Raw genomic sequence first — 144,179 nt, forward strand, 5'->3', positions numbered from 1 at the left:
AAATGCTTTGTATATTTAATTTTAGGGCTTAAATTCTACATATGTTAACTCAAAAAATTTATAAACCTACCCACTGGCATTTAGGTTTGGAAAATTGATTGTTGAGAATCTCAAGATCACAAGAAACAAGGGAAGCTTTACTGTCAAAAAATACAGAGCGGAGTGAACTTCCAGAAAATATTTCTCATCCTCTCATTGTGCCCAACAGAATGTGTCTCAGAAGAATGAAGAGACAATTTTGTTTTGGTGAAGCATGTGGACCACATTGCACAGGAAGGTTTTATAAGAGTTCATGACATACATGGGTATAACTTGTTTTCTTACTCTAGGTTTGAAGCTCACTTGAGAACTGCTAAAAATCCTGCCCTGGTCCTAGGTGAATGGACCTGACTGCCCAGTTATCTGGATGTCCAGACAGTTCTGTCACCTTGTGTTCTGCCCAAAAAGCACACAGTTTACGCACAGCATAATAGGGCAAAGACAGGTAACAAAAGTACACCCTGTGTGACTGTTTCCACTGCAATTACCACCCTTGCTCCTTGTGACAGCAGAGCTGGTAGTTCATTGCCCCAGTCCAGCCCCTCTCCTCTTAGAACATCCTTAGGTGCTGCACATCTGACCAGGTTAGCTAGGGGCCTCAGTGCATCCTTTGAAGCAGGGGCTTTTGCTTAATTGTATGCTTTACCAAAGCCAAATTACATTTAAGGTGATTCATATGACTCAGCAGCTCTCACCAGTCTTCTAAATCCCATAAGCAACAAGCAAGCAAACCATATTTCTGCCCCTAGAGGTACTGGAAAGCCCAAAAGGATGAGTAGCACCTTCTCCTCCACTCCAGGTTTCTGTCCCTGCTCTGCCAGTGTGTGCTCAGTGCAGGCCTCTGGGCTCTCAGGCACAGGGCAGAGCTGGGGGGAGGTCAGCAGAAGTGGGTTCTGATGCACTATGATGAAGCAAGCTGGTACCCCACTCCAGTTTTTATGATTCATATGCTGGAGCGCTGGAAGTATCTAATTCCTTCCCCCCCTTTTTTCCCAGATACTTTTGGGGCCACAGCAGTGATGATTGTCTTGTTATTTATTTATTTTTTTTCTCCAGAGTCAAACTCACAGATGAAAGTGGACAAGAGGCAAAAGGTAGTCAGCAAGAGAAACAGACTGGGGCTGTGTTTAGTGGGTGGAATCAGAAATATGCAGACTTAAGCCTATCAATATATTTTCAGAGACTTGTGTAATAATAGCAATTGAGAACTTTTATAGCTACACAAATCTGTCAAACAACCACTCAGTGATATTTCAGGAGGGGACTGGGCAAAAAGCTTCTTACAGAGATTTCAGGGCTTTCTGTCACACCTGATCTATTAGATGCTGCTTTCAAGTATTGCAATAGCACCTCTGTGCCCAAGGTAGAACAGGAAGGGCTATAAGGGAAACATAAGCTGAAATAGAAAAGACAACAACTCTTCTGAGGCAGCCAAAAGCTCCTCCCCAAAAGAACACTTTCAATGGTAGTGAAGGATGAGGAAACTAGACTTGGCACGAAACAGAGCTGGGTGATGTAAGAAGCTCAAATTATGAAAAAAGTATTATGTGAAATAGAAGAAAGTTCCTTTTTCAAAGTGACAAATTCATGTTTATATTGAAAAAAACCCCACAACCTTAAAAACAGAACCTAATTATTCTAGCCACCTGCATAGAGCTGAGGACTTAAGACCCTAAACAAAACATAGTAGCATGTTTTATTTATAAGAAAGCCATACTAAGATTGTTCATTAGCTTCAGTCCTGAATTGATATGAGAAAGTTCAGGTTTTATTCATACTGCATAAATTTGTAATACACACTGGAATTAAGAAATTCTACAAAAAACAGATTACAGTCTTTAAAGAATTGCTTTTACTTGGACACACCAAGGGTTTCAGCTAATTTGCATGCATATATAGGCAGATTTTATTTAAAATTTACATCTTTCTCTATTTGCCTTTCCTTTTTTTCTCTCGTTGCTATTGGAACAGAAATGTCTTGATTTCACTGATACTAAAGCCTCATATGGCAGGGAGGCTATTCTTTTTCTCATTCTTGTCGTCATCTTTCTCCTGTCTTCACTGAGGGCAAAAATGGGCTGCCCTTTAGGGTGACTCAGCTTCAGCATCACCTGGCAGCCAGCTGCCCATCTAGGTTTGTACTTGCTTATCCCAGTCTTTCTGCTTCTTAAATTAAACACTACTTAGGTCAAAAATAAACTGTCTGACCAGACAACGACCTTTGTTACATCCCAGTTTAGCTTTTGAATTGCTAATATCCTTTTACTCGAAATATGCCTCTTAAGAGGTGTCAGGGCATTTACTGGTCTTTGTTCCTACATATATTCCCTGACAAGGTGAAAGCTGCACAACAAATACATCCATTATCTGGTTACCATTTATGCTCAGCATGCAAAAATTATCCACAAATTGCCACGGGTACCACTTTTGACCTGTGCCCTCTTCCTGTGCTTCCTTCCTACCTTGCCAAGTATATTTAATAGATTAGCAATGATATCCAGAGAGAAAAAAACCAAACAATGTCAAAAACAAGAACATAAGGAACCCTGCTCATCTGGGCCAAGTCATGAGACTTGCTTGTGGCTGTGTTCTCCTGGTGTTTGACCTGATTACACAGTGAGAATGACACTGAGGGGCTTAATTCCCAGTAAAAGTCTCTTTATCATGAGCTTCTCACATTACATCCAAAGGCACACCCACCATAACCATTACAGGAACTCCAAACCTGAAGAAAGCCAGCTGGAAACCAAAGCACTTGGAGAAGTGAACAAGGCAAGAACATGAAAACATGTTGCAGATGAGAGAAAGGAAGAGCCTTTGGAGCCTGGGAGAGTAACAAAGACGCTACATCTGCTTTTATCTTACCCAGGCAAAAACCCCAACTTGAAATAGCATAAGCAGGTGTAAGAACTCTGTAGGCAGGATGACCTGGAAGAAAGCAAGAGCCAGTTGGTTCTTTTTTAGCTCTCCTACAATAGACTTTATCCTGACATAATTTTAGATATCCCAAATTTCAGACATTCCAAATGTTGGTAAATGCCTTGTCACCAACTAAAAATTGCTGTTTCCTGGGAAAGCACATGTAAGTTTTTAAGGAAGGTCTTATTATTAAAAAAAACCCAAATATAAACCTTGCTAAGACTGTGGGTTTTTTTGGGTTGTAATTTTTCATGCATTCTGATCACACAGATGTTGTTAAAATTTAAATATCCACCCTAAATTCTGTTTTCTACATTTATTCCAAATGTTTGATAGCACTTCTTTGACTTACATAATTTTCTAGATAGTGAAAAATGAATAGCCTATTACTTTTTAATTGTTTTTAAATACTTTACATATTTCCTTTTTAATTGCTATTGCCAAGCTGTGTTTGGAAAGAATTAATTCATTGATATTGAATGGCTGTCAATTTGAGAGAGAAAATAATAGCAAAATCAAGGAAAAAAATTAAAAATCTACCCTTTCTGATAGTAAGAAGAGGCAGGGGCGTCTGAATACTGGTAACTGATATAGAGAATATAAACCACTGAAAAATTGCAATCTTGATGAAAAATCAAAGCACTTGGTTGAAAGGAAAGATAAGCAGAGTTTTTAACAGATGACTGAGATAGCTTTAAATTTCAGTTGTTCTTCCACAGAGCACAAAGTCACAGCTCTGCTGAGGAGGAGATAAAAGGGCTCAGCATACCTACAGAATACTGGTGTCCTCATGTGGTTTTCCCAAGGATATCTGAGATCTATTCTGAAGATGATCTGGCCAAGGAAGACAATCCAGGCTCTCTATTTCCTTCACACTTTGCAAAAGAGTACACTAAATGGATAAAAATATTCCTAACATTAGAGATTATGAGCCAAGCTGTTTAAATAGAAAGCTGCAGAGAAGCAAGTGCAGCATGCACCCAGAAACCAGTACAGGAAAATACCAGCTGGAGTCTAACAGCAGGATATTCCTCTCAAACTCCCCAGCTTTACAGACTTCCAGCAGCCTTGCCTATTGCACACTTGCTGTCCTGAGTGGCTTAGCTGCACTTGGGGTCTCCAGAACTCCCTTTGACAGAGCTTTGATTTATTCTCCCAGGCACAGAGGAAAATTTTCACCCACATTTCTAACAAAGAGAACAAGCATTTTGGACATTGCTTTCCTTATGCATTACAATTATCCCAGAGCATTTTTTTCCCCAATCCCTTAGATGGAGGAACCAATCTTTTAATATTTTGCATCCTGTCTTTGTTTCTCTTCAAGCTCCTGACACATTCTTTCTGCTATTTCCTGTACAGATACTAGTACAGCTTGAGTAGGCTATTTTTTCGGGGGAAGAAAGAGGAAAATAAAATTAATTTTGCATCAAGTAAAACAGAACAAGTTACATCGTCCTGTAAAAGAGAAAATGATCTGGATCTCATGCTGCTTGCACAGCTACCCCTTATTCTGAAAGCTGACTTGGTGCTATTTCTTAATGTTTGTATACTGGAAACTGAATCAAAATAAGTTTAAAAGGTTGCCAAGCCTTTGTGCCTACCTTTCAGTAGAAGAGACAGAGCTGAAAGCAACAGCAGGATACATTGATGCTGGCCTCTTGAAGGAATTTTCTCTCCACAAAGAATAAAGAAAAAGCAAAAACAGTCCTGTGAAGATGAGAAAAGAATTGAAGAAATAAAGCCAGTGGCTTTGACAAGTAAATATAAAATAAAGTGTAAAACACAGGTAGAAATGGCAGACTCCTTCCAAATACTGAAAACTGTGACCACTGCCAAAAAATAATTTAGAAAGTAATTTAGCAATTGTTTACCTACCTGCATCTACTGCTGGTCCGCCTTTTCTGTGTTTCTATTAATTCAGCAAAGTTGTATATGTTTGCAGAGGAAAAAAGCCTTGCTGTTATCACCCCTAGAGAAACTGCAGAGAGAATTCTAATCTGTGTACATACCGAGACAGGAGACTGTGGAAAGAAGTAAATGGGAAAAAACATTTATTTGTTGTCTCCCACAATACAATTGATTTAAACATAAGGAAGTATAAAAAATTCAGTACATGTGAATTTAGGGGAGTATAATCAGCGCAATTGCTTTAGACCTTGTCTTGGAGGATTGACAGAATTTGATCCCAAAGCTACTAAATACTTCCAGCTTGGTAACAGTAAATGTGTAATTAACAGCAAACTGTTCTGTTGATCTTCTCTATCATTTAAGTCTACCAGAGGGATAATGTCAAGAAACGTTCCTTCAGTTTGTTCTTGATATGGTTTGGAACAATTAGATTAAAAATAAACAGAGTGTTTTTCCAAAACCACGCCATTGTTGATTTTCCACAGGAATGTCCTGGGTCCTATAAGCCAGGTGTTGCTGCAGCATATTAGGAATGAAAGGCAGCAATTCCAGATTGGTATAAATGATATTATGTATGCTCCAGTGCCTCGCTGGGTTCATGCAAAAGAGCTGCTTCCCAAAGCTTTAATTGGCCCTTAGCTTCTTTTACAGCTTATTCACCCAGACAGACTGCACCACTGTAGTCAGTTAAAGTGTAGCTGAGAGCATTATGAAGCACATCTTTACAGGAAATAGGAACATTCATTTGATAATTGGCATGAAAACTTGGCCATATTAGATTTAAAAGTCATTAGTTTCACATCTGTGAGATGCTGAGTGCTTTTTCACTTCCAGGCATGCACAGCAACCAGAAGCAATGGCTGAACTGCCTGGAGGCACCTGTTCCAATGTGAGCTGTCTGCTGAATGTGGCTACAGCCACTGCGGATGGCAGAGGGGCATTGCCACCCTCCCAGCCCCAGCCATTTGCTCCACCCCAACAAGAATGATGCAGAGGGTTCTGAGCAGTGTATTCTCCCACTCATGTTTCAAGATATCTCACAATAACTCCAGTTTGAGTGAGAAAGTGCAGTTCGGTTGCAGACCTAGAGATGCAGGAAGAGTAGCAAATAATTCAACCTGCAACAATCAGAAAACACTTGTTCAATAAACCCAAACTATTCCTCAGGAGCAAGCTGACTGCTGAATATTTTTGACAAAAGCAAGAGGGGACGTGCAGGGGAACGGGATGGCCAGTTTGGGTATGTACAGATGAAAAGATGGCTTCCTCCCAGAGACAGGGATTTCATGGCTTCCAGACGGTGGGGGATTAACTACAATGTGTTTTGATTCCTTGAGAATAATTGCTTTCCAATTCTTTCTTCTAAGAAACTTGGAATTCAGTTCTTTACTATAATTATGCAGCAATAACGTGTTTGTTATTTTTAATTCATACACAGGACCATATATATATAGCGAGAGAGAGAGAGATATACATATTTCAAAGAGAGGTACTTTTGGGTTTTATTATGGTTTTGGTTTGTTGGGGTTTTTTATTTGGTTTTTTTTTAAGGATGAGAAAATTGATGGGGAGAGCAGAAAATAAATGTGCTTCCACAGAAAAAGCAGTTGTTCACTGCTTCTATTAAAATTCAGGTCCATTGCCATGGAGAAATCAGTTGATCAAAGTGAAAAGTTTGCTTTTATTTTTTTAAGTGAAAAGACACAGAAGAACTCTATGCATTAACAAACTGATATATTTAGTAACTTTTCATTTTGCTGTTCAGGCTTTCCTCTGAATCACTTTCTCTTCCCTCCTCTTGCACTTACCAGTTCCAAGAGCAATCACTACAGTCCTGCTTGGTAAGAAAGATTCTTCTTTAAAATAAGGTATTCCTAAATAGTGATCCCTCATCACTATTGATGCTGTTTTTAAACAGTCTGAAAGTACAGAGAAGATCTATGAACAAAGTGTGAAGATTTGCAATGAAATGTTACTGAGTTTTACTGTCAATTAAGCTTAGCTTGCCTTTGTAAACCAGCAATATGAGAGTACACACGATGCAGCAAAACAGTGCCAGCAGGTTGATACTGCAAATCAGTCCGCAGCTATGTTTTTGCCTTTAAACCTCATTCACAGCAGCCTTTTTTACTGATGATTGAGGTGAAGGGATACATGCTATAAAGGTAGTACAGCAAAGCTTTATAACCTTTTCTTCCGAGGGTGGATTTTACAGACCCCTCAAGACAGTTACAAGCACATACAATGTTTCTCAATACATTCAGGCCTGTGTAATGGATTACTACAGTTTTGACTAATTTACCTTCTGACGAAGCAATAACACAAGGCTCTACAATGCACCGAACCTGCTGGCTACAGTATTAAACCAGTTCCTCAAAATATGGTCTGCCGCTCAACTCCAGTGTAGAATCCACAAGTTTCTTCTCATCTCTGCAGTACTATTTTCAAAAGGATTTTCAGAAGTATTTATGTATGATGAATTGCATCAACCTGTGGTAAAGGAATCGCAATGTCTGCATCCAGACTATCCAGCTCACGTACCTAATAAATATCATAAACAAATTCACCATGGCCGCAAGCTGCTCTGTGATTCATACAAATGGATTTTCTAACTCAACCTGACAACTCAGCTGATTAGACAAATAAAGTATCTTGGATGACACCAGTCTCGATAATTACATTTTCCAAATGGGACAGCTATATTTCAAGCTGAAAGTGAATGTACAATTGCTGTTAGAGATCATGAAAAACCTTGTACAAGAGCTAACAAGAAAAAGCAGGTATTTTATGAAAGACTAGCTCTTTTCTAGTCCTTGTTTATATTAGAGGTTTCTAGGGGATGAACACCTTAGTCAAGAGATGTGGGGGTGCGGCGGCCCGATGCTGCAGATCCCGAGTCCCCGAGGCCGACGGTCGGAGTAATCCACGAGTACGCCGCCGAGGATGCCATCGCCTGGGACTCGGAGGAGGCCGGGCCGTAAACCGCTCTCTCCCTCCCCTGGAAAGTTTATCCTAAGTTCATTGGGTTAAAGTTTTGCTTCCCCGCCCCTATCACCGCCCCTGCTGCTTGCCCTCACTAGAACGTTCTGTTGCCGGGCCTCCCCCATGAGTTCCACTCCCCAGTTGCTGGTTATTTGCTCCCCCGCTTGCCCATCATATTGTACCGGGGCCCCGTTGGCTCCGCCCCTGCCCTCCCGCCCCTGGAAACCCCGTTGTGCCCTGAAAACCTCTCGTCCCTTTGTTCTCGGGGAGCGTGGCCGCGTGGCGAGACCCGCAGTGCTCGGCACCCGGCATCTCGGCGGTCCGCCCCACCCGGGAGCATTCCAGTGCGCTTCCCCGCTGCTTCTCCTAAATAAACCGCGCCCTGGAACCTCTCACCGCTTGGACTCTTTTTATCTCGGGAGGGGTGACCCGCGACTCCACCGCATCCCTGCCCGGCGGGCGCCTGCCTCTGCCGCGGGGTTCCTGCCGCCCATCGGGCGACCCTGGGTCCCTGAAGCCGACTGCCGCCCCCGTCGTTGCAGAGAAGGATCGCGGGAAGGGCGGAGAGCCCGGGCCCCGGCCAGCCGAAGCCCAGCCAGCCCTTGCGGGGCAAGGCGCCCCGGACCCCCCGCGCGCCCCCATACCACAGCAGAGAGACATACGGCAAATTGCTGAGCAGGGCACAAGCTGCTGAGCTCTGCTGGTCATATGAACTCAGGCGGTGGCAACACAGGCTAGCCAAGAGAGGCACCAGATCTGCAAATGAATCCGCCTTTCTCCATCTCTCTGACCCATCCCCTTAAATATCTCCTGCCCCTGGGAAGCACAGTGTGCCCAGGAGACAGGACAAGGACAAAGGACAAAGGACCAAGGCTGGAGACAGTCACTGCAGCAACCTTGTCATGCATCGAGGGATGGGGGAGTGCAAGGGCAGGGCAGGGAAGCAGCAGGAAAAGAAAAAGTCATGGACCTTAGAGACTTCTAGAAAATAAAATGTACAGAAAAATGTAAGGAACTGCTGGGTTATATGGTGGACTGAGAAAACATGTGAACAGCCAGCCCCCATCAGAGAAACTCCTGCAACTCAAAGGAGAGAAGCCAAAATCTGTTAAGTTTCTGATGCCTGCTTGAAATATTGAGCTGCAACCAAAGAGAACTAGAAAGCACTCAAACTGCTCAAGGGAGAATACTAAGATGAAAGAAGATACCATTAAGATAATTTTCATACAGGAGATCAGTACAAGACAGCTCTTCCTCTAAAAGGAAATAGCAATTTTGTGATCTTTAAAATTAATTTGGATACTCTCATTGCTTTTGCAGAAAGCTTTCCCGAGAAAATTGAAATGGAAGAGAGTTTTTAGAATTAAGAATGATTTGAGATGATGTGACAATGTTCAAATGATGCTGTAACATTTGAAGAGTGAATTAGTCTCATTACCAGGCTCTTCTTTTTTCCCCTAGCACTGAATTTTTAAGAGCAATTTTGCAAAAATTATCAGAAATGTCCATTTATATAAGAGTCCTGTTATTTAAAAAGGTTTTATTGACAATATAAAGAGTAAACTACTTGAGAACATGAAAACTAACAATTGTCAGTGGATTTGATATGATTCTAAAATTGAAAAAAAAAATTAATGAGATGATTTAATGAATTCTCAATGGTTCCAAAGACTCTGTTTCAAACCAGCAACTAGCAAAATAAGCAAAATGTACTGTATTAGACATTATTTTTCCCCAAAGCCCAAAATATTAAAATTGAGCCTAGACATGTTTTATGTTCTTTTGGACAGTAGAAAACAGCCATCAAAGAGCTGATAACTGCGTATTAGAAAGAGAGACTGATTGCTTTTCCCAACTAGCAGAATGAGAACAGAACTTGGATTTCCTTTTTCTGTGCAATTTCAATATGATGCAAAATTTCAATTTGTATAAAAGGGATAAATATGTGCAGTTCTGGGAACCAAAAGCTGTGTTTGTCAGTGCACCAGCAATGGCACATCATGGCCAAGTGAAAATTCAAACGTTACAACTCCACCTACTGAAGCAAGACGAAATGATTGGAAGGGGTGTAATTAGTCAGTGTAATGAACTGGAGCAATCCAGGGTCCACCTAGACCCTGTAAAAGATTTGATCTGTCTGATCAGCACTTGAACTCCTGCTCAAGATCAGGTAGTATCAGTTACAGTAAGCAATACTAAAGTTGTGGAAGTCAATCACCTTGCCTGTTAGAAGCAGCAGCTTGTTTTTGAAACTCCCAGGAATTTAAAGAGTTCATTTCTGCCTTTTCTTATAGTGATTGATGAGCACAAAAGTCAAGGCTTTTCACTTCAGTAGGATGCTGATACTCTGGTGTTTTTGATGAAGCAACAGATACTCTGTTTATCCAAAGACCATGAAGTGAACAAGAATTTGCTCACCCTTTTGGCACACATTTTTGTGTATGACAAAAATGAAAGAAAAGATTGGCCAATGGGAAATTCACTTTGAACTGGAGGAATACCAGTGAGGATGAAAAAAAATAACTTCATATAGAAATATAATCATGTAGCTACACTTTTAGCAAAAGATTCATTGTTGTAACGTGTGTCCTTCCTGTCCCTGACCCCGCCCCCCTGACCCCTTATGACTGGATGTGAGTCAGGACCGCCCCCCATCCCTAGAGATAAAATCCCCAGCCAGAGCCAGAACGGGCCTCTTTGGTTCTGGACTCATATGGAACCTGCACCCTCCCTTGCCTTCCCTTCCCCCTCCCCAGTCTCCCCACTCCACCCCTATTTTCCTCAATAAAAACACCATGGAGACCAGGAACCAAACAGCTGCCTTTCTAAACCTGCAACGCTTCTACAAGAACCGTGTCTGACCAGCCCCACAGCTCGTGGCCATGGAATGACCATCCTGCGTGGTTTTGCACTGCTGCAATTCATCTCTTTAATCTAAAGGCAGTAAGCATGAATGAAATATGCTATTTCAATGAATAATGGTCTTTTATATATATATATATATATATATATATATATATATATATATATATATAAAAATATATATATAAATATATATATACACACACATATGCGCTTTGTGGGTTCATGGAGTGGCTCAGAGCCAGAAATTCTGTTTATTGCAGAAACCTTTAAGACAATAGGAGTTCAGACAAGTATTTCATACACCTTAGGACCATGTTGAGAGGGGAGAAATAAGTAAAAGGTGTTGAAGCAAAAGTTCTTAACCAATAACTAATGTTTAGCACTTACTAAGAAAAGCACAAAGGAATGTGGCAACACAGCAGAACAAGAGTATGAATAACATGAATGTTTCATGCTACCTGAAAGAATCTTACAATTAGTCAAAATTACTCCCTCTGAGTCTGAAAGCAGGCAGAGCTAAATATTGGACCTGAAGCAATGCAGTATTCAAGAACATGACAGATATAATAGGCGAATGATGAGGCATTTAGTCCAGAAGATTACCAGAGCCCAAACACCCACACAGCACTGGCAACAGCACAGCACAAAACATGCAAAACCTGGAATGTCAAAACAAAATCATACTTTTCACAAAAAAGAAGAACCTTTGTGGAACATAAACCAAACTAGAAATGACACTGATAATAACTGGAAATTGAACATATGCCTAATGTTTTTGTGCTGTAATTAAATAACCTAAGTGCTGGAGAGATGATAGCTAAAAAGAAAATATTTACATCAGTGGGTAGGGAATGTGGAGTCAGACTCCTTTAAAGGTAGATATGATTGTGAGCATCTTGGTCCTGCATATAGTGTGTTTTGCTTGCCACTTGTGTGTGAGAAGGAATTTTCCTAACAAACACTGCCTGAAGTGCAGACTTCGATCCCAAGCCAGCAGGAACGTCAGGCATGGGAGGAACGTAGCTCAAAGGAAGCCAGTCCTGAAATAGACAAGAATGGATGAAGATGGCAGTTTCTATGGACACAGAGAAACAGGACTTATAAATTGGATATTTATAGCATGAGCAACCCCTTTTTCATCTCTGATTCTCATGGACTCAGTGAATGAAGAAAAAGAGATATAAAAGCCAAGAACTCAAACCTCAGTATGAGGGTTGTTGAACAGCAGTCCCAGCATTCAGTACAGACTCTTCTGAATTGACATGTTTTGTGGAGGAGCTGAAGAACATGGAGACCAAACTGGTTTTAGCTCACAGGAACAACAAATATGACTCTTTGTGACGTTTCCACCACTGAGCAAGTTATGAAAAGAATTTATGAATTAAAGGCAATCAATAATCAGTTGGATTGGTCTTTTTTTTCATTACTTCTTCCTCTCCCCACTACATAAAAAGAATTTTAAATAGCACACATTGGTGGAGGAAAAAAAGTAGGAGTTAAAAACCAACTGAAAGCTCTGATCTCTTGGGTGAGAGAAGTAATATATGGAGTTGATAAGATCTAATTTCATTCTAATATCACTTTCTCAATTTGTAACAAATGTAAGAGTGTAGCAGCACATTATAAGATCTGGAGAGATTCTGATTTCGTAAGAAAAAAGGGGAAAATCAAATATGATACATTAAAAAAAAAGAACTGGCAATAAGTACTTAAAATAGAACAAATCACAGAAAAGTCCATTAAATATGACTGAGAACCAGGATAATGGGCTTAATATTTAAAAAGTGATTGAACAAAGAAGGAACATGCAATTGCAATGGATACAACCGTAGAAACTGATGAGACTCCAAAAATGATGGGAAAAGTGATTATTGTTACAATTGCACATATTTATAAATAATATATAATAAGAATAAAAGAATAGTCAGTTTATTTTCAGAAGGAATGATTTTTTTGGTCCCTCAAAAAGTATTTTAATATTTACCTAGCATCTGCAGTGAGGGTGGCTCAGGACAATTATCGTTCCAGGAGACTCTGATCACAACACGGCTCGAGCTGCGGTGCCATTGCAGCAGGGGCTCCAGTCTGCTGAAGAATTACAAGTGACTTTCAGAGGTCATCTAGAAGACACCAGTTAACTTGCTTTATGCTGAAGAAACTGAAAGGCTTTGGTCCCTGCAATCCTTTCTGATCCAGAGTGCTTTCGAATTCAAAGCAGGAAACCTGCAGCGACTCATTTTTTGACACTGCTTAACAGCCAGCCACCTTGAGACTTCAAGCAATGAAAAGCAACTCCTCAGGGCAGGAGCTAAAGATTTCGCTATGTTAATACCATAACTCTTAAACATTCACTTTCTTCAAGCCAGCAGTCTTTAATGTACCTCTTTATCCCTATAAATTTATGCTCAGCATTTTCCAAAACGTCACCCACACTTTGATTTCTCTCCCCCTACCAAGTGTACCTTTCAAGTTTTATGTATGCTGCTTTCTAGTGGGCTCAGCAGTTGACTTTAGATATCTTTTTTCAGCTCAAATGTTTACAAAATTCGCACAAATACTTGGATAAGTTGTGAATTTACCCAAAAAACAATAGCAACTGTACAAATTGTTTGCAACTCAGATTGGAAAACTTTGCCTAGCAGGAACAGTTACTTTATTATGCTTAAGCAGTTATTATAAATAAGCACTTATCACAATTAGAAAAAGAAGTAGGAGAAATGCCAACACTGCTAGACAAAAAATCATTATCATGAACCCAAATATTTAAATATACATATGTCAAGCAAGAGAATTCCTTAAAAGAGCCCTTAATCAAGCTCAGCAGGATAAAAAAAAAGGCACAAAGCAAGAATAACTTGTGAAAGTAAATCCACTGGGCAAACAGGAGACAAGAAAGAGGAAAACCATGAGTTTGTGATCCACTTTCAGAAGCTTGAGCTGAAAAAGCAGGTTTTGTGATTGAAATCTAGTTTTAAGGACAGGCAAGGTCATCATCCAAAAAAACCCAGCAGACTCTTGGTCTTTTCCGATTTATATTGTTGGACTCGTTGGCTTGCTGAGTTTATAAAACACCTACTACAAGGACTTTTATGAAAAGTGCACTTGTTTGAAAATAGGTGTGAATCATTTATGAAATCCAGCTGTGTATATGACAGGTACAATCCGCACCTCACCCTGCAGCAAACAGGCAGATTACAAGCAGCGTGCAAGGAAAGAGCGCTGGCCAAACACCATTAACTTGAAAGGACAGAAATAAGGTCAAGGTTAAACACTCTGAAAAATCTACTCCTGGACTCCACAGCTACAAAGGATGCCAGAAAATGTGCATCTAAACAGCAGTACACTTAATCCTGACAAAAATGAACAACCAGATAAAAATAAAAATCAAGTCTGTTCATATATCATACAGGGAACAGCATGCCAACACCTGTAATCTATCACAAACAAAGAGGATTGGAAGCAAGTCTTCCTATGGACTGACTCAAAGCTCTTACAGAAGCTGTGGCACCAACATCTATGTGTGTTAGACCTGAATCTATCTGACATAGGCTGAACACCCAGAAAACCCAGGACCACACTATGCTATTTGTCTGGGTTTTGAAATTCTAATACATTCCTTTGCATGAGCTGCATTTCACACACTGGGAGTATTATCAGAAGCTTTAGCAGACCTCATCTACAAGACTCAGCAACATTTTATATATTATTGCCCATGGTACAGAGTGATAGGGCCAATGATCAGTCTTTCCATTAGGGACTTGTGTTAACAACTTAGCTGCTAAATAATGGATTGCTTCAGCTTGTACACTTAGTCATTCTTTCTATGGATATCTGAGAGAGCTGGATCAGGTCCCAGCAGGAGTGGGAATCTGTCCACTAATTAGGCATAGAAAGATTTACTTCAGGAGCAATTCTGAGTAAATGACGTGTTAAAAGATTAAGGATCCCTTTTAAAAGATTTGCATAAGTGACCTATAATCTTGTGTGGCAACTTTTATACACTTTGGAGACAAGGGGAAAAAACGGGCCATCTAAAGGTGATATTTTGTACCATGTTTGCTGCTTTAGGTTGCAGTGACTGCCAAGCTTTTTTTTGTCACAGATGGTTACACTTAAACAGACTTGCCTGCCAATGTGATTTGAACTTTACTGAAATTATAAGTCACCCCACCATCTAAGTCAATTCCCACCATGACAAAAAAGGTTATTTAAGCTTTCAAGTGCATTGGTTTGAAAATTAAAATATCTAAGAGTGCAACAATAATGCAAATCTTCTCACCTGAGTCTAGAGAAAAAAAAAATGCAAGTGATTTGTCACTGCCTTCTCAGCTTGAAGAAATATTCTCATCTGTGGGTCAAAACACAATAATAGCTACCTAGTCTTCCACTGATTGTCATCCTGGAAAGCTGAAATATTTAACATGTAAATAAGTTTATTTGCAGATCACAAAGTGAAAACTCTATTACATAGAGATTATGAAGTGCATAATAAGCAAAGAAGATGCAATCATCATGGACTTACTAGACTGAAGTGTCCTAGATGACCTCTGCATGCTTTGCAGAAAATTATAGGATTTTGTAAATTTTCCTTGCAGTAAGTTTCTCAGATCCTTGCAAGGAAGCTTCAGCTGAGCATTTTCACTAGAGCTGAATCTAACAGAAATAAACACTCAGTATACTTGGCTAGAAGCAAGATTTATAGCAGAATACTGGGGCTATGCAGGATAAAAGTTTACCAGTTGGAGGTATTTAATGACAGATGGGCAGGTCCAAGGCATGGCTGTCCTGCAGAGTTACTAAATCATGGAGCAGGAGCTGCTCTCCTGTGTGAAAAGAGTCAAAGTGAAAAGCAAGTTGGAAACAAGCATGAGTCGCTGGGAAAGACAGAGGCAGACTTGCTCCTCTGCCCTGCTTGTGTTGTTTTGTTCGTCCTTGCCTGGTTGAAGTTCTTGGCCAGATGTTTTGGAAGACTCACCACAAAGGACAAGGTTGTGTTTCCTGCCCACTGAGTGTGGCTTCAGGGAGCTCTGCTCCCATTTTCAGGGAGCTCCACTCTGGGATCAAAGAAAGATTCAGCCTCCCTTTTCTCCCTGTCCTTGTGCTCCTTGGTGCTCTCTGTTGAAACCTGCACCAAAGCATGGGAGATAAGCATGGAGACTGTGCACAGGAAACACCAGCTGCTGCCACAGATTTGGCTTTAATAACCTCCATTCTTTTTGTTTTTTCACAGCTTCCCTTGGTCACCAGGTACAGCCATTCTGTTTAGGCTGTTTGGGTTTTCTATTTCTGCTCCCTATAAGCACAACATTTCTAAAAAATTTCTTCTAAGAATTCAGAATCAGGATTTATTGTCATATTTCACATGCTCTCTAAAGAAAAAAAATTCCAGCAATTTTGAACTTCTAAAAACATCACTGGATGATGGTACTCTACAAAAGCTATCTGGAACTACACTTCTAATGGGTCTGAAGGCACAAAAATACAACCAAAATAAATCCTTTTTAAGAGCTGAACTTGCCCTTTTTATCATCTAGGTAGTCCTTGTTAAAAATTTCTAGCTAACACAGGCAGTAGATTTATTTATTTATTAATTTTTTAAACATTTTCTCTAGTGTTCATCCAACCTCACTGAAAAATGACTGAGTATTCCCATAATGCTGTCCCATTTAATTTCCACAACAAAGCCTTGTTACTGCCTCCATACTTCATTTCATTTTCACAACCAAGTTTCCATATTCCTTTTTATTAAAAAAGTACCACCATTTCCATGCTATTTTTCACCTCCAGAGGTGTTATTAGGTTGCTGTAATAACAGACCATGCCCCTGCTGTGTCTGCTGAAGAAATGATCCCAGTAGCCCAATGAAGCCGTGTCACCTGCCCAGCAGCTCAGCATTCAAAGTGTTTCTGTATTATAGACAGGCTCTCCATTGCCCCAAAGTTTAAGCAATAACAGAAATTAAAATTCCTAGAGAAAAATATTCATTTTTCAAACACACGCAAAGAGAGCTATTATTTTCTAAGGTCTGCCTCAGTTCAGACAAAACTATGGAAGTGAAGCTCATAGCTTTAGGTCCCAGTCCTGCTAGGAAAGCCACCAGTGGTGTAAATACATGTTGACTACTGCAGAAGTACAGCTGGGGGAGAGGATGCACTCCAGTCTCTCTTTCCAAATCTTGCCTGTTTTAGATGCCTGGAACACCATGACTAGGAAAACACCCCATGCTGATTCAGGCCAAGGACACGAGAGGAGGAATTGAGAGAAATCATGGAGAACTTCAAAGTGTTTGTAAAATCAGAACTCTAAATGTGGGGCAAAAAAAGCCCAGTAGCATCTACATGAATTCTTCTCAAAATATGGTAGGTCTGGCTGACTTCTGTTGTAGTAGCCTGAGTCACTTAGCATGGCTTTTGTTGAAAGTATTTTAACAATGGTAAACCTGGTCAAAAAGAAAATTAAGGAACTGGACAGTATGAAAAGCAAAAACTACATGGCATCTCAAATGATACTTCATTGTTACTGCACATTAAAATGGCTGCATATAAATAATATTTTAAGACCAATATCAAGCTATCACCATTAAAATGGGAGCTTTGTGTACTTATTCTTTACTTCACAGAAGGTAATAAACCATAGCATCAATTCAGCCTCAGTATTTAAAAGATTATTTTAAAGTAAGTGGCACCTCCACAACATGAAGAAACATAATCTGTGATTGGTTCTTTGGCATTTGGTCACTCTAAAAGAATTAGGACAACTATCTAAAATAATTAAAAGTATACTCCATGCACTACTTATTCAAGAATAGGAAATGTTCCTGGTCTTGAACTTTTTGTTACTTCGAGAAATTGCAAATGAAATAATTATTCTCAAGATATTTAAACTCATAAAAGAAAGGATGAGAAGAGTGGCAATTATAAAATAATGAGTTTTTGTTTAGGAAAATAAAAACATAGAGAAGTCTGCTAACAATTTTCATTTTATTTTTAAGACATGGGGTTAATAGTTCTGAAATACATGTTGTCGACTACTCTTTCTTTGGAGACTTTTGTAAGGCCTACCCCTGAAAAAGGTAGCAAAATTGGCTAATCACCCAGACATCAACTTATGGAAATCAGCTGTAAACCTACAGTGCAGTTCCTGAACTACTGTGCTATTGTAACCTTGCAGCCTAAAAACTGGGTTCAGATCTATTCTGTGCCACACGTTCATTGAATGAGGGCCAATAAGAAATCAAGTGCATGACTAGAGACCAGCTGACAGCACTGTCCTTCTAACAGGGGTGCTGTCTTGGAATGTTCTAAATTTCTTGATGCACTGAAAGTGCTATTTGGTGTTCATTGCCAAATTCTCAAAATCTGTAAAACATTAACTTAGATAAGGAGATCTGGAATGCTTGAAGCAGCTGCACTACTTCATTACCTCAAAGAGAAATGACTAAACCAACAGCTGAGAAAGATAATTTACTGTTCCAAACAAAGAAACCTTTTTCTCTTACAAAAAATTGCTAAACCAAAACAACAACACCAACAAAACAATGAAGAAAACTACAGTATGCTTCCAGGAAAAGATCAACCACAAATGTAACTCATACAGCATTCCTTATCTTTGTTTAGCTCTCAGTGTCATCATGAACTGTTATTACAAACATTAATAAAACAAAATTTCATGGAACAACCCAGATCACACTTGTTGCTATCCACAGTCCTTTCTCATTAGAGTTTATCAACAACCTTGTTACTAAGTGATATATTTGGAGTGGGAAAGTTACCAAATGCAGCACAAAAGCATGTGAAAAGCGCATCTGAAATTTAAGTCCATGCTTCGGTGTCTTGCAATATGTGACATGAAACAGGGCAGAAAAAGAACATCTAAAAAGAAATTGTTCTTTTGCAGTCACAGTTTCCTACCCTTGGTAACCATTTAACGGAAGTGTGATGTTTATTTTGGGTTTTTGTCTTACCATTTTTTTCCCTATAACGCACCTGAAATGTTTTTGAAGTTTTTATTTTTTTTTACAACATTAAGATGTTTGCCCCTTTTTTTTTTTATTGTTGTGCTGGGATTACATCTCTGTTCAGCAGATGCAAAGCTGCATTTACAGATGGAGAGCACATGCTGAAAATTTCTTGGGTTTCTGACTTGAGGCCTTGACTGTATGAGAAAATATCCAACAGCCATTGTTGCTGGCCACTGCTTCTTCACAAGCATTAAAACACACCAGCATATGAACTGTGAGGATGCTGATTCTCATCTATGGAGAGGCTGAATTATTTGTCAGACTTCTGCACATCAGGAGTTTTCACAGGGACACAGACCTGCTCTGTCTTGTCTTTGCTAGAAACATAAAAAAATTCTTGTGAAAGTAGGAGACTTTATACTTCAGTAGCATAAATCTATCTTTCTCTCTTTTCTTGTGCACAAAGGTCAAGCACAGCCTGTTATATCCATTTGTTTTTCCATCCTCAAACAGCAGTCCACCAGCCTTTTAGCAAGAAGGGTTATTAGTGAGAGCATTATTCAAAACAGTATAAACTGCTGATTTAGAAATATCACTACTTAAATACCCATAAGTGTTAAGTTTGATCAGATTGAAGAGACACTTAACTGAAAGCTTTTCCCCAAACTGCTTATGTGGCAAATAAAGAAAATCAAACTGCTTTATTGATATCTCCTTTCTGAGAAGACATTTAAGGGTAGTGTTTATATCATTGCCTCTTCTTTTTAAGAGAATAATATTCACATGAAGTAAAATTAGGAAAGAGATGTTTACTCTCAAAAGTGTGTTATCAAGTTGTTACTCTATTTAAAAAAAGGTGGAAACACATCTGATGCTCTTACTCTAACATGTCTAGGTTAAATTTGCAGTATTAGTGCTGCTGTGTTTGTGATCACTCAAGGAAAACCAAAGTTTCTGGAGAAGGGAACAATTATTTTAATCCCAGGCTGCCCAGTGGAATTTGTGTGCCAAGGAAGTTGTCCATTTTTCCTACTTAGATCAGTTAGAAATTCCATCCATACAAAGCAAGAATATGAATAACAATTGACATCATAGTTCTGAACACCTGTGAGAAAATAAGGAAGCAGGATGATTAGAAAAAATACATTTCTGAAAGATTCCTTAGAGATAACCAGAATATAAGTATTCCAGAGCTTCATCTGCATTATTGGCAACAACTGTAATCTAAACACTGAGTTAGACAACTCATTATCTTTTCACCACTCATAGTCATATACTTCATTCTGCCTGATTTTTGGAATTTGTCACTAAATGAACAACTTCTTAAGATCAGAGATGATTGTAGCTGATAATCTTGGAGCCTCAAGCCCCTTGAGAAAGCTTTCCGGGATAAATTAAATAATTTGCGTCCTCTGAAACACAAACAGGCTTTTAATTTACTGACATTCATTTACAGGCATTCATCAGATAATACCTCAAACTGTGCAATAGAGTTTCAAAAATGTATAATTTCCTTAGTGCTATTGTCATTCACTATACTTCAAAACAGAGCAGTTATCAGAACTTAAATTCTGATATTATTATGTGCTCAGCTTGGTGGGAATCTAAGACATCTTCCTTCTGCTCAGCAAACTCAGCACAGCCAACACGTGCACCCTTCCACCTGTCCCAAGTCACCAACAGAAGGCAGAGATGAATTTCAGATACAAGAGGCCAAATTCTAATGGCTGGATCCACTCTCTACTCATATAAAACCATAAATATTAAGCTTTAACCACAAGTTAACCAATATTTGCATTATATTTGACACAAGGCTCTGGTCACTTCAGGAGCATGAGTATATTGATAGTATTCAGACCAGGTAAGGGCAGTGTTGTCATTTCTAACATAAGGAGAAACACTGCTAAAAGCAAGTGCCTACTTGAGATCAGAGAGCTGAGTGGCCACACAGAGGCCAGCCTGATTCACTGTCCCATGGCAAGGGGCACACAAACATGCAGATTCAGGAGCTCTGGTAGGCACTGATACCTGCTGAAGCTAACAAAGAGCTCGTTTCTCAGGAAAATCCATACACTCCATGTCTTTCAAAGGCTTAAATACAAGGAGCTGGCTTGCAAGAATACCTGGCAATACCATTTTAGCAACAGTTTATTTGCAGTCTGTGTCAAATTTAAAGATACCAGGAGAGAGATTTTGCATCATCTACTTGACGGTGGTACAAACTAACGGAGATATCAAACGGCAAAGACACTTTTTTGATTACAACACTACTTGGCTACTAGAAAAAGGCCAAATGTTGTCTTTAAAAGAGTTATATAAATAAAGGCACAGCAAGAGAAAGCCAGAAAGCATTTTTGAGACAATTAAGGACTCCCCACTACAACAGAGTGTAGCTTCTTCCCCTGAGAGGAGTGAGCTGTGCATGAGAGCCTTGTCATACCAGAACACTTTAATGATATCCACATGTGAGCCTGCACAACACAATGGCAAAATTATATACATTTTTACCACAGAGCCTCCAAACCAATGCAAGTTACCACCTTGACAGCCATTTGTAATAAAGAATTTTTAGGAAATTGTGTGGGACCATGTAGAGAATTTTAATATGTAGTGATGCAAGTTTATGATAACTCTCTTCTCACTGACAGATGGCATTGATGGGAGTTTTCCTTTAAAGTATTGGATTTGGATGATATATGGCTTTGTCCAGATCACTGACCTTCAGTGGTTACTTTACCTGGTTTAAGCACAATGCAAGGACTGGAACTCAGGTGCCAGCCACATCTCAGTAACAATTAAAGCACATTAATTTATGCTTAAATCATGTTCCAATAAAGTTCTACATATATTTCAGAAAGTAGATGAGAATCCCTTGCAACCTTCTGCCCTCATTAGCTTCAAAGCAAAAGGTCATATACATTCATTTATGCCACAATTATTTTTGATCCTCTAACTGCCCTCTGCAAGTCAGCTTTCCATGGCACTAACTGTACAGCATGAGAGAAATGGAGAATTCAGAGAAAAAGCACTCTGAAGTGCTCTTTTGATTTCTTACTGTGCCTACCTCTCTAAGAGAGCATGAGAGTCCCAGACCTAATTCCTACACATCTGGGGGTTTTGGCTAGATTTTCGCATTATCTCTTCTGCCAGAGAATCCCAACATGCACAGATAAATGTAAAGGACGACACAGCAAGGGCTGCAGTAAACAAGCAATGAAATATGGATTCTGGAGAGAGGGAATGCAGCACTCAGGGAAGACTCTGCCACGTTACACAATTTAGTCACAGTATAAGAAATTACTTAAAAATGAGCAAAGAACAAAGAGGAATTGTGGGAAGGATATTCAAATGGAAAATTCTTCTGACTTGCAAATAGGAAATAATATAATTTTTCTATAGAATTAACAGAAACTACTGAACATTTTTCTTATAGCGAGCTGTTTTGTTATGTTTTATTTCCTAGTCAGAGGGTTAGGAGTTAATATAGTATTTTGGACCTCTGGCTACTTCCTGACGTGTGGTGGTGCTACTGCTTAAAGCAAGTCAGAAAGGCTTCTCTAAAGATCAATCTGACATTTAATTCCTTTAAAAAAATGCCCAGTCATCTTAGAAACAATAAAAAGAACCCCCCCAAGCATCATATTAATTTTCTTCTTATAAAAATAATGTACAAGTGTTTATTGATCTAGACATATTTTTCCTTTTATAATAAATTACTCTATATGTATCGCATTCCATTAATTTAAAGAAATTTATGTCTCAGCAGCAGAAAGAAGTTTACTTATGCAGCTTAGCAACTATGTAACTATCTTACTTTTGGTCACACAATAGCTATTGCTTTTAGCTCACCTCTACCCACTGGAAAAATAATTTTAAAAAATCAGGAAATTAACAGTCTTTTTGTTAAAAGTTTCCCTTCATGCCCACAGAAGAGAGCTGATAAAATGTTCTGATGTGCTATTCAAGTTCCATTTTTTGCCATTTATTGCAGTTGTGTTTTACATATGGGCATATTTCATTTTGTTCCAAGCTGTGCAGAAAGGAAACTTGTCATGGCATCCCTTTCAAACCTGATGAGAGCTACGCAAATGCTGGCCTTCATTCAAGGCCACATCTGATGCTCCTGGCAGCATGAGAAGGAAATAACACACATGGTGGAAGAAGGGTGGAGCACAAGGGAAGGCTGGCTTCTGAGACATCACAGCGCTATAAAAAGAGTTGTTTTAGAAGCCTCTTGTGCAGTAGTAGTAATAATAATTAAAATAATAATAATAGCAATAATAAAAATAAATAAATAAATGAAAAGTTATTATTATTATTAATAATAATAGTAAGGTTGGACGTTTATTGTCAGAAACTGGTGCTGTTAGGGCAATTAGATCAGCTCAACTACAGTTTCTAGCAAGATTGACTGACAGAATATGTTTAAGAACACTGAGCTCTGTGGAGCCGACATTCCTTTCTACCAACGACAAAGAGGAGAAAGGTCAGTGGAAAACAGCTAATCTGGAAATCATACTTTCACATGCTTATTGGTGTCCATAATAACAAGAAATAGGCTTCACACACAAATGCAAAACATGCAGTTTTGCGTGCCTTGTATTTGAAGTGTAAAAACAGTTTAGAGGAAAAAAAGGAAAAAAAAAAGGCTCCTAAAAGGCAAGATCCATTTGACTGTGGGATAGTTTTCAAAGGGAAATGAAAATGTCATCACCTGACATTTCTGGAGCTGAGCTTTCAACTCCTGAGACAGAGTGCTGGCAGGAGTGTTAAATAGAAGAGCTGGTCACAGACCAGTACACTCTCCATATGTTTCCCTGGGGTAATTAGTGTCACTTCCCCTATGAAGGGGCTCACTGTGCTTACCAGTGAATATGTCAAGACTGGTCACTCTGAAAATAAACATTACAAAGTCACTGACAGGACCTTTAGGTTGAAAAATGAATCCTTCTATGTTCTCAAAAGAGAAAAAAGTTTAACTGAATAGTCATTTGAAAGTTAGTTCTCTGCAGACCCTTGTGACATCCTCAGAGAAGAGAACCAGAACATATTCAACCAAAAGCCTGCCTCAAGGCAGCTTTTGGGCTGTCTAATCTATCCCCTCCTTTACTGCTGCACGTCTGGATTCTTGACACAGGTGCAGAAGCTTTCCACTTCCTGCAAACACACAGGCACCATGCCATAGAGGCATATTCCCTGAGGAGTCTGAAAGCATCATCCCCACACTGCGATGCCAGGGATTGCCCCTACCTCACTGCAGCCCCCAGAGTGCCTGAAGACCACACCAGGCTGCTTGGGGGAGCTGTTAGCCAGTGCTGGTACATGGCTTCAAAGGTCTTAAAATTTTCAGCAATTCACAGAACTATTTAAAATTGTTTTTATTTAGAACTCTCTCTATGACTTATGAAAAACATCACCTCTGAGGAGTTGTGTAGATGTCAACACTAACAGAGTGTTAGCAAGGGGAACTGTAGCTGAGGGCCTCTCCCACACAGGAGTAATCAGAACAAACTCCTTCACTCCCTTTCACTGCCTCCTCCTGAGACGCAAACAGTGGGGGAGAGAGAGCTATTTCTTCCTTTAAAGCCCAATACTGATGGTTGGGTTTCTCCCCTTTGGGGAGGAGAAAAGCAGCAGAAAAGACAGGTTGGGCTTCCTTCCAAGTGCACCATCCCGGGCCTGTCCTCAGTAAATTGATGGCATCACTGATACGGCCAAGCTTCGTCCAGGCGCAATGGCAGGAGGGAGCAGCTGGGATGCACATGGATGTCTGGCACATCAAACCACCCTGCAGCATGGCACTGTCAGACCCTGGTGGTCACTGTACAAAGCCAGCAGTGCCAGAAAGCTCTGTGGCTGACTCTTCCAGGTGGGGAGGGATTCCTGAATAAAAGTCCTTGTTAAAAGAAGAAAGTGTAAAAAAGGGATAACAAAAAAGAAAAAAAGCTTTAGTGTTCACTATAGCAAGTCATCTGCAGGAGTGGAATAAAGCCACTCTAAGGAAGAAATGTAATTTGAATTTCATAGCCATTACTACACTTCTGTGGGAAGCTCAGGGATGCTGACCACTTCTAAGCAAGTGGGACTGACCAAGAGCTATGAGTACTGTGTGTCCTTCACGAGATTCGTAGAATTAAGTAGTCGTTCAGGCAGTAGTTTGCTAGATTTTTTTTTTTAAACTCTGAGTGGCAAGGTCTTAATGCAATATCTGTTTACTACAATTCTCCAAGAGGCAAGATGTTTCTTGGCTTTTGTCCAAACCATTTAGTTCACATATATATTAGAAAAAGCTGTCACATCAGCAGCTAAGGTTGATATCAAAAGAGGCAATGAGAGCATTAAGAGGTGGAAAGCTTTAGAAGGCAAGCTACCGAATATTTCACAAGAAATGAAGGAGAGAGTGCCACTGATGCAAGGGAAAGGTCAGAAAGCTTAAACATCTCAGGGACACTTAAAAACTAATAAGATAGCCATTAGGCCTTCCAGATGTTGCTATGCAGCTTTTATGGTCCTGATCTTTCAATCTGATTTTCATACCAAGGTGTGTGCTTCACTTGATGTGCATCAGTGACACACAGCACTTGCCAAGAGAGTTTGCAGGATGTGTCTAGAGCATCACAGGAATGATGAGGGTGCCTTTGAGGGCTGATACATTGTCATTTTATTGATCATTTTTATTAACACCTGAATGCTGCTGATGTGGATGGAGTTTCACATTGCCAGCTGTGAGCATCTGGTGAGATCCAAAATGGGAAGAGATTTCACAAAGGCTGACTCCTCACAGCTACCCTTTCCTATATCATCCTTTAATGACATATTTTAACAGATTTCTCCCTTATGTCTCACCACCATCAAGACCACGTAGTCTGGGGAGAAAAGTGGACAGTAAAAGAATTTTACAAGGCATTTGTAAGGAAAGGGACAAGGCAGAGGGAAGCCCAGGTGCTTTCTGTAGCCTTGTCAGTGACAAGAGGAAAGGCACAGCAGGAATCTCACTTCAGTTGCTCCTTTCTACACTATGATAGTCTCACTTATGATCTTCAAGACACAGCCTGACAATGAGCAACTCAAATAACATTAGCTTCTTGCAAAGCAGAGAGGTATTTAAGTATAGCATTACTTACACTGTCCTTTATTTCATGAGTACATTCAAATGAACCTTGTTTCTCTCCCCTAACTCCAGCCTACAAGGACAGCATTAAGAAGCTTGGACAATTTTTTCAATCTTGGAGCTCATGGAGCACACTGAAGAATTAACACCTTGTCAACATACTGTTTCTGTTTACCATGTTTTCATAGCACATTTTATTTAATGACTTTCTGGAAATACTCAGTTGTACGAAATTTGTCTCCCACCTCCTGTTTAACTACAGATACTCTACTGGGAAAGTTAAATAATGCTCGCTACTTTCTTTTATCTTGACATGATATTTCAGTCATGCGTCCAGGCACTTTGCACTTTCAAACTGCTTGAAATATAAAGAGTACATTTCTAGACCTTATAAGTCAAAAAATATTGTTATATTTCTTGAAAAAGATAACTTGTTTCTTGATGAAAAAGATAATAGGTATAACTAAATTGGGAACTATTTCTGTTGGTTTTAAACTTACATTAAAAATTATTTAAAATTACTATTTCACCTGTATGCTACCAAGCTATTGTGTTCTCAAGTTATGAAGTAACTACAGCTAGTAACTTGTCCACTGTGTAATTTCTCATTTGTTCTTGGAAATTATTTTAAAGAAATCATCTCACATAATAACAAAAAGAAAACAATAAATTGCCACACACAATAAAGGAGTTTTAGAGATGTATGCTTGTCGCTGTCCGGACCCCCGAGGTTATCTCCGTTGAGGACAACGGCCCTCAGGCGCTGCAGTGGTTCAGCTCCTCGAGGCAGGAGAAACCCGGCTAGCGGTTGGGTTTTCTCTCCCCAGGGTCGGCGACTTGACCCTCTCTGCGACCACCCGACGGTGGCTCACCCAATCCCAGGGTGCCCCAATTGGATTTGGAGGAACCCTTGGCAGGGTAAGGGCACAGTCCAGGCAGGCAGGAAGGGAAGGCGGCGATCCTCGCGAAACAAGACCAGTCTACGCGTTGAGGGTGAACAACAGTCCTTTATTCTGGGGCGCAAGCAGGGGAAGGAGCTGTTGTTGCCCTCGGGCAGAGGTCCGGCAGAGCCTCGGGTGCAAAGCACGGGCGAGTCAATGGTCCGGGGCCTCTGACCACGAGGGCAAGATGGCACCAAGGTTTTAAGGGGAGCCCCGGGGTTTCCCGGGGCGGGAATGCAGGGGCGGGGCCAATCAGGCCCGGGGAAGCATGACGGGCAGCAGGGGGAGCAAATGAGAAACAACAAGGGAGGGGATTACATGGAACCAATCAGGGGAGCCCGGCAACAGAACAGGCTAGAAGCAGGGTGGCAACAGGGGCGGAGAGAGGAGGGGTACAGCAAACTTTCAACCTATCAACTACTACAAAACTTTGTCGTGGGAGGAGGGAGGGCGGCTCATGGCTCAGCCTCGACAGAGCCCCAAGAGACTGCATCCTCGGCGACCCCGGCCTCCGCCACGTTGACCGCAGTCAATGGGATTTCGCATTGGGCAGCACCGGGCTGCCGCCCCTCCACATATGCTCATTTGGTCATTGGAGATAGGAAAGAACTGGTTCTTTGAGGAACTGTGCTAAAAAGGCAAGTTTAGACAACATTAACTAGAAATTAACATCTATGTCTGTTGTACATGAGTTGAAATGACTGGTGGCAACTTCTTAGTGAAACAATTTTAAGCGATTACGATAAACCGTAATTTCCTATACATACACAATAAACAGGAACACAGAAATCAAGATATGAGGCTCAGAGACTTCAATCTATGTCTCCACCATGCCAACATAGACTACACCATCCCAGATTTAGTGCTGATAATTACTGTAATTTCAACCAATCAGATAAATCATAATAACATTGCTGCAATTACTTTTCCAAGCTCTAAATTCCTACGAGATGCAGAGAATGTCTCCAGTATTTTCTTGAGATGGTGTAGCCACAGACACCAGTCATTCCTGAAATAGCAAAGGAAACACAATCATGGAGGTTATGACCCAATAAAATCCTCTTCCTCATTAGGAAACAATGAAAAAACAAACCCTAAACCTGAAACCCAAAACATTAGGATTACAGATCATTACTATCATTACTATCATTACTATCATTACTTCATTCAGATCATTACTATTTCCTGTACCACTTTTTTAAGGCATGTCTGATTTTGTCAAAGCTTTTACCAACCACCTGACAGTTAATATCTTCCTCACTGCCATGGTCACTGGAGATTCCACAAATATGAAAAATATATCATCCTTAAAAACATAATAATTGCTAGGCATTATTGAACATCTCTGCATTCACCAAGGTAGTAAGGAGTAGAGCTAAAAAAAAAATATTTTAATCTTTTTAAGAATTGGGAGTAATTAGCATTACTAAATAACTATGCTGTGTTAATGAATAGGAGCAGTATTGTTAGTTTTAGATATACCAAGTCAGGTAACAGCTGTGGTGATTTAAACACGTAATTGTGAAGGATTCTGTTAAGGATTTCTAAACAGCAAAATGCTGCCCAAGGCATCTAATCCCCTATTTCAAGCTTATGTTTTTAACTTTTTTTGTTATATTGCACTCTGTACATTCCTTTACACTGCTTTAAATGGTGCTGCAACTACCAGCTCTGCAGATTTGTGTTCTTTTAATTAAAGAGATCTAACCATGTTTCATACCTGTGTAGCTCCATTCCTAGGGCAGCTATCCCTGTTTTGCCAGTATAATGAGATTTAAACCCAGGTCTTATCTTCCAAGTGCACATAAGGATCAGTTCATCCCACATTCAGCAACAGTAGGTGACAGGAGGATCGAAGCCAGATTAACAGACGGACTTCACAGAACAAGGATTTAACTTGACTGTGTTAAATACACCTGTGGCATAAGTCACACCAAGAGCAGTTAATTCCCACTGCAGTGTGTGACAGTGCTAATATGTTCCTCGTATTGCTTTAGCTATAGAATTGTTCATATTTCTCATTGGGACACTAATTTTTCCAGTTGTATGATGGGACTATGAGAATGCAGGCTATGGTTTGATGCTCAGTCCTATACATCAAAGATAATTCTTCTGGCTGCATGTTATTTAGCTTTTAAGAAGAAGTGATAAAAATTGACTCTATGACAAGCTAAAACATTTGTTCATTTATAGTTAGAAATTGCTGCACTACGTAAGTAAAAAGGGAGTGACAGCACAAGACACTCCCAACAGCTTTATTGTTTTAGCTGAGAAATAGTATCCACATGCCTTGCCTCCAAGGGATCATGTTAGAGGGAGCAGATTCATCAGGTCCTGCCTTGCCTAGATCATCTTGACTTCATAAACACCATCCCAAATCTGTGCAGGAGAAGCAATATATATTAATTTCCAGAAGAGGGGGGCCTAAAGAACTCTGCTTTTAAATTGTTTCAAGTTGCAACTCCCATAGTTCCTACATCATTGTTGGCAGAAAGGCAAGAAAAACATACAGAAGATTCTGGATGTGGCTTTAAGCTACATCAAGAGGATCATGGTGTGTATGTTTTGTCATTGCAAGCCAGAGTTGCTCTATTGTGGATCAGGAGTGATGGATTAGAATGGCTCCAAGAGCTGTCAGCTAATATCTACACTGCAGCAAGTTCAGACAGCAGCAACCTCTCTGGAATGCTGTGACAATTTCTGGCTGCTGCCGTGAGAACTGCAGGTCATCCTACCATGAGAGGTTTTAAAGTGGAAACCAGAAGTTTAAATAAAAAAAAAAAAAAACCAAAAAAAAAAACCAAAAGCAAACAAACCAAAAAAACCACCCAGACTGCATAATCTTCTGCAGAATAAGAAGAAAGCATTCAGAAGATAAAGCACTGACAGTGTCTTGGAGATTTTGCACACTGCTCTATTTTTTGGGCACTCTGATGCCACTGTATTTTCTTGTTACATTGGAGCAGCTGCATTCAGGTGAACTGAGAACAAGGCCAGTGTCTCAGTTATCAGTGAGGGCGACTAAGCAGGTTACTCAGTGACACCTGGGGTACTTGAGTTCAATAGTTGAAAAAATCTAGGCAATCCACATGCTTGTTGCTCATCTAATTTCACTGTGCACTGAAGACACCCATTATCCCATTAAAATAAGGCACTCAATAGGTACCAAATCAGTCATATGGTAAAACATAATGAAGTTGCTGAAATTCTAGAGAAACGTTGTTTGTACCATAGGAAATGTTCTGCAAAGAATGTTAGAAGTTCTGTCATTACAATCTCAGCAACAAGAAATGTACTTCTTAGGCATTAAAATCAGGTATGAAAGTCATGACTTTGGGAATTTGATGACCATTTAAAGCAGTGATTACATATTTTTCTAGTCCACTTATCTGAATGTTGACATCCTTTTTTTAACTTTGCACTAGTAAAGAGGAAGGAAACCACAATCACTTGTTGTGCTGGTCACTTGACATATGTTAAAAAGAGGACTATGAGATTTGACCTTGAGGGTTATACTTGTTGGGAACTTGAAGTGCCTGTGGTCATGGAAGGAACAAAGCTGCAGACTATTATCTACACCCAGAAACCCAGAGGGAGTGCAGACCAGTGTGGGGACTCTGCCTGAGACATGGCCATGCTGCATAAATACCAGGGCACAACCTGCTCCTGGAACTGGCAAGTTCCAACTGAGGAGTAGATGCCATTAAAATGTAAGAGTTTTATGCAGTGTGGTTCTGGGAAGACAGGTCTAGGCAAAGCATTCATGCCTTCTGCCATCCTGAACAGTTACTTGTGCCCTCGAAAGTCATAAATGTGGAAGGAACAAACATGCTGAAGCACAAGAGCAGCAGGATGGGACTAGTGGTGCTGTTCAGCACAGGCACACTTGGGCTTATCAAGAGCTGTAGCTGGTTGGAATAAAAAGCTGAACTAAAGCACACCTCCAAGTCAGAAGGTGTAAAGTGCACAGTCCTGCTGTGCTAAATACCTCACCATATGCCAGCAGGCTTACTTCAGAACACGACAGGAATTTGAAGTAGTGGTCAATAAAAGATCTGTTAACTTGCTCACATTAGACCTCCCTGTAGGTCTTTAGCTCAATTCCACTGCACACAGATTTATACAAACTGCCTTTGCACCATCACCTCAGAAAAATAGGAGCTCATGAATTTCTGTAAGGGGGGAATATTTTCTAAAGGTAGGCTTGTCAGCAGTGATGACTCTGGAGAGGCATCCTCTCCTGCACTGCTCTCTCCCCAGCTCATATGTAGATACATGCCATGCCTTCAGTGCCACGCTGATGGCAGGTGTCTTTTGAGACTTGCATTGCTCAGAGGCAGTGGGATAGAATATAGAAAACATTAACTGGACTCAGTGACTGACCCAAAATGCTGAAAATCTCAGAATACGTTCTCAAAACTCCTGCCAAGGATCATCTTTTCTACTGAACTGCAGCAGCACCCATACTGCAAACAGGTAAAACTGTAGCCTTCCTTTCCACCAAGCAAGAAATATGATGCAGAATTACGTAGCCAGGCTCTTCCCATGAGACTAAAGTAACAGAAGAAATGTTTCCCAAATAATGATCGGGGCAGGGTGCAGCCGTGCACCTATGTCATCTATGGTTATTAAAATTGGTAACAAAACTAAGGTGTTGAGAATCAGTCAAGAAACACTAGACACTAAGTTACTGCCTCTGATTCCAAGTCCTTTGTTTTGAGAGAGGTTTTTATCTATGTTTTATGTTCCTTTAAATATTACCTAGCACTTGTCTCATCTTTACTCCAGGAGGATACGACAGGAACACAACAGGCATTTTCTGATACCCAAAACCTGAAGTTAAACACTGGTGTTGGCATATCCATTTAAATCAAAGGTGTCTTAGAGATGAAGAGAGAACTGGTAAATGTTAGACAAGCTGAAAGAAGTGAGGATTTTGATATTAAATACATCAGAATATTATATTTTTTCAGCAATTACGTAGTGGTTTACAAAATATTAGAGACTGGCATTATACTTAGATAGCAAAATTGAACCAAAAGAATTAAGTTTCCTAGGCAGATGAGAAGCTGGTTCCAAAGAACAAAAAGCGTATGGATTTTCCAGCTCAAGTTCTTAAGCTTTTTGTTCCCAACCCAACTAAAATTTCCTACCTGCTTTCTCCTTCCAAATAATTTTCTATGTTATCTGATTTTAATCAACTAGAAGCAACAAGTAATCTTAAGGATATTCAGCTCTCAAATATTTTACAACTACTGCACCAGCAAAAAATACATTAAAATAATTAAAGGAGATGGACACCTCATTGTGTAGCCAGTCACCATCATCTTCCTCATGATGTTTTAAAGATGAGTCCAACCTCCTTTTTTTCTTTTCTTGCTAAAACTGTTTCAGCTATAATCAGCTAAGGTTTGGGGTTTTACTCTTGTTCCTTAAAGAAAAATAATTGATACTACTAGGGGGAGGAACACAGATCTTTCCCCTGAAATGGTGATTTACTTTCTAATGTTGTGAAATGTAAAAGGAAAATGGTCTGATCTTTTCCTAACAGAGTTCTGCTGTTTGAAGTCTACCTTACACCTTGTTGATAAGCCAGGTAGCATTGTAGATTGCCTAAAATGTCCCTTCAGGTAATCCTACTTTCAGTCACCTATGATTTGTTTAAACTTTAATAATTTGGTCTGAGTTTTTAAATTTTTTTTTATTATGTCAGGTGTCTGCATCAAGCTGAAATTTTTGCAACCACTTTAGACAGTATCTCAATAATTTCTGAACATGAGATAAGGATGTGTGTGGGGAATTTTAATTTGCAGCAAATATTCTGATGACAACTCCTTTGACTAAGATTTCTGTGCTTTAAAGTAGGGAATAGAAGTCTGACAGGAGAGGGGGGGAATTGTATAAGAATGATACGATGATTCATTCCTCCATATGAAAATTTGAGCCATTGGGCCAAGTTACATATCTTCCCAAAAATTGTAGCCTGCATATCTGTTAGCGATTAACAGCTAAAATTTTATATTCGATGAATAAATTCATGCTTTTCATGGGTTTCTAGTGATATCCAGATTGCCTATATAATGCCCTCAAAGAACAGCTACAAACTCATCTGTCTTCTGAAATTTTTGAACGTGAGCCAGTAGGGCATATGCAAGCCCCAAACTACATATACATTACAGGGCTTTAGGAAAAACACTGGCTATTGTGAGCAGAAGTGAGACTTGGCGAGAGCAGGACTGGGGCAGGAGGTAGAGAGTGAACCTCAGAGCTATACAACCCTTGTGAATATGGGAAACAGGACACCAAAGAAAGGAGGAAAGGGAAATCACACTGGAAAGCCACTCTCCTCATAAGAGACCTATAAATTCTTCAGTCTAAAGATGTTGGGTTTTATGGGCATAACGTCATTTTATGTGAACCTGCTAAGCACGCAACAAGAGGGAAGATATGTCTCAGGGGAAGAATGCAGGGTTGGGTAGCCTACACAAGACAGCGTGTGGGCCAAGAGCTAGGCCTAAATCAGACAAGAAACAAACATGACAGGGTAGAGGATGAAACAAAAGAAAACCAGAGGAGTGTTCAGGTGTCACAGATCTATACATTCTAGGAACACACTGTCTGTAATTTAGCTGCTTCCCAGATCTTGTATCATAGCCTAATCTGGCTGACCACTGTGCCACTCTACAGCAGAGAAAGCCTTGCATTCTTCTGAACTCAGAGCCTAAGCCCAGGCATTGCAACATCCCCACCATATTTTGTGACCCTGCCAGAAGACATTCGCACCTCTCAGAGAAGACTTTTCCTATAACAGACTCAAGGCTCCATCAGTAAAGGATATAGACAAGTCATATTCTCCAGCCCGTGACAGGTTTTATTTGGAAATCGCAAGAGCAAGGCTGTTTTTAGGTTCCAGGAGCCTGGACTTTGGTTACTCAGGATCAGTTGGGATCTATGGCCTCTAACTGTTTTATCATTTTTTCAACTCCTGTTCCTGAAAAAACTTTTTCATCTCTTCCTCTTGCTTTCTAAGATGAATCAGGAGGAGTAGATGACTTAGGTCTTTCTTGCGAGTTCAACACACCTCCCTGTGATCTGCTTCCAGGTAGCAGTGAGGTCTTGCTGGCTGTTCTTGTCTCTCCACCTGTGCCATATCACTAGAAGTGGTCTCTATGAGTGAGCTGCACATTAAAAAAGACATAACTGCAATAAATATAAAATGACACACCAACATGTTCTTCCAGTCATTATATCAAGAACTGTGAGGAAAAACCTGTGGGAGGGAAGCTGCAATAGAACGGCAGGCCCATTTAAGAGAGAAATGTGAAAGAGGCTGGAGATGATGGCACACAAAGTTTGTGAGATGAAATGATAACTTGTATGCTTTGCTGGAACTTATTTCTGGGGGATGTACAGTTCTTGAGAGTGTGTCTGTTGCAGCCATCTGTACTACGTATCAGCAAATATCCCACTCATTACACCTTTTTTCTAGTGCACAAAAAATTTGACATTTAACATTTAATATAGTAGCTCAGAGGTACGGAATCTGATAAATTTGGATATTTGTTGTTAATATGGCACCAGAATGCAGAACACCTGCCTCAGTATTTAATTTGCTACCTGTGGATGGAATGTTTTTTTTTTTAAATAGAACAATGCTAAAATAATACTAAATTTGTGACATGACCTACAGCAAGGTTAAAGACTATACTGTTAAACCTGTTGTTCAACAGTCTCCTCTCCTGCCCACCCATGTATAATAACAAAAAACTAAAAGGCTTTGTAACTATGTAACTAAATGCTCTTTTGCTTCTAAACAAACCTATACTCTATGCACTCTCTAGACTGGATGGTTCTCACTGCGAATACAAGAATGAAGTATCACTGCCCATCAGCATGGAGTCTGGTCTCTGACCTGTAATGTCAGCAGCATCTGATTTCCTGACGCAAAGACCTTGGAGTACACACACGCCTGTGCTGATGAACCGCGGAACAACGCGCGCCAACGTGTGACAGAGCTCAGCTTTTCAGGGCTCTGTTATCATCAGTCCAGGTGACCTTATGAAGATAAACTGGTCTGCAGTACAATCACTGCTGCCAACAGGTGAGTTGTATAGAAAAAGGCAACATCTAAGTGGACAGGCGGGAAAGGTCAGGCAGCATGAACTCCTGGTGTCCCACATTAGAGTCCTAACACCAGCAGAAGGAAATGACACCCTGGGACCTCTGCCTGGCTCAGGTCAGATACCGAATTTCTTCCCTCTTTTCCTGGTTAGTGCTTTTCCACTCAATTTCATTATAGGCTTATTTCCTTAACCCAAGCAGTATGCAGCTGAAATATATGGCATGCTCTGGCACTGCTCTCAGAGCAGGTGGATTCAAACACCATTCATACACACACCAAACTATAAACTGCTTGTGCCTATCACCAGGATGAGGGGGAAATAATTCTGCAGAAGACTGATTGACTGAGGCTTGCCTGTTTAGTGCTCGTAGAACAAGCCCAATATGCTATTTTGCATCATAAAACTCATGGAGATGTAAATGCATCCACACAATAATGAGCCATTATGGCTCATTAGAGGCTCAGCTTGCAAAGTCCAAAGTGTACAAACAGAGGCATATAGGACAAATCTGAACTAAGCACTGTACCCTGCCCTCTGCCTGCACCAACCCTTTACACGTATCTGGTAAATGATTTATAAACCTAAAGATAACAAAGTATAAAACTGTATCACTGTCTTCACTTCACAAAGGAAACCCTTTCTGAATAATTTGCCATGTCTCTGAAAATGTTTCAAATTTTGGTGTCTGCTCTGCTTTTTACAGGTAAGTGCCTGGCATCCTATCTCATGTCATTCCCTTCAGGCTTGTTAAATAGTCAGCTGGCAAAAATCCCTGTGTTACCACCAGAACAGCACTGATGGAAGAGAATTAACTGGAAATCACTGCAGCAGGGACATGCAGGGGAGTGGGTGAGCACAAGATTGCATGGTAAATTCTGTGAAATACAGTTTGATTCTGCTCCTCATGACTACTTTTGACTCCTTTACTGCTCACGTATAAGGATGAAGGATGCATTTTTGACAGGAAGGCATTCTCACAGGATGGTTTCCTGAACTGTTAAAATCTTAAAAAGAGCTTGATGCTGTTTCTATGAAATCTTCCCTAAATATTATTCTAATCTCAACATTTTTTGGTAGGAAACAATTTCACATGCATTTATAAGAACCAAAAATAATCTATTTCACAAGTGATTTCTGAGATGCCTGACTTGAATTTCTTAAGGAGAGTGATTGTTTTAAAGCACTCAGGCTGTCTGAATGCTGATCCTTCACAGCACTGTGTAACCAGGGCACCTACAATCAAGATTCAACCTGTAAAACTCGGACCAGAGGGAAAATGGATGGGGCAGGGCTACCACATGTACTTCCCAAAGCAGCACACACTGATACAGTCAATGATCAGTGATGCACATGCTGCAAGATTAATTTGTTTCTCACAGAATGAACCAGGCAGGCAGTAAGTGACAGCTGACTTCCCAAATGATTGCCTGCATCTCGACAATTTGCTCCATCCACATGCATGCATTAAAAGCATTTCTTAGATCTGAGTGCTCCACATGCAGTAAATATATGATATGAATAGCTAAGGCAAAATGAGGCAGACATAATTAGCCAATGATTAATCATGGCTTAATGAAAAAGTTTTGCGAAGTGGGACCACAGTCAGGTATAATCTCTCGTACGTGTTGAATTCACTTCCATGTCATATGAGCCTGAGTTTTGGCTGCAGTGAGGCTCTGTTGGGAGATAAAGAAATGGAAAGGGACTTTGTCTCTTCTGCAAGTTAGAGCTCACCTATAAACCTATTCCCCTTATTTGTCCTTCCTGACCTGCTGTGCATCAGAACTGGGGCAATTCCTGGGTATTTGCCTATCTTCTTGAACTTCACCTCCTTTCCACTGAAAGCCTTATAACACAAACAGTATCAGCTAGCTGGGAGCACAGCAGCTGGCTGCCCCTCCTTTTGGAAGACTTTATTTTAATCTCCTTTATGCCTCTTGTTTTGTTTACCCTCTTTCCCAGGTTTCTATTTTTCAAAAGACATTAAGAACTACTTATTACTAATTTTTAATGAGCTCTTAAAAATGTCATTCATCACAATCAGTTCAGTTTTTCACTAACCGTGAATTCTTTCACCAACAATGAAGCGGGTGGTAAAGTAAAACAGAGGTTGTGAGACTCTAATGAGATTCTTCCTGATTCTTCCTCATGCCGTCAAGTCAGCTGCTATAAATCACTCCTCATAGTCAACCACAGTCACACCTCTGGGAATGGATTCTCTGGACTTTTTCCTTTAGCCTCTGGAGAGTGTGGCAGCAAGGGATGTGTGATGACTTGGCACTGGGAAAATTACTGAAGTCTCTCAGATATCTGATGGGGCTGTTTTGCCCATTTGCTCAAGGTTGAACTGGTAGCCACATATGGATGTAGAAAGAAAATTTCAACAGGACCCACTGAGTGGACCAAGGGACCAGTGCTTTTTATAAGACTTTGCTGTAGTGGAAGTAGTTCCTTCCCTAGGATTATCTAGGATTTTTGCCAAATTGCCTTGCTATTTACCCACACCTAACAACTGCCCTGACCCCTGGCATCATCACACGTATTGAATGTATTCAATAGCTAATTCTTCACTAAGTGTCTGTAACTTCTCTGCCTTTGCTGATGAGGGAATGAGGCTGATGTTGTAGCTCTAATGATTGATAATGACTCTCATCTCTTGAACCAGAGAGCTCTTGTGTCCAAGTGATGTAAAATTAAGAATTGACAAATACTTTACTTCAAGCTTTAAAAATAAACAGATGAGGCCAAAATTTCAAAGACTGGGTGATATGAACAGAGGTGAAGCACTTAACAATCAGCGACTTTAAATCTTGCTGCCAACAGGTATTAGAAAATCTGACTGATTTAATTCTATTCTAAGGCTTGTTACCATCCGAACATTTCAGGATACATAGCCAATGTCCATACACACATTTCTTCTTTATAATTTGGAAGAAGCAATGTGTGGGTGTCAGACTTTTATGTAGTTGCACTTTTCAACTGAAGTAAAGGTGATATCTAGGCCAGAGGTGGTTCTGCATCTGGGCTGCAGAATCCAAAAGTATATCTCTGCTGCAATCCAGCCACGTATGCAGCATAATAATAGATAACCACATCTTGATTTCTGTGGAAAGCCACATAATCTAGAGAAATATTTAAGTGAGGAGAGAAGCAGCTGCTGCTACATTTTTTTCAGCACTTGCACTATTGCACTGTGGTATTCTGAGTCCTCAGACCAAGTCCTGTGGTCTGACTTTATGAATTTAGATTTATTAGATAGCTGAACCGTGGTGGGGAGGTGGTCCATTCAGGCTCATTTCTAGCCTTAAGAAACATATCTGATTTGTAGCACTTGATTTATTTTTTCAAAGTTTCCAACACATCAGCACCTGCCACCTCAGCAAAGTTGAAGTTTAGCTCTGTCCAAGTTTAGCCTCTGTCCAAGCTCTGTCCTAAAGAGCTGATAAGATTGGCAGCATTACTTCCATGAGCTGACATTTTGACCAGAGAGTCACCAAAGTTGACAGTTAGAAGAGTTATCAGACTTAAAGGAAAACAGCCAGAGCAATTACCAACTTTTGACATTTAAATTCTGTTGATATTAACTTAAGTGATAGGTTTTCAGGTTGTCAGGAAATTGCAATAGTCTTCAGAAACTGGGGAGAAACAACGATGCATACGAAGTGATTGCAGTGCTGCTAAATAGTTGACAAACTTTTTGTAAATATCACAGCAAATCAGAGATAAACCACTTTTACCTGTGGTAGATGTACTCTACAGGTAAATTTTGGTCCTAAGCCTAGAGACTGCTCCTCACCACTTATAAAATACTGCTGATCTGGAAGAAAAGTGGCTTTGGGGTAGGGAGTGGAAGAAGGAGAAGCATATCCTATACTAAAGCAAGTTTGAAGATTTGTCTTCTGATCATTTAACTCCACCATTGGATGTGCAAATGGTGGCCTGCCTGCTCTCCCCAGACTACTAAGAACACAAAGGCTCATGCTGCTTAGCTTTAAAAAAAAAAAAGTACATCAATTAAATAGGTCCCTAAGAAGGCAAATGTGTAAAAACTTAATCCCATACTCACCTTTTTGATTGTGTGATTGTGGCAGGGCATCCTCCCCCTCCCCTCTCTCCTTCTGCTTCATGGAAAAACACGGATAACTCCGGTGGGGTCAGAAGCCCAGCAGGAGGTTATCTAGTGGTGCCTGAAAGTCTCAGATCTCTAACCTTGAATTCATAGAATTCATTGGGCTAAAAGCCCAAACAAATAGCAGAAACTCATAAGACTCCTGTCTCCAATGCATGACAGTGATGAAGTGGATCATTGCACATTCAGCCAAGAAAAAAAGATGTCTTCCTGGGAAGATTTTGTGGCTACATGCAGCAGTGCAGAACCTAAAGGCAGCTCTCCCCTGCTGCGGGGGGGAGGGCTGCCCCAGAACTGGAACACGCAGGATGGTTTCTCCTTGGCCACGAGCTGTGGGGCTGGTCAGACTGGGTCTTTGTGGAAGTGTCGCAGGTTTAGAAAGGCAGCTGTTCCATTCTAGGCTCCATGTGGTTTATTAGGTTAATAAGGGAGGGAACTGGGGAGTGGGGGAAGGGAGAGGAGAGCCGGGGGGGATTTTAGCTCCATAGGGCCTAGAATCCAAGAGGCCCACTTCCAGGTCCCTCTGGGCTTTTATTCGTGATGTTAGGAGGTGGTCCTGGCTCACATCAGCCAGTCCGGAAGGGTCAAGGGGGAGGGATCAGGGAAAGGACACGTGTTACAACAGCTACACCCAGCTGAATATCTTGCTTTCTAGAAATCTATCCTTGTGCAAGAGAGTTATGCTTCCATTTGAGTCTTGTATGAAGAGATTTTAAAATACAGTAATTTAAGATCTACCCAGGTTGATTAATTATTTTAAATGCAGTTTGCTTGCTATACTGTGATGCTTTTTTATTATTACTTTGGCATTTCAAGAGATGCCTTTTCATGATCAGATTTTTGGAGTTAGCTTGGGGTTTTTTATATACTCAATGCTGGATTAAATACACATTTGCTTATTTCCTTTTTTTTTTTGACAAAAATGACAAGGTTGTACCACCATTTCCCCTCAAGCTTAGTCTTAGATCATAATAATCCAAAATTAGATGCTCAAAAGGCATGATAGCAATAATGACTGCTGACAGTTTTCCCTCTGGACAATGTCTTTAGGTGCACAGGATAGACACAACTATCTGCTGAAGGCAATAATTACATGAGCTAAGCATCTGCTTGCTAAAACCAGCCAGTTCTTTTCTATAATTTGCTTTTCATGTGAGAACACCGAGTGAATCTTCAAGAGATAATGAAATGAAACACTAACCGGTAACAGCTGATACAACCTCAGCAACAGTTCACCCTTCACTCTCTTTCCTCCTATTTTCACAATGGGACATTTACACCAAAAAGTGCTTTTCAAATCACATGTTGACCTAAGAGAGGAAAACAGTATTGAATAAAAATATTAACACACAATATTTCTGCTTGCTCTTCATAGTGAGTTAACTGTTCCAGTACAACTTGAAATTCTTCATATTTTTGCAGTTCAACTTCATGAACTGTGAGCCATTTTATTACCATCACCCACCTGTTCCTAACTCCCTCTAGTCTCACATCAGATGCTCTGAAATTCCATTCTCCTGCTTTATATTCTAATCTGCTACAAGATGCACTCCTTCAGGAATAGTCTTTGTTTGTAAAGCAAATCTTTCCACAGTATTTTGCTAAGCTGTTCAAAACATGGGGAAAAATTACATCCAGTCTGAGAAACTTAAATTGAGGCAAGACATAATTCATTTGATGAAAACTGTACACTATATTCAGAGGGGCTACTCAGATGGAGACACCTGGTCTGATGACCCCAGGTCTACATTAGAGCTATGTGAAGACTGAAGCTATATGAGCTCTGCCAGAGAGCAAGCAAACATGCAACCCTGTTTGTCGTTGTAGCTCTTTGAAAGACCAGCAGGGCTAATCTGGTTTTGCTAGAAATGGTCTCACTAGAGTTTTTCCAGAGGTGAATGAAGTTTGCCCTGTTCAAAGACATATAATGACCTTTACAGCAAGACAAAGAATGAGCTAAGCCTGAAGGATTAGCTGATATATAAAGGCACTTACCTGATTTTCTTTTGGTACTCATGCACCTTTGGAGTGCCTCAGCAGCTGGGAAGAAGTCCTTTAGAGATGGCTCCCAGGAGATGAAATAGCAGCTAGAAAAGAATAAGAACTGGGTGTCAAGAGTGATGAGAATGGCCAAGAGCAGAGCTGGCATACCTGCCTCTCCTCAGATCAGCCAAGTGCACTTCAATCAAAGTGAATACTTAGCATAGTTAGAGGTGGCATTTCTCATTGGATCAGATGCAGCAAGAGCAGCCTGTATATTAAAAACTGGCACATAATACCCTGAAGATGCAGCTCTCTGCACCACAGTAGCCAAGATTATACCTCACTGTTCCATCAATGGAATGAGAAGCTCTTTTTTTGAAGATGCTGGCAAGCGAAAAAAACGATGCATACAAGAAGCAGAGCTGCTTTATGACCTTTTTTTTGTAGCTTACTCTAAGTTGGGAGGGCCAGAGCACATATTGGTGATAAAATGTAATGCTTAATGGCCCTTACTAACTATATATTTCAAGAAAAGTGAAGCCTGCTAATGGGTCAATTTCTGATCCCAGTTCAGTTGTCTCAGTGCAGAAATGTAACCATGAGTTTACAAAATATTTAATATTTAAAAAAAAATCGCTAAAACCACTAAAGAGAAATTAACACAGATCTTTCTACTGGAAAATAGTAAATTACAAGAGAAATACTGAAATTTGGCACAAGCTTAGTTTTCTCTTGTGCAGCTCTAGAATACAAGTATAGCAGCTTAATAGACATATGCATGAGATATATTTTCTTCTTTCCCAGGCCAAAATATTGTTTTCTGAAGTACAGAAATAGTGATTCCTCTGTTTCCTAAGTGAGAGAGCAGTTCACACATGAGCCTTCCCACCAAATGTCTGAACTCGCTTTTTTCCATGGAGTTGGTAACATTTTTGAAGATGGTATTCCTTGAAAACTCCCTACCCTAAAACTTCTGCCTCTAGTTTATGATTGTAGTAACTTGGAATATGAAGAAACTGAAGTAGGAAGAAACTACTGGGACTGTCATTGCTTGCTAAGTAACTTTTCTAAAGTACATTTTGACGTCTATATTAAGAGCAAAGATGACAACCAGCATCACTTTTTTTTTTTTTTACTGTATAACCAAGCTTTTTCTCATCTTCTTTTTAAGTGTTTTTGGCACTGAAAGAAAACAAAGTGAAAGGGAGCAACAAACACTGTAGCTCACATATCGTCTACCTATATGCATTCAGCAAACATTTTCTTCTGTTCAAAAAACTAAAGAGCAGTGACATTATGAATGATCGGGAAAGTCAACAATAATTATAAGTGGACTGGATTCAGCCGAATCTTGCATATGAAAGCAAACACTTGATACTCTCAGTTAGATTTTACATCTAGAAATTCAGGAATCAGGGAACTGGAGAGTGAGTGAGGCGGCAGCTTGCCCGGCTGAGCTCCTGCTCTAAGACATAATAGACAAAGGTTCAAGTTCTTGGCCTGTCTGATCCAAGTATGTGCAGGTCACCCTCAGGTGTTCATTTAAACCCACTTCACTAAATTGGAGTACAGCTGTTTACAGACACTGGCCTCAGCTTGGCTGATGTATTTGAGCTCCAACTTAATCAGTGGTTCATTAAAAATTGTGTGATTCAGTCTGACATGCTATTTTGGACTATTTTAGCCCCAAATTAATTTATGTCTCAAAATTAATTTATGTCTGAAACACTGGAGACTAAAAAGAAGAGATTTTTTTCTGTACTACAGCCTTTCATATGAAGCTAAAGAGGAATTCTGACCTTTTTCTTGTGAAGAATATTTATTTCAAAATCTGCAAGAACTACTTCTGCATCTGTGGTGACCCCAGAAGCGATCTGAATTTATGCAATAACAAGATTAGAAGTGCAATATCTTCTGTTCAGAAAGTAATTTCCAAGCATGCAATTTCCATGCTGATACAAATGAGAATAAATATCACATATAAGCCAGGAGGTTAAGACACCATAGTTAAATTCATAGGTAGGTTTTGGGTTCTTTTAAACTTCAGGCTCTCAGTGCACCTGAGACTAGTGCAATTACAGTCTAAGGGGATTTTTTTAACAAAATTTTGCATTAAAAATAAATTATTGCCTTAATTAGATGATAACTTTATTTACTTCAGATTCAACAGCAAAACAATGATTTAGAGCATTTGTTTTATTAACTTCAGGCCTAAAAAAAAAGCTTCCTTCTGAGAATCTAAGCTAGGACAGTCTTTGATTTCTATTAAATAAACTACAGATTCAAAACCATGTTCTGTGGATATAAGCATATTTTTGAAGTGCACATTTTGAAATATTTTTCTGATATTACAAATACTTCTCAGCTTCTGTTTCAAGTGTCCTTGGAGCACCCTTCCTGGCAGAAGAATCAGTAAATCAGTTCATACGACTCAAACGACATATACCATATTCTCCGAGCTACTGGGACTCAAGCAGCAGCCAGACGACGTGGGGATCCACTGTGGCTGAACAGGTATCTTCTTCCTTCACCTTGCAGCATCTGCTGAGAAAAAGAAAGCACATGTCTGGAATTAACATGTAACATAAATCCTTTGGGGCAAAGGAGGAAATTGTTTTGATTAATCAACATGGGCAAGGCTGCTCAGTAGTCACACTATATTTATTCAGTATCAAAGCTCAGAATATTCCTTTCTGTTTCGATCTACTTCAGATTAGTGAAACATGGGCATCTTTGAGAGAAACAGCACAGTACTACATGAACTTGGACCCTTTTGCCTTCGATCCCTCAATAGCCACGTACGATGGGGTTTCTCAACAGAGCATTTCATAGACTCGCAGCATGTGTGTACCTAAGTAAGTAAAACTGACCCATACAACACTAGTGACAATTAGTTTATAGTGTCATAACTTCACACAGTAAAAACCCCAATTATATATTGAAAAATAAAAGAAGATTTGATCTTACTGTCCAAATTTAATAGTTATTTAAATGCGCTAATTTTATTGTGGCAGATTCTTTTTTAAATATGTTTTGGAAAAGCTCATTAAGAGCTTAAAGAATTTATATCCTTTTAAAAGTCCACAGAAGCTAAACTACTTCCTATATAGTTGATTTAAAAAGCAGACAGGATGCAATTCCTGAGGAGAAAAACAAAGGACACAAAACTCCATCTATTTCAGTAACAAAACTGTATTCAGTACAGAATAAAACCTCAGCAGAACAAAACAGAGAATGAGACATAGCAGTTGGTAAAAGCAGTATTTATACATCAGCACAGGGGTACATGAAATGAAGTGTCACAAACTGTCTTAGAGAAATTGTTTAGGACTGTGCTAAAATTTGGCACATTTTTGGGATGAAATTTTGACATATTTAGGGAGCAATTGCTAAATGATTCTTTTGGACATGCACAAGGCAGAATACACACATTATTCCTGTGGAATACTTTTCCTATGAAGATACTGCAGTCCTTAAAAATGGACAGGAGTGGGTAGAACTAAACTCATACCGTTTCAGTGCTTAAAATGGTTGCTAAGACAGCAATCTGTCAGTCTGACTGAAACCACCAATAGGAAAACGAGTAAACTTCTCATAATATACCTTGAATTGAATATGCTTTGGATTTTATTGACTTAAAAGTACCTTTCCTTTTGAAAAAGAGTTTCATTTTTAAATGCAGCTTTTGAAAAGACATTTATTTTTTATAAGAATTTTACTTGGAGAGTCTCTCAGTGAGCTTTCTGTGACTGTTCCACCTGAAAGGTGACACCAGGTTCACTCACTCTGAGCAGAAGTAAAGAAGGAGGGAATAGCTAAAAGCCATAATTTATCTTCCCTCCTGCTGTGCCTTCAGCTGGTGCCCTTGGACAACTGGAAGGAAGAACCAGGTTATTCTCTCACAATTTCTAATACTGATACAGGTGGATAGCAGCAGTTCTTCTGCCTTATGAATAAATTTACCTGAAGACACTTTACTCTGTTTTCTGAAAAAAAATTCACTGTCTTTCCCATCAGAAAAATTCGTCAAAGAGAAAAGCCCTGACTGTGTCTAATTACTGGTTGTGCATCCATGTGCCTGATGGCTGTGAACACAGCAGCTGCCAGGCAGACTCCAGGATGAGTTATGCCTCCAGAAAGATAATCCTGATGATTGTCGTATGACAGGATTAAAACCACTTACATAAACACATTTACAGGCACACCCACTGAAGTATGTTTATGATTTCAAAGCAAGGCTAGTTAACTCCCAGACCAAAATAAACTTCCCAATGCTAATGTGACAGGAATTGACATCCAGAGTTTTTGTGAAGGCATATAGTAGCAAAGAAGCATCAAGCCAGAAGTTACAAAAACCATTATGGATAGAGTAGAACAATTCTGTTCAACCTTATTGTTCCTGATTAGTGATAATTCTGAAATGGCAAGCTTACACAAGCTATGCAGGAATCTGATTCAGGGGCTGTACTTTCAGAAGAAAACATTTGCAAAAGCTGGCAAATCTGAAGACTGCAGCTGTTGACAGGATATTTAAATTAATTTTGTGATTTTTTTTCCTAAAAGCAATTTATTCTGTCTTTTCTAGCAACAACATCAGATGTTACATGGAGCTGCTACAGCAGTCTGGGAATCACCTCCAGCAACAAGCTATTAAATCCTACACATCTCGTATCTGGCCATGTTAGGATATGGCATGTTATGTATTTGCCATTATGTATTTGATAAGATGACTTTATTTCATCCCACTTGGGTCTAAACACAAAATTAATACAATAATTCTCTGCATAAATACTGCATATTTTATAGTCATAAGTAGATCTGAGATATAGGTCATGGTAAATTGAATAAGAAGTTGAAGAAAAGACAACCATGAACTTTTAGCAGGTTGGGTTTAAAAATGCCTACTCTTTTCAGGTAAAACACTTCTTTGACTAAACAATTGTTTTAAGATGTACATTCCTGCTTCTGTGACTGAAAACCACATTTTTATTTCACAGTATTTTCCTTTAGCTACATTTTTGAGAGGCAAGTAAGAAATGAAAATTGGTCACTTTAGATGGGTGAGAGGTGTAGAGCACATTTGCTTCAGGTATACTTCTGTAGTTCAAGTGCATTTCCATGTTTTCAAGTACTAGTAGTGGGTGTTGTAGTACACATCCTTTCATGTCTATGCTTTTCTTTCCTCATTTAAGCTCCTGTACTTGGGCTTGAATGCCAAAAGCAACTGAACCCACAGATACTACTGTGAGTTATTGTTTCTTACTCCACAGACATAGGAAATGGTGGAAACATTCCTGATTCCTTTTCTTAAAAAAATTGTGATGACAAATGTTCTTTATGTCTTTATGCCAAGTTCTCGAGCTTGGAAGTTTTCTGATGCCTATTCATCAATGTACCTTTCTTCAGAACATCTTTGAAGAAAGGATTGGGCTCCCATGTTTGTCTGATGTATTATTAATAAAATGCTAACTATTAAAATATTTTTCAACCTTGGTCAAAATTTCTGTGTGAACAAAGATGACCTGTTGAAGAAAACAAAATGTATGATAACCTTAATGTCAGGGTAGCTGAAGGAAGGCAATTTTTGCTCACCTTGTATTCCCAAAAAGCAGATTTTACATGTTGTGCTTTCAGGATTCTTTGTGAATATGGAGTATACACTGACTGGAACAAATTTGAAGATAATGTTGGATCTTCTAGAAAGAAATCCATATTCTGGCTTTTTGGGAATCTCTACCATTCTCCTAGGTATGAAACTATCCTTAGGCCATTATTAATTTCCCTGTGTAGGACAATGGGCCTGAAATTGCCATTATTCATTAGCTGAAGCTGAAAATTCATTAAACACTTGAAAGAGATAAATGAGGTGCAAGTTCAGTATTTGCCATGTAGGATTTCACATCTTTAGTCACACTACTTAATTATGAACAGTTCCTTCAAAGATAAGGGGTGACAAGTGATGTATAGACTAAAGACCTCACTGGTGAAACACAGTCATGGCCTGTCCCTGCTGCCCCTCCTTCTCTGTGCATCTCAACCTTGGATAAGCTAGTGCTCCAGACCCTAAACATTGCACTATTTTCCTCAGTAAGAGCACAGGGATGACAGAGTTACTAAAACTCATCCATTTATAGCAAAATGCAGGACTGTAAGGATAAGCATTGCCTTTTATTTTAAATGGATACACAGTAAAACTCCAAGGATGCACCTCCTCCAGCTGAGCACCTTGCTGGTCTCAGAGCAGCTGCAGCTCTGCAGGCAGTGATGCCCACACCACTTGTGAACCTGTTCCTGAAACACTGCTCTTTTCTGCCCTACCTCTCTAATTGGTGCTGTTGCTGCCAAGGCAGGCGCTTGTGATCTGTCTGTGCATTAGGTGCAGTTTTCATGCCTTCATGGCAAGTTAAACCAAAATGGGGGTAGTTCAGGAGCTGGTTTGCAGATAGACAGCAGACATCCCAGGAGTGTGGATGACAAAGTTCATTTATGAGGTGAAAAGCAAAATGAAATGCTATCAGCAATCATCTGCTATCAGCTAGTGAGGTAACTGCCCAACCCTCATGAGCCATTGTAGTGTTGTCAGAGCCATAAAATTAAAATAACTACTGTCTGTTGCCACGAGGACAGTCTTGCACAAGGCTGGCTTTGCAACCAAAATGTCAGACAAACCAGGGGATGCAATTTGACAGATCTGTTGTGCTTAGACATGACTAATTCCTTTAAAGAAGTTGTTCTGAAAGCCAGAGACTCAATACTCAATCTCCAAATCCATAGCTTCAAGCTAATGTCACTAATTCAGATAATTAGTCTTGCTGAATTAAATGGGAAGAATTGTGCACGCATGAGTAGCAGTGGAGGATGAGGTGCTTATTTTTGCTATCAAATACATGCCACTCATGACAATGAGCAAATGGCTTTCACAGCATTTGAATATTAAACACCTTCATCTGCCTTTATTAAGAACTGGGAAAAATATTTACCCTGTAAATTTGTTCCCCCTATTTATCTTCACATACTGTTTCAGCACTTTAACACACGTAACTTTGGACCCTTCTTAACTGACTTTTCCAACACGTCTTTATTTTTTTTGTTGCCACCTACAAGTTTTAGCTCCTCGGGTTATTTTTACACAGCACAGATACACAGGCAGTACCTTAGCAACGACCAAAGCAAAGAATAGTGCTAAACTAAGGGGAACTTCAAGTACATCTGTGCTGGTCATGGGAGTGGAATTACAAGCCTCAGGACACTGGACCTTTGCTTCTAGTGCAATGGAAAGCAGTACCTATAACTAGTTTCTGAATACTGCAACTTTTCTGAGGAAAAAGCCCTAAGGCACACAAACACCAGAGCTCCCTGAGGCTAGAGACATCAGAGTTCCTGTGAGAGCATAGGAGCAGGCAGAGAGGAAGAGGAGTCACAGGAAGCTGGAGTCAGGTTTGTCTTGGTATAGATGCTAACTGCATGGATGCAGGACATCCGCCAGGCAGCCTGAGACTCCAGCTCTTTCCTGAGTCAACAGAACGACAGCAATCAGGATGTCCAAGTGTCTCATGGTTGGTATCTAGCTCCAGCAGCAGCTTTTGCCAGGCAAGGCCCTTACAGGGTGCTCCTCCCATGGCAGTGCCAAGTCAGATCTGAATCATGCTGCAAATCCTTCCTCAGAGCTCTTGCCTATTCCCCTGGCTTCTTGTTTCCCTAATTTTCACAGTCTTTGAAGAATCATACTACCTTTGCAATCTCTCCTACTCTGTCAGGTTGAATTGAAAACAGCCCACGAGTTACAAAATTACTGTGGCTAGACATAGGGATAAACATGTACCTACTGAGACAACACGGTTGTGGGAGCCTTGCTTTGCTAGGGGAAGAGAGGAGGGATTCACGGTAGTCAGACTTGACAGGAGAAGTAAAAACCATCTTTCCAATAATAATTGAAGAAAAAGATTAATACTCCGTGGCTTTCTTTTAATGAGAAAATCAAGTCATTCTGAACACAGCAAACAGGGAAAGCTGTAGAATCCAAGTAACCTGTATATTACCTACTTTACAAATGTTAAGTTTTGGACAAGTACTGAGATACAGTTGTCTATAAACTCAGCAGATGAGTATGTATGGGTAATGAGAATGAACCATTTATTTTATGATCTGAGATGGTTTCTTGAAACAGAACAGTGGCAACTGGTATTCAAGGAAAGTTCTACATACTTACTTCATTGCCGTTGTAAGGCATGTGATTGAACCTGGTCCCAAATGATTTTAATGCATAAACCTTTTGAGCTTGCAGCACACTGCTGTTCTTCCTTGCATTACATTTGATCTTCTGCTGTCTTAATTTAGACCAGAACAGCTGAGACAAAAAACCTCATCTAATCTATACCGTCTGCTGGCTGCCAGCAAGAGTGAGCTGTTGTTGGCTGATTAGGTACATAAACCACCCACCTGATGCAGGTGCGTTGCCATAACCACTTCATGTAGAGTGGAAAATAAATTATTAGTGTTTTGCATCATCCATAGGAAAAAATGAGTTCAGTAGTTAAAATGTAAACATAGAAAATTATCCAAAAAATAAAAAGATCAGCAAGGAAATAGGCAGTCTTTGTATGTGATTATTATGTTAAGTAAACAAACATCAATAATTACTGTTATGCCTCAAAGACTGTTGAAGAGATATGTATTTCAAACAATATTACATTAAACCTTCAGAGTCTACTTTCCACCAGCTGCACAAAAGAGGAACAATTCCTTCTATGAGAGACGAGTGGTTTCAAGCTGGATATCTGTAAAGGTGATCAACATAAGGCAACACAGCAAACACCTGTTCCCTTTGAGCCCAAGCCCAAGTTGCATCCCACCACAGCACTAGGCAGGCTGAGTGCTGCAGCTGACTACCTTAGAGATAGAACAAATACTCATAGAGACTTGTAATGTAAATGTAACCACCACCTCCCAAGGGGAGCGAGCTTTCCCTATGCCAAAGGCAGTCCAGACAGCAATAGGGGAAGAAGAAGGAACAGACTGATGAATTTCAGCCCTCTAGGGTCAACTCCTAAAAGCTTCTTTCTCTATGAGGCATTACAGGATAGTCTGCTTTGAGTGACACTTCCTATTCAGCTCCTTATTCCTGGTCATAGCAGCTACTGCTAAGGTGATTTCATGCCAGTCACTGCCTCCTTGGCAGAACTGAATAAGCATGTGAAATCCTATCTGAATAATTCAACTAGGTCCTGCTTGTGATTGAAAGCTGCTGTGCAGCAGGGAGCTCACTCAAGGAAAGCTTAAAAAACATCCTTACAACTGCTGTCAATATTATTATCATAAATCCAAGGCCTGACTGTGCAAGGTGCAATGAGAAAGCAGTTATTGTGACACCTTCAAAATGAAGGTAGAATTATCTAAGGGCAAGAAAACAACCACAGAAAGAAAGTCACTAAAAAGACAACCACGGATGTTGGTGGTGGCTGTTTAGCACGGGAAAAAAAAAAAAAAAACAAACCTGATTTGGTAGTTATTTAGAAGAATGACTTAAAAAGCATCTTGTTTGTAATTTCAAACTGGCTTTGGTTGAACACAACACTGAGAACTATAAAGTGCTGCTTCCTCTTGGTGTGTCTGTTGAAATATTTTTGGTGCTACCCTTGCTGTGGAGTTCAGGCAGGAGGCTCAGTGCTGAAAGATCCACCACAAGCTTCCTGATGGCCTGGGACCTGTACATCCCCACTTACACTGTGGGCAGGATGCAGTCTGATTTTTGCTATGGTACCTCATAAAGCAACTACATTGCAGCAAAGTTACATGTACTGTCTTTTGGTTTTTCATTTAGAAGAGCTTGCACTAATGAGGAAGAGCCTGTTTAAAACATTTACCATAGTGAACCTAAGAGGAACAAAAATTAAAAGAACTCCATGCTTTTACTCATAAATTATTTGGAAAAATTACCTCTTCTAAGTGTACAAAAATTCAATCAGATATATTATACTTTGTGGACTACAGAAATAATTTCTCTTCAAGTAAGAAAATAACCTCCCTTTTCGTTATTCAGGATTGCATGGTTCCCTACTCCTTTCTCATCCTCTGTGCCCCAGGCTAAGGTCTATTTTCATTCCCTTAATAATTTCCAAAGGATTAGATCTAGTCCAAATATAACTACAGGTACTGTTCATAGCAATCAAAGATTACTCTGTGCCTCACTAAAATGTTCAGGTTGCCTTGATCTATCAAGTCAACTGTATCAGGAACAGCATACGCAGCAGCAATTACAAAATAAGAGAATTACAAAAAAGTACCTTTTCTTGAAATGATAGATTTTGTAATTAAGGCATGCTAGTCTGTAACCAGAAATGGAAGTGGGAGGATTTTCAGAGAACTGCTTGTCAGACAGATCCCTCTTTCCCACAGTGAAAGCTTTGAAGTTATTAGTGGGAGCAGTGACAATGGAGGACAGGAACTTATTTGACAGAGTCTTCCTTTCCAGGTCTTAGCTAACATAAAAATTGTATGCTGGAAATGAAGGGGCAGTCACCAATGCTTGCTGAATATTTAGGCACAGCCACCTAAAATCAGATTCTGAATGAACAATTAATGACTAAGGAGAGACTAACACAGAAAAAACACTGCATCATCTACTCTGTAGCCAGTTGATTAGAAGAAATGAGTCTCAGGAGAACCCGGAACAGATAACTGTTTTTGTCTCAGAAGCCCACTAGACAGCCTGGGCAAGCCAAGTTTTCTCTGAATCTTTTTCAAATTGAACTAATCTGCCCTGAAATCTGCTCGCTTGAAACTGCTATTACTATTAGTCCAGAAAGGGAACTCTCAGAGAAGTGCTTTGAAATTGTCAGTTCTGGTTCTGAGCAAAGACTGAATGTAACTCATTTGCATCAATAAATTGGCTGGGAAAGACTGGGTCTGTCCTTTGCATTTGACTCTGGTACAAGTGGTACGTCTTCTTATCCAAGTCCTGCAGCATCAGGACTCAATCAAGTTAGAGTTGATCTTACCATCCCCTAAAATTGGACATCCTGAAACGCACATGTTTCAGGCTCACAGCAAATGGCTCACTGCACTGAAGAGGAAAGATGTGAATTCATTACCTTTCTAGTACAAGATCACACAATGTGCAACAGCACTACCAATCATTATGTGCAATGCAAATAATGGATTTTAAGTGTTTCTGTCTCATTATCTTGTGACAGGATTGTTATTAACTTGTGAATAAACAACAGTTTTATAGACAGCCTCCTCAAGGACAGGCTATATATATATATGCCTGATTAATTTTCTTCTTTTCCCTACTGCCTAGGTTGCATAGCAAGCAAGTGTCCTAGATGGAATGGACCAATAAATGATTGCTAAACTGTGGGCTTTGGAGTTCTCCAAGCTTGCATTAGCACAAGTAAATATACAACAGATTTTTTTAAAACCCAGAAATGTTTGCTGTTAAGATGCCATAACAGTTCGCAGTGAGAACATGGATTTCCAAAAAAGGTTGGAAAGTGTCATCAAATTACAAGGCGATAATGAGGTCTGAGGTTTTTCCAGCATGTATGGACGTCCTGCTAATTTGGTATGGCAGTGCCAGACTGTGCCTCCAGAAATAATTAACAATAGCAGTTGCACAGGTACTTCAGCAGAAACACTGGAGGGTGATGAATCCATGCAAAAATTGCACAGGTACAATAGAAGTATTGCTACAGTAGACAGATACATTAACAGGCTAGCAGTGTTTCCTTAGAGTGTGAAGCTCAGTTTTTCAGTTTCACCTCTTTCCTGAGCTCAATGTCACTGAAGGTTTGACTAATTTAAAGAAAATCAAAGTTATTAATTTTGTCAGTTGTTTTTATGTATTTATTTTAATTATACAGCTTCTATAATTTTTTAATATTATATTTTTTAGAAATTAGGGAATCATTTTTCATCTTGAATACCTAGCTGCAATCTTTACAGCAGATCCTGTTGCATTGTCTTTGCTTTGATGAGGAATGAGCACAGGTCCTACTGGACATTCACCTTATTGACCAGCAGAAAAACAATTAAAATTTTCAGCCCACAAATATCCATGTCACTTGAACTCCAGTTGAAAGTTGAATGAAGACAGGCCACTGGAATTTTAACTTACATATGCATAGATAATCACCTGAATTATCTGAATTCCCTCCCATGTTCTAGCAGAGATGATTTTTAGCAATAACACTCAACCTTGTGGCCACACATGGCACATTTACAGAGGAAATACTTTCTTTGAGCCCTTTCAAAGTAGATCAGGTCAGCCACAAGGATTTGAAATTAATTTTAATCTGCAAAATGGCTTATTGAAACTACAGCCACCACCAGTGATTCTCTAGGCTGTGATTTTTTTTTTCTGGACAGAGTTTCATTTTGTCCCATAAAGCTCCAGTTTGAACTAAATTCACTGACTTTTTCTTCCTCTGCATAGTACTATGATAACTGTGTGTGAGAGACATTCTTCCCAAAAGAGCCTCAAAGTTTTAAAACTATACAGGATGACCCAAGAATTTCTTCTTGCTAGATGATGTCAGTCCTGAAAGTCATTTAATAAAGCCCAAAACTCAACACCTTCTGTAAAGCCCAAAACACCTCTCAAGTCAGCAAATAATCAGCCTAAATCACTTAATTACCATCATGCCTAGTGACAACGGTTAGTAATGAACTGCATGTATTTTTCTTATTTAGCGGTTTGGACAAGTGTTTTACTCAACTTTTGAGCTGGTATCCACTAGAAACTTTGACAGATAAACACATTTCCCATTGAAAGGTTAATGTTGATATGTCTGGGAAAAGAACAGAGGAAAATGAAGGTGTAACTCCTTGGTAACTATAGAAATAGTTAAATAAGATAGTGAAACCCCAAATATGGGTCACAATTTGCTACAGAAATACTCCCTGAGCTTCTCCTCCAAAAAGGAGAGCAAGTCTTTATTTAGTGGAAACATATCTTCCTGAACACATCAGATGGAAATATGGCTTGGGAAAGTGAAAACTGAATCGAAAAATAAGCTTGCCTCCTTCCAGGAGAGCAGATCATCCATGGGACTGAGTGGGTTTGGCTGGGAAGAGCTCATGTCTGGCAGATGCAGCCTGGAGCTGGGGCACTTAAAAGCACAGAACAGATGAGGAGGGGAAGTGCCTGCATGAGGCAGCTGGAAATAGTAAAGCACAAGCACAGGGCGATCTGTTAGATTTAGTTTCAATAGAGCTGCAGCAATTTCCTTGCATTTCCTTGGTACTGACTTTTATGAATATTTGTGCCAATGTTTCCCCTTTTGGATGTTGCAGATGAACCCTTTCATTCAGTTGAACGTGCCTTGTGGGGAAAGTGATTGTGACAACAGCCAAGTGTCCAGACAGCTCATGCAAAAGGGCTCAGTGAGCACGAGGGCAGCAAGGAGAAAAGATGAAATGTGCCATGTGCAGGTGGAGGGGAATGGGGGTCACACCAAAGATTGTAATTCTGATCCTGTTTTCTGGGAATTGGAAACTCATGAGGCCTCAAGACACAGAAGTAATTAAATAGGAAAAATTAATGAACTAAAAGGACTGGAAAATATTTCTTGTTCAAAAAAACATGCCTGGATTTTTTGATTAGTGCCTTTTTCATCCCAATTGTTACATAAATATCAAACTTTCTTTCATTCAAACTCCTCTTCATTTATTCCTTTTCAAGACAATGAAAAAGCCCTAGCCTCTGGTTTTTAATTTCACATCAGCTTGAAGCGAGACTCCACGTTTTCTCTGAGTGATGCTGGACTGCAGCTTGCCACAGTCCACCAGCTCCTCAATGCCAGAACTGGGACTGTGCCCTTTAAAACCTTCACACTTTAAAGATTGTGCACACAGAGCATTCTTTTCCAGGAAAAGAAGTTTTGTATGCTATCCTTCTAAAAGCCTTCTTCTCTCCTCCCTTTAGAGACTTGCATTTAAAAATTTTTTTACTGTTTTTTTTGGCTTAAGGCTACCATGGGGAAGACAGATCAATTTAGCCATCCAACAGAGTGTTTACCAGCACACAAGCCATAATAACAGTGTGTCACTGTGCTGCTTCCTTCCTTACATAGGGTTAATTTAAGGAGGCACGCCGGCTGAAAAGAGACCACAGATGAGATTCCAGCTTTTATTCAAAAAGGGCTCAGGTCATGCTCTGGGATTACACACATGGCCATGGCTGTTACTGTAAATATCTGCCTGCCTGGCAGGAGGAAGCAAGAAGAAATCAGAATCACAGGATATCCTGAGTTGGAAGGGACTCACAAGGATCATCAAGTCCAACTTCTGGCCCTGCACAGGGTAACTCCAAAAATCACACCATGGAATGGGAAGTGGCATCACTCCATGCTAGAGCTGTACTTGATGGTGGAACTGCACGGCGTTAGACACACGATCTCCATGATGATATGGCAAAGACCCTTTATTGCAAAAATCTAGGGTTCTTAAACTGTTAGTTTGTTATGACTTTACATATGAGGCACAACAAATGTGCTTAACCAGCTACTATAAACTATGATAGGACCAGGCATCAGATGTAACCAACTGCGAGGCCCAAGGTGTGAGCATTTAATTGGTTTTAATAATTGTTTTACAATTATGTAACTTATTTTTCACCTCTAGTTTAGCTGAGTCATTCCCAGAATGCTTATCTAGTTAGCCAAAGTAACAGAAGTGAGCAAGGATTTTACAAGGACAACAAGACCCTCACTTTCCAAGGCCTTTCTGCTGCGTAACAAAACTGAGGCAGAGCTGTCGGGTTTCACTTATTTGCAGGCCTGGCATGGAGCAGAAACGGGAGTCCCACCAGCTTGGACAGAGGAGACTGGGGTGGGGTTGAATTGGGGGTTGTGTTTTCTAAACAAGGGCAGGGTGTCACCGCTGAGGAGGAGGGTGGAGCTGGACGGGCTCTGGAGCAGCAGTTGAGGCGCAGCTGGGAGGCCTCACGAGCTCAGGGGAAGTGGAGACCATCCACTCTTCATTTGAGCCTGCAGGATTTGTGCAGAGTCCAAAGAAACCTGTCTTATCAGGGCTTTTAGGTGTCATTGAGGAGGACACATTTCTCATGGGGGCATCATTCCTCCTTTCTGCTCCTTGTTTCCCTGCTGTCCCTCTCCGAAAGGGCTCAAAAGGCCCACGCACGAGTCAGGAAAGCCTCCCTGAAAGCATCTGAGGCACAGAACTTGGGTCCTAGGAGGCTGGAGCTGGGTGGAAGAGGGATCATACACAGCACAGAAGTCTGTTCACAGCAGGCTTTTGCTCTTGTAGTAAAAATTTTAAATAATTTTTTTTAAAGGCCATTTTATAACTCTTGCTATTCTCTCCTTTGGAAATCTTTGGTAACCCCCATTGCTTAGCTCTCAGAAAGCAGCTCCACCTCAAAAATCACCTCTTGAAAGAATGGTTGCAGCAAAGAGCGAACTCCCTATTTCTTACACCTCCCACACAGAGATGTCAGGAAGGTACTGCCAAAACATTTTCTACGATGACTGGCAACTTGCTTGCATGCCAAGAGAAAGGAACTTGTGAGAACATGTAAAAGTGTAATCTTGCAATTCCCTGCCTTGAAAGTTTTTAAAAAATGGTAATTACTTTTAATTGAGTGTGAAGATGAGAGCACTATCATTTTTACTTTCATCTAAAGCAACTCACCCATGTCTGAGTCTTCTAACTGAAATGGGAACAAGAGTCAGAAGATAGCATGAACAGGTAACATTTAATTAGCTAATCCCTGCTCATTATTCTGTTCTTCCATTTGTAATCCCCATGTCCTATTTAGGAAATTATTGAGTTTCTTCTGCAGTTCAAGAGTTATTATGTACAGTCCCATCATCATTGTGTCAAAAAAAACCTGTCAGAGGTGAAGAAAGAATCCTGCACACCACTAATTTTTCATTAATAGACTAGTCAGGCTTTCCAGCCTTTTAAAAAAGCACTTATAAAAGACACCATGGATCGGTATCACCATCCCACGAGAGCCATTTTAACTATTTTCTCCAACTGATAAGCATATTTCTCACAGACAAAAGAAAGACCAGCTGGAAATATGTTGCTGTTGAGCAGCTAGCAGAGTAATGAAGGCACTAGTTCTCAGTGGCAAGAAGGAATGACTTTTATTGTTTTGATTTCATCACATATATAGAGTTCTCAAAAGTCACCCAGATTGGTCGGTCAGAAGCCTTCCCCCAGGCCTGATTGGCCAGGCCTGCACTGTCCAAGTTCTGGGACACTGTTCCAACAACATCCAAACTTTATCTTTATTTATAAAACACAAGAAAATTTCTCATAAGAAAAACCTGTGCTAGCCACAGCAATATCCAAACCTTCAGATATATTTTTTTTAAAAATGCAAAATATTTTATACTTGAGACCACAACTGTATTTCCTTAAGTTATATGTAGAGGTAGGAAAGGTCAGTGCTTCACAAGTCAGTGGCAAAGTCAGTGAGTCTTATGTCAACATCTTTTGTCCAAATCTAATTTGATAGTGATGAAAAGGTGTCACTTAGTGATCTCTCTACTTGAAATGAATTTATGGTAAGACACTTGATGGACAGGTGCTTAAAATAGAAATGCCTTTTTTATACCTGTGGCAGCTTCAGCTGCACTTTTTCTGTAGATAAATAGAATACCGCCGATATCAGTTCAGACAAATAAATCAGCCTATACTGTTTTGAAAGGTTCAAAGGAAAAAAAAACCTGCCAAACTCAAAGAACCTCTTCACCCCACCCTTTATCTGTGCTGTTGCAATGGAAACTTCAGACACATAATTCCTTCAATAAACCCCATTTCCATCCCAGAGAAACAGCAATCCTTCTTCACAATCCTTCGTCCTCATACAAAGATGGTCGCAAACAACATCAGAGGAACATACAGAAAAATTAATCTCAAATTATTTATTTGCAGACTGTAATCGTGGAGTTCTGTTTCTTCTGAAAAGTCACTTCACCTTTGGACTCCCACCCAAGCCTTACATTTGTTTCCCATCTCTGAGGATCTCTGCAGCAGCAGACACAAGTCCACAGCAGGCTGGAGGAGGCATTTCCCTGAATCATAACATATCAGGGATATGACTTGAACAATATGTGTTTAGACACACCTGTAAAATAGCGCTAGAGGTGAAGAAAGGAAAGCAACATTGTTCTTGATTGCAGGCTTACCCTGGGCTTTGGAGAAGTTAAAAAAAGTGGTTTGAAAAAGCTGAATACCTGTAGAGCATGAGACAAAAGCAGAAAAGAGGCAACCGAGATCAGTTGCTGCTTGGCTTTGGTTTGCAGTCCCTCCAGCCTTGCCTAATTCCTCTGCAATGGTCACACTGAAGCATATAAAAAGAGAATTAACCATGTGAGTAACATTCGTCATCCTGCCCTATTCAAACAGCACCTCAAGAGTTACAAAAAACAGTGGAATTGAGAGCAGCTTGAAATTGAGGTGTAATGAAGCTACTGGTGCTATATTGATAACTTAAAAAAAATCAGAACAAGCCAAAAACCCCCCTCATTTTAAGCCACTGGAGCAAACATGGTTTTCACAACCCTGTTCTCTTTTCTGCTCAGGGACATTCTTTTATTAAGATGCATAATAATTAATTGAAGGGGTTGCTCCAGGATATTAGCCAGTGCTTGCTGTCTCTCAAATACTGGTGAAGAAAAAATACAGAGCATCCTTCTGTGTACAGCCAGAAGCACTGATGTTAAGTAGCTCCTGTTTCTGGTCCCTTACATTGAAGTCTATTGGGGAGTAAACCCACATGGAAGGCAGGCCTGATGGAAACCCATGAAACTCACAGGATATAGCAGGTGTTCAGGTATAGGAACAACAGGCAAATTATTGGCTCTGACAGTGGTCACTCTACATTTGTTTTGTCTTCCCCAGAGGATTAATTTTTTCAATTATTTATTTTCAAGTCTAACTGCAGCCAGCAAATTCCAGTTCACAAGTTTACATGTGTTTAGTATTTTTATGCTTCTTCACATAAGGCAGCCTTTGGAGACAGAGAAAAAAGGGGAAAAAATTATTCCAAGTAGATTGCCTCTCTGAAGAGCTGCTTTGAGATCTTTCTTTTTACTGCACAGATCCATATCCTGTTAACCATCATAGTAGCAGACTGCCGTTACTAGAAATTTCTCCCTAATTTTTTTCTAGCTAGCCAATTAACTGAGGCCACACTGCAGAGAGAAAGACGCCATTGCTGCTTGCTTATTCATGACCTAAGCAAACATCAGGAGGAAATCAGTCCCATCCAAACACCACTGTCAAGTGTGTTTTTACAGCTGTCGCCAATTAGGGCAGAATTTGTCCTGCAGAAAATGTCCAGCCCTGCATGCCAGAGAAAACTGACAATTTGGTTTGGGGTCTCACAGGGACATTTGTAGAACTGGCTGCAGGTAGCCTCAAGGTCAGGGGAAATAAGCTATTTATTTTCTTTGTGAACCATCCCTGGTTTGTGTACTGGATCTTGCTGGGACTGAGTTAATTTCCTTCATAGCAGCCCATACAGTGCTGAGGTTTGGATTTGTGACAATCCTTCTATTTCAAGTTCTCATTTCACCCTTTGCCCCTGCTCCAGCCCCTTTCCCAGAAGCTGCACATCATGGAGCTATATCTCCTGCCCGTCCTACCCGAGCAAGGGCTTCTCTTAGCATTTCAGAGGAAGTGGATGAACACATCAACTCATTTGTGGCACCCCTTTGTAAACAGTGAGGAGGAATGTGTGGCCATATGGAATGCTGTGCTGTGCTAACAGACTGGTGTGAATCCTGTTCTCGGAAGCCAATCCCTCTGTCAAGAAAAAAGGCAAAACAAAGGAACTCAGCAAACATGCATCCAGGATTCTCCAGATGACAGAAACCTAAAATAAGTGATACTATTTCACACATGCTGTGTGTAAGCACTAGGACAGTTACCTCAGCATGAGGTACCCACTGTCTGTAAATGCTCCAGTTGCACAGAGGGATTTCAGCTGAGGAGAGCTTTCCTTGGGGGTTTGATGAGAGACTGAAACACTCAACCACGAGCAGCCCTGCTCATTTCAAGAAGCACTACATTGCATGCCATCAGTGATGATTTGAAATAGTATTTTATTTGTTTTTCCCTTTCCAAGTGCTTATCAAACAACTAAAAGGTGACCATGAAGATCTACAGGGGCACTCGATTAAGAGAAAAGAGGAAGACAAAAGATTTATAAATCAAGGAGAAAACGTTTTTAAGGACAGGATGAGAATGTAAAATAAAAGGCTCACATGAAAGATGCCAATAATTAACATTTCATTGAAGGAGCTATGGCTTTAAAATTTTGGAGGGCAGTATGGAGAGTATTGCTAATATTTCAAAACTAGCTCATATGATTTAAAATAATTATGATAATATAATAATAATAATAATAAACCAACATACTGAAAGTAGGGAATTTTAGGTAAAGACAATCTTATCAGCAACTATCCAATCTGTTTGAGTTGTATATCATAGTAAACCATCTAATATCACCAAACACTTATATTTGTTACCTCTTTTATTTTTAACAACTGTGCCATTTCCACATTGAACTGCAAATTATTTATAAGACCCACAGACTGCAGCCAGAAAGAGCTGTACAAAAGCTTTTAAAACAGATATTTGAGAAAAACACCATATTAGTTATTTCTGGTAAATGCTAAATTATCCTCATGTTTAATATTTTGTTAATAATTGCACTAGAATTAGAAAGTAAGGGTATCTTCAGTTGCATAAATCAAATTTTCCAGCATTCTACTGCTGGCTGTGCAATTCCTAACTTCTCCCTCTGATAAAGCACTTCCCTTTAGTCAGCAGACAAAAATGAAATCTTACAAGTTTCCATATAAAAACCAAAATCTGTTTTACTTTTAAAATCAGGAGAAAAAGATCTTGTATTTTTTCCACTGTATGAATGGTATCTAAGACTCAGAGTTCAAGAGAAAAAATATGAACAGATGCATCTAAGAGTTCAATCTAGTGTCTCTCAATTTTGTACCAGCATCCTAAAAGATTGTTCATTCCTCACAATGCACAACTGCAGAATCTTAAGGTCGTAAACTTGATTGTTTGATAAAGTACTTGCATTTTCATGCCCCCAAGACACAAATGGACATCTTTACTTGCAGTTCTACACTTGCCAGCGGGAGTCATCCCTAATGTGTTTTTCAAGACACTCCTGCCACATTTTGGCATGAATACCACAACCCAATTTTATCAGCTTCCCAAACTGGAAGCCTTCTCATCGTCACTCTGTGTGGCTCATTTCCTGTAGCTGTAGATAAAAATATCTTTTTTTAAAATCAGCCTGACAAATCTTTACCAAGGCCAGGCAAATGACAGAAAAATGTAATTTAAGGAACGATACTGCCTTGACCAGCAAAAAGGGAGTGCAATGGATCTTAATGGCCTTTTCCTATGTCTGATTCTGAGAGATGTGAAGGTATAATGCAAACATTGAACTGTCCTGAATTAAATGAAGTCAAGATAATTCAAGGACAAAAACTTGTTTGCAGCGAATATAGATATTTGAAACCTTCTCAGTGGTTCTTTAAAAATCTCATTATGAGGTGAAATGGGTATTTCTTGTGGTGCAACTGCAAACTCTGAATTTCTTCATTGTTTCATTACATGTGTTCTGAATACAGAGACAGGATCTCCCACAGATAAAACACAGAACAGTGTAGCATAAATTATATCCATAAATATTTGCTTAGTTTATTCAAAATAAATATCAGTCCTGCTTGAAATATATAAATCTTGATATCACTCCAAACCAGGAACATTAAACGCAGGGCTTTGGTGAGCTCTGTTGCATTACAAGAAAACTGTCGCTACTTCAAGTTCAAATTCAGTGTTAGAACTTGACACTTAATTTTTTTGAAGAGGATGGATAAACTAGAATATATCATCTTCTTTCATCCCTTGTCATAGCTACAAATATCCCACAAAGAAGCAAAGTTATGCTTTGAAATAAATTGCTGGGCTTCATATTACGGATCTTAAAAAAAGAAAAAGCAAGAAAACCTAACCCACAAAAGTACCTCTAAGTAATTGAAAGTACAGTTTTGCATTACAAAATGACCTTGTCTCACGTTTTATAAACAGCAGGATTACCTTAAAACACAAAAAGTGACCAATGTTCTGTCTACCAAGTGTGCATTCAGAACTTGGTATCACGGATGTGCTCAGGGTGGGATTTTGTGTTTTCTTTGGCTGTATTGCTAAAGGGAGGGCTGTTGCCCAGTTGAGAAAAACAGCTGTGACTTGGGAGCCCAGTGGAAGAAAATGGGGAAGGGAACCTTCTGCCCTGTAGAAGATTGGCTTTTGCATATCAGCTTAAACTAAGCTACTTATAGGAACAGAATATTCTGTAGCAATCATTGCAAATTGTGTGACACTATTAATACAAATGTTCTGCAAAGATAATGGACAGACCTGCTTATCTACCATATTAATTAAAAAGCTGCAATAAAATAATATTGAAATAAATTTCAATGTTTTATATGATGGAATTCCTCACAGAAAAGTCTTTTATACAGCTTTAACTTCAAGTTGCTACTCATTTTTGAAAGCTAATGCCATGATAATTTTCAATAATATGGCTAGTGCACATTTCTATGCTGCATTAATTATGCATTTACAACTCCACAGAAGACACCCACAAAGAGGAAAAACACAGGACATATCATCTGCAATTGGAGACAAATGAAAACAGTGCCTATTGCCCCAGCAGCATTTTCATTAGATATAACTATTCTTGTCCAGCATTTGTATGCATTAAATAATCATCATGCTTCCCTATCTCCCTTCCTTCCCTGGAGAGGTCCATGGATCTAACTGACACTCTTGTAGGACTTACCACTTCTATGGAATACTAAACAAAGATCTAAATAATTTCTTTCCCCTGGCATCCTAATTAGGACAGTATGAAGTTCTACGCTCTCAAGTCTTAAAGTCAGTGAAGAAACAGAACGAAGTCTCGCTACATTCACATCAACAATTACTTATTCTTTTTTTCCAATATAACTTTTTCACTCTGTGTCCGTTAGCGCAAAATCTTGCCATAAATAAATTTGTGCAAATATCTCAATAATTGGACAGGAAGATTTTTTGTTGCTAACACATAGCTGTTTGGATACCCAATATCCTTTGCCTAGGACACTCCTGTTGCTAGAAAGCCTGGAAGCTTTAATTTTGCTTGGCTGGTTCAGGAGTGGAGCTGTGGCAGGGAACAGAAAAAGGCATTAGGATACACAGGGAGGGGGGAAGAAAATATAATCACAGTGCCAGCAAGAGCAAGCTGCTGATACAACTGATTTTAAATCTTCTTCCGAGGTGGGAGACTTACAGAAAACAGCTGAGATTTTCTCCTTGAAGAATGCTATTGAACTGGAAAGAATATTATGACACTATAAAAATAATGCAGATTGTACTTTGCGGAGATGGAAATATGCAATAAAAGCAATTAAATGATTGTGTGTCCCTGCTGAAATAGCTGATTTTTTTTCCTGTCCTTGCAAAATATTTCCTAGCCAAAGACACCAGTTATGGAGAAAACAGGACATTTTAAAGAAAATGACACTTGACCAGGGACCATTTACAAGATAGTCTGTTGCCCCAATTCCTGGTGTCCATCTATGCATATACACACAGTTTGCTATCCTCAGGTTTCATTTAGAAATTAATGCCAACACTACTCTGTTCTCTGTGAGTCAAATCTGTTCTTTAGATTAGGCTGAAAATACAGAACGTTGAATCAAGAGCTTAAATGTTTCTATGAAACTTATTTATGATCTTGTAGTGAGCTCTACTCACAAAAGACACCAGAAAAGTTCAAAATGTTGAGAACACAACTATGATATTTTGTCCATGTGTTTTTGACAGTAGTGGAGGAAGTTAGTTCCTCAGTTCCAAAACTGGGGTATATTACAGGGCTGTGACACTAGAAAAGCTACTCAAGTCATAAACAAATTTTTCAAATTAAAATACTGTTGCAGTGACATGTTGTAAGCAAGGGTAGGATTATAGATCTGGAAAGGGCAGCTGAAGTTTGCAAACAAACAGGAATTTTTACATCCCCAAATTTTTATAAACTGGGGAGGGTTTTTAATTCCTGCGAACCTAAAACGTTGCACAGCTTTTCAGTTTGATAGGGGGCATAGGAGGAAAAGGGATTATGTGTATGCACAGCTCAAAATAGTCTGCATGCAGGTATCTGGGCCAATCACTAGCAATACATAGCACAGGGCGTAAAGCCCCTCTCTGCCACACTTCAGTTCTGGTGATTTCCCAGGCATTTCCCACATCTGCTATTATGCCTGTCTCCTTTTCAAGTGAAAATTCCATTATGGGTTGATAATTGTTGATAGCACTACTCCTGTAGTATTTCAGAAAAAAAAATTAAGGGGGGTTTTAAAAACAACTCTTACCAGCAATTTATAATCATTTAAAAATGGAGATGTTTCTGACCAGCCCTAGTTATAGGCACAAATTGAAAATACAAAAAATATCCTCTGGAAAACTGAAGATGGGAAGATCAATCTGCATATGCAAATAGTAGATTATGGTTTGGTCTTTTTACTTTTATAGACCTCAGATGGACCTTCTGGATCATGAAATGCAATTCCCAGGCATGCCTGTGCAAGCGCTATCCATGTAATTAGGTTCAGTGCATAGATTGGAGGCCCATTCACAAAAACAAACAGAAAGCTCTTTGTCCTGCCATCAAACCTTCCACAAGAAAGTGGGCAAGAACTCAGAAATCATACAAAATATTGAATCTCCATTCAACACTGAGTAGCAGATACAACTCAGCTCTTAACTGACTTCACTTTTGTTGTGGCTGCATTTTTTCCCCTGGTAAGCTGCTGTGTAGTGCTTAATTTCCAGCTGGACTTAAAACACAACAGTTGTGCAGATAAGTCTACAGTGCATTATAAGATAAATACATTCTTGAGTTTCCACTGCCATTCACCTCTCATAATTTTGATGACTGCCTCAAGTGCACCTTTGCAAAATCTAACTGATGTAAAGATTCAATAATAACTTGTCATACCAAATTTGCATTGCCTCTCCCAACACTCAATCTCCATGCAGCCTCGCTGCAGCTCCTCCTCAAGGTAATTAAGTACTATGTATACATAACACCATAAACTACAGTGAAAAACCTGCTAATTTTGTATGTTTTTTGTATTTCAGAATAGCCTTGCACTCTATATATATTTACCCAGAGGTGCATTTTACCTGCTGACTGTGTTCTTCCCTACATCCTCAGCAATAGGAGACTAATTACATTAGATACAATGCATGCACTGCCTTGTATTTCCTCATTATTCTATTTGGCAGATAACAGTGAACAATATCTGAAACATCCTCAAAAGCTTCCTTCCATTAATTGCTGATCTCATTTTTTCACACAGATGAGTGTATTTGTGGTAAATAAGAAATAGAAGTAACGTAAATTTAATATGGATAAGCTGGAAATATTCGCTGATGTGATCAAATCCAGTAGATTTAAAAGGCAATGATGTGGGCATTATCAGCTTTGATTTTGAGATGGAGGAGCAACTTCCATCTGCATATCTCCAGAAGTTCATTAGCTGTACCACAGGGTTATGCACACAAGTCCTTGTGCTCAGACTTGAAAGGGTATGGATGACCAACCTCTTGAAATATGTACATTAATGTGTATGTACTGAAACGTGAACACATCCAGTACTGCATGGTTCTTACCCTCTTTGAAAGCCTTCATAGTGCACTGCACAGTCACTGTCTGTCTTCAGCACTCTAGCCTGTACTCAGTTTTCCATGTGAACTCCTACTCAAGCACTTTGGGAGCTTTGGAGAGTAAGATTGGAACCGAATCATCTGACAGTGACTTCAAGGGCAAGCAGAACCTTTAGGCACCAATGGAACAAAGTTTACTGCTAGTTTGATAAAGGACTGACAAATTGCTCACGAGGATCAAAAAGGAAAAACCAAGAGGAAAATAAAAGTGATTCTAGTGGAAAAAACATGGATTATTTTCAGACTATTAAACTCCAAAAAATAAAATATTTGTGTCCTGACTGCTCTGCATTTGGAACCCAGGATAAATATATATAAAAAGTAAGGGGCAATGACACAGACCAAAATTGGTCTCTTTTGGGTTCACAATGTACAAAATAGTCCCAGTGCTCCAATTGCATTTGAAAGATTCAGGGCTACCCTTTTCTCCAGAGCATCTGGGGCAGGCGCCTTGGTTTAAGAAACATTGCCAGTTTTAGTTGAAATGCATTGTGCTTCCAAACCCCATTAGCAAGAGAAAGGAGGTAGATTCTCAGAATACAGGTTCGTGATGGTAAAATAAAAGAAAGGAATTTTGTAGGGCCAGGAAAGAGGAAGAAAATTCATGAAGAGTACTCGAAGAGTAACTGCATGAGATGTCTTCTTGAGATTAATGAATTTGTTGTACATGCCCATAATTATTTCCATTCACATGGAACAAGTCCAGCTGCTTTCAGCATCCACAAATGAGAAGCAGAAGGAAGCAGAAGAGAAAACAACCATATTTTGCTATGTCCAACAGTTAAAATCACTGGATAGCAAATAAATTATGATAAGCACAATTAAACATAGAATTAACAGTAATCATTTGTAACATAACACAACAAGACAGCCTAGATGAATGAGAAAGGGCCTTTATTGCATCATATTGAGAAACTGAATGATAGATACATTGCCAAGATACATGTTTACAGAAATATGAACCTGAGGTCAAATATCTGGTTGGCTTTTAGTGTTACATGTATTCATCTATGCCTTGTTTGTGGCTGCTTCTAATCCCTTCTACTTTTGTGTGTGAGGAAAACTCTTACTCTTGTAATAGCTACTATTTTAGCATTACTAGGGGCAGGAATGCTAGTTCAAATCCAGGCTCATGCAGCTGATATTTGGTTATTAATGAGTGGATTAGACTTGCCCTGTGCCAGGTGAGGGATGGAGCTGCCACTCTGCTTTAAATCCCTGTGATCTTCAGAGTGCTGTTGCTGAGAGCAAAACAAGGCAAACTCAGCCAGGTCGTGCCTGCAGAGTAGCTCATGGGCAGATGGGAGCTTGGTCCATATGGGCTCCAGAGCATTGTGCAAATGCCTGTATTACAAAAACCACATCCCAGTTAGAGCAGACCATGGGCTGGGCTGATATATCCAAAGTGTAGATCCTCAACGGGTCGTAAAAATGGGTTTATGATCGCAGTAGTACAGGCACTCATCTTTGGTCAGCCTGAAGTGCAAGTACAGCAAATACACATAAGCCTAAGAGATACCATTTAAACTTTCTCACAGTTACAGCTATGCTAGGATTCTGAGATTCAGGTTAAAAGAAAACCCACCTCCTTCATCTGTTGCTATAACAACTCTCTTGGTTTTCTATTCAGCAATCGCCTTGGCCCAGACTTTGGTCTTGTTATTTCTTTTATTGCATTCTATGCTGTCTTTCAAAGATGTCTCCACTGACCATGGAGAATCACAAAATATCACCTTTCTTTGGACAATTATAACTCAGCTATGGAAGAGGACCATAGCATGCCCCAGCAGCCCTGGAAAAATTTGGCCCAGTTTTACATTGCATGATGGGGATAATTGCCCCAAAATATTACAGAACTGGGTTACTGCTGCAGCATGCCTCCAGTTCTAGGAATTGAGGAGTGCTCCTGGGAGCTACAACAAGCAGATATCAAGTCTGTGCACTAACATGCCAGAAAGATGATATGGATAACCTCTAACAACAATGTGTTTAAAAGCTAGTGGGTGTGATGCTTCTTCTGTGCTGTCTTAAGTTGCAGCCATTCCTGCTCAATGCAAGAAAAAACCATCAGCTTTCAGGACAAAGTTCTTGAACATTATCCTCTGGTTTAGGAGGAGATGGGGTATCTGAAATCAATTACAGCCATATCAGGTCCACTGCTGGCGGTCTGTGGGATGTTCCTCTGAGACATGCACCTTCCAGCTTTCCTGCTTCATTGACTCTCCGCCAAGGAGTTGCTGTTCCCATAGCAGACAGAAGAACTCTTCTGGCTCTGTCTTTCAGTAACGTTTTACTTCCTGTGTCAGAGACAGAGAAGTGCTCTCCCTATCAAAGCACACCTCTGCCACAGGCTTTCCATCATGGAAAGCCCATTTGAATGATGGGCCAAGTATAAAAATTGATTTCTAGCTCCTGATATGAAAAGGCAGGCAGAAAATTTCCATAGTAGATGGAACTACATAGTGGATGGAACAGCAGATCTGAAGGAGTGAAGATAAGCAGGGCCACAATGAAATTCTTTCCTTAAGGATGAAAATACAACATTTGTCTATAGATTTCACTGGAAAACCTGGTTCAAAATAAGGAAGCCTAAATCTATTTGGTTTCTCTCTGCATTCTTTTCTCCTAAAGAGTACCTGACAGGTGGAGACTAAGCCAAGAGAACAGAGTCCCTGCATTAATCGTTAATGGAGACAAATGCCAGGTGTAGATGTCAACTGCAATTTTTCATTCCTTGCTGATAGCACAAGGTTCCACAGAGTAATGCCAAAATGTTAGGGTAGAAAATTCACTCTGGCTCCCCCAGTCCTTTTGTGACTTTTTAAAAAGCTTTTTGTTTCCAAGAAGCAATTTCACTCTGATACTTCCATTACTCCGTGTAGCTTTGTCACAGTTGATCTTCATTAAAACTGGAGACACTATAATAGAAGGCACAATTTTAGAGTAAAGGTAATTGTTCTGTAGTCTGATCCATTGCTCATGCCAGCATGCAAAATAATGTTGTGCACTCACACATGCTGTGTAGTGTTAGACATTGACACAAACAGCAGTGTATTTCCCAGTTTGTTTTGATTTAGGAATTACAGTGAAATCATCTGCTGGAAGCATTTTTCTACAAAGGCAGAGTAACAGACAGAACTAGGACTTCAATTCACAAGGAGGAGAACCTGGAAATCTTTCAGGGTTTAGCATGAAGATGAGACTGTTTTTTTCATTTTGTTGACCTTTTCAAGAGCATGATTTGCTGGAATGATCCTTTTATGTTTCCATATATGATTCCACTTTTGTGGAGTGACACTGACCTAAAATCACAGGTATTTCTGCCTCAACCATCAAATGGGCCATTGCACTTAAAGCCTCTGCAAATGCATAAATCTGAATAGTTTGTTGCGATGCTCCAATTCTGTGTGTTGACCAATCTCCCAATTAAAGGAAGACAGAGCAATTAAAGACCACCAAAGTTCTCTCGACAGTTGTCCTTTAGCGTTATAACTCCTTCTGCCCCAAAATTTCAGCTATGGTTTTCCTCAGCTGTAAGACTGGCTGCCTGAAACCCACTGAGTGTCATTCTAAAGTGGCTGATTTACAGAGTATCTGTTCTAAATGAGAAAGCAGTAATGGAAGGCATGTGCTCATTTAATGGATATTATTTGCCTGGAGTGTATCTGTCCATTTAGGAGTTGATAATAAAATACAATGTTCAATGGCCTGAGACATTTCACAGTGAAATGTGCTTGCTGAGAAGCTGTGAGAGTGGGGCAGCTAGAAAAAGGTATTATGCCCTTAATGAGCTTAATAGAGGCAGTAATGTTCAGAAGATAGCACCTGGTCAGTCAGCAGTTGCTTTAGTATTTCTAAAGGAGGCAGAGGTTCAGTAACCATTTCCTGGAAAAAGACCTAGATTCTTTCTTTATTGCATTAGTATTGACATAATGGGGAAGGAAAGAAGAGGCAGATTTGAATATAAGTGGAAACCCAAGGGATTCCAAGGAAATAGGTTCAAAGTCCAATGCAGTTGACTTGGAAGGTGCTGCATCTACTGGTACTCATGAGCACAATAATGCCTTCCTGAGAATTTGAGCAAAAAACCTGCCTATGTGGAGAGGTTGGCTAATAGAGAAGAGGATGTTTTCTTTTTGGTTAATGGATTAACAGAACAGCTTCTTTTTTAATACATATGCATATTTTGCCAATATTTGAAATGATGCCATCTACTTCAAACATTGTAAACAAACTTCTCATCCATCTGAACTTGATCTGGCTTAAGGATAACTCCTGGGTTTTTGTTTTAACAGCAAGACACTCCTTATAGAATTGCGATGATCCTTTAAATGGGAATATCTGAATACTAGCAGGAAAACCATTTCTTGAGGGCCTCCAAGGGATATCTAACTGTGCCTCCCATGACCTTCTATGGGCTACTCTTTGCACAGATATTACCATATTCTTGTTGGGTGCAGAGAAAAGGACAAATAATGCGAATTCTGGTAGATATCGATCTAGCAAAGGTTATAATTAACAGATCATGTGCAATAACTTAGGAGAAGGAATGTCAGGGAAATGATTCTTCATGCAGCTTTGCTTTTAGCAAAATAACTGGGCCTGCAACCTAACATGTTAACTCTTTTAGGGCTATTTACTATTGAAAACTTTAGTCAGGCAAGGGATACTGTAACTCTGGATGCTATAGGCAATATTAAGATACAAAGTTTGGCAGAAAACTAGTCACGGATGTGTACTGAACAGAAATGACACATCAGGAACACACACAGTAAAAAAGCAAACTAAAACACATGTGTTTTAGTAAATCATCTCAGCTTCTGAGAAGCAATTACTCCCACTTACATATCTGGTTTTAAAGTCCAGTCATTTAGAATGATCTGCTTATAAAACTCTGCACGAGAAAGAGGAAGGAAAAGAGAGATAAGCTTGGATTATAACTTCATAGAGTGAAAAAAACCGAAGATCTTCAAAACCATTGTCTTAATATTGTAAAAATACATATTTATAAAACTAAGCAATGAGGCAGGCCAGGATTTTATGCTAGTATCTTGCTTCTGACTAACACAGATTCAATTTATCTCAAATTGCAGTTGTCTATACCTAAAGATTAATTTAGCTCTAGCATTGATGTAATAGATTGAGCTGACCAAATCAAACTCACACTTAAAATACATAGTTCCTTATGTGTGCATGTTTGATGAGCAAGGACAGCTTAGTAACCAGTCTGAATAATAATAATTTCATCCTGCCTGCAGACATCTCATTGTCTCCAAAGTATTCCAGATTTGAAATTTTCTGCTCTGTTCATCAGAATTCAGAATGGTTACCAAGTATCACCCAAGAATTACAGATACAGTCCATAAATGACAGGTCAATTAAGAAGGCAGAAGAAATTTGTAAAAATGCTGGAGAACAAGGGTTGCACAGAATACATTACAAAGAAATTGCGAAAGTGACTCAACTTTTGAAACAGAAAATCAGAACAGAGCATGAGAAGTAGGAAAGTGCATAAAAATGATGATAGAGCTATAATGGCCGCAGTGAATACTTACCTCCTACTGGAGCTGAAAACCTGTAAACTTCAGAAAAGAAAAGAAAACACTTGAAAGCCATGAGAAAATATGTAAGTTGGTAGCAAGATCTAAAACTTAAGCATGCTCTGATTTTGTGCAGGAAGAGAGGATTTATTAGGTTACTGTGGCAGGACGATAAAAAACCAGCACAGCACTGTGAAGAAGCTACTGAACAGCTTGAAACAAATAGCACAGATGGATCTAGAAATCACTTGCCTGCAGATGACAGCTTCAGCAGAAGGTGGTACACTGGCTGTAGAAATCAGCCACTGCCCTCCCACCACTGAGGTATGCATTGTTATGTGACTTTTTCATCACTGGTACCAAAACAGGCAAAATAATTCACTTACTGAGTTCAGACTGGGCCAAAGAAAAGGCACCCAAATTCATATAATTTGAGCTGAGTGAAGTTTTCCTGGTAAATGAAGTCTTCCAAAAAATGCTGTTTTGAGCAGGCCAAAACATTGCATGAGATTAACTAAATTCCAAGGAATATTTTAAAAACAAGATAACTGGGGGGCAAAACCCCCCAAAGTCTAAATAAATATATTTATTTAAAAATTATTGTTTTGAATCAAGTGTTATGATTGGCATTTTTGTGTTTAGAAATCAGATTTTTCAATTTTGTTCCTGAGGTCAAATATTATTGAAAAATAGGAAAAATAACATCAAACATAGAATTTTAATACAGAGCAAAATATTTGATTTCTAGTCAAACAATATATTTGGACTTGTTTTAATAATTCAGCCTTAACTTTGTTTTGCACTTGCAAACGAAATTTATTTGTGAAATACAGTGATTTAAAATAACTGAAACAAATCTAACTGAAATGAACTTCAGAGTCGTAGGTCTTGTGTTGCTGTGAGTTAGCAAAGGCAGACTACAGAGTTGCATCAGTCCCTGGGAAAGCTCTACAAGCAAGATGAAGGAAACTGCTTGTGCACATGTCCAGAATCGAGGTACAGGGATAACCCTTGGTGTACAGCTTTGCTCTCTTCACCTTCATTAGCCTGATAAAGGAACCAGTGTCTTCAGGGGCACTGAAGAGTTCTGCTCCTGGCTTGAGCAAGTGAGTACACTTACAAGTGAGTAACTTACCTGATACACAGTGAGGACACTTGCTGTGCGTGTCCAATAAGTAAGTAGGACTGAGCAAAATAAAAGCCCTTTCAACTTCTCTATCCTGTACCGTCAAGAGTGGTCCAAAGTCACAGATCAAGATTGGTAAAAATCCATGGAAAGAGGCTAGGCCACCTCAGAATTACAGGTTTGTAATTCTTCACTTTTCTGTTTATAAAATGGAAATAGAACCAATTGAGTTTTATTGAAGAAAATATGCAGTATTATTTTCAAGGCACTCAAAGGCACAATAATAATCACTTAAGGCACTATAATAATAACAGGCTCTATAATAACCATATGAATAAATATAAAGGTATCAAGTTGGCCAGAGTAGGCCTTTTCTTCTAAATGAAAGAAAAGGAATTATTTTAAAATGACATAACTAATGCACTGTTGAATTATTAACCTGTATGAGTGTGCCAAAGTGATTAGTTCATTATTAAGGTTTCCATCATTGCAAAACCCTATAAAATATTTCAGTAAAATAATTTTGTACTTTCAATCTAACTTATTAAAGAATAGGTAATAACAGTAGTTATGCAGTAATGAAAGAATAATCAGGTATGCTCACAAAGTCTGGAAAAAAGGCAAAAGAAATGCTCCAGGTATGGCATTCTTATCACAATCATAGTTTCCCAAGGAACAGAACAGTAAGAGCCTGATTGAAAATGTTTGCAAAAGTAGATTGGAAGTATCTCTACCAGCCTCAGTTGTACCACATATACATAAAAATACTGTTCAATTAATGTATCACAGACTCTTACTTAGGAATATAAACTTTAACTAAATAACCCTATTTCTGGCAAAAAGCAGACCAAAAATGGTATATTGTTGCAATAAATAAAAGTAGTAACAAGATCAAAACATCCAAGCCAATGCAACACCTTCGAGATAGTTTAATTAAACTGGATCAAACTGGGATTAATTTGTTCCTGTCATCAGCTCAGGTAGGAACTCTAAAGAAAGGCAATATGTCAGATCTAACTGTGCTTTATTTTATGTGAAAATGGCAATAGACTCTGTAGGGGTCACCAGAGTGATAAAACAACTTCTTAATTACTTCAGTAGCCTTTCACCATTGCTTGGAGAAACACCCTGCCCCAGCTCCTTGGCCGTTGTCTCAGTAAAATACCTATCCCACACATCAACAACAGAACTGCACTGAGATATTGACCCTTGGAGCTCCATGCATTCCTTTGAAACAGCCCAGGGTGGCTGCTGTCAAAGAGAAGATGTTAGTTTAAGCTGAGCACATCTTATTGAATAATAGCTCAGACCAAGAAGATTCTTGGTGAGAAGAAGAAATAAGGGAATTGTCATCCTACTTTCCTGGGAGCTAACTCCTGAAGGAGTGTTGGTGAAGAAAAGGTATCCAGATTTTCCACTAACTTGCACCCAGCTGTAATGACGTGCTTAAGATTATTGATCTGGTGTCACAGATGCTGTGGCTGCTTCCCTCATTGTTCATTGCAGGTATGGAGCCAGAAAAAGTGTGGTGACAACAGGCCTGCCACTGCAGCAATGGGGCTTCCGGAAAGGAGAACAGCCCAAAACTCACCTGAGGAACGAGAAAGTTCTATAACACTCAGATACAGACTGGGAGGAGAATGGATTGAGACCAGCCCTGCTGAGAATCTGGAGGTGCTGGTTGACAAGAAGCTCAACATGACCCGGTGATGCCAATGCATCCTGGGCTGCATCCAAAGCAGTGTGGCCAGCAGGGCCCTCTCTCTACTCCACTCTTGTGAGAACCCATCTGGAGTCCTGCATCCAGATCTGGGTCCCCAGCATAAGAAAGAAGTGTACCTGTTGGAATGACTTCAGAGGAGAGCCATGAAGATGATCAGAGGGTGCAACACCTCTCTCACAAGGACTGACTGAGAGAGACAGGGTTTTTCAGCCTGGAGAAGAGAAAGATCTGGGGAAACCTTAAAGAACCTTCCAGTGCCTAAAGGGGCCTGCAAGAGAGATGGAGAGGGACTTTTTACTAGGACAGGCAGTGATTCTCAAAAAGTGAGAATGGCTTCAAATTGAAAGAGAGGAGGTTTTTCTTGGATACAAGGAAGAAATTCTTTACTGTGAGGGTGGTGAGACTCTGGAACAGGTTGTCCAGAGAAGCTGTGGATGTGTTCAACACATCCCTGGAAGTGTTCAAGGCCAGATTGGATGGGGCTCTGAGCAATCTGAACTAGTGGAACGTCTTCCTGACCATGGCATTTCTCCAGACCTAAGGAGTCAAGATTAGTGAAACAGATGCAGGGCAAGCAGGGAACCTAGCAGAATGAGAAAATGCCAGGTTGCATGGCTGCTACTGCAAGATCATTTCAGGGGGTAGAGAAGTCCTTATTCTTATAAAAATATTCTTTCCAGAATGGGAACAGCACGCCAAAGGCAGATTTCCTGTCTGGGGCAGCAGTGTTTTCTCTAGGACTCCTCTACCCACTTGTGATGTGCTGTCACAGTGAAGTAGATTGCCTTCGGTTTTAAGAACAAGGAATTTCAGAAACAAGTCAATAAAAACTTAGTATAGACTTGAGGATTTGAGCACAGCAGCAGTAGCACTTAGCTACAGCTATCTTGCAGATGAAAGGGAGATGTCAATAGACTTAGCCAGAGTAAATCCCATTTAACAAGATACATTACACTATCTGCTAGAGTGCAGACAAAAGCAAACATACGTCTGACCTAAAAGATCCTTCCCAATCTGAAAAGTTCATCCTGTGGGACTCAGCATGGCACACTCAAAGGACTAGAAGTGCTGAATGAAATATTTCTGAGATTCATCTCTGTGATAGACTCTTGACACAGATTTAATATTGCCGTTTTATACAAAGAGCACTTTTCACAACCATGCCACCTTTGATCTCACAGTCCTGACCTCTAAAGATCTCCCAGATACCTTCCAGAGGCAAGCCTAGAGCTAACAGTTTAAACTACTGGTCACTAGAAAACAGGGATTCAACAGAGGTATTGATTTCATGGCACAGTATAATTTCCTTTCCCTTCCATTAACCTTTAGATGTTCCACAGACTATAAATTATTTTTTCTTTCCCTTTTCTTCCCCTAGCGGGGTAAGTGCCTTATCAACTGCCTCTGCTCACATACTAACGAGGTTTTCTTTCAGAGGTGGTTGGCTTGGTATATACCTGAGCAATTGCTTTCATTTTGTGCTTGGCTTTGAAGTCTGCTAACTCTGTTTCAGACCTGAGGAAGGCTGGTGTGCCTGAAAAGAAATCCTTAAATAAAAGATGTATGTGCACATGCGCACATCTGGTTCTACCCGTCGTCTTTAGAAAACTGTTGCTAAAAAAACCACAACTCCATCTTCTTTATAAATATTCCTGAAGTTGGCAGGTTAAGAGAATACAGTAACTAAAGCACACCAAGTTAAGTAAAATATGAGACATGATGAGACCCTATTCAACCAAATAGCAAAGTGGATCATCATGTGGTGGAATCATAAATAGTCAATATGGAGAACACTAAACATGTCCCATGTCTAAAGCCTGTGGCTGCTCCATCAGCTGATTCAGGAAAGCAGGTGAGTTCAGGTCTTCTCTAGGCCCTGTGTTACATCAGGCAACAATTTGTGATTGTTTTGGAAGCCTTGGGGAAACCTAAAAGGCACTAGATGTTAAGAAAATTCTATGTAACCTAGGAAACCTGTACGAGGGGAAGGGCTCCTTCAGGCTCCTCCTTGCTTGGACTCAGAAAAAAAGCCAAAGTATCTCTGAGGTATTCTAAAAAAATGGTACCTGAGGATAAAACACCCAAGACAGGAGTACTCTCAAACTGAGAGCTCAAACTGAGAGCTCAATTCCAAAGTGAGCCATGGTGTAAAGGATTGCTGCTCCCAGGTACTTCTCTAGTAGGATCTGGTTGATAGGCTACACATTTCCCTCTTTGCTGACCTAGTAGAAACAAAAATGATGAAAACAAGTGAGATAATAAAAATAAATTAAGAAAATTATGTTATCTGCTAGAGTGCAGACTAAAGCAAACATACATCTGACCTAAAAATCCTTTCCAATATCAAAAGGTCATGCTGTGGGACTCAGAGCTTGTATGATCTGTGCATTTACTTTTGAAGAATACTGATACTTATTTTTCCTCTTAATAATTTTTTCAGCTAATCAGTAATAAAAAATTATTCCCTATAACTTCCTGTCAGAGACTGAAATAGTTCATGCCTCAAACATTGATATAAAGTTTTGCTCGTTATAACAAAAAGTGTATAAAGAAGCTACAATCAAAGAAACCTCCCTGAAGATACCTGACTGGGACTTTGGACTGAGTCAAACTGCTGACACTAGATAAAGGGAAACCTATTGTTCAATCATCTCAAGCTGAGGGAAAGGTATGCATACACAAAGGCCAAAGCCACTAGCTGTGCTGAGAATCATCCCTGGCTGAGTTTGGGGTGGGGGCAGAGCACAGCTCACAGAAGCCAGGTTTACACAGACTGGCCCAGCTGTGGAACCCCCAACCCCACAGGCCACATCCACAGGACTTTCACGTGAGAGGCAGCTGAGGGGGAGTCATAATCCATCACAGACCCCCCAGAGTGCTAGGCCTGGCACCACAGGAGTGCAGGTGATGCAAGCAGAGTCTGCTGCTAGAAACTTCCCCTCCCCTGGGAGGACATGCCTGGACATTGCCCATGGCCTGAGTGTATATTAACCCATGGCATCCTGTGGTTTTGGGGGGACCACCACCACCGAGAAGACCGGCTGGAGAGGATCAACGCAACATCGTTGGGATCCACGGATGGTGATATTTTCTCTTTCCCTCTTTCTGTCCCCCCCACCTCTTTTCTTACTTCTCTTTTTCTCTCTTTTCTTCTCTCTCTCTCTCATATTTTCTATCAAATAAAACTCATACTATTGACTGGCATATGGTCTCGTTTGTACCTTAATTCGGGCAGAGGTATTTCTAAAGAACCTTAATAATTGGATCATAACACTTCCTTAATAGGATTAATGGCTTCACTACAGTCATGATGAACTTTTGTTTTATTTTTGATCTTTCAAAACAATTGAACATCTGCAAATATAACACAAATAGAAAATAAAAGAATAATATATAATAATCCCATAAATTTTGTTTTGATGGACAGTATCCCTTCACATATAGGCATGTTGCAGTTTAGTACAAAATAATGCACATCACATATTACGCTATGACATGGTTATGGTAAAATAAAGCTTTGAGCCAACCTTGAAAATATTTCCAGAATTCAAAATATTAGAGTGACCAGTGGAAGACACTTCCACTTTCAAATTTCTTAGATGTTTTAAGTCTGGCCTTTGCTGCAAGTATTATTTTTGCTGTGCCATTTTTTTTTTTTTGTATCCTTCAGGAGTTTTTCACAGAAAGTGAACACCAGAAGCTATGTATGTGTTAAATTAAAATTTATGAATGAAGGAAGCCAGCTTTTGGATTACCTGGCCGGCACAGTCAAATTACATCTCATGACAATAAGCTACTCTTTTTTTTAATTAGTAAAAAATAAAAATAGATAGTGTATATAAAGTGATTTAAAAAAATCTTATTACTGCATTTTTGGTACCCCTAAAGAGAGTCAATGAAGGAACTAATTAGCAGAGTTATTGACTGTCCTATCAGAGAACAATTTAAGAGGCCAAGAAAATGGAAGAAAAGATCTTGTACTGCTCAGAATGAATCTACCAACACTTTGAGAAGGGGCAATTTACAAACAAAGAAATAAATAGAGCTTGGATAATCCATGGCTATGAGTCCATATCACAGCACATCACTGAAAAAAATTAATTAATTTGATTAAAATTTTAACAAAATTAAAAAAAAGTTATTAACTTTCCTCCTCACCATTCATGGTATAAATAAAAAGCCAGGTGATTTATTAATATGAGTGCAATATTAATTCACAATGAAGCAAAGCCTTGCCTCTGCTGTCGCCTCAGTGTTACATCCAGTGACCAAGTGGATGGTATGCATGACACCTGCCTGTCCTCTCTGTCACCTGAGAGCAGTTCCCCACAAGCCAAAGCAGAGCTTGGGAGTTTAGGAGATGACTACAAATATCACAATTTATAATAGAGTGTTATTCCTTGGGAAAAAAAAAAACAGACAACAAACCAGCAACCTGCTAAAGAGCATTAAGAAACTTTATCAAGGGATTTATGTGCCCCAAAAAGATCCTAAAATTTTAGGAGCATCTGGGAAATCGGTTGGAAGTGCAATCTATTGAAACATCAAGGCACAATCGGAAGTGACTGCAAGTCTGCACACCAGCACATGCTTACTTCCCTGTGTCAGGGCATCCATGCCAAATTACAAAGTGCGTAACTTATTTTTTATCTGTCACACATTTTACTCCACTGATTCATCTACTTATCATTCATTACATGAAGGAAGCAAACTGAGGGGAATAATCTCTTTGCTTAGCATACTAGGTGTCAGCTGACAAAAACCCTTGTCTGTCCATCCATTAGTAGTGTAGGAGTGAAATGCGTAATTGATCTGACTTTTCTTTCACATTGTTGAAAAACAGAAAATAACCCTGCCACCATCAACACACTACTCAACCGCTTAGATTTTAATGACAGACACTGATGCAGCTGTCATCTTTATTGCTCGTGGTGGCCTAAAGCAACCTCGAATTTTAAAGCAAAATGAGTCCAAAGCTCAGGGTGGCACAGACAAGAAGGTTGGTCATGCCCATGCAAACCAAGATGCATAATCTTGGCATAGCACCACCAAAAACATTTGGTAATTGATACAACAGGCTCACTGCTCACAAACTGAATGTAACACTCTTGCTTTCTGCTGACAGCTCTGTGAAAAAAGTACTTCCCTGGTGGGGAGTGATCAGACTCAGCTGAATGTATTCTTTAACTTCTCACAAGAAAATCAAACACCTCCTTCATCTCCTGGCTTAGTGGGTGCCCACATAGGGGATGTGTAGAGGACAGAAGAGGAGCAGCTCTGGAAAGTGGTTCACTATCAGTACACCAGCAGATCCAGTATGCAGGGACAGAAAACGTGCTGGCTGAGCAGATTTAAATGCCCAGACTTCTGCTTTTCTCCTTGCTGGTATTCACTGCCTCCCTAGCACAGAACGAGAGCAGAAGCCAGTTCCTAGCCATGCTTGGACATTAAAGTGATTGCACAGGCACACAACTGGGTTTTAACATCAAGCTGTCACCACTAACACACCCCCAACCTTACTGTCCAAAGGGGAAGAGATTCAGTTTAACATCAGCAGGTACTCTCAGCCCTTTCAGAAAACCCTTCATAGTATCACTCACCTTCAATAAAAGAACCCTGTGCTTCCAGAACAGGGTGCAATATGAACCCTAAAACAAACACCAAGACCTTGTCTGTTACTGAGGGTGCAAGGACTGGATCTCGGTTACCATCTGTAAAACCACTAAGCGCTCAAAGTTTTCTTTTTTCCAGAAGCAAAAGCTTAAACACACAGATTCTCACCTGGTCTCAGAAGCAGACTTCTTAGCACTCTCTTTCAAACCTGTTTTCCCTCCCCAAGGGCTTTTCTAGCACTGGGAAAGTAACAAAGGAATATCCATACTGCGCTTTTATTTCAACCTTGTCTCTGACTTTGCAAACTGGAAAAATCTTGGATAGACACTGTCACCCTTCCCCAAAGCATAAATGAAAATTGCTTCATTTCCTTGGCATTGCACAGGACAAAATGACCTCACATACAACTCAATGTCTCGGAAGGCTGTTGGGATCTGACTGCAATGAGAAAGAAAGCAGAATATGTGCCTGCTTTTGCCACAGTTTATAAGTGTTTGTCTAACATGTGAGAACAATTGACACAAATCTAGGGAGGTGATAAAGTGATGCAGGTATTTGGGGGACTGTAAGTGACATACCTCTGCCTAGACCCAGAAGCAATTGTTTAACTTCATTCAAATACAAGGAAAATATATAGTTATTGCAGCACAGGTCCAGCCACACAAAAAATGTCACACCCACAACATTACATATGAAGTAACTTTAGGCACAAAGGAACATGTTTTTCTAAAATGTGTGTGCATACACATATATACTTGTCTCTGTGTGTGTGTATATATAGATATATATATATATATACACACATATACACATAAATGTGTATGTAGACTTGAGGCCAGGCAACAAACAAAAGGGGCTAGAAGTGTTCATATATGAGGAAAAAGCCTCATTAGATTTAACAAAAATTTGCTGGAATGATGGGAAGATTAAAATGAATGGTTCACCCATACTACGTATGAGAATCAAGAGTCTTGGTGTTTTACCTGTCAGACCATCCTGATTATTTCTAACTTCCTGGCAGAATGAGGAGGTTATTTCTGCAGTTGCCATGCTCTGTTGTGTGCCAGGGAATGAGCTATGCAACCTCACCCCTGCAGCCCTTTGGCATGTCATGCTACGAGCCTTCCCCTGGCTCTTGAAACATGTCAAGGAAACACATTCCAGCTTCTGGGATGCCCAGACTCATCAGGGACTGCTGACACCCTGATGGGTTTGTTTGAAACTCTAATTTATTTAAATCTATTGTTTTGAAGAAAATAGGGGGCCCTAGTGCCTGTTAGGATTCATTTTGAGACGCTTAAAAATGCAAAACAAGTTAATCTCAGGAAAGCAAAGGGGTTATGCTGAAGTAGTTGCACACAAAGAAAAAAATAAGGCAGGGAAGTACAAATTACTAGGCTGTCCTTAACTCCTGTCTGCTACCAAGGCTTAGAGAGCTGTGGCATGCTGAAAGCAGCCGAGACTGGCGCCACAGAGGCAGCTGTGAGATACAGACCTCCATATCAGACTGGGGTCAGACTAAAGGGGCCTTTTCTCCAGCATCATCTGAGTATGACCAGAATATCAACACATTTAAATTAATTTTCAAGCACATTCCCCTTACTATTTAATTTTATGGGAATATAATACCAATTGTGATGAGCCTGTGAATATGTCAACAGAAATATTTTTCAGGCCTTTCTGGGGGTAACACAAAAACTTGACATACTGATTTCTCACGCTACGATGGAGAGAGAACTGAGCTGGAATTTGCCTCATTTTCCTTGTCCCAGACACCATGACTTTCGTTGTTGCATTTTTCATAGCCTGATTACAATTTATAAATATGTCAGAGAAACCACTATCATTAAGATGCTGTGTTTCCACAAAGACCACACACTTTAAAATAAACCAACAATACATATTACTAAGTTGGCACTTGGTATCTCCATTTTCCAATGCAACATTTCAAGCTGGGGCCCACCATATTCAGCACTTATCTTTTTCATTTGAATCAGATTAATAAATTTAAAACATTTGATGTTTAAAGTTGTAACTGATTAAAATAAAATTAAGAGATGGATGAGCTTTATCCCAGATGAGAAAAATCCCACTGGAAAACTAAACAAACTATTCCTTAAACTTCCAGTTGCAATGTGCAGAATGAACAAGTCATAGCTGATTTTAAGCTGAAAGATTGTATTGCACATCTCAAAAAGCTGGAACTCAATATTTGAGTTTGAAAAGAAAAAAGACAAATTTCATACTAAAGGGATCTTTTTTGTTTAATGTAAGTTGACTCAAATTTGAATTTCACCTTAAGGGGCAAAAAGAAAATAAGCATTAACCAAAATTGGTCTTCTCACATGAAAGAAAATAATTGTCAACATATATCTACACTGTGCATCCAGAATATACAGTCAATCATAGTATACACCCTGGGGAAAACTTAGAAAGCCATTTCTTCCTCACCTGAAGTAGTTGCTTACCAGAACTACTAAAAAATTTCAAGAGTTATAAACTTGGAATTACCAATATACTACTGGAAACCTCCAAGCCCCACCATTTTACATATAAAGGAAAAAAAAAAGCATTACCAATACCCCCCACCCCATCCTACTGATAAAGAGACCTAGTTGCAAGAATATAGAGGAAATGAATATTTAAATAAAGGAAAAATTGAAGAAGCAGCTAAGTCATGTGAGCAATGTACGGCAATTTAAAAACTCAGTGAAATCTCAACAGGCAAAATAATTAAGAATAATAAGATGGAATTTTTAATAAGAAGCACCTGACCGAGGATTAAATACATTTCAAGGTAGAGAGAGATATGATGAATAACACCAGAGAAAATTTAAAATGTTCACTAGATATTTACATTCTAAAAAGAGAATTATAAAGTGAAAATGCATCTATTTTATATAATATAAAACATTGTAAAATAGTTCATAAAGGCCACATCTGCCAAGATTAAACATGGGCATAAGTAATCAACAAGTCTGGGCAACTTAGTTGCTCCCCCACAATGCCTTAAATTGCTTAGCTGAAGAGTTCTCCAATCCATTAACATTTATAAATTATTTATATTATAATCAATCAGGGAAAACTGGAACAATTCCAATAGATGGGAGTACTGCCAAGAGAAAGAAAATTCTGGGGCTGGAAAACCCTGCAACATTCAGTGTCAAAAATTCATCTCGATTTGTGGAAGATCAACTCTGAAATGTTGATCACTGTGTAAAAATTGTCTGCAGGTTTTCATTCTGCAACAATTTCTAGCAGGAATAAAAACCCAGTGGAATAGCTAACGACATGGGCTAAAGGATGCTCTCAGCATGAACGTGTCTAGATGTTGGTTTAGTTTGTTTCTGAGCCATGTTCCTTACTGCATCTCCTTAGGCTGGGAGTCCTTAGGCAGTCGAATTCCTGCTGCTAGATGGCTGGTCCCTCTGACCTCCGATTTTGTGGAATAGGCTCCTAGAGTTTTCAAAGGCCTTTGACACTGTTGTGCCAATGGGCTCAGGAATGCAGCCATCTATGCAAACAAACCATCACCAGGAGGATGAAAGCAGGATTCAGCCCATGGAGATTAAATGAGTGTTTGCAGATTGTTCTGATATCTCTGAGAATGAATAAAAAATCTGAAAATTAATTAAAAGCACAGCTTCACAGCTGAGACCTTGAACATGGCATTTCATCTGGAGCTAATGTTTATGAGTAGTTACACTCTCCCTACCTTGGCAAAAGGCTATATATTCACAATTAATAATTGTGCTGCTATTAATCTTTGGATGAAGTGGAACACAGCCTTTAAACAGAGACAGACTTTTACAAGGAGAAGAATGCGGATGAGTACAGAATCCTTTCAGTGGATGACAGGAGAAAATTGGCAAGAAATGTTTTTAAAGGTTGTTACTAAAATGATCCAATTCTGGTCACAAGTAAACACTTGAGTCTCCCCCAGAAGTCTCTCTGAGTCAGCTGCAGTGTAGCCAAGACTGATCCTGACCCCATCTTTCCGAAGCCATGCCTGTGATTCAGTTATAGCAGAGGAGAGCTCACTGTCATGAATTCAGTCGTCCCCATCAGCAGCTCAAGCTCTATCCTTTGGCATTTGTACGAGCAGCTCATGAGCTGCAGCATGTTCCTGTTGCCACTCTTTGAGATTTGGGGTACAGAGATGGGGGCAGTACTACATGTAGTCTGGAGCTAAATCCAGCAGAACAGTCCGTCTGGGATCTCAGGCCTTCCCTTACACTGCTCTTTCTCCAGAGCTGAGGCAGCCTCAAAAAGCAGTCTCAGTTCCCACTGCCAAGGTGCTCAGTGAAGATAAATTTCCTAGAGACTCTCTACCTAGATTATCTTCTTTTGCTATAATTTCCCGTTGTCTGCCACTACCAATACCGGAGGCATGAGGCCCTTGCCCACAATTTGCTCTGGAAGCCCTTGCAACAGCTAAGGGCTGACATCACTGTAAGCCCAAAAACCCAGTTTGGACACCAAAGGTCCCCCTGACAGCCCTTTAAACTCAGTCTTTCCTGGCATGCTCTTTTTCTTGCTTATAAAGTAGCCCTCCTGAGTATCATCTTCATGGAGCTTCCTTCAAAGATGTAATGGACTAGAAAGTACGAAGTTTCTACTTCAACTTTGACCCTCAGTATAACCCCTAGATCCTCAAGTCTCCCTAAAGACTTCAGAGTTAATTTTACAGGTTCTATTAGAATCAAGTCTCCTGTGCAGTGTGAAGAGGAAGCAATTTTATCTGCTTATTATCCTCACTGTTGCATGATGTGGGAAAAACATGCTGGCTTCTTTAAATGACATATGAGTGAGAAACTAAAACTGGCAAGTGGCTAAGTTTAGCCATCCATAAACTTGTAATTCAGCCACATATTTGGAACCATCTAAGTAAAACAAGAACCTAATCAGGTGACACACTCCTACAAAACTTAATGGGGAGCAATGAAGCACAAGCGAGTTCATTAAATGGTGCAATGGGAAATGAAGTTAAAAATATTTATCAATCACTTTCTGGAAGATCACGGAGTAATGGAAAACTTTCATGAGTTTGACAGGCATTGCTTTTCAAAAGGCAATTTATTACCTAGGAATGTGTGCTTTCACTGAAGAAATCATTCTTGCTTTTTAATGACTTCAGCATTAGGCACAGCATTTTTATATCAGTGTATTTACTACACTGCCAAACATAGGATCTCCAAATTCCTGGTGCTTTAATAGTTTCCATGTTTCAGAGCCTAGAAAGTCTTAATGCTCCCTGATAGTACCCAGAGAAAATCTTTTAATATCATGTTTAATTGTCTTAGTCATTCCCCAGTGAACATCACAAGTTATCCAAGAAATATCTAACGAGAAAATGATTGAGGAGCCTACATCAAGACCACTAGAAAATGAAATTTTCGTTTTGATTGATTTTGTTGGGTAATACAAATGAGCCTTTCCTCGATGATGGGAATGTTTTATTGACTCCCCCACTCTTGAGGCAGCTTGACAGGAGTTACAGAACAATGTAACTGTGGCTATAGCATTATAATCTCTTCAGAGGGAGCCTATCTCTTTGTGTTCATGCCTTATCTCTATTGCCTGGGCTCTAACCATTTCTCACTGCTATGGTAAATTTGATAACAGTTGGTAAGGACTACAATATGCCTCTACAGAGGATTCAAGTAAATCATCCTTCCCAATCCTTCCATGGATAGATTATAACGCTTCAACAAGCTGATTTCCCACACTTTAACATAAGGGCTTTTATTCCTCCTGTTTCCAAAAACTTGCGAGCTGAAACAAGTGCATTCTGCTTTTATATACTTATGCCTTAGCATGCACCTGTAGGCAGTTAATAGTTGTTAGGCTGCATCCTGCAATTTAGAACTTTAAAAATACATCTGCACGGAACTAATACAGGAATAAAGGTGTTTTATTTCTCATCTCATTTGTCAAGATATAATAGAAGATTATTATAAAGATTGATAGAGATTATCCCCATCTTAATTGCTAGAATAAAATGATCATTGTACACTGAGGCATAAAACACAAGTTGTATCAAGTCAGGAAGTATGCACAAATTTTGCAAGGCCAGAGAAAATCACTATATATATCTGTGGAGAAGCAATTGATTTGTTTTTACTGACTGACCTTCTAATAAGACTCAACTTCCGTTTGCATACAGTCACATAATGACCAGAATTTTTTAAATTCCTATCCTGACTGGACTCCATTAGTCAAAGTAGAAAGTGGAAGACAATGGGAAGGGAAAAAAGAAGTTGGAAACAACAGCAAGCTGGTCAGTAATTTATAAATCAATTCTCTGAGGGAAACTGGGTAAACACAGTTGATTTCTACTAATGTTCCTGACAGCTGCATGTAAATGATCCTAATAAGAGAGAACAAAAGGGAAAATATCTGCTGCTAAGTACTCAAAATTCAGATTGTGCATGTTTTGTGAGATTTTAGTTTGCTCTAGTTTGCTTCTGTGGACAAAGCACACACTAACTGCAGGAGAACATGTTCCAGCTAGGATTCAGCTGACAGGAGTTCAGCTCATGTTTTGTCACACCACGTGGCAAGGGGAAAAGATGCCTGGTAGGCAGGGATGATAAAGTCATTCACTGCAAAGTAAACATCTGATCCAAACCAAAATGTTAATGTGGATGTTCTCTGAGTTGCTATACAGGGACACAACACACAGTGTAGCAGAAGAAGGATAATGTTGCACTCACAATCATCCATGTGCTTCATGGCCATGATTTCTGCAATGATGGTGACAGTAGTATCTGTCCTGCATGCTTTATCTTTGCTTCCAGTCTGCCGGCACATGGGCATTAGCACTGCACAGTCTTTCTCTTCCAAGGAAGTGGAGCAGAGGGTGCTAGAGATGCACCAAGTTCTCACTTTTCTTTCCTGCCTTTCTATCAAGTCCCCATGCTGGATTTGTGTAGGCACAGCACAGCTGTTGGCTGGGAGAGCCAGCTGAGCTCTTGAAGAGAACTGCTGTCTGCAAGGAAGTCCTGTACTTGAAGGGTACAAGAACGAAAATCAACCAGCTTTTACTTTCTGCAGAAGTGAGCAGAGATTCCTCCTCTTGCTGAGAACCTTTCTCTTCCTGCACTCCACAGACCGCAGCCAGCCCAGCAAAACACCCCCCAGAACAGCATCATGATGCTCTGTAGTGTGGTAACCTGGGAGAGAGGCAGGGGTGTCACTATCACGGCAGACTGCAGTGGCACTCTCCGTCACTGGGTACACTCAGTCTTCTCCAAGCAAGACTTAGACAGCTTCTGAGAAAAAACAAAAGGACTTGGTTTTCATTGAGCAAGGTGACTTTCTTACCTAGAACAGGAACATTTTTTCACCGAAGCAAGTACCATGTTTATCTAAGTCCTGTGTTACAAACCATCTGAGCCAGTCAATACAGCTGGTGTCTGCAGAGCAGTTTTTCTGAAGCTTTCAGTAACTAGCAGGTAGCCACAAGTCACAGGGAAGTAAAATTTAATGCAGAATCATTCAAAATCCATTATCATTTTCCCTTGCTGTGCACACCTTCATCTGAGGAGGAAGTAAGAGGAGGGCTTAAAAGCCATTTTATTAGAGATGAGTTCCTTTTTATTCCCATCTTCCTCTCTGAGCTTTCTTCTTGCTCTAAGATGCTACAGTCACACAAGTCTTACATAGCTTTCTTACAGAGTTCAGCCTGGAATAGCATATGCATATCTGCCTGGAATAGCATTCCCTAGATTTACACTCTGATGAACATACCTCCTTCACCTTTTAAAGACTCTCTGAGTCTGGAGTAACTGAGGTGTCTGCCCTGATTTTAATTATCGCATCCTTTTGAGATAGAGGCCAAAGAAGTCAAGGATCAGCAATCTTTCAGGGTGGGGAGTGGACTCAATTTTGAAATAACAGCCCACGTAGAGAACAAAATAAATGTGCAGTAAACTGAAAATAGCTATCAATATATATATGTATCCCAAGTACCCCTTATACTTCCCAGTCTTGGTCACAGAGGTTATGATGGTTTCCATCAGCAATACATCTTGTAAATAGCTCAACACATTGCCAAATTTCCATATGAACAAAATTCAGTCATCTGTTCTGCATAGCCACCTGGTTGAAAATGGCAGCTATGTTTGAAAATAGCAGTTTTATTCAGCTACCTACAATAAGCAGACTTTTATTGGGCACTGCAGCTAATGTTTTTGCATAATTTAAAAGGTACTACCTCACCAATTTACCATGTAAGTTTACAGTTCACCAATTTTGATGCAGATATAAAATCTGTAACTGATCATCTACTGAATTAAATTAATGAAATTACTTTCACACCCAGCCTGACACTGCTTTAACTTTAAAATTCAATGTGAAACCCCACATATGAACTCTTTATACATTCATTTTATTGTCCTATATGATGAAAATGGAAAGAATATTCAGAATTGATTACAGTTCTCTTGAAAGTCTCTGCAGCAAGCAGTCTAGAGGCTGAAAGTCCTTTCCCCACCCTTCTTCCAAAAATTATGGGCAGTGTAGGGGCATGAGAGCACCAGCTCTATTTGTACAACCTTCACAATATTCTTTCCCAGTATCTTTGCCCATCAACTAGAGTACCACACCTAGGCTGCGGAAAATAGCAGCCTTAATCTCCCATTCCTGCCCTCTGTGCTTGTGAAGGCAAAAAGGTTATAAATAGTGATGGGGAGTATGTCACACAAACACCTGTAGGGCTAAGACCTCAGATTATTTTACAGATTGCTGAACAGCTGCCTAAAATATCCCTTCAGTCCTCCATTTCTTTTTGTCACTCACTGCCCCAGAAATTTACACAGAAGAAACAGTCTAGAAGAGCTCTGAATCTTAAGAAGCAAGAAGTAGCACCACATTTTCTTAAGTACATCAATCTACAAAGACAAGATTTTCCTCTCTGGTTGGGAAAGCGTATGGAGAAAGCCACTTTATTGGTTAAGGGCTGAAGAAAAAATAGCACTAAATATGCCATTCCCAAATAGCATACTTGGTGCATCACAATGGTGATGTTGCTAAGGACAAAGAATGTTCAGTGAAATCAATATCTAGGACAGCTGATACTGTCTATGCACTTTAAAGCTAAAAGACTCTCCCTTGCAAGAGGGTGCCTTGCAGCTGTATTTCATCCATCTCCCCCAAAGCTCCAAAGAGCCTCCAGGGATCTCTGCAGCACCCTGTTCTCAGTGGCCACACCAAGGTGCCCCAGTACTCACCCTCCAGCATGTCTTTTGGGCTGAGGCTGGGAGCAGACCACAGAGCAGCAATTAAGCTCTGCAAACTGGACAAAAGGGGATGCTGAATCAGTTCTTCAGGGCCATGAAGCAATTTGATCTGTCTGAGGAACTCTGCTGCAGGAAGCAGATTTCATAGGAGAGAGTCATACTCGGGCATATTTCTCTGAACTGGAGAGCATCTGGCATACCATCAAGCTGCACGTAAATTACTAATGAGCTAAACGAAAGTTTTAAGTAGCACATATGTGCCTTTTGAAAGGACCTGGAATGTGACAACTGAAGACAAGTTGCAGGATGTTTAACTACTGCAGTTCCAAAGCTGTCCAGACACATGCTCAAACCATAGCTAGAACCAGAGGAAAACGAAAAAACCTCAAGCACAGGGACTGCTTAAGTCAAAATTCTGGATATGATGGAGAACTGGGCCTGCTAATGTAAAGACAGGAAAATAATTAACGCATTACAGACTACAGCACTCAAAAGAGAGGAAGAAGGCAGAGTAACTGAGAACTGAGCTTTTTGTCATTATATTATGGTCAGTGCTTTACATTTTGCCATCTCTAAGACCAGATGGAACTCTACATATCCACTACCATATAATTTTGCCTATGGGCACAAATATTGGACAGTTTTATTTCAGTAACTAGGTCTGCATTGTGGTTTAACCCCAGCCAACAACTAGGCCTCACACAGCCACTTGCTCACTCCCCCTCAGTGGGATGGGGGAGAGAATGGGAAGAATAAAAGTTAGAAAAGTAAAGGATTAAGATAAAGACAGTTTAATAGGTAAAGCAAAAGCCCTACACACAAAGAAAGCAAATCAAGGAATTCTCTCACTGCTTTCCATGGCCAGGCAGTTGTTCAGCCATCTCCAGGAAAGCTGGGCTCCGTCGTCTATCAGGATGATGGATCAGGAGACACAGGAAAACAAATGGCAGTGTCCCTCCTTTTCCCCTCAGCTTTATATGCAGAGCATGATGCCATATGGTGAGGGACATCCTGGGGTCAGCTGTCCTGGCTCTGTCCCCTCACAGCTCCTTGTGCCCCCCACTGCAATCACTGGTGGGGTGGGGACAGAAACAGAAAAAGCCATGGCACTGTGCAAGTGCTTCTCAGCAGTGATGAAAACTTCTCACTGTTATCAGCACAGATCTGAAACACAGAACCACAGGAGCAACCAGGAAAAAAATTATCTCAGCCAAAATCAGCACAGGCAGAAGTCCCCTGAGTGTTTTACATGGAAGGACTGATTTTTATGCTTTTGGGCAGCTCTGGAGTCCTTAGCAATTCTGCATCTCCCAGATTCTGAGGAACAAGTATCTCTTTTCTCATTTGTTACAAAAACCCCTAACACCTTTCTTTTTTTCTGGTGTCTTTCACGTTTTCTTCCACTACCTTTAAAAAGAAACAGACACAAAACAAGATGGACTGTGATCTTCTTCCATACACTACTGAATCAGGAAGAGGCTGGCTCAGAAGAAGGTCAGTGTACTACATGAGTTAATAATAAAGCCTGATATCAGTTTTATTAACATCAATAATAATAAAAAAACCCATACTCCGATTAAAATAATTTGTAACTAGGTGTAGCCATGCTAAATGCATGGAAAACAAGTGAAAAAGTGGCACAGGTAATGTGTCCCAGGATATTGCCAAAGGAGTGAAAGAATATTTCCCCACTGCTTACATTATTTTAAATATAAAACTGTTCTTAAAACACAGTTTTGGCCAGAAAGAATATCTGTCTGTAGCCTGTATTTCTATTTTACCTCTATTATGCAGACTAGCTCCCAGTTGGCCCTCAATTCGAAAATATCCTGCCCTTGCTTTTGTTGGTTTCTGTTCATTTTGCCAGTGGTTAATAACAGCTAAATAAATATAATAATAAAAGCTCCTTGCTCAATACTTAATTTTGAGCTTTTCTCATGGAGTTTCCAGCTATTAGTTCTTGTTGTGTATTTCTCTGCTAAATTAGGAGCACTTATGTATCCATTTGTTCTTCCCATGAAACATTTATATATAAATCATTTTGCAGTCTGCTCTAGCATAAAGAAAAACTTGATCTGCAAGTGTCTCATTATACAGCTTTTGCTCTTCCCCTTCAGTAATTAGTATTGCTTTCTTCAGACTTACAATTGTTAATATCCTTTTAAAAAGTATGAAATGGAAACCATTTCCAGGCTCTAACGTCTAATTCATAAAATTACATAGCTGCTTCCATACATACTTCTTTCCCTACTCCAAGGTAGATGCCACTTCTCCTGACATTGCAGGGACACTCACACTGATCCAATGCCCCCTCTAATCTCTTTTCCAGAGTCAATACCTTCCTTTGCCCCTATTTTGTTTATGTTGTTCTATGTTTCTAGACACGTTATTTGGTTTCTTCTCATATTAAATGCATTTCATTTAAATGAACTCTGTTGCTTAGAGTCCCCATGCCCAGTCCCCAGTCTTTTAAGCAGCTTGCTTTATTATCTGTCAGCTATCCAATAGTCTTGTACAATGTGGGGTTAAACACCATGTTAATTGTATAGTTACACAAATCCTTTTCTGGCAGCAAAGCTGGATCAAGAAGTTCCTCTGCTGCTCGGTCCAGTTTTTTCTTCAGCATTTCTTCATTGTACCAGTGCAACTCTCCGAGGTTCTGTGCTTAGTGAAACTGGTGAAGTTACCAGAGAAAAAACCAAACCAGAAAAACTTCCTACATTGCAGTCTCTTCAGGAAGGAAAAATATGTGGGGAGGTCAGACTGAGTAGAAATAGAAATTTGCAAAAGCTTTTCCAAGTATTAAAATAGAAGAGGGCAGAAAGTACTTGAACTGACTTTGCCATTCTTACCAAGAGCTCACATTTGTGACTGCTCACAGAGAAACATGTCTCAACAGAAGAAACCCTTCGCCCACCAGTGTTAAAGCACTCAGAAGCCCTGCCAGAGACAGCCTAGAAGCCACACACATTCAAACTGTAACAAAGCTGCAACTTAACACTCAGGGCAATTCAGTTTGAGGTTTAGATTAAGGTTTTCTCAGCAAGAAGGGAAACAATTATAGATACAGTGTGGTAGCATAAGTGAATTATTAGGGCAACAATCTGATTGAGAGAAGAGCTCCCAAGGCGTTCCTGCAGACACCACTGGCTCTGCTGACACAAGGCAAGCAGGGGCAACAGACATTGTAACCATCAGGAGTGGTGTGGCTTGGTGTCACCACTCTAGAACTCCCACTTGAAAAGTCTCTTTCAGAAGTCAAATGGCCTTAACCCAATTTAAAGTAGGGAAAGTGAACTGAATTAAGAATTCTTGAATTCAGAATAAATCCCCAGGAGGTTTTTGTTCTGTTTACAGGAAGACAAGAGTAAAGTTGTTGCTGGCTCTTTTAATTTCATGCAGTCTCATCAAAATTCCCTGCTTCACTCATCAAGTAAGGTCAAAGATTTGTGACCCCACTGCTCTGCAACTTGCTGGAAATTTGCGTAATATTCATCCCAAATTAATTCATAGCCAACTTATCCTCATAACAGCACTGCCTTTTTTTCCTTAATGGCTCCTTTCCCACATTGCTCCATGTATTCTAGGAAATATCTTCTTGCAATCATGACTTTGTTAGATAAACAAATCGACCTTTTTAATTTTTCATTTGAAAAGAAAATGTCTTTCCACATAACTTTTTCCAGTAGTCTCTCCTCTCCTGTTATAATTAGAGTTCATCTTCCTTGGGCCTGGATGACTAGCATTGCACACAGTGTTTCAGACATTATTTCACTGTTGACCTGGAGGAGAAATAAGTTTTAAATACTAATTTAGATTTACACATTTAATTATCACTTTTATTATGTACAACAAGAAACTTAAAAACTATCAAGATCATTCTTATAGCTCACACCTCAGTATTTTGGCACAAAGCTGGTAAAGTTAAGACTTGATAATGTTTTCTCTCGTACTACATTCTGAGGCAATGTGATCTGAAAATAAATGAAAACATTTCTCTCTATATATTGTTATGTCAGGATTAAATAATTCATACAACATACCTTAAATAATATAATCAACAAAGAAATAATATTCTTTTTAGTCACAAAATTATTTTCTAAACATCCTATTCAAGGTTATGTGTAGGCTATAAAGGATGTACCTCTTTTCCAGACACTGAAACCTATGCTAAAAACCTTAAAGGTTATGGAATACAACACCCTTTAACAGTCCTTAAAGTGCATTAAATTTTATCTCTATACTTAATTATTACTTTTCAAAAATTTTACTAGGCTCTCCAGGTTCTGTTGCAATTTTTTCCTCTTTAAAGTGATAAAATGAGTCAACTGTTGCTACTCTAAATTTTGTTACATAGCCCAGGATGGTACGAACAGTTATGCAGAGCTTAGTGGCCAGAATGTATTTATTTATTTGTTTTGTTTTTTGACTGTTATGAATGTAACTTGCACCTGTCATCTAAACAACAATCTTATACACTTCTTGCAATGGAACAAGGCTTTGTTATGAGGAGTGGTGGTGGTGTGTGTTTGTTGCTTTTGTTTTATGTTTTGTTGGGTGTTTTTTACAGTAACACCTCTGACCTCACATGACATGTGTGTGTCTATATTCAGCTCAGATAGTAACTTGTGAAAAAGCAGGTCCCAGCTTAAGAAAGAAGGAAAGTACTATTCTGATTTATAACACTATGAACCTAGAATGACTAGTGAAAAGGTACTTGGATGTAAAAAAACACCTACTGGCATAGAGGAACAATAATTCCATTCCCATGTGACTGAATGGTCACTTTTTAAAATTTGAGATGCTCAGTTGCAGGGCTGCCATTTTAAAATTGTCACAACAACTTCTGTCCATGACTTTGATATTTTACAAATATTAGTTGTCAAAATGCATGTGTGTAAATATTACTAACCCATCACCACACAAATGTTTTTGTCCCTCAAACAGAGGAAATGGAGCCAGCCTATACACAAGCAAGGTAGAGCAACACTATTGGAATCTTGTCTACTGTAGAACCACATCCTCAGAATGAAATCCATCATGTTGCATACATGTAAGCAAAATTATAGCATAAGCTACTTTCTTAACTTCAAAGTCTCAGAAATTGTCTGAAGGACTTTTGGGCCACTTGAATTGCTTGTAGGAACAGGTATCTTCAGTCATCTAAATCAAGGAAAGAGAAATAAAAATGTATGTTCTTACAAGCTGTCCTGTGAGAATATATATTTGCACTCAGTTGTCTTACCTACAGCTCAGAGTGCATTCACTTGTACAATACAGTTTAATAAGACTTAGCAGTTAAAAAAAACTCTCATAAATTAATATCACAACTTAAGAAAGTGTTTTCTGTGTGGCTTCTCCCATCTTCTTGAACCAGGTCTAGCCTGCTGGAAAGGCAACAAGGATGCTCTTTTAAGGTGATCTATCTACACAAGGCACTAAAATTCAGCTCTGTGAGCATTCTGAATAAGAAAAAAACTACAGGGATTCTTTGTTGGTTGGTTTGATTTTGGTTTTATTTTTGGTTTTTTTAGTTTTGTTTGTTGGTTATTTTTTTAACCACAGCATCAAAATGAGCCACGTAGAATAGCAGGGGCTCATTTCTTCATACCTAATGTTATTTGCTAACTTTATCTCATTTCAGTTTGTGCATACTTTGCATGAAACTGAGGTGCAGACAACAGGAGCTCTATATTCATATTGGCAGACTTTCTTTTCTATGTATTGGATGGCTCTGTTTGGAGTACCTGAACTACAAAAGTCAGTTTATACCACTGTCTTGGTCTGCAGCTGGCTTGAAGCTTTACGGCCCAATTTTGGTGGCCTTCCAGACATGCAACTCTGTTACAAGTTAATGCAAAGTTTGATATGCTTGAGATAAAATGCTGGTTATATGCCTAGCTTATTACACTTCAAAGAGTGGTACTTCAGCTAAGGGAGAAAGAAAATATTCCTACTTCAAACACAGTAGTCATCTTCTGTTTAATGGACCAGAACTTTCACATCATTGCAAGAAAATGTGAGCTACTGTCAGTAAAAAGGAAATAGCACTGTTGTAAACCCAAATATCTTAATTTTCTAACATGCTTAGAGAATGTAGACAGCAGTAGACAAACACAAATGCTGTACTTACTAAAAAAAAAGTTTATTTGCCACACATAGTTGTGCATGCATGTATATTTGAAAGAAAACTTTTCCTTAAACATATAAAAGTTGCTCCCCACCCCCGTAAGCAGGACAAAGATTGTGTAAACTGCTCCCTGTGCCATCACTCGTGGATTTGGAACAGGAATGCTGCTGACAGCACTTGCTATTCTTTTGATACACCAGATACATGCCTTGCATTCCTGCGGCAGCTGACACCACAATTAGTCCTTGTATGGCCAAAAGGGGGTGGGGAAGGAGGGAGTTCTTCTTGGTTTCCATGGATAAGCCTAGTTTTTTCTATGGAAGCACTGTCAGAGGTCAGAATCATGAAGTCTTTATACTCTAATGCCATTCATAAGTATCTTGTGCTTTTTAGTAAAGATTTCTGAGGGGGGAAAACTTAATGAGCTTCAACCTTGCTCTGTGAAACTTCATTCCACTAAAAATGGGGTGGAGAGAAACAAGTTTTAGAGTCAAACTACCCAGGATATGAATGAAATGTCTACTGAAATTTGGGAAAGTTTTGCCTAATAAGATACTTGGTTTTCTTTTTACACTTTCCTAATCTGTAAATTGTTTCTGACTGAGGATAGTGCAGAAGACTAGAGAGTTTATTAAATGCTTTAGTTTTGTATAAAGCCATATATCGCAGCAGAATTTCTGTAAATACACAACAGGTGTAATAAACTAATAGAGCTTGAGACATCTTTTACTCTTAAAAAAGCAGTCCAGTGGTCACAAGAGTTTCAAAATCTCCAATATCCATAAGCAATTAAGGGTTGTGCCTGGTCTCCAGTAAAAAGATTTGAAAGCATGCCTATAACCAAAGTGTTTTATAGACTTTAAATAAGGATATAATCATATATACGTATTTAGACAAGTCACACTCTAGTTACTATTAACCGACCTTCAGATATTTCTGTTGTATCATGATGAATGGATTTGTGCTTATAGATCAACATCTTTTCCATTCACTACAGTTTGAACAGAAACAGGTGATGCAGAGCTGCCAAGACTGATGTTTCCTCTGCAGGCTACACAATTTTTGCCCTTTTCAGAAGCCAAAAGGGAAGGAAGTGAAATCTATTTGTTTGCCTCCAGCTCCGAGCTCAAGATGCATAGGGAGCTTAATGACTTGTGTGCATTATGGAACAGCTTTGTCACTGATATGCTTTAAATAAAAGTCATGTTCTACTTCACTGACTTAACTCATAACTTGATTATCCAAATACAGATTTCCCAGGGGATTTCATGTGACATTCCAAATAAACCTTTCGCTCCTTTTCCTCTTATGACTCTGTTTCTCATACTACCTTATTCAAGACTGACATATGCTACGAGAACCATCAGAAGGTACTTTTCTATCCAAGAAGAGAAAGAAACCATTTCAGTAGAATCCTTATCCTTCCTTGCAAACCCAGACCTTGTTATCTCTAACCCTGTGAATAGTCATACATGGCTCTTGAATAATTTGGTCCTCTGTTTTTATGTTTCATGTTCTAAAGGCTGGAGGATAAACTAGGACAAAACCAATATTTGTTTCCCTTTCTTCTCATTTATACCCTTCCTACTGACCATGAAATGAGAGAGAACCATGTCTGAAATATAACATGCAGGCTTTATTACTTCTCATTTGAATTCTTACTTGTTATGCAATATTTATATCCCAGGCTCTCCTTATGATAATATGCTTTTCTCTACACCACTCAAAGACAGAAATCCCCAGTAAAAACGACTTTGAACAGTTTTCCCTCCCTTTTCAATATTAATATATTAATCAAGTGTTTCTATAGAGTCAGTATGACCAAATGGTAGAGCTGTAGGTTACATGTGAGCAATTTACCAGCAGATGGGAGTTGCACTGCACTGGCAGTGCGCTCCACCACTGACTGGCTCCTTTTGGGGGACCATTTTCCACTAAGATTTCCTTCTACCTGAGCATCTCAAGGTGTTACATAGGAACAAAGTCAGTCATTCCTCTCTTCCTCCTCACTTGAAACTTGCTGCTCATTGAAAGAAGGTTTAAAGAGCTGTCTAAGTAAGATGGAAAGGATTTTCAGAAACACTGCACACAAGTGTAGAAAAGTCAGCACGAGTGAACTGCTCAGCAAACCAGAGGCAGACCAAAGAGATGTCTCTGCATTCCCCTGCTCCAGCAGTGACTCAGTCTGTACAATAGCTTCCACAGACTGAACAGCAAGATTGGTCTGAATGTAACCTGTGGAAGAAAACACTTTGTGGCTGAAGCCCTGGGAGCTGCGCAGAGGCCCCAGGCAGCCCGATCCCAGATCCCGGGCATCAGAGCTCACTAGAGGGAGCACACACACTGCTGCCTCCCGGCACCAGCGCCGAGACCTGCCAAGGAGCCCGCCTCCGATTTTCATCTCCTCAGCTGCTGAAAGCAAAATGAAAATAATAAATCCTAATGAATAGACATAAAAATCACCATTTCAATTTCCTAGGGAGGGCTTTCCTTTAAAGAAATTTGGTTTTAGAACCAAGCTTGATTGTTCTGACGGGAAAAATACAACACTAATAAAAAGATGAACTTGTTAATGAATAAATCCCATCTTGCTTTTCAGAAACACAAAGGTAGTTTTTCCAACCCTTTCCATTTTCAACATTTGCACTGGGATAATAAAATAATCTCATTACCATATGGTCTGAGGGAAAAAAGAGAAACAAGGGAATCTTGATAGGCTGAAAAATGAAGACTTGGGTTCCCCCCCTATCTTTCATCAGTGTATTTTCCTAATCCTTTATTGCTCAGAATTTCTGGTGTAAACAATTGCATAGCCAAATGATTCAATACCATTGCCAGTTTCTGCTGAGCAGCAGCAGCTCTTCTGGAAACAACTGCTGCAAGTTCAGGCTGAAGTAATGAAAAGAGGAGATCAGCTGTTCTGTAGCGAATTCTCTGCCATTCCTTGTACCCACCTTTCCAAAACTGAGCAGTGGTGGGTTTTCAGGTGTTTTTTTCAGAGATGTGTGCAAATGTGATGTTGATTCGTTTAAAATACAAAGAGCAAGTGCATTTGACTCTATTTTTTCAGCTAGGAACTTTGCATAATTAGCACACAAGCCACCTCAGCCTGATGGTGATGGCCTTTCTCTGTGGTCTAAAACAGCCCTTTGAAGGATGAGATGCACATCAATTCCTTCAGACTGCAAGTTTGCACATCCCCTCTCTCCACTTCCTCCATCAGGCTGCAGATGCTCTGGATAGCTCCTTTGCTTTGCCTGCTGGTGTCTGCGCCTGAAACAACTGTTGCATGTCTCAGTCTCTACTTCTCTTTCCCAGTCTATCTCCCACCCCCTTCTCTTCATCCCTTCACACTCTCCCTCTATTTGCTTTTCCTTTATAAAGAGTTTTGCCAAAAAATTGAAAATGTCCTTCTAGACCAAACTGCAAACTCCCTGGTGAAATTACTCTTGATTCTCCCCTTGCTCTGCATTCTTCACAGGATATTTGCTTTTGCTACCTGTTTCACTGGCACAGTTCTTCAGGCACTCCTGCAGGAAGGAACTTCTCTCCTAATCCTTATGTGGTGTGCATCCCACTCCTAATTCAAAGCAGTCAGAAGGCAGGTCTCCTCAGGAGAAAAGCCAAAGTCACACTAAGTCAATCTGTGCAAGCAGATACACAGAAAGATTTACTGACCATTTCGGAAATGTCAGGGGGTTAATAACAATCAGCTCTATTTATGGAGGCATATAAAAAACCAACACACATTTTGAGTGTGTGTGTTGTTGGGAAAGAAAGGGAGAGAAGAAGAAAAACTTGCAAAGGACTTAAACTTATCCCTTTGTCCTAAAGGGCCACAGAGAAATATCAAGGCAGCCACTGCAGCCTGCAAATCCCAGTAACTTGGCAGTATAAAACCAATGTTGCCAAAGAGACAACCTTTAAAAAGAAACTACTGTAGTCCTCTCTAGTGGAGTGCACCATTCCAGCCCTGTCAGATTGCTGTAGGTCGAGCTGAACATATTGAGGCTTTATTTCTCTAATAAAGGGAGAAAGTCACTTTTCCTGCATCTGGATTAAAGTGATCTTTCAGCAGCTGCCAGAAAATCCTCACTTGGTGGTGGTAAATGGGAATCTTTCCCCTCTTTTGCTCATGAGATATTTTTCCAAACAAATGTGGATAACCAACTTTTAAAAATACCAAATAAAGCCTAGTCAGTACAAAAAAGAAATGCAATGTTTTTCAATACTGATGACAGTTTTCTCTATGTGCATTTTCTCACTCTTTTTTTCTACTGGTTCTCTGACATTTTAAAATTGTCTTTGTGCCAAACCTTCATTCTAAACAGATCAATCTAAACTGAGCGTGAGGTAAGAATCAATATGGCTTGGAAAGAATTAAACTCATCTCTCTCTTCAGTCTTTGAAGGCTCTTAAAATGCCAAATATTTTTTCCATTAACTGTACTATAGTCAACCTATTAAGTAGCTGGAAGCTGCTTCTTAATTTTTTTAAGTATTGCTCTGAATTAGTGGAAGATTAATCTTTAAACAGCATTGGCTGCTAAGGGAGCCTGACAAGCTATCCACACAGACATTACACAGGTATTTGGGAGACATCTTTAATCAAGGAATTTTCATTCTTCCACTTCTAGTGTTGCACGATCCAAGACCTGACAGATGAGAGACCCTTTTGTGGCAAAGATCTCACTTTAACTACCACTGCAGAGAAAATAAAATGACCTTGTAAATCACAAAGGAAGCAAATCTTTGAAGAGCAAAACAGAATTGCTCACGTTTCCCTGAAATTCTTTGCCTGCTACTTTAGCACTCATACAATTCTTGTCAGTTTTGGTAACTCTGGAAATATTTGTTTCAAGCACATCAGCTACTGAGTTGGCTACATTGTTTGCTGAGACATTTTCCTGGTGATTCCCATCCAAAATATGACAGTTTACTACAAGCCAAGAAGAGAACATGGGAAATCAGCATGAGCTGGGGAGAGAATTGGATAAGAAAGCCTAAGATGACATCACACAATTGATTTTTCATGAAAAGATGGTCTAAATAGCTATATGGTAGCATTCAAGACTACTTTTGAGGAAACAGAATATAGTAGAAAACCAGTTTGTCTGTTAGAACAAAATTTTGAATCAAAGCTAGCAGAAATATAATGGGAGAAGCCAAAGGAATAAGTGAAGATTTTTATTTTAGAAAAATAACCAGTAATCAGCCACAATTAGGCCACCAATTCCCAAAGATGGAAGATTTGCCTCTATCATGCAGAACTCCTTCCCCTGTAAAGGAATAATTTAATACTTCTACCCTCTGTAAGTTGTTCTAGGCACATCAGGACTATCCAGCCTCATCTCTGTGTGTTGTTCCAAGGTTCTCCCTTTCTCCAGTAAGAGATACCATAGAAGGAAACTTTCACTGCATCAAACCTTTACATCAGCTCCAATTCAAAGTAAAAACATACAAGGCATTTGGAAGGCAAAACCCACACAGTCACAACTCTTGTTTTGACCCCTTTCCTCCCCTGAAGATGAATATTGACCTTCCCATCCAGCATGATAATAAACCTTTGATAAATACCACAAACACCTCCTTGGTTGAGAGCAAAGTTGTCTCATTTTAGGAGGGAGAGGAGAAACACCTTAGGAAGCTATTTTACTCTCAGTCCATTAGTAAAATGTCTAGATAATCTACCACATGAGCACTGTTTGGGCCACTGACATGCCTTTAATTACAGCTCTCATAGTTGCTGTTACTGCTATAATAAAAGGGCAAATGGTTGATCTGGTTCGCTTGAAAAAATGAGAGTCCCATTAAAATTTAAACCCTAATAGTAGGCTTTATTTTGATAAGGGCGTATTTTTTCAGACTGATTTTGTGCAGTGCTGATATGTTTTCAGTAAGGGAATGGCTCTTCTCAGGGCTAATGTAGCTGTGATGGGAGTAGAGAAGGTACCACTTCTGGTACCTTTTAAATGTGGATGTGGGCAGCTGTACACTGCTGTCTGCCTCAGTCTCTTTTGCATTCAAGGTGGTTATTCTGGTAGTGTTTGGACTGTTCTTGAACAGTGAGCATTGCTTGGCTAGGGGCTTTGTTAACTTAATAACAAGCTAGCACATTCAAGTCACTTCCACAAAATTCTCCTGACTCGAATAGAGGTGCTGCTTTCACATTCAACCAGCTCAAGAAATTTTCAATCTTATTCTACAGTTTCTGTCCCTCTCCTGGAGTTTATTTTGCTAAAGACATCAACATTGTATTAAAGGAAGCAGCAAGGAAAATCCTTTGTTTCAGAAATGCATCTGGGATAGCTAAATGCAAATAGGAAAGAGGGGATTGTAGAGTTGGTCAAGAAGTTTATCACAAATAGGTTTTTCAAAACAAAGCTTTCATAGCCAAGAGAACATATGCCTCTGCATATTTTTTTTACAGAAAGTATATATACAAAATTTTCCAGTCCTAAAGTAAAAACAGGTTTGAACAGTAACAATGTAAAAGTGAAAAGGAACTGTGCATCATGGGGAAATAAAGTATTAAAGATTATTCTAATATAACTTTTGGTTGATACAGCCACATCCTTTTCTCCCTTCAGAATACAACAAACACACAGTCTGTTTAAGAATAATCTCAAAGATCTGAAGTTTGTGTTTCTCTCTGGTCAAATAGCCACTCTAAGAGTCCCGTTTCTTTAGCAAAATAGATTAGCCCTGGTTCTGAAGTAAACCACTGTAAAGCTAAAGATCATTCAGCTTCAGTGATTCACCTGGGGACTCCCAACCTGCTTAAGCCATGGACAAGGAATAACTTCTGGTTACACATTGACTTGAACTACCCCACCAGCCATGATGAGAATTGATCACTGCAAAAGAGACAGTTTAGAATTCTTCTCAAAGTGCAAGTATATCTCATTGAATACAATGATACATTTAACAGAACTCCTGTTCAGAAAACTAAGCTCTTGAGCAACTTTTATGGCAAACAGGAATCTAAAAAAAGACAAAAAACCTAAAAGTATAATTGAGCAGAAGGTAAAAAAATAGTTGAATCAATTTTAGTCAGAAACTGTGAAATTTACCTCCTTGAAAATTCAGTTTGACAAACTTTTTTTCAAATTAAAAATTTCTATGAGCTAGACAAGAAAATGTAAGACATCTAAATCATTTATCACTTATTTGTCAGATTTTACTAGGACACTGGAGACTTTTATGACAAATTGTGACGCAAACTCAACATTTTTAGGCAAATAAGTACATAAAGGATTTTGCTGTAATGCAAAAAAATACAAAAAAAGTCTCTTTTCTCATATCTACCAGTAAAGTGTTATGTACCAAAAACCCAAGAACAGCTCTTCTGTGCCTAAACTAATCTGAATGTGCAAAAGAAGTAATCCTATTGTTCTGGCCTACCCAATTCCTACAATTCTGCTTTACAAATACTTGTGCTGACTCCAATAGCAATCACCAGGGCAGCTTGCAAGAGCCCACTTGACACAGACTTGTTCACAATAAACAGCCTTCCACATCTGGTCACTGCACTTACATTGATCTGTTGTCAATGCAATACTTGTTCATAGATTTCCTCTGTGAATCTGGGCAAACTGCTGAGGGTTTTCTGCGTGCTCATTTCCCATCTATATAATGGTAACAGGAATTTTTTTTGCTTAGTAAATGTGTCCTGGGACCCTGCAAGTTAAGGACAAAGCGTGCATGTACGCTTGCAGAAAAGATTGTGCCAGCAAAACAAAAGGAAAGAAAATCTGAAACTAATCACAGATCTATAAATCACTAACTCTTAATATTCAGGCAAGGGCTGGAAGCCGTGATCCATGCACCACGTTTTCTAATTTGTGCTTTTGTGAGACCAGGGAAATGAATTCTGTGGTTGACAGGAGCTTACCCAGACAGCATAAGCTCCTCAGCCACGGCCCCTGGGTGATCCTTAGTAAAAGTGATATCACTGACACAGTTATGAGGGCAGTCAGACGCCGTCAGGTCACATCAGTACTTAGATACCAGAATAGGAATTTTAGGATTTTTTTCTGCAGCAAATGCCCTACTCACACACAGAGCTTCGCCAGGAACATTTTCTCTATTATCTGTCTGGTGACAGTAACAGCCACTTTGGAGAATCATAAAACTCAATGACAAATACTGTTCTAATAGAAATATCTACAGTGAAGGTTATATAAAGGAGATAACTTGGTCCCAACCAGCCTGGTCATTTATCAGTGTGCCACATTTTGCAGTACCAGTCTCTTCAGCTTGGAGCTCTCTGTGACTGACTCTTTTCTCACTTCCATGCACTGTCTCCTGGTTTTTCTCCCCTCTGATAACAGTGCTTAACTAATCTGTCCTGCAAACACTTGTGCATTTACCCTTCCTCATGCCTTCCTCCTCAGCTGTTCCCTGCTGCTGCGACTTTTTTTCCATTAATCACCAGAAAATCAGTCCACGAAGGACATCAATAATGTGTGCAGCTATAGGGTTTTCCATAAAATACAAAGACTAATTTGACAGTCACACATTTTTACCAATTGTCTTAGTAAATCACTGCTATCCCACTTCCCTCCTTTGTCACTTAGCTTTGGCATTTTACTTTGTCAGCTCCACTTGCTGCCATGTCTGCTTAGGCTGTGAGCTCTTCAGAAATAAGAGACTTGTTTTTCTGTACAGCCAGGCACTTATTAAGTGTAAGGTTCTCTAAAATAAAGAAGATTTTTCTCAAGTCTCCCTTGATGCATTGGTGAATTCAAAGTAGTTCCAAACAGACATTGGTGCTCTCAGCAAGGAGGTCAAGGAGTGAAAAGGCCTTAAATAGGAGCTATTTTGATGCATTTGAAAACAGTTAGCATGAAATTGGTTCCATTCTCTTTTAAAGGATTAAAAAAACAAAAAGCACGTAGCAGCAGCCAAGCTCTGCTCCCACAAAAGTCAAAAGCTTTGCCGCTAGTATACAACTGCAGAAATGTCAAGTCCTTTCCAAAGTTCTCTCCCACACACCTGGTTCATACTCAATCCATGTATATATGTATCTTAACGACTGAACTTCAGCTAGCATTACTAATAAAAACAAAATAAGTCCACAGAAGCAGACAGTATTTTCCACCTAATTTTATGATACTTATTAGCCATGCAGTCCTGTAAGTGTTGCAGTATTTCCCTGTGTAAAATTAAATAAATAAAAAATGTAAACATAAATGAAACAATAAATAAAACATAAAATAAATGAATAAAGAAAAAATATATTGTTAACTATGGAAATCAGAATACCAACTCTGCATGTACAGGCATTGGCATTGCAGTAGTGATGCACCAGCTATTTAAACTCACCTTGCTCTTTGTTGTGCAGCCCCTCTCTCTGGCATTTGATGGTCCATGGAGATGCATGTCGGAAGGTGGCTACACGTTCTAATCCACTCAGTGCTAGCAAACAAATGGACATGGATTCAGAGCCTGCACATGTTGTGGAGTCAGCAGGAAAACAAGGTCTTAGCCCCACACATTCTCTGTTTAACAAAATTGCAATTGTTGCATTTGCAGAGCAGGCAGGTATTGCATTAATGATGTGCAGAAAGTACCCCAGGGAAGTGGAGGCAGCAGCAGCACAGATTGCTGACTTGGGATGTTGCCTTGTTCTTTTCTTTCCAATGCTACTTTTACTCCAGGTTGCTCTAACTTTTGAAGTGAAACATCATTTGCAGCACAGAGTGCTTCAGATTCATTACTCTGATTTGGGCAACAGGTAAATAAGCAGGCCCTCCCAAGCCAAGCTGTTATACCTCCAAATACAGGGAAGAAATTTTTGCCTGGCCAATCTACTGCTTACGTGGCACTACTGCATATTAAAATATAGAGACTCAAGGGGAAAGTTTGAGAGATGTTTGGGTGGCAGAGTTTACAACAAGGTGGTTGAGGCTGGTGGAGAAAATTCATTCCAGGTGGTACTGACATGCTGCAGTCAAATGGGTCTTGCCAAATTTAAAAGGTCTGCCTTTCCAGGAGCATCTTAAACTGCAGGCCACCTTAAAAGATCCCTCAAGCTAGATACCCAAATGTTTTTGAAAATGTGAGGTCTCAGCAGAAGAAGGCTCAGAAGAAGGCAGGCAGGGTAGAGTTACCCTGGCTTTTGACAGGTAGGTAGAAAACACAGGGCAGAGGAAGACATTTTCTTACATTAAAACCCACCAAAAACCAATAACAAAACATTGCCCTCAAATGTCAGCTCTGCAGGATTGGGTTGTTCTTTGCTTTCCAGCAAATGCCGATGCAGCATTTAAAAAAGTACTTTGTGATTATTTTCCCTTTTCTTAACCTAAGTTTTCAGGCAGCTGTGATCTAACACTGTTTTGTGCCTCCTGTGAAGAGGCAGACATCAGCCTTTGACAGCACCTGCTGAGAGAACATGACATACTCTCCAGTAATCTTTTCTAACAGGGGAAAATGACCTTTTGTGTAAAAGGCTTTCCCAGACTTATGCCTCAGTTTACCCAGTAGGACAAATGTGATATCCAGAAGAAATCTAAAAACAGTTCGAACTAAGAAAGGACACCAGCATAGATCCTTACCTGCTCAGCACCAGTCACAGCAGGAAGGCTATGGAAGCTTTTGGTGAAGGCTCAGTGACATATTTCAATAGTAAACTATTAAATTTCTTAGTGCAAGTAAGTGATAGCGCAAAGCCACAGGGTCCAGCACTCTTGTCAGCTTGCAACATAAACTTAAACTTTCCACTATTTTTTAGTTGGAAAGACATGAGTGAAGATATTCTGTCAAGATTTCACTGCAGTTTCAAGGACTGGGTTTGAATGGAAAGAGTTCACTATAAAACACCTGCCCCAGCCTCACCCAGAAATAGATGAAAATTACACTGACCTTTCTGCTGCTTAATCAGCTGATTTTTATTGCATGCAGGCATCAATCAAGAACTGGGATTTCATGAAAAGCAGAAATACTCAAGCAAGGTGTATGATCAAGTTGCATTACCTAATCATCAAAATTTTTCAAGACCTTTGTTTTTTTTTTAGTGAAGCAAGTGCTGAGGCAGGAGGAGGTTGTTTGTCTTCTCTCCCAGTGACAGAATGGCACAGAAATGCTCTCCTCTCTGGTAGAGCTGGCAGGATTTGCTAAGCAGCAGGATTTGCTAATGCAGGTCCAGGTGCTCCTAGCCCTGCAGGTGAGCTGCTCCCTGCCCCTTCCACTCATTCCCTTTCCCTTGCTTCCACTCTCTCCCTTACCCCCTACCGACTGCCCTTCATGCTCTGCTCCTCCTTCCTCTGCTAGCCAATATGGCCAGCTATTTCTCTCATCTATTCATCTTCTTGCTTTTTTCATCCAGAAATATCCATTAAAACTAACAGAAAAATTGCAATATAATTACATTTCAGGTCTGCTCAATGCTTAATTTAAAATATCTCTCTCTTCCTCTCAATTAGGTGTCCAAAACCCTTCTCATCTCAGGACTCCCCTGTCCCCACCATAGCCTATGGTCTCCAGGCTTACAGAAGGCATTGCTTTTAAATAGGTTTTTTTAACATAGTTTCTAAGCTAGGCAAAAGTGATCTATCCTGACTTGACCCACAGTTCTGCTGGGGTCAATGGGCCCCTGGGCACAGTAATAGGTTCACCTTTGGATCTCTCCTCATCTTTTCACTCCTTTAGTCCTGGCCTTCCTACTATTTAATTTCACTTCAGAAGGGTCAGACTTTTTTTTGAGAATATCATTAATTTTCATTGCAACATATTTGTTTTCATATTCAAAGGCATGTCTGGACAGTCCGAAGAACCACAGACCATGACAGTCTCTGCAAATTATACCAGCTGTGGAGTACAGCTCTTTGCAGCCTACAGGCACACGTGGCTGTTCATGGGGAGAAAAATGGGAACAAGGGGACAATGGCCTTGAACATGTAATTTCCAGAAGTGTAATGGGGCATAGAGTTAAAAGACAGTTTGGTTTTTGCTTTTCTTTTCCTCTTTATTATAATGTCCCTTAATTGCTTCACTTCCCGAAAGTCTTAAGACAGGCTGATGTCCCAGGGAAACACACCAATGAAGGGAACACAAAGTCTTGGCTAGCTAAAACCAGAGTGCTTTCCTTCAGATCCCCCAAAGCAGTTCCTGCTTTGCTGGAGAAGAAGTAGGCAAGGAAAGTTTCATAGCTGTCCTTACTAGTGAAGTAGAAATCAAAAGAAAACTAAAAAGAAATAAAAAGAGACTTAATTTTAGGAACTGTTAATTTCTAATTTAGGTAGAGGTGATAAGGCATTTTCTGGGAGGCTGAGAATTATGAAGCCATATATGCGGTTACTATTTATAAAAACTACCAACCTCTTCTCTGTTTCCCTGTTTCTCCCAGTTTAGGAGCCTACAAACACTTCAGCTTCCTCTGAATCCTTGGCATCATTCAGGTGCAGCATTCAAAACTCTTCACACAAGACTCTGATGAAGAGATATCACACACATTGTATATACAGGCTTGCAGACTTGAGCAGTATCAGTCTATGGAACTGAGTAAAGACTAATTTTATCCATTGATAACCCTTTATACTATTGCAGGTCCTAATGCTCTCACATGCTAAGGGAACATAAATCTGGCATCTTAAATTATTGCTTTACGTTTGGAGGCTGAGCTTCACAGTTTGCTTCTGGGCTTTGCTTTTTCAGTCAGTGAGAAACTTTGTCTTCAGAATTAGAAAATGGAAGTTTAATAATCTGGCTAGCCCCAAACAGAAAATAGTTTAAACATTAACAGTGTATTGAAAAAAAAAGTGTTTTTTCAAAAACACATTTATACATAGTTAGCCACAAAAGGCTTGAGCCAAATCCTTTTCCCTGTACTCTTCCCCTTTTTCATTCTCCTGATGCTGGTAGGCCAAACCATGAGAACTTCACTGGCTCCTCTCCACAAGAGCTCTGCAGTTTTAAGGTGTTACTGTTCCTACCATGTGCTGCTTTTTAACACTCCATCACCAAAACAGGACTAAGAAAAACCCAGAGCATTCCTCAGCCACCCAGGTGCCAAGTTCTGGTCCCCCTCTCCCACCAGGCCTTTGACACTGGCATGCCAAGCTCTGTTCACAGACCCTGCTGGTGGGACATCAGCCTCTGGCACAGGCTGGTGCCACACAGCTGCAGAAACCCACCTTTCCCACCACTGCAGATGCTTTGGCTGTACACAGCTCCCCTCAGCTCTAGGCAAAGATCCAAACACTCCCCTGGTTTGCCACCTGGCTGTCAGAGGTGCACATTATCTTCAGGGTTTTAAATAGTTTGCTGTAAGTGAACAATCCATTCCCAGTGTCATTACCCAGTGGCAAATATTCTGCCTAGGAAGTTCCTTTCCTACTGAACTCATGCTGATGACACCAGGAAACACAAGGTCCTCCCTTAAATTTTGGAGAGTCCTGTTCTTGACCTGAGAACAACTGAATTTCACCAGGAATATATCAAAGGGAAGTGAAGCAACCTGACACCATGAGTAAAAAAATTTAAAAAAATATGAGAAATGCATTCCTTTTTCACATTTCCCTAATCCAGTTGCAACCCTTAACACATTTACTTTTATAATGCTTACTGTGTATTTGAAGTGCAAAGGATACAGTTCTTTTTGATGTTCTTATTCATATGCCATTTGTGCTAAAACACTAGGCAGTTGGGGTTTTGTTATTTCTCACAGAGATCAGTTTCCCAATTCTTTTGAGTGGCAAAATTTCCATTTGTTTTGATCATTTGGATTTCAATATAAAAGAACTGTGTTAATTCCAGGTGAATTTACTTGTTTTACACCTTTCAGTTCTAAACTCAGTGGATTTGTCTTCTTGTTTAAGCCAGACTCCGACTTTCTACTTCACTGTGAGGTCATATTTCACAGCTGAAGAAATCATTCTAAGCTGGCATTTGCCTTTTGTAATCCTTTGTGGCATTGCCTAGCTGAAACAGGAAGATGCAGATGTCAACAAATGGGTGACTCAGTCTCAGGTTGCTCCACACAGTGTTACATCAGGAGCAGGACATGTTTTGCTTGAATGACACGTTGGCTTGGGTGCACTCCAAAGCAACAAAAGGACCAACATCATGACTTACCCTGCTATATTGCAATAGCCTGGCTCTGCTGACATGAGTTTAATAATGACACATTATTTGCCTAAAGCACAGCTTTTCATTGACATTACTTTTAATTTCATTTTCATTACTAAATTTGAAATAATCCCTTGTCTGGATACCTTGGGTTTGATATTTAAAACTGATGAGGACTTCAAAGTCCCAACATTAAAGGTGAATCTACTCTGAGCAAACATGGCACTAAACATCAGTAAAGCACTCTGAGAACTCACTTTCTAAGCATGTCAGGGTTGGTACCTGGAAAAGTGCTCAGGAAAAGCAGGAAGGGACCACTCAGGCATTTGCATGGATAGAAATACTGCAGAGAGAGCACCTGTTTTCCTAATCTTAATAAAAGTCAACCAAACAGTGCAAACAGCAGAGAAGTTATTTGCACTCTGGTTCTCTACATCAGGTCTGCAGAAAGAAAGGACTTTAAGGAATGATCTATTAAAGCACTGACAGCTTTTAAGGTGAGGTGGAAAGTTCAGCCTCCATGGATGACAATTGTCCTTTGTCACCAGAGAGCTCAGAAGGAAAATTTATTACTCTCGGCTGAAAATTTAAACTGAACTAGAATCATGCCACCAGAAAGACTGTTTGCACAGTTCTGCTTTAATAGTTACTGTCTTGATTTTTGGGTGAGAGAGTAATAACATAACATGGTGAACAGGAGCCCTCTCCAATTTATCCACTTGACTTCTCACATCTTTAGTTCCCATCTGAAATCTTGTAACATTCTTAATCAAAGGTCACAGGAGACACTGATACACAGGCAAACTTTATATATGGCAAGGCAAGGTTATCACACCTAATAAATTCAGGCCCTCTCTAACACTTCAGAATCTCTCAGAAGAGAGAAGCTGAACTTAGGGCAATTCCCATTTGTTTTCAAGCAAATTCTTATATCTACATGCATTCATACTCATATATGTATATCTATATCTATCTATCTATCTATCTATCTATAGATATCTCTCTCTATATATATCTATACTTATATATATTAATATATATTTATTTATATTTGTATATATACACTATGCATATTTGTATAAATTTTTACATATATATTTACACACACCACATATATATCTATACATATATATATATATGCACATTTCAATTCATTAGGTTCTAGGCAGACTACAGCTGCTCCCAAGTTAATTTTTTCAAGTAACTCAAAAGCCAGCCTTGAAAAGTAAAAAAATAAAATTAATGCTTCCCATTTTCAATCCGAGTGAATAAAATACCTCCATCTAACACTGCAAAACTGAATAATTCATTTTCAAAACAAAAACCTTTTCAAGTGTGTTTTGAAATGTTCTTGGGAAAGACATCGTATTTCATTCTGCCCTAGCTTTTGCTGTCTTGCTCAATACGACAAAAGTCACCAGCAAAAGAACAGAAATAAACTGTTGTCTCCTGGAGGATAGATCTCACATCATTGCTGTGAGGCATCTGCCGTGCATTTTTAAGCATCTTGCCCGGAACAGCAGTATTAAGAGGCTTCAGGGAGCACTTAGCATCCCAGGCAGTTACCAAGCAATTGGACGGATTTCTGGAAAACACCTCTAAGAGCCCCTAGCTGGGGTGAATTCAGTAGGAATGGCTATGCATTTGGAAAAAAAGGGTCATCAAGTGATGTGGTTTTTACAATGGTGCCGACTATGGCCTTCAATTATGGTTACCATGTGAATATGTTACATTTTCTACCTGAGGATTTTAAAATAATTTTACCTTTAAGGGAAGCATTTAGCTGATGGATAAAATAAGGAATACAAAAGATGAAAGAATACCTCCAGCTGAGCTGCCTGGCTCCTGCTGGTAGACCTGCTGAAAGGGAATAAGGCACACAGGACTATTCCTTCACATCCATGTATTGCATGATTCAGTAAATAAACTCCTTCAGCCCCACCTGCTCTGTTCCTTGGAAGGAGCCACATGATGCTCCCAAAAGCTGGGGATGCTCTTAAAAGCATTACCACTGTAACTAAACTGGGCTAGTACTAAAAAATCACCACTACAAACACCTCTTACAATTGATAAAACAAAATTCTCTCAAGCTGAAACATATAAATAATGGGAGAAATAAACCTTTTCAGATCAGAATTCTGACATTACCATGTCAACAAGAAAAATACTAAAAAGTTTAAGAATATGTAGTAACCTTTTGAGTCTTTGTATCTTCTCTACTTGTCCCATCATACTTTATCATGCACAGTCCCTATACTGCACTCTCATTTAAGCTTTTGTGGGGTTTGATAGGCTTTCTGCTGTATTTGTTGCAGAGAAACATACTTGTTTTATCAGTGCAACACTATTTCAACTTGTGTCCTCTGTAGCTTTCCTGATGTTTCTTTTCCTCTCACATTTATTACTCTACTTTTTCTTCCACCCCTTACTTTTGGGCTTGTTCTAGTTTGAATTACAAAGAAATTATAAATTCTATTCAGTGTTGTTATAAAATGTTACTTCTTGTATTCTGAGGTGTTGACCCCATTATAGCTGAATGCTCTTTTCAGATCTAAATAGTGCATGTCTTCCAATTTGACCTGCTGTCTCATGTGTCCTTTAGTAACATGATTTTAGAGCAGAAAAAACATCAAGATCCACTGTAGGATGTAGAAAAGACCACAACCTTACAAAGTGAGTTTCTTTCAATTGCCTTTGACTATGTGTGATTTTGGGGACGCTTCTTCCTTCACAGGAGCACTGAGTGATGCACAGGGTCTCATGTTATGTGAAGAAGCATTTCTCAGTAACCAATATGAATTTGCCCTCTCTTCCTCAAAGTAAATGACAAAATTCCAGCTGATATTGGCCACAATAGCAGAAGAATAACGTTTTGACACTGACACATAGAGAAGTATATATAGAGACGTGAAATACACAGTCATATTGAGAAGCATATAAAGCATGTTATAAAGCTCTGGCATAGTAACAACTGAGCTGCTGAGTTCTTTTGTGCCCTGTCAAAGGAAAATACCACTTCATAAATACATGCAAAGGTTCATGCAGGGGGACATTTAATCCTGGGAAGCTGTCTCAGACACAATAGGTTTATTTCCTTTTTTTCCACATTTGCCCCCATTTCCTGGAAAAAAAGAGGGTTTTATGTAGAAGGATAGCCTGCCCCATGCTATAATCTATGTCACCGGTAAACCATTTGCCTTGTGAGCAGAAGGGAGTATTCGCTCTCCCCTGGCTCTTGCACCTGTTTTCTAGGGCAGCTGGCACTGCTTCAGGAGGGTGCTCTTTGTCTATTTAAAGTTTATTTGTTTACTCTTTAAACATCCCATGCTCAAAAAAGGTTGTATAATGTAGTTTCAATTTAGCTCCTGTTCAATTTTCTTGAAATCAAAATCTCTATCCTCCATACAATACCAAAAAACCCTGCCATTTAAATACTGAAAAAGCATAATTCTTAAAATTTTCTGAAAGCCCAGCAGAGTTATTAGGTCAAAGTGACCATATAGCTGCTGATTTCTGGATGCCCTGGGGAAATAATGCCCTTCCAGCACCACAGCGATCAAATTATCCGAGCTTTCTGCAAACACTAGCTTTGCCCCAAGATGACAATGACCTGGTAGACCCTTCTCTGTTCCATCCTAAAGCACTGGTACAACCATGCTGAAAAACCTGCCTTCTTGGGCTAGAAATAAGAGAATTGGTCAATGTGCAACAGTCTTATCAGTTCCCTCCCCTTTGACAATGAAGAAGGCTTTTTAGTCAGGGGCTGAAAGACTAAAAACTGTGAAAAAGTGTTCTGCTTTCAGTCAAGTCCACAATACCTGACTACCTCGAAATGGGGATCAGTGGGTGGAAAAGCACTCCTAAGTTTTTTTTTGTTTCCATTTTGTTGTTGCTGCTGGGTGATGACAGAGCTAATATGGTTAAGGGAAAGCTGTTTTCAGACAGCAGAACTTTAACTTAAGCAAGACACAAATCATGACACCAATATTGACCTATATTCAGTAACTGATGTGAAATTTGCAGTTCAGATTACTGTAGTACAAAAGTACAAATCTGTAGTGTACAAATTCATTGGGGTGAGGGGTGAGGGAAAGAAGCAAAAGAAAGGGAGAGAAGATGAAGAAAGAAAAGGTTTAATTTTGTCACAGGCTTACTCTTGCTCTAGCAAACAGCAAAATCTCCTGGTGTTTCCATTACCTGTGGCTGCCCTCCAAAGCAAAATTCACCATAACTTTCCCATGTTCAAAGGTCACCACTGGCTGAGTTACACAGTCAAGTTACAGGAAGACAGATTCTGTTACCTCTTCTTAAGATTGGTAGAATAAGTTCTTTGAAGTGAAGAATATGAAGATCTAAGCATAAACATATTTTGAGGTTCCAGACAAGATGAGATTAACTGTGTAGATTTGTGACAGAGAGAACACCTTTCTCCAGCTCAGGTTACTTCCTGATCTGCTGAATCTTCTTCAAATACTGTAAATACTTACACCCATTGTTTTAGATGCAGCGACTCTCCTTCAAAATCTCTTTAAGCAGCCAGTAGACATCTTCATTGCAAGAACAAGTAATGACATAAAGAAAATCTGATAACTTGTCAAAGAAAAGTGAACAAGACATGCAGGAACAGCGGTCTTCTTTATTTGTCCGTGACAGAGCAGGACTCATTATGTGCTCCCTCTTTGACACACATGCCTTTGTAGTCTTGAAGGGAAAGGGCAGCATGGGGCAGAAGGTAACACCTGAAGAAACAAACCAGATAAGAGAGACAAGACATGGTAACATGGGCATGTCGGTGTTATTGTCCATACATTTTAAACAGCCAGTTGTGAGCCCTGAATTCGAAGACAGAGCTGGCAATGCTTACGGACACATGCATAATACCTGCTGTCAAACAGAGCTGCAATGAACAAGATGGTGGCAATCAGAGTCTCTTGGAATCAGCTAATGTGAGAGGTGGAAATGCAATATGAAAAGGAAAATAATATGGGGCAACCCAAAACTCATGTCAGGCTCTCTGGCAGTGAACACTGCAGCAATATGATTTCTGTCTTGCATGGGAGAGAGGAGATTTATGTGCTTTTGCAGTTTGACAGGCTTTAAGACAGCTAGTTCCCCAAGACTTAGTCCCGTTCGCAAGATTCTTTGATATCTGGCCGATTTGTCTAAAAATACCATTTATTTGACACAGAACAAAACAAACATACAAACATAGAACAGATTGACACACATAGACACACAATGAATACATAATTGCAACACTATGGTAGCTAAAAATGCAATTATGGGGTAAAACCTTGCTTGAACTATAAAGATAGTCAAAACGCAAGAAATGCTTGCTTGAACAATAATGCAAGTTAAGAAATGCTTGCTTGAGCTAGCTGAAATGCAAGTTAAGAAAGGTACCTATAAGTTAGCCGGAATAATACAATTTAGGAAACTCAATGATCTCACCAAATCCAGTTTTTGGAGCTGGAGATACATCAGCGTCCTCACTCAATCCCTCGGGAAGTAACCGCACAGCTCGCGTCCAAGCTGAGGGGAGAAACTTTTCCTCACGCTCCAGTATCCATGTACAAAAGCTTCTGATTTTACTGAGTTTTTCGTGGTGTTTTATAGGGAAAAGAGTGTGTATTTGCGGTCACCTGAAAATTCTTCACATTCTCTCAGTGTCTCGCTCTGAGTTCCAGACGCCAGCACTGATAGTCAGGATTAAGCCATTGACTTAATCTGAGCCATCGATCTCGGCTAGCAATCAGGGAGAGAGAGAGAAGGGGGGGGGGGGGTGTCTGTCCTGCCACAATTTCCAACATAAATAACTGTTTATTATTAAAAAGGAAGAAAAAAGAAAAAAAAGAAATATAGTTTAGGCTTTTATACATGCTAGCAACTTTTGCATGTCTTCTGTGTAAATGTTTCTATAGATATAAATATGCGTATAAGCATTAAGTGCATGAATTAACATGCAAATATCCCAAATAACATAAAATTGAGGTAGACAAAAAGCCTCTCCCAAAAGTGAAAACACAAGCTTCTTTTAGCCCACTGAGTAAGGGGAAAAAGGAGTTACAGATGAGGAAAACAGAATGCTGTGCATACCACCTGTGTGACACCAGGCCTATGTGTCTGGGGCTGAGACTCATATCAGTGTTTCAAAACACACCTGTAAAACAGTTCAGACAAAATCTCTGTACATGGTGGTTGGGCTGACAGTGGAGCGGAGCCAGCAACAGTCATTGTGTTTTAGGCTGAGCCAGTAAAACTGTATTCCCAGACTGGGGAAGGCCTTCAGATCTTTGTAACTCTTTGATAGTGGCTTAACTGAATTCGTTGTGGTAGGCAAACAGCAGAATTTCTTGCACTGTTTTCATTCCTGGTATTCTCCAATAAATCTATTGAACTTTTTCTGAGTGAGATAAAAAATCCTTTTGGAAAACATTTCAAAAAGTCTGATTGACCTCTCTTCTATTTCAGGGTCATGAACAGCTCTGATGCTCAGAGAAGGCTGCAACCTTCAAGACAGTTCACCCAGCAAGGACATGATTCCCACCTTCTGGATATGCAAACCTGGATGACTGAGCATGCAATATGCTGTCCTTCTTCCACTTAATTGAATGCCTTTTAATATTTTCACAAAATAGGCTAAATTACAGTTATTGTGAAATGAGATGTTGAGTTGTTTTATTTGTGATAAGGTTTTTCTTGATTTGAAACATGAAGACAAAAGAAGTTTCTTGAAACAGAACAGTTCTCTAAATCTGCCCATCAGTAAATTTGCCTGATTCGCTATAAGCAGCGTCTCTGTTTATTAGTTCATCAACTCTTGACAAGGTTATAAAGCCACTGTTTGCAAAATATGAGAAAAGTCCCATTGGCAAGGTAACATCCTAGTGGATGCAACTGGGGAAAACTGGGCAAACTCGGAGCCCTGTATACTTCTGTAAAAATGTTTTCATACATTGGAAACTAATGGGTGCAATTCCTCCACAGTTTGTATCTGGCTCATTACAGCTTCACCACTAAACCATGTCTAAGCCATAACAGAAGCACAAAGGTGTCAAGATGTGCTGCTCTTGCTCAGAAGGGTGAAGGAATTTTCAGGGCTCTTCTAACCAAAACTTATTTCTGGAAAGATGCTCTAAAAGTCATAATTCAAGTGTGCCTCCCCAACAGGGGAGCAAAGGTTAAGATAAATAATTGGAGAAATTAAACATCCTCAGAAAGCAGAAGAGAGAAAGATGGAGAAGAATGACAAACAGTTATAGCATGGTCAGACATGTATATATAGCTGATAAATAAATTCTGTCTTGCTTGCCTCACCCAGACTCAAAAATTCAGATGAGGTAACTACCAGCCAAAGCAGGGTCCATTGTGTGTTTCTTAATGTTTTCTTGATGATGATTATAGACTTGGAACCAAACACATTTGAACCTGCTAGCCCCAACCCCCATAATTTCATCACAAATTACTTAACAATGCTTTTTTACAACAGCTGAGGAGATTAAATTGCAAGCTGTCCTTGAGAGATGATGACTTATTCTTCTCGCAGACTCAAGCGCTTACTAAACAGAAGACTATTTAATTTCTTTTTGGTAGGGTTAATTTTCTGCTGCTTTAACTTCTAGAACTATCTTCCCAAGGGCCAGCCCACTATTAGTGCCAGCACAAGGGAAGAAATGTGAGTGTCTGGTGGAGCTGGGAATGGGTTTGTTTCTTCAGAAGAACCCCTGGAGCTCAGTGCCCTGTGCAAGGACACCATCACACTCCTCTTGGGCCCACCAGACCCAACACAGATACATTCAGCCATCCACGCTCACAGAGCAGCTCTGGATCCAGGGCAGCAGATGTCAGCTGTAAGGTCACCTTTGGCTTTTTTGTGGAGCCAAACCTCTGCTGCCCGTTCAAGTAAGGGAACTGCATGGCTGTGCTTTACAAGAAGGGAGTTCTCTTGCTCTCCACCTCCCCAGCAGTTTGTACATATGTTCTGGAAAAAGGCTCATTCCCAAGTTCCACAATTCATCAGAAAAAATGAAACTGAAATGTACAGAGCTGAGGGAATAGAAGTTTTAACCTTTCTTCTTCTAATGAACTGCTGCACTGTACATATTTGGAATATAAGCCAAAACTCAATATTTTTCTTTAAAAATTTATTAATGGAAACTGCTTATGATGTGAAGGTTAGTGCATTGTTGGTTTGTTTTTTTAGCTAGGCACCTAAATATGGAAGGACCTTAGAAATACAGCTTTGGCAAGGATGAGCACATCATTTCAGATTGCTCCTTGCTGCCAAAATATACACTTGCCTCACATTTGCAATGAAAGAGTTAATATAATTATTGGGCCCTGATCTAGTCTGAGGCTTTGTTTTACAGGGCTTATCCAAGCAGCATCACTTTCTCATTTGTACTAGAATCCCCCAAAGTGTCTCCTGTTGCATGCTATAACCACAGTCTGGAAAGCTGTTAATAGAAGTGTTTATTGTTTTAATCCTGAGTGACCAAACCCAACTTTATGCCCTGTGCTGAGTGTTCCTCTGAATGATTCAAGGAAAATTGATGTTATTTAGCCTGGGGCTGAGAAGCAACAGGAGAATTAGCATGCATGTCACTGTGTTTAAATCCCTGCAAAAGTTGACAATTCTATTTGCAAGTATAATTCCAGACTGTCCAGGGAGATGACAGACAAGCAGGTACAGACTCGCCTGAAAAGGAAGCTGCTCTAAGGCAGCACATGTAACACAAGCAGAATGAATCTCCCCACTTCCCTGGAACGATTTTAAGGACATGCTTTAATGACTTGTTTGACACAAACCTGAGTATATTAAAGAAGAGAGGCAACAGAAGGCAAGCAAAGTATTAGCCTGTGCATCCTTTCCAAGCCTTCTGTTTGCCAAGGCAGGAATAGCCTCATTGTCTCCCCTGGAAAACTGGGGAGCTGAACATTCACATTATAAAGCAATGAAAGAAGGGCACTTGCTATAATGATTCAGGGAAAACACTGATGGTACTGGAATTCACTAGCAAAAACCAGCTTTTGTAGCTGGCTAAGTGCAGGAGGGAAGCTTGACAGAGGCCATTTTGGCAGAAAAACTAGATGTTATGTTCAGTGTATTCTGAACAAGTACTTGGCACACAAAGTGAACGCAGTTGAATGTATTCAAGAAGCAGCAAGCTGTGAAATGTGTGTTTAGCTTAGTAGATTGGCAACAGTGGCTTCAGTCAAAGAAAGGACCACCTAGTTTCTACTGTTTGGAGGCCTTACCTACTGCAGTTTGTCACAGACAGATTATATGCTGCTGATATAGTTTATTTTTTCCTGTAATTTGTCCATTAATAATGGCAGGGTTGATTTTCCAGGGAAACATTTATATTACTCAGTAATTAAATAACTTGGTAAACGTCATTACAAATTGTCACTGCAGAACATGGTACATTTCTGCTTAGTCACTTATCTAGTTTTGGGTTTTACCCCAGACAAAGTCAAGGCTGTGGAAGTTAAAAGTTGTCCCATTTTTTTCCCCAAAAAAATCTCTATTGATTGTATTCATAGCAACAGTTTGAGAAAATTATATAATAAAACAACAAATAAAACAAGTCTTTCTTATTTAACAGTATGCTTTTTAAAAAGCATAGATCCGATTTTTTTGCTGTTGTTTATGTAAAAGAGGTAAATATTTTTCTTCAAAATTTTACCTCAGTTTCTCCAAAGTTATGATTAGATGCATTTCCTCTAGAGTTATCTATTGATTCAAAATTATTAACTAGACTACAAGAACTAGCTGCATCTGCACTTTAGAGGTAGGTATTCTTCTTCAGGATAATATATATCTCTTGCCTACTGACAAGCAAGAATATTATATTTAAAAGTTACAGTCATTGAAATACAAATTTTGTATGTATCATAATAAACTCATACACAGATTTATTACTTTAAATGACAATTTGTTTCCAAAGGTGTTGGTTTTTTTTCCACCAACTGAGGAGGCAAAACTATTTTATGGAATGTAAATTATGACACAAAGGTGCACAAGACTAAACCGTTCATTTGATTGCATTTTAAATTTCTCTTCACACAATGTTCTCTACAATTTATTTTTACTATCATGATAACTTAGTTCTGTCTTCTCTACTTCCCCACAAAGCTTGAAAATATTGGCATAAAATCTGATATTTAAAAAGAAAACCCCTTGAAATGTTGTTGGGATCCTTCCCATTTGCTCGCTAGCTTCTTTTTGTGGGCACTTAACTTCTTCAAGTCCAAAGACATATCTCTGGGGCCACTTGATTTAAACATATGCCACAATGTCTCACTTTACTACATGACCCTGGCATCTGACTCTAAGAAAAACAGCTACAATTAAAATAGATGTGATGCCATCATGATCTAGCAATGATTGATTAAACCCAGGCCTGAATTCTAATGAATTTCAAGTGACAGGTATCTCTATTTAATGCTGAGATACCAATTCAGCAGTGCTTAGCAATATGAATCTGTGATCAGAATCAGGTTGCCATTCATTCATACACCCCCAATTTAACATACAAATCTGTTTTGGCTCCCTCTGATAAGCCTCTGCCTTTTTAGAGTGTTTATAAGTCTATTATAAACTTACTGACCTGCCCTATTACTAAATGCTTAGCTAAGCACAATAGAAGTTGTTTATTAATTCATCCTTTATTGATTAGGCTGATTACTATAAGTAGACACATACAGCAGCCAAAAACACAAACCAAACCGGGCACCATTAGAAATCAGTGCTGTACCGATTTCTAATGATGGTGTAAAAACGTGTTTGCATTCAGGTAACAGGCAGTATCTTGTCACTTAAAATACAGTATATTATGCACAAGATTAGAACACAAACCCTATAAAATATTTAGCACGGTGCATCTTCCCAAGAATTCACTAGACCCCAGTACTATTGTCATGGCATCTTATGAAACTGAGTTATTTAGCACTCACAGCAGATTGAGAACAGAAACTGCAGAAGTAGTCCTCTAACAAAAACCCCATTCACCCCATTGAGCAGAAGTTCAGCTCCTTTATTGGAAACAAAATACAGCACTCAACCAAAAAGCAAACCCAGACTTGACTACCTCAAACAGCTGAAGCAGTACTGAAAATTGTCATGTTAAAGTCCTCCATGACCTGAGCCAAGGCCAAACTCACCCGTGGTGCAATTCCTTTGACTTCAATGGAGTTGTGCTGGCAACAGCCCCAGCTGTACTTGGCCCAGTGCCATTATTTATGCCAGGCTGTGCTGTGTGCCTTCTCTTGATAAATGCCAGCACTGTAGAGCTCCGAAAAATAAAGAAAAAAACCATTCTTCAGTAATCACAACAAGACAAGGAATGCAGACATACAAACTGCAGCTCAGCAGATAAACAAGAATTTACAGCTGTGCTATGTGTGAGCACTTAGCAGAAGTTTTTTCTTTTATTTTAGAGAAAAATTTAATGTTATAAGTAGCAGAGCTTCTTTCTAGTAAATGGACTACAATTTGACTCTTTCATCTCTGCTTTGAGCCACAATTTTTCAATTAAAAACAGATGCGGGATGACACAGACACTGACTGACTTTTTATGGAGAGACTCTGTCTTGCAGTTTAACAGACTTGAGGGAATGTAAGACTTGAAAATACACTTTCCACACCTTTAAATCTGGAAATATTTAGCACTGCTACGTTAGGTATGAAGTAAAGCAAAATCTTCAAGACTCATAGGAACACTATAATTAGTTTACAATCAGGCAACATGCCCATCAATTACTGTTACTAGAGGTTTTAGAAAGCCTTTAAATATAAACACAAAGGCTCTAACCTACTGTTTTGCTGAACTGGTATAGGTGATCACACACTAGTGAGGCAGCAGAAGGCACTAAACAGCACCTACAAAGCAGACTGTGGCACCTGTTTGTCAGGAGCTGGCTGATGTCAGGAACTCTGTGGCAGCACACAGAGTGGCTGAGAAGCAGTGGATACAAATTCCCCTAGGAGCTCCCTAAACATTTTCCAACTCCCATATGACAACCGTTTTATTTAACAAATCAGTTTGGTGTATCTATTTATACATACGTATGCATGTATATAAGATCAGCGTACTTTTTTCCTCACATTTATTTGAAAAATAATAATTTATAAAAATTAGATGTCATCTGGAATCAATGAATGCATACTCACGTCTTTCTTTTGTCTGCTTAAAGGCAATGGTTAACCTTGTATATTCATTCACACATGCAATGAAACTGTCACGCCTTCCTGACATTGCAATAAATGAAAATATGCAAGGGTAAATTAAAAAAAAATTTAAAAAGCCTGAAGAGCAAATAAGCAGTTGTATATTCAGTATTGATAATACCTTATGGATCAGTAGTCTGCTAAAAAAACAGTTGGCCCAATAAGTTAGGACAAACACAGATTCTAAGAAAATATATTAAGGCATATTTTAAATGAGAGCTAAGAAAACTTTAAAGCGAATATTTACTGAAATCTGATGCCACTAAATAGCTTTGTTACCTTAGGCAGCCTATTTAACTGCTGCCTCAGCTTACCCATTTGAAGTATGAGAAAATGTCTCCTTTTCTAAATGATATCTAAATTTTCCCAGGAAGGTAGAACAGCTTATGACAGAAGGGACTTTTTGAGTTTATTCAATCTACTCTTTCTGCTCAGAGCAGGACCTACTTTGAAAATCTCAGATCCAACTTCAGAATGAAATCAGTTTGCTCTGGACCCTACCCAGTCAAGCTTCAAGTATATCCAGTGGTGATACTTGAACCTGCCCTAATTCTTTATGAACATTTATTTTTTCCAATTACAAATGGGAATTTCTTGCATTCAAGCTTGCATCCATTCTCTTATCCTGTCACTGTGGAACACAATCTTCCCTACACATGGAAGTGCAACAATCAGGCAGCAATTAGGGCTCCTCCCCGTCATCCTCCTCTTCTCCAGGTTGGATCACTCCAGCTCTCCCAGCCTCTCTCTGTACACCCTGTGCTCCTGCCCTGGCCAGCCTGTGTCCCACTGCTCAGCTCCATCCAGTACCTCAGCCTCTCTCTTCTGCTGAGGAGCCCCAGACTGGGCACAGTGCTCCAGGTGCAGCCTCTCCAGTGCCAAAGAATGGGGAACGACTGCTGCCTTCAGCAGTACTCCAGTGTGAGCCAGCTGGGCTTCATGGTCCTGGTTACAACTCGGTGGTTCTGCCAAGACAGATTTTTAACTGCTCAAAGTCTAAAAATAGCTGCAGAAATTGTTAGGTAGCATTTATGCAAGAAAGAATGACAACTTGTGCTTTTTAATCCTACCTGAAAAATTTACTTAGCTAAATTATCAAAATTTGAACTTTATCTGACAGAGAGTTCCTGTAGAGAGATGTCAGAGACCTTTTAGAAAGAATATATTTATTATCATGGTGTACTTACATTGCTGCCGGGTAGAAGATTTTGGCAGGGAATAAAAAACTTAATTTCAACATCTGGTGTGACAACTGAGTTACTTCTTCCTATTTAAAAAGAATAAATGAGAGGATGGTATATTTAACTAGAGAGCAAATCAGTATTTCTTATTGTCTTTGGTTAAAACATAAGTCCCTCTCTCCTTTTCTTAATTTCTGTATTGCTATCCTTCACCAGCTCATCCACCTAAAACATGGTTATTTATCACTCCCTTACGAAAATCATGCTATCAGCACAGCACAATTACCTCACGTTTTTGATTCTTTATCATTTTCTTCCACTAGCTTCCTTGTAATAACTTCAGCTCCAGCAATGTGCAGCTATTGTAGAAACAGATTTGTTTATTTTACCTCCTTTTTAATAAGCTCCTGGAGCGCAGCCTTGCTGAGAATATTTCAGACAGTTTTGCCATTCCCATTATATCAAACACATGTACATTATTCTTCTTTATCTTCTGTGCACAAGAATACAAATCTACATTCCTGCAAGCTTTCTTTCCAGTGGCAATCGAGGTGTTCATACCTGAGCTGTGTCAAGTGAGCTGCTCAATGCTATCCCATCTACTGTGGCATAACACTCTATAATCAAACACACTTTTCTACTATATGAATTTCTGGGCAGACTAGCAAACTAGTTTTTTACATTCCCAGTGATTTTGACAGTAGGAGTTAAATATACCTTTCAGAATTTGTCCAAATATGATTTTTACTTTTGATGTCTGTATTAATGCTGTGTATCTTAAAAACATAGCATGGATTTGAGACTTTCAGATACAGTCAATCTGGGCTCCTGCTATTATAAACAAGGTTGTCATACAATCTTGCTCATTAATATATCCTCTTTCATTTTATGTAGATTTTCCTTTTTTTTTAGTTAACTCCCCTCTTACCACGGACAGGCATACCTGAAGCTTGCATTATGTTGTGCTCTGCAGCCCAAATGCACTCAGAGCCACTGAAAAACCTACTGTTTCTAGATAATCCTTTCCCTTAGGCCTTTGGTTTTATTCTTCTCACTCCTTTCTTTCCCTTTCCTCCTACATCAAGTGATATAAATAGAGGATGTTCAACATCCTTTCAAAGAGAGACACTCCTCCCAAATCACTTCTCCACCTCTTCTGTTTTACAGTTCACCTTCCATGACTGAAGAAGATCCAGACTTTATACTGTAGTGTTCTCCATGGCTGGGCAGAAAGCTATTAATGACTCCCTCAGTCTTTTGGAAGTGTTTTGCCTGATGTGTGAGGCTTTTCCATGGACAGAGCTTGAATGTAAATGTCTTCTGTGTGTGCTGTAACTACAGCCAGAATATAAAGCCCAGGTCTGGTGAGTCTGTGCTCAGAAGCAGCCAAACCTGAAGAACTGCTGCAGCTAGTGGGGGCTGAGGAGATTTTTCATCACACCTAGGTTGGTGCTGGTTGAGGAAAAACACCTTGATGAAGTAAGAGAGTAATTTGTAGTACAATGTGGCTTTTACTTGCTAAGGTTCTTAAATTTCATGACAGTGGGTGTAGAGTTACAAAGTATTAGGTTATGCAGTTCAACACTACTGTAGCTCACAACAAGCACCAGATGTTACCTTCTGACAGATGCCTGTCCAGTGGGCTGAGAAAGGCAAATCAGTCTCAGCTCAGCTCTCACCTGAAAAGTCATCTTCATGAAATGCTTCATACTATAAATTTGCACTAAGTGGTGATGGTGGAAGAGACAAAGATTGAATAGATGTTTTGTGCCATTTCTTTCAGGCCTCTAGGCAATCCCTCTTGGTCACGGTTGAGATATTTTGCTGAGAAGTAGACAGGGGTGTTTATCTTCCCTCCCTGTACCCAGCTGTCTTCTGGGGAGGAGCAAATAGAGATTAAATGCTTTTCAGACAGAATTTAGTCATGTGAATTCATTTTGCTTCAAATTGTTTTTATATGCTTATATCTCAGACTGTGTTTGCAGGGAGATATACACATTTTTCAAAATTTAAGATTGTTACTGAAGGTGTCATGTGAAAATTTTACCATTTACATGCAAGACAGCCTAACAGATGGGGCAGGGGAGAGAAGAAGGAAGGAAACAAAAATTGCAGAAATCTCATTTACTTTTCCATAGAAACGAGACCCCAATTATTTACTTTCCAGTCTTTTAACACTTGTGAAACATTATTTTGTGCATGACATTACACCTTACTTGGATGCATACTCATTTCAAAGTCAGACTAAGAGATCTTAGTCTCACAAAGTGTCTTTAAATACTAATTAAGTACATATTTCATTGTCTAAGCACTTGATTAATTTGTTTGCTCATCATTTTCTCATCATGCCTACAGAAGAGGAGAATGAGGGGAGCCCTCATTGTGGTCTTCAATATCTTCGTGAGAGAAAGTAGGGGCAGACACTCTTCAGCCTTGTGACCAGTGACAGGACTCAAGGGTTGGCATGAAGCTGTTAGGAGAGGTTTAGACTGGACATCAGGAATAGATTTTTCACTCACAGCTGGTCAGGCACTGGAACAGGCTCCTCAGGGCAGTGGTCACAGCACCAGCCTGACAGAGCTCAAGAAGCATTTAGACAACATTCTCAGGCACAGGGTGTCCTGTGCAGGGTCAGGAGCTGACTCAATGATCCTCCTGAGTCCCTTCCAACTCAGGATAGTCTATGATACTATGATTTTGCATTTTATTCCTCTTAATACACACAGTTAAAAAACATAAGGGGCAAAAGAAATGTAAAGGTCTTTAGAGTCTCTAGAAATATTACACACATTCAATTTCAATTTCCAAGGCAACCCTTTTCCAAATTTTCTTGTTTATTGTCTCAAATAATATATGTATTCCTCATCCAGTAGAACAATGAAATAAAAGAGGCATAAAAATATTTTAATGCTTAATTATAACCTTTTGCTATATTATCTTTGTATTTTCTTTCCATTCTTGTTTTTAATGGCAAGTGCCATCACAGAATAATCCAAAGATTTCATAAACCTTAAGCTTCAAGGTAATTGATCTGAAAGATCCAGGATTCTAACAAAGGAGATGAGGAGACAGTGGGTAGTTGGCAATAGCGAACCATAAAATTATTTGGGTTGGAAGAGCCATCCAGTCACAGCCCCCTGGCCATGGCCAGGCATACCTTCCACAAGATCAGATTACTCAAAATCACATCCAACCTGGCTTTGAACATTTCCAGGCATGGGGCATCCACAATTTCTCTGGGCAACGTATTCCAGTGCCTTACAATCCCTCATGGGAAAGAATTTCTTCCTAATATCTAATCTAATCCTGCCTTCTTTCAGATTGCAGCATTCCCCTTGGCTTGTGATTTTACAATCAGTGAAAAGGCATCACTGTCACTACCTGCCTTTGTCAGAACTCCCTCTCCACCTTTCTTGTAGGCTTCCTTTAGCTATTGTAAGGTGCTATAAAGTCTCCCTGGATCCTTCTTTTCTCCAGTCTGACCAACCCCAACTCTCTCAATTTCTTTTCACAGAAGTGTTCGTTCTCTCTCATCATCTTCATGCCCTTCCTCTGGCCTGGCTCCAACAGATTGATGTCCTTCCTGTGCTGGGGACCCCGGAATGGGATGCAGTTCTTCAGGTGGGGTCTCATGAGAGCAGAGTAGAGAGGCAGAATCCCCTGCCTTTACCTGCTGTCCATAAAAAAGGCCAACCAACAAACAAACTAAATCAAGTGAAACAAACAAAACAAAACAAAACCCCACCAACAACCCCCCACCTTTAAATTTATAGTTTTATAAGTGCTGTAAAAGAAAGAAGATTGGTCCAACTGGACTGAAATACAAAAAGCTCAGAAAGCAGTGCATTTAACTGGAAAATCAATGCCTGTTGACAATAGCAGGAATTATAGGAGAAAGAAAATAAAATAAGATTATATCACAGTAACTGAAGTTGGAAGGGGGAAAAGTAACATAGAGACAAAAAAAATTACCAAAGGAAATTAATGTGTTGACAAGGCTGCTACTGAAACCTGATTGTCTCATTCCTGGTATGAAAAAGAATGCCAGTATTAACAATGAAAGTTACATGTACAATGAATGGCAAAATTATGTGCAAACTTCAAGGTGAACTTTTTGAATTACAGGGCTTGTAAGGAGCTGCAGCAAGTTGATGTACCAGGCTTATTAGCATTCCACAATCCCTGCATGGGAAACATTCCCTTTTGTACTGTGAATTCAAACTTTTACACCTCCTAGAATGATTTTATTCAGAGTATTCTATTGCTGGTGTATTTTTATTATTTTTAAGGGATGAAAGAAATTGAAAAGTAAAGGACACACAGTATAAATGAAAGCTAGCTAACAGGTTCCTTGCTAAGAAATGCATGGAATCATTTCTAAGGCCTGTTTGGAGAGCTAAACCACAAAATTATTCAAGCTACAAGATCATTCTTAAATCTTTTTTAGAGTGCAAATGAACATATTTGCAAGGGAAAAGTCAGAACAAACAAAGCATCCATACTAAAGAAATCTCCTATGTAGCCAGTCGTCCCAACTACTAATAAAGGAAGCACAATTTACCTCTCTTGACACCAAAAATAATCAATTATTTTAAAATAATTTTTAAAATAATTTTTAAAATAATTTAATTACCTTATCTGCTTCTAGAATCCTTTAGCTCTTTTCCTTATAAACACATGTTGACAAGAATGTATAAAACATTAGAAAGATGAATGCCAACCATTTCAGATATTGTTGTATCACTGAATGATTCAACAATTGACAAAGATTCTCCTTCTCAATCTATATATATTAGGATTTTACAGGACACAGGCTTAAACCTCAATGCCTTTACTGAAAAAGTGGGGTGGGTGTTCAGGGTCAGGAAGAGCATCCACATTCCTTGCATATTCAGTTGGGTCTGAACTATGGCCACATCAAATACCTGCCACTTTACTAACTCCTGCTTTCACAGGTCTGATCACCGCTAAGGAGCGCTGAGCACTGACCATCAGGCCATTTCGCTGTCCTGGACTGAACATTTTTTTTGCCAGATGAGTCTTTGGAGGCAGGCTGTGCACAAACATGGATTGACAAAAGGCTGTTTAGCAGGTTTGGGCAGGGCTGATTTTGGTTCTAGTTTGATTTTGCTCTCAACCACACTGATCGTGACCTAATACTTGTTATTAACCAAACCTGTGGGTTCAAGCCCCTTGAAACCACTAGTTTAAAGATGTATGGGCTGTGGACTTCATACTGCCTTTAGATAACCTGAGAAGATTATGGTTTTACAAAAATATCTATTTCACTGCTTAGACATATTAAATTCAGTTTAACTTTTAAAGTTTTGTCTTTAATTCCTGCTGCAATTCATTACTTCAAATCACAGGGTGTAATAATCTATTTTGCCAATTATACCTTTTTTCATTTCTCGGCAATTCATAATTTTTATTTGATTTTTAGGCATAAAATGAAAAGTACTAACCAACAAAATTACTTAGGACCATAATGACCTAGCACAATGAAGCCATTCATCATCAGTACCAAGCCTCACTCTGAACAGATCCTACAAATAGTTTCAATTAAAGGCTTTATACAAGTACTTCTGTAAAACATACATTAAACACTGTGCCTGATTCTGGGGCTGCTGAGTTTGAATTAATAGCAGCTGGAAGTCTTTTATACCACTCGGTCAGGATCACAAGTAGCTGATCAGTCCAGTCGGATGCATTTAGGAAAGACTTCACCCCAAAAGTCTTTATGCATAGAAATGTCTCACACAATTTAGCAGGAATACATTGAATAACTGTGGCTCCCAAGATAGAAATGTCAGTTAGGGCATGCAGGGAGATGAGAAGAAACGCTGAAGAGGAGGAAGAAGTTGATACCCATCATTAGGTACTCTTTCATTATATTATTTCCATGCATGCATAACTATTTGAAATTGACATTTGTTTATAGTAAGGTAAGAGACATCCATAAGTGAGAGGACAACTTTAATGCAGGTTTGCCTGTTGGCTATCACAGAAAACCCTCCCCCTAGCAATACTATAATGGACTCATATACATGTATCTGGTTTATTAATTTTGGCAGCAATTTCATTTCTTAAATTGAAAATTCATTTTTTAAATCCCATTACCAGATCCCTGCAGATTCCTTCTTTCACACCACAGATAACAAAGTATTTTTTTATCCTGCACTTAGACTTGCATACAATTAATGTATAGAAGCTTCAATAAGGATATATCAAAGGCACGATGACAAGCAACATTGTGCATAGGCATTGAATTGTCCCATTTCCAAAGCTTTGCCCAGAGAGGTGGTAGATGCACCATCCTCTGAAACATTCAAGATCTGGTTGGATGGGGCTCTAAGCAAAGTGGTCTAAAGGTGTCCCTGCTCATTGCAGGCCTTGGACTAGATGGCCTTTAAAGGTCCTTCTCAACCCACATTATTCTGTGATTCTAGGATTTGTACAGGAGGCTGCCAAAAGGGAGGTGCCATGCCTAGATGTGTGACAGCTATTAAATTGTATTTCAATTCACTGGTTTAAGCAACCAAATACATCTGCCATGCACTACAAATAGGTGTTACTCGATGAACAAAATCTCTTTCACAACAGCACTCCTGTCTTACACACAATTACACTAAGTTAAATAAAGAGCTATATCAAACCCTTATCTTTTTGATTCTCAATGGATGGATTACTTAATATCATTACACAAATGCATTAGCAAAGAACGTATTTTAATTGCAATTGCTGACAAAAAACCCCCAGACTTTTCCTTAAAGATATTAAACATCCTCTGTAAAAACATCTCAATTTGTATTGACTACTTATAGTATTATGAAGACCACTAGCACATCCATGGCACAAAATATTTCCATATCAACATGTAGAAGGATGCTTTGTAGCCAATGAATTTTGCAGCTTTAATTTCTAAAGTTTTTCACATGTACTGAAAGTCACTAGACAAAACAAGGCATATTGGGCTGTCACCATGTAATATGATGGCCATGAATTTACACTGTGGCTGATTTAACATATTTTATTCTATTTTTATGTAAGTTGTTCTGTCTCTTCTTAGTGATATAAATGAACACAATCTTAGTATAAGCACTGTGTTGCGTTAAAGATCAGGTTTACATGCATATGTGACAGACTTTGTAGTAATTGTTTTCATACCAAAAGGGGAAAAAATAAGCCTCTTGTCTTTTAGTGGTGACCTATCAGCTCCACTAAAACTGTTATCATGATTTCAGAGACCACAGGTAAATTCAGAGGTGCAGACATGAGAGAGGCTCAAATGGACAGTCAATGGTTAGAGCAGTTATTTGAACCAGTTTTCCGACCTCCAGGTAGTTGAGTAATTCTAGAGTATAATTCTAGAGTATTCTAGAGTCTTTATCTCATACCTCCAAGAGGCGAGTCTTAACCATGCAGGAATTTCCTATTCTAGGTTATAATTCACACATTTTTGAAGGAAAAAAACTATCAAGAGTTAACTACTCTGCCCCATTACAAAGAGTAGCCAGGTAAAGAAATCTCAACATATATAAATGTTATCTTGTGACCAGTCCAAGTAATTCCTAATATTATGATTGAACTATTTGTAAGATGTATATACCAATGGAAAGGAATAATGTTTTGAAGGTTACTCTCATGTAAACCTGTTCTATTGACATGCAGATTGTGCTAGAAAGGCAGGTTGATGGCATCCTTTTATTTGTAACATTCCTGTTCCAATTACTTTGACTGAAAAGAGCATTTTAACTTTTTGTCTGCATGACCCTTGGGTCAGCACATCACAGTTTGCCAAGCACAGTGCACTTGCCAGAGCTTGTAATATTAAGGTCTCACGCATCAGCATTTCACTGCAGCCATCTCTCATCAGCATTGCTTTTCCTAGGATGTTCTTCCCCAAAAATTTATTGGCTTTGTGCATGTCCTTGCATCATAGCATCTACAAGGGAGGTTTCCACTGATATGTACTCAAAGGGAAATAAATAAGCAATAGATGTGATGCAGGTATTGTGAACTCTTACCAAAGAGATTTTGAGCTGAAAAAAACAGTCAAGAAATTAAATGGGATTGTGGAAGAAGACTAGGACTTGAATTCTCCTTGTACTTAAAGGTAAATAAAGGTCAAGCACACTGGCATGGTACTCCTTTTTGCTTTGGCCAAACAGCATCACCTCTGGAGTTAACTAGCAGAACACTTGCATTAAGATCAATTGATACAAGCTACTTGCATGCTACTTGCATGTGTGTAGAGTCCATGCGATAGTTTTAGATTCAGTCTGTATGTTTGACATGCTCTGTGCCTTTCTGAGATCTCTGCAACCGTGAGAGAAGAGTGACTGAGTCTAGGCTGGTCTAGGCTGACCAGATGATGTAGAAGAATCAGGCACCAGGACAGCAGCACATTTGTTGCCTGACTGAGGCTAACCAGCGAGAAATGTTGGAAAGCAGAACACACCTTTGATTTTCCCACTCAATAAAACAGGTGCTCTGTGTCTGGATTTGAGGGGGGGGGGAAGGCAATTTCATTTACAGAATGAAATGTTTTTTTCTTGGTATAGATGCCATATATATTAAAGAAGAGAATATATAACAGTACTTTGAAAGTGACACCACACATGCAACAACTTTGCTATATTTTTAATAGAGAGGCTGTGCCAAAACAAAAAAATATCTTGTTTTAAGAAACTGATTTTCTTATCCTTGTTTTCAGATACTTGTCTCAAGAAAAAAACTGCCTGCTTGACACAAAGAAACAATTATTAATACATGGAGGAAGCAGACAGGAGGTCTGCTAATGCCTGAGCCTCTCCACCCTGGTTTATGACCAGGAGTGGATTGGCTCCACCTTTAACTAAAGCTCATAACTCTTGCTTACAATAACAACAACCAAACAAGCTCAGCTGCTAAACTGATAACCTCAGAAGCAGCCCAGCATGACTACACAAATCCATTTTAAAACCCATTTAACTCGGGTGCTAGCTATAAATATACACCGTAAAGTTTTATCTGAGGTCAAATATCTCTGGGAGTTTGTGTAGTGGTTGATATGGTTATAACATTAGAGGGCTCTCCAAAAGCATTCTGCTAACTCACCACCCAGCTACACATTCAGTGAAAATCAATACTAAAGCAGGTGCTAGTTTTCAGTGCAAGGTGTTAGTATTGTCACTGACCTGTCATTGATCTGATGTAGGAGTGTCATATTGAAAAAGAATTCATCTAAATAAAGGGATTCATATAACTTTCACTTTGTAAAGCATACTGGTTAACCCCTCCTGGAGTTGAAAACATCTGTGTAATTTTTTGAGCAGACAAAAAAATAATACTGGCAGCATTTCTTTCTTAAATCTCCTCCACCTGGGTACCCTAACCTGAAATCCACAAGATAAAGCTTTTAGCAAATTTATTTAGACATTTATGTATGAAAAGGTTCACTGGCAACAAGAGCTAACAACGGCAATTTTTTGTACTAACCATGGATTTTGCTGCAGCCACGCTGCACTTTACCAAATAATTTCAGAATGAATTATATTTTTAATATTCTACTATGAAAAAAAATCCAGGTAATAATGCTATGCCTCTCAACATCATGGCGGATATTCAAATACCCCCAAAACTCTCTCTATATATGATACCTTTTATGAATTTGTGCTTTCCAAAAGAGAGAGTAAATATTCACAATTCCACAAGCAGTAATTCCCTTATCTATGGTGGTGAATTTCTGAATACAGTACAGGTTAAATGTAGCTCTTAAAAAATTCTTCACAAAGCAAAGGTTTTGTTTCAAATTCTTTGTAAACTAAGGAAAACAGATTACAGATTTGCAGCCCTCGAGAGCACTTACAAATAATATAAAGTACAAAAATCAACTATAAGTTCATCAACTCCACAAACCCCAGCTTGTATTGAATTAAAATTTGAAACATGAAGACACTTTAGACCTTCATCCCCTAAAAGTCAGCTTATATTTTGTTTTTTTCATCCAACTTGCTATGAATTTACAAGCTGACAGAGTATTCTCAGTACCTTTAATGCGTATTAGTTTTACTATGGCAAGAGAAATCCCAACTGATATTTCACGAAGCTGGCTGAGGACTGTAGACACCAGGAGCCAAATGCTTGTTCCCTCTGAGTATATTTCAGCCCCTCAAAGGCACCATAGACTTTTCACTTTTCTCTGAAGGACTGAGCTCAGATGTTTGTGAGAGATATTAGAGCTGATGGACCATCAGTGCTATCTAATAGATAAATTCATAATTAAGAAAGAAACACTCATTCAAGGCAAAGAGAAGTGGTAAAAGTAGAAGGCTTCAAACATTTAAATATGTGCACATGAAACCATTTAAACCTATTTCACAACAATGGAATTTAAACCTATTTCACAATAAATGGAATTTATTATATTCTGACAGAGTTAAGAGGGGACCAGTAACCACTTTTCTTTTACTCCTAGAATGTACTTATGCTATTTCTTATTATTGACTTTCCCTTTTGGCAAGAAGGCTTCCAGTAAAAAATAGACTTTGAGGGGTTTTCTTTGAGGGAAAAGGAAAAGAAGAAGATTTGAACAGATGATCAGGTTTTCTAGTGGTGGTGGAAAGCTGTATGTGAGGAATTAAGGAAGAAAGAAAATTTGATGAAAAGCTGATGCATAAGCAGATGCATGACGGGAAAAAAACTGCTTTACTCCTCAAGATGTTAGAAATATTCCATGGCATGGCAATTCCAATATAAAGACAGCTGTTTGACACACACAACCTTATCCTTTATGAGTTTATGAGATTTTGGGTTTTTTGTTGTTGTTGCTCTTGTGGGGATGGTTTTTTTAAATAGCATTAAAGCAAATGAAGAAAATCACACAGTATGTTTAAAAGAACTGATTATATCATTTTTAAGAGGGTTTTCATCCTTTTGCCAAACTTGCAGTGGTAAGCATGGTCTCCCTCATCTCCATCCTGAATGCTTTCCTAGTTGAGAGAAAAGACTGTTGATCTGCTGTTATCTACCTGTTATGATCCAGTATAATTTCTTGGAAGATGAAAAGGATGAAAAAAATGGTCATATGACTTGAGAGCATACAACTTGTGATAAACAACAAAAGGCCACAGACACCTGTATATTTCACTTGAAGATGATCCAAAATTAAGCTTGAGATTAAGAATAGCTGTCTCAAAGTTTAGAAAATGTTTGCTGAGTTCATAGTTACTCCCCAGAAAACATTTGTGTTGTGACCTGGTTGTAGGCTTGACGAAATCTTCCTGTGTTACTGAGATCATTCATTTCTTTATTTTCATTTGTTTCTGATGATGGAAATAGGTCAGGAAACTAGTTCCTGACTTCTGGGAATATTTTCTTTCCTATATTCATGTAGAATATACTATCTGACCAAAGTAGTATTGTATGGTAATGTCAAAGGAAACATATTGTGCCAGCCTGATGACCAGGGCTAGCCAGGAAACTTCTACTCAATTATGCTTTTTTTAAGCCCCATATCTGAAGAGAGAAATGTCTCACTCCAGACTTGTGTCTCAAATGAGAACCACTCCCTGGGTTCCTCACTTCTTTGCCACATTCACTGAGCACTGCTTGGCCATTTCAAACCGCTGTTAAGAGAATCCACTTGGCTCTGGAGAAGTAAAAAAAATTCTGCACCAACCCCAGTAAAATTTGTAGTTAAACAATACTTTTAAACAATAATTAACAAACACCCAGATAGTGTCTTGTGATGACAGTCAAGCAGAAGTAACTGGCAGAAAATCCCCCAGCATCAAGCTCATCTCAATGACTTATCCCCTCTCTCTCCTGGAAGATTAGAGAGCACCTACTTTCTTCCTCTAGAGACCATCTTGAGCAGCTTTCCAGCCAGGTCACTTGAGCATTTTTAAAAGCATTTGATGGTAGGCTGAGAGAGTAATGGGAATCCTTGTGATAGAAATCGGAAGCTAGTAGATGCACAAGTTAAAATAGACTAATGTTAACAGAATTTATAATCTATATTTCATTAAAATAAGAAACATATGAAATAATTTGAAATAATGTATGCAGAATAGAGTTTTAACTAGCTGAACACAGATACTATATTTTTGCTTTTCTTTTTCGGATTTAGGTTTACCATTACTGATTTGAGGGATGTCTACTATCTAAAGGAAGCTTGTGGAGAACCACCTTTATTAGGAACCTAAATCTCCTATATGTGCTCTGGAAGATGATCAAGATCTCATTCTCTAGATGTAACACAGACTCTTTTACCCTCTTCAAGTATGTAGTCCAACAGTATTTTGTGTATTGGTATTTTTGGCTGTGTGATTATTTTCAGGAAACTGGTTCTTTGCTGTTTCTGACTTGAGCTGTGTGCAAAAAACTAAGGACAGACTGGAACCAAGAATCAGTGATATTCAATCCATTGAGCCTGTGGTATCACACTTTTCCCTTCTGCTTACATTTTCTTACCTTAAATCCAGCCGCTGTTGACAGCTGAGAGGATTCATGTTTTTCTAGTATCCTGAGGACAATATACAAGTGCTATGTGATTATTAGTAAAATGTCAGAGAAAATATCTTTGCCCTTTAAATATTTATATCTAAGGAGACAGACTTGGTGAGCCAGGGATAGTGTGCATTGATGGGACCATCTGGAAAAAACAGGTATGCTTTCAGGCTCAAGTAGATCTACTCACCAGCAGATCTGACAATTAAAAATTTCCTGCAAAACACCGGTTAAACAAAGAAAATTGTCACCTGTTTTAAGTTTTAGTTACACTGCTTTCCTGTTGAGCCCAAAACTAATGTGGGTTTTTTCCCCCATCTAAATAAGAGATATTAACTGTTTCTTGGGTTGCTGTTGCATCTTCAGGCCACTATCACAGATACAAGACAACCAACTTTTATATGTTCATCATCAATCTGAGTCTGATTAGAAATTCAGATGGAGATGTCTAGAAATCAACAAAGTATAAACAAAAAGACAGATGCCTGTGTGTCTAATTTAATTTCAAAACAGATGTGCCAACTTAACACCCTATATACATAAGTTTTGATTAAACACTGAGTACCTGCTGTTTCCCTCAGCTCATCCTCTAGCAAATAGCAGATAAAGTCCTCAAGTTAACTGCAGTTTATAAGAGCTTTAATTTTATTTTTTATGTAGTTTGTTTTAAGGGTAAACCTCGGTCTGCTTTTGATAAGCCCATATAGGTTCTTTACATTAGACCCCAACAAAATGGTATAGTCCACAGAAATTCCTTGTAGGTGTACATATGGAGAGAGGTATACCTTGATCTGAACTTCAGGTTTCCTGTGATTGCTTCAGCCTTGTTTGTAACAAACATTTAAGGCATTTGTTCAGCAGTAGGATGTTCCACATTTCTCCTACCCTAATCACCTCTTATTTTATGAAAAGGAGAATCTTGGGTCTCAAGAGGAGATGGGCCTCACTCTGTTTTTTCCTGCCACACAATTTATTCTCTCATTGATTTATTTACTGGAGGGCAAACACATTGTGTACAGTTACTTGTGATGTTCTGCCACTGAGACGCCTGCTCTGAGCATAATATAAAGTTGTTGATGTTACTCCTAAGGATCAGTGCTTGCCCTTCAAAGAAAAAGTGTTATGGTTTTTTAATTTTGAGCTGTTATGTCTCATTTCCTTACATTCTCTACACTCTTGTTTCCCCTATTTACTAAGTTGCTGGGCTGCTTCAAGAGCAGCCCCTATAAGCACAATTGATTTACTCATAGAGTCTAATTCTATTTTGTAAATGGAAATCCCATGACTGTTCTTGCTTTTAGACTATTTTTGTGTGCACATTTGTACTTAAGTACAGGTGTGGGTATGTATAATTTTATTTGAAGAATAATCTGTCTTCAGCAAAAAGCCTGTGTACTGGCATGCTACAACTGAAATAGTCTGGTTAATATGTTGTCCATTTCTTCATAAATTTGCTGCAGAAAATTGTACAGCAGCTGCTACCTCAGTAATGTTTCTAGTTAATGGAAAAGGGAATGCAGTCTGCATCATCTAAACATGGACATTCCGTCAGAATTTACGTTAATAATAAAAATTAGATCAGAAGTCTTATGAGATGAAAAATTCCCGTATTTGCTTCCAACAGCTGACATTCATACACCCTTTAATACACATCTGTAAACCCAAATGATAACAAGCATAAAGCTTTCAGAATTCCACTATGCTTATGTTTGTTTACTCAAAGGGTACCTTTTTTTTCCCCAGTATATATAACTAAGGGATCCCAGGCCACTGCTGAGGCTTCTAGTTGCTACTGAAATAGAAATAACTGGGGAAACAGCAAGAGAAGAAATTTGCATCCATAAACACATAGAGGCACAGAGAGTACAAGATCTTACAATACTTCCCATAAATAAATGTTTGAAAAACACAACAATTGCTCTACACTACCAACACATTTCCTTTTTAGAACCAAACGTCTGTGAATTATGAAGGCTAGTGCTATTGAAGGCATTACCTGATAAACTGATGGTGGCAATTTCAGCTTCTAAAAAAGAAAGCTCTTAGAAAAACTTATTTGCTTGCTGAGTGCAGCACCATAGCAGAAAAGAGAGTTTTAAGAAAGGGAGCACAACATGGCGAGGGAAAAGGTGTCACAATTTTAGGGCTGCCAAGTTTTAGAAAAGGATCTGAGAGGCAGCAGGAGGGGGAAGTGGAAATAAGGAAGAGTTTTATTAACTTTCTCTTTGTATTGATACAACGAAGCTCTCCTGAATTGACTAGCCAGCTGGAGAGTGGAGCTGTCTGCCCTGAAAGTGGGTTATGGTAATTCCAGCACAGGCGGATGGGGAAAGGAAGGTCAGGAGACAGAAGTCGGGCAGGCATGTACAAACATATCTGTATTCTGCTTTCAAGTGTGCTGCTGGCTGCTCTCCTGCTGCTGCTCCCTCTGCACTGCCTCTCTGCAGCACTGAGCTGCTGCTTCCCCGTGTCCTCTGCTGCTCCTGCTTGCCTTGCCAGTGCACAGCCTGGAACACTTCCTCTGCTCTGACCGTGCTCTTCGAGCCATGAGTCCCCTTCAGAGGGACAGGGGAGCAGGATTTACAGCAGGATGTCAACTCTACGTAGGAGTATGACATTTGTGGGTAGGAATATTTCAAATGTGCTTTAAACAGTGCCTGGTATCATGCACAGGTGCAAGCATTGATGAACATACAGTAATTAAGGAGATTAATTCCCTGTGCCACCATTAAAGGGAAGAAAAAGAAAAGATATCATTTTTAAAAGCAGGGATGAAAAGAAAACGGGAATTTCTGTAAATTTTAAAATCCTTTCTTTGTTACTTTGAAAAAAATAATTATTTGTGCCTCACATCTTGCTCCTTAGAAGCTCAAATAAATCTGAGTAAAATATTGGCACTGCTAGTAACAATAATCAAGCTAAGATTCATGGAAAAAGAAGATTTTTAATTGATTTTTGATTATGCTATTGGTTTTGACTCTACCATGTCAGACATTACCTTTATGAAATGTCTATTAGCACATTGAACCTGTTAAGTGAAGTTATACCTGGTTTAGTTGCGCTGAGAATCTGATCTGAGCAGCAAGAAGTAAGCAAGAGAAACACATTAAGAGAAGAGAGAGAACCAGCCAGACTGTAATCACAAGGACACATGCTATTCAGAAGTGCAGTCACTATTTCAACACAGCACTGTGAGGAGGAGGCCCTAGCATATCCTGAAGACATAAAGTTTTGCTCTGCCTTGGGACACCCAGGGCTCAGCACAGAGAATAGACTTTGGTCTCTGATCAGATTATGCCTGATGCTCATCATAAGCATTTCTTACTTAATAGAGTTTGTCTGTAACAGAGCCTAAGAGGGCTATTATTAAAAGAATAGGCTGCCTCCATCCTCTTGCTTAATTAATTTTTCAGTGTAGAAGGGAAATTCCACAATCCCCAGTCTATTGCTGATGTAACATATTACAGTATCTGATCACAGTGAGTCTACTGACCCTCCATGGACATTTGTGTGATGAGCAAACCCTCCTGTAGCCAGTTCAAGATCAGTCAAATAATGGACACATTAAAAATACTGTATTCAAGCTAACCAGGGAAAAGAAAAAGCCATACACTTTATTCTAATCCTTTGAGATGAAAATAAAACAAATTTGCTTAGGGAAAAGTCTTGTAATAGGATAGTCCTTTTACAAAATGTAAACCGTAATGTATGCAAATTTTTTACTGGAATATTTTAGAGGAAATTTGGGGGGTGGGTGGAAAGGGGGTTATGCTGTTTCTAGATGGAAATTTACATTGAAAAAAATCTTAAGCATAGGTAGGAATGAATCAGGTTCTGCACACTGTCCTCAGATAGTCAACGACCCTGTATGAAGGGCATTACTTTATCACTCTTTATTACTTTATTGTCACTCAGGTGACATTAGCCAAGTCCTGACTCTTAGCCAATTAATTTAACTCTCCTTCACCTTCCCAGTCTCAGATGATAGTTTTTCCACTAGGCTGTTGCCCCCAATTTCTCACAACAAGCTGAAAGGTTTTGACTGCCCCTTGATTTGGCATGGGGACATTTCTGAAAGCTTTTCATCAGGTTAGCCACCCTTTCACTGTGGCTTCCTAGCCAACACATTTCACTGTGAAACAGAAGGGAAGGAGAAAATGAGAATATCTAACTGCTCAGTGTCAACCCAGAGTGAACACTCACCTACAGGCTGTGTAAAACAGAGGAGTCCCATACCTGTGAGTACTGAACTCATTTTTTTATTCTAGCTGCTCAGGTGGATTTACTGGGGCACTTGCAGGTGAAACACGGGATCTCAATTTTGACAGCTAACCAGACAGTCATTCTAAGCCACATACATATAACTCAAAGAAGAAAGTGCCTTTAACCCTGTGCTGGGGAAAAAAGGAGTTTGAACTTAAAAAGCAGATGCTTTGAGGGATAGGATGGGGGGCAAAGGAAAGAATTAAACAGCACTTAATCACCAAGATTAACAGAATACTGCCAGTATGGGGACTCTTTGGAAAAGAATCCTGCTCTTCATGAGACTTTTACTACCCATCAGCAACGCTGGAATAACACCTATCACACATACTTTGTCGTATTTTCTTGACTTCCCAGAAGAAATGCTGTAAGGACTTGTTGTAAAAAAGTGGGCTTTTTGCATTTTAATGAGAAAAATAAGCTGGTGAAGGAAATTCTTTTAAATGAACAAGTGAAGTGAAAGGTTAAGATGAGCTTAGTCCTATGGAAGTTCATGCCACAGACCAAATTTCATCTCTGAGAACACTCATTGCCTACCATTTCTATATGGACATATCTTTGGAAAATACAAGTGAGGGACATCATGTTTTCCTGATATGTGGCTCAGTCATAGCCACCAAGCAGGTCAGTAAGGAAGATGCTTACTGACAAAACCATTAGCTTTGTCTATACATCAACAAGGAGGTAATTGCCTTTTTACTCTTGATGTGACATCAAGTTCTAGGTCACCATCTATTTCAATGTCTCAACATATTGGTGTATCAACACAAATAAGCTAAAATTTACACAACAACTAGCAAAGCTGGATTATTCCCAATGACATCTATGTAGCTAAAAACTACACCTATCTAATGAATGGCTGTCCACAGCTCTTTGCAATTTGTTACCAGGACTTCATCTACACAGATAGGCCCTTGTGAAAAAGTTCATCCAAGGAGAAATCTGTCAAGTATATAGTTTTACTCAATCTAATAAATACTTGTATCTGCACCAACAGTTTCTAATAGGTAAAAGCAGCATTAATCTTGATGAGGCCCTTAGTTCAAACACTTACACCTTTCCATTTGTCAGTTGTCCTTCTTCAGGGGAAATGGTACTGTTTTCCTACATCAGAAAGCTATTATGAGAATTTATACATACTTTTGAATATTCTCAGATATTAGAGCAAAAGATGAACACAGAAATTTTTACACAGAAATGTAAATCTAACTTAAAAACCCTTCTAGATTCAAGTCAAATATCACTGACAATTCCTGTGCTCACAGCTTGGCTCCTCTTTGGAAACGTAACTAATTTAATCTCACAACATATACATAAAAATATAATCACAAATGCTACTATAGTATACTAAAATGTTAATGCTTTGCCATCAAAAATGTGTGTTGTCTTGGCAGTATTTTTATTATTTTTGTCCCACCATGTGTTTGTCATTTGTGGCAGCTTTGCTTTTTAAACCTGAAAATATGAAAAAGTCAGACTCCTGAAAAGCCATGTGTAGAAAAATGCAAAGCCCACACGCATTTAGGATTTTGACAGTTTCAGCAAAACATAATGGGCTCTAGAATGAAAAAAAAAAAAAATTAGTTACCTTTCCTTCCCATAAAACCCCCTTAAAACTGCATACACACCATTTAAATTTCAAGAATACAGGGAGAAGCCCTTTCCACTATAGATACAGGTCCCTGAAGGTGAGGGGTTGGACTGCCAAGACACCAGGAGTGTCAAGAATTGTGTCTTTCTAATGCTGAAAATTTATTATATACCCATTATTGTCATTAGTGGAATAAAAAAAAACCTTCAAAAAATAGCAGCAGCAGAAGGAGCAAACTTACATGAAGTTCCAGCAAGTATGTTTTACCAGAATTTTTGTTTTGCTTTGTTTCTTGTTAAGTGTAACTTGACAAAAGATGCTTTAACAATGAAGAACTTCAAGATGTATTTTTCAAAATCTTCAAATTACAAAACTGCCTTAAATTAGATTTTTGTCTTGTTCTGAGTTTTACCTTTAACAATATTCTTCACTCATATTTTATAGTTCCCCTTTGCAACTGTCATGACCAGAATTTTTTTCTTTACAAGTTCTACTAAAATTTCAATAAAGTTAGTTTCTGAAGAGGGCAAATTTAAAAAGACAACTTGATGGGACACTTGTGATAAAACTTCAGAACCACATATTTCCAATCTTCCTTTTGAGCACTGAATCTTCTCGGACTTTTGATCAAAAAGTCTAACAAGCAAACCAAAACCAAAAAATGTCTAGGAAAAGAATGTAAGCAACAAAGAAGGGCAAACAAATCCTCACATCAAATATTTCCTAGTACCAGTAATGAGTAATTTTCTCTGGATCCAAAGACCTAGTTATAGTTTTCTATTAAAATGCTTTCTGACAAATAATTTCTTTTCCATAAGCTGCCCATTTACACAAGCCATTGTCCTTCTATAATGAAAACACCCCTTTTGTAAGTTAAGCAGCTGTGTAAGTTTGGTTCAACCTAAATGAAAAAGTCAGACCTAAAATTTCTGCATGCAACCAAAATGGACAGTTATATCTCAAAAGTGTTAGCATTTTCCAACTCTGCAAGATAATGACAGACCATATGACGAGAATATAGCCTATCTTGAGGAAGTGACTCACCAAAACATCCACATACGTATGTGCTCTCCCTCTAAGAGCTCAAAGCAATTTGGAGAAAGGTTTAATCTTCCACTGCAATAGAGCAGGACATCACAGAGTGTGCTGTGCATTTGTTTCTGTGTTTTTTTTTAAATTAGGTTTAGTGTGTGTGAGTCATCATAGATGTTTCCTTCCTTTTATCTTCCTTACAACAAAAGACAGCTTTTAACTGTTTTGGTCTCTAAATTGGCAGGAGGATTTAGAATGTTTAAAAGGCATTATAGACAAGTGTTTTAAAGGCAATGTGTTTCCTTTCTGTCCCTGATGAACATGGCACACAATTAACAATTTCGTCAATCTTATCAGCATCAAGCCAATAATAGACCCTCTAAATTTTTGATGAAGCACGTTTTAAAGAGATGTGTTTAAGAGAAATGAAATAACTATGAGTGCTTTATTCTCATGTACCTCATATGCTATAATTCTTTGCTTGGAAGGTTGTGTTTATTTATAATTCTGACTTGTGCACATGGTCCTACTACAATAAAATATTGTACACATAAAAAATGTTCAATGGATTGTTTTTATTGTTAATGGTAAAAGGCCTCATTAGAAGATTTCACTGTGCTTATATGATACTATTTCCTAATAAAGGCAGATAAACTCTACTTACATTCTGTACAGTGTAGTTAAAATACTTCACAACTGCAGATGAGAATTTAATTAGCCCCAAAGTTTAAATTTTCTTTTGTTTCTGAAAGTAATTAACTTAATCTTCTTGAGGTGCATATTCTTACATCTAGAGAGGGAGTTTTATTGTATTGCATAAAGCATTAAATCTGTGCATTATTGAGTGTCATGCAATCAAACATTCAAAAATGGATAACTGTACCATCATTATTCTACATGTGTAATTAGAGCTTGTCAAAATTATGACTTCCCATCCTGCAACATAATCTGAAGTTAGATGAATCCTAAAACTAGATGCTGAGGTAGAAAATTCACAAATATATATTTCCTAAAAAAACTCATTTATTTTCAACCCTTCTGTTTTATCAACTCTTACTACAGTAACTTAGCAGCAGATAATTGTTGAAACGAGTGCAACACTGCCCAAAGGTGTTGATGCTCCTTCACAGCACAGCAGGATTAATCAGACACACTCCTGGTGGTGGGCTGCTCTGTTGAGCAGATGTTTGACCCCCTACTGAAGGTTCTACTATAAACATAGTGATATAATCCCTGTTTAGATACTGGGAAGAAAATTAACTTTTAGCTTCTGCAGACGTACAAAGGGCCTCTATGTCCCACTGATTTCAAACATGTCTTCTATGAAAGTCAGCTCAACCCCACTGTTTCAGGAGGCACTTTAAACCAAATGAAAATGCTTGTCTCTCAAGCAGCTGGAACAATCTGAGACTCCTGCTTAAAAGGGGTAGCACAGGGAGGTGGCACTAACCTTTTTTATTACTGCAAGTCAGCTTTGGGAAAGACAACACCATCTCAGAGATCAAGATGCTGAGCAGAACTAGCCCCTGCTTGAGGCAGAATCCATGCTGGGGGCTTTTCCATGCCCCTTGATGCTACCTACCCACTCCAGTCCCAGCTGCCTCTCCCCAGCCACACAGGATGCTTATTGTGGCTCACTGAAGTGCAGGGCAGACCTCTATGTCTTTTGGTTTTGCAGTCTATAATTCATAGTTTTCATCCTGTTTTTAATAATTTCCTAAATCCAAGCCATTTTCATCTTTTGTCTCTCTCTTGTGAGTTCAGCTGTTCAGTTCAGAAATGAGGCATGGTCCTTTGGAAACCCAACTTTGCAATTAACCATTCGAGTTCATGAAGAATTATGTCATAGGATCACATTTGCTTGAGAAGAACACAGCCTGCAATAGATAGCTTGTTAGAACAACAAAATTAGTCTTTTTTTTTTTTTTTTTGTTACATAAAAGGATGCTTCATGTTGGTCTGGAATACCTCTGTTCCTATTGATACAGATCTCTTTTTTCCCCCTGACTTTAATGAAAGGAGAATGAGGCATTTCAGATTTTATTACCATAGTCACTGCTGAAACGTGTATTAAATTAGAGATGTGCCAGTGCTGGGATTTTAACAATAATTCAGACAGCTATGGAACCACTACAGACATGTCAGTCTCTTCTCTCTGCTTAACATCTGCTTCTAATAAATCCAAAGCAGATACTGACTTGT

At 39.3% G+C, this 144,179-nt stretch overlaps 1 protein-coding gene and 2 long non-coding RNA genes across 7 annotated transcripts; 1 reads left to right on the forward strand and 2 right to left on the reverse strand.

Moving 5' to 3' along the window:
• Positions 1-35,428: 35,428 nt before the first annotated feature.
• Positions 35,429-115,975, forward strand: C1H3orf85 (chromosome 1 C3orf85 homolog). 5 transcript variants are annotated; one of them, XM_085073074.1, is made up of 5 exons: positions 35,465-35,551; positions 36,063-36,117; positions 43,324-43,474; positions 43,673-43,815; positions 115,658-115,975. In XM_085073074.1, exons 1-4 carry the CDS (start codon positions 35,503-35,505, stop codon positions 43,790-43,792), a joined length of 375 nt encoding a protein of 124 aa, XP_084929200.1. In that variant the 5' UTR covers positions 35,465-35,502; the 3' UTR covers positions 43,793-43,815; positions 115,658-115,975. The 5 variants fall into 5 exon arrangements, with proteins under 5 accessions (XP_084929210.1, XP_084929200.1, XP_084929184.1 ...); XM_085073058.1 differs by lacking the exon at positions 115,658-115,975 and adding an exon at positions 59,529-62,443; XM_085073067.1 differs by lacking the exon at positions 115,658-115,975 and adding an exon at positions 59,105-59,521.
• On the reverse strand, positions 38,374-41,050 carry LOC146445383 (uncharacterized). Its single transcript, XR_014854802.1, has 3 exons — positions 40,973-41,050; positions 40,179-40,287; positions 38,374-39,057 (listed from the first exon to the last, which is right to left on the reverse strand). It is a non-coding gene; the product is annotated as an uncharacterized LOC146445383 (long non-coding RNA).
• On the reverse strand, positions 66,628-76,347 carry LOC146445384 (uncharacterized). The gene is made up of 4 exons (XR_014854801.1): positions 76,196-76,347; positions 73,829-73,997; positions 72,507-72,594; positions 66,628-68,658 (listed from the first exon to the last, which is right to left on the reverse strand). It is a non-coding gene; the product is annotated as an uncharacterized LOC146445384 (long non-coding RNA).
• Positions 115,976-144,179: the final 28,204 nt, after the last annotated feature.

Source organism: Lichenostomus cassidix, chromosome 1 (genome assembly GCF_008360975.1).
Source record: "Lichenostomus cassidix isolate B80296 chromosome 1, HeHo_3.0, whole genome shotgun sequence".
Taxonomy (NCBI): domain Eukaryota; kingdom Metazoa; phylum Chordata; class Aves; order Passeriformes; family Meliphagidae; genus Lichenostomus; species Lichenostomus cassidix.

What these genes read in the sequence shown, in the direction of transcription:
- C1H3orf85 (XM_085073074.1), top strand. Translation starts at nt 35,503, where the DNA reads ATGTCTCTGAAAATGTTTCAAATTTTGGTGTCTGCTCTGCTTTTTACA. An exon ending in GTCTGCTCTGCTTTTTACAG is followed by an intron (nt 35,552 to 36,062) that starts GTAAGTGCCTGG and finishes GATCCTTCACAG; the next exon opens with CACTGTGTAACCAGGGCACC. An exon ending in GATCCACTGTGGCTGAACAG is followed by an intron (nt 43,475 to 43,672) that starts GTATCTTCTTCC and finishes GATCTACTTCAG; the next exon opens with ATTAGTGAAACATGGGCATC.